The sequence below is a fragment of the Chiloscyllium plagiosum genome, unplaced genomic scaffold (assembly GCF_037043375.1).
Source record: "Chiloscyllium plagiosum isolate Xiang-an unplaced genomic scaffold, Cpla_swu_hap1 HiC_scaffold_37, whole genome shotgun sequence".
NCBI classification, from domain to species: Eukaryota; Metazoa; Chordata; class Chondrichthyes; order Orectolobiformes; family Hemiscylliidae; genus Chiloscyllium; species Chiloscyllium plagiosum.
This window is the reverse complement of record NW_028270175.1, coordinates 30,640,816-30,743,331: the sequence shown is the minus strand read 5'-3', so window position 1 is coordinate 30,743,331 and position 102,516 is coordinate 30,640,816. Positions and strand designations below refer to the sequence as shown.

General features: G+C 43.0%; 1 protein-coding gene across 3 annotated transcripts; it reads left to right on the top strand.

Annotated features, from left to right (window-relative positions):
* Positions 1-13,731: 13,731 nt before the first annotated feature.
* On the top strand, positions 13,732-98,769 carry LOC122540226 (zinc finger protein 362-like). 3 transcript variants are annotated; one of them, XM_043675626.2, is made up of 8 exons: positions 13,732-13,767; positions 66,061-66,128; positions 68,889-69,141; positions 77,215-77,509; positions 80,792-81,016; positions 81,560-81,638; positions 84,028-84,186; positions 88,602-98,769. In XM_043675626.2, exons 2-8 carry the CDS (start codon positions 66,066-66,068, stop codon positions 88,716-88,718), a joined length of 1,191 nt encoding a protein of 396 aa, XP_043531561.1. In that variant the 5' UTR covers positions 13,732-13,767; positions 66,061-66,065; the 3' UTR covers positions 88,719-98,769. The 3 variants fall into 3 exon arrangements, with proteins under 3 accessions (XP_043531561.1, XP_087836690.1, XP_043531559.1); XM_087980564.1 differs by lacking the exon at positions 13,732-13,767 and adding an exon at positions 23,130-23,473 and having other exon boundaries at positions 68,889-69,129; XM_043675624.2 differs by lacking the exon at positions 13,732-13,767 and adding an exon at positions 23,134-23,473.
* The last annotated feature ends 3,747 nt before the right edge of the window (positions 98,770-102,516 follow it).

The following is a 102,516-nucleotide window of genomic DNA, read 5'->3' as shown; positions in this document are numbered from 1 at the left end:
CCTAGGCCACCTTTACACACCATTGAGCAAACAGCACAGATGCCACTGTCTCACGTCTGGGAGCAAGAAGCATCACTGTCCTCTTAGCTCCATGACTTTCCCCAAGAAGACAAACATTCAAACGAAAAGGCTTCTGAATCCAAACTTCCAGTGTCAATGATACCCTTCCACCGCTTGTCTTATCTTAGAAGACTCCTCCACAAAGAATGATACATTTTGGATCATAAACACAAGTTCTGAATAGTGTGGACAAAATTACTTTACACAGAGGTATTGAACATGGAGATTGAGCTCCCTCAAGAACAGTGCAGCTGATCAGAATAGTGAGTGATCCTTTCCAGACATATGCTCTTGATTTTATCTTTTTAAAAAAAAATTGGCCATGTGGCAGATTCATCACTGGTTTTATAATTCAGAAGTTTAACTAACTAATCTTGTACAGAGAGGCTCCATTTAGAAAGTACTAGCTGTAAACCTGAGTGAGTGAAATCTCAATGTATGCAATGTAGTCATCAACATAATTATGCCACAATTTACTCCAGTGCCCATGTGTGTGAGAGAGAGGAAATCAGCCATTGTTGCTATTTCTGGTCAGTCTTCATTCAGTCCTGTGGGGAACTGCAAGTGTATGAGAAGCAGGTTAGATCAGAATCCAGCTTAACTGTGATCTCCCTAGCACTTGAATAAGCTGACAACACTTATTAAACTCACAATGACAAAAGACTACTTGTGGTTGCCACTGACCACAAGACTGTACCTGAGCAAAAAAAATTGCCTTCAGAAAAAGTGTGGAAAATCAGAGGAAGAAGGATAGGTACAATAAAATTACTGGCCTAAGAAGGAATTTTGATCATCTCAAAGTCCAAGTGATATGAAAGGAGCAAATGGGTGAGTGATTTAACTGCTTTCACATTTGCACTTGGATTAATGGTCACTCTGTTCTGTCAGATTTTTGATTACTTCATAAATTTTTGTGGATAGAGCAACAAATCACTTAGCAACCTGATTCTAAAAATGGAGTCTGTTCATCATCACATTATGAAGGAGAGGTGTTATAAGATCTGAACGCAAAGTCAAACCAGCAAAAAACTGGACATGATTTGATTTGATTTGATTTGTTTTATTGTAGTCACACGTACCTAAGTACACGTATCCCCTGCTATCCAAAAGTAGAGCGTTCCGATGAAACCTTTCATAAACCAAAATGGCGTGAAGTGAAGACACACTAATTTATACTGAAAAAATTTTGCCTTTTCTCATAAAAACGAAAATTCTCTTTGGATTTCTTTCGGTCAGTACAAACAGGTACTAATGTAGGTCTTTCATAAACGTGAAGTGGAGTAAAGCTAATTTTCAAAAAGCGGGGAATACCTGTACAGTGAAAAGTTTTGTTTTACAAACAGCACAGACAGATCATGGCAAACAAGGACATGCAGATCATTGGGTGCTTGGACAGAGTGAGATATACAAAGTTACAGCTACACAAAGCAAGATCAATATTAGCAAATCAACATTATTTGAAGTCAGAGAGGTCCATTCAGCCGTCTAATAACAGCAAGGAAGAAGCTGTTCTTGAACTAACTGGTGTGTGTGTGTTCCTGGTAGTGGGTGTCATATCTTCACACTCTTCCCTAGGAAGTGTAAGGGATTGCAGTCTGCTTAGTACAAAACAGGCTCTGATGTGAAATTGCTTCACACAGCTATAGCTGTATTTATATCAGTGGATTTTGTAGTTTGCACCATACAGTGAGACAGTTTTCTGGGTTCCTCCAAACTGTTCAATGAAGGACAGCAATCCAAATCCTTGAATATTGCACAGAATGTTGAGCTAGAATTTGGAGGTGGAGCGAAAGCTTCTAATTACCAGGAATGCCTGGAGCAGAGTTTAGATGCTGCATCTTCTGAGTCCGAAGTAGGAATCCTAATACAGGGTCAAAGACACCATTTATGAAATCTGGACAAAGCCACAATACTTAGAATGTCACTGTGGTCCATCACCATCTGTTTGCGATGCACAAGCATTTAGCAACTGCCTGGTGATTTGGAGCTTTAAACTCACATTTACAAAAGCTACTTATATACTTTGGAAAATTGCTCGAGTAGCAATAACAACTGCCTACATTACATTTGGTGGATCAATATATTTTTAATCTAGTGCAGTAAATCTGTCATCATAATCAATGCCTTCAATCATTTTGCTGCATAGAGAATATTTCTTCAGGGGTTATAGAATCTCCTGATCCAAATATCAAAGATTTCAATTATGCATTTGGGCTTTTTATTCTTTTGGCGTCTGTGTCTCTGACTACTGTTACAAGCGTCTTCTTAATCCTTACATTCAGAAGAGAGTCCACACAAGCTCCAGTATTTAAGTTAATGTGATAATAAATCTAAGAGAATGAACAAAATACTTGCTTCTGGTATTGGTTCTATACCCTACCTCTGCATAGACCTCCTGATGTCTGCAAGAAGTAGCAACACAAAATACAATAGGAGATCTTGTTATTTAGGCTTTAATTGCAATCTAAATTCCATTGAACATAAGTAAATAAGCAAATGAACAAGAGTAATTATATTCAAAATGGATTTCTGAGCTGTCTCAGTGTCAAATAATGAATAGTTCTGTGACTATTCTGAGCTACATTTTACAATATTAGTCTTTACATGATTTAATTTTGTTTTCTATTCCCAAAAATTATTGAAGTGAATGGTTAGCTAATTAGAGTCATAGAGATGGACAGCACGGAAACAGACCCTTCGGTCCAACTCGTCCATGCTGACCAGATATCCCAATCCAATCTAGTTCCACCTGCCAGAACCCGGCCCATATCCCTTCAAACCCTCCCTATTCATATACCCATCCAGATGCCACATAAATGTAGCAATTGTACCAGCCTCCACCACTTCCTCTGGCAGCTCATTCCATACACGGACCACCCTCTGCATGAAAAAATTGCCCCTTCGGTCTCTTTTATATCTTTCCCCTCTCACCCTAAACCTATACCCTCTAGTTCTGGACCCCCCCACCCCAGGGAAGAGACTATCCTATCCATGCCCCTCATGATTTTATAAACCCCTATAAGGTCACCCCTCAGCATCAAATGCTCCAGGGAAAACAGCCCCAGCCTATTCAACTTCTCCCTATAGCTCAAATTCTCTAACCCTGGCAACATCCTTGTAAATCTTTTCTGAACTCTTTCAAGTTTCACAACATCTTTCCGATAGGAAGGAGACCAGAATTGCAAGTAATACCCCAAAAGTGGCCTAACCAATGTCATGTACAGCCCCAACATGACCTCCCAACTCCTGTACTCAATACTCTGACCAATAAAGGAAAGCATACCAAATGCCTTCTTCACTGTCCCATCTATCTGTGACTCCCCTTTCAAGGAGCTATGAACCTGCACTCCAAGATCTCTTTGTTCAGCAACATTCCCCAGATCCTTACCATTAAATGTATAAGTTCTAAAAAGATCTGCTTTCCCAAAATGCAGCACCTCGCATTTATCTAAATTCAACTCCATCTGCCACTTCTCAGCCCAGTGGCCCATCTGATCAAGATCCCATTGTAATCTGAGGTAACCCTCTTTGCTGTCCACTACACCTCCAATTTTGATGTCATTTGCAAACTTATTAAGTATACCTCTTATGCTCATATCCCAATCATTTATATAAATGACAAAAAGTAGTGGACCCATCACCCATCCTTGTGGCGTTCCACTGGTCACAAGTCTCCAGTCTGAAAAACAACCCTCCACTACCACCATCCTCTGTCTTCTACATTTTAGCCATTTCTGTATTCAAATGGCCACTTCTCCCTGTGTTCCATGAGTTCTAACCTTGCTAATCAGTCTCCCATGGGAACCTTGTCAAATGCCTTACTGAAGTCTACATAGATCACATCCACCACTCTGCCCTTATCAATCCTCTTTATTTCCTCTTCAAAAATCTCAATCAAGTTTGTGAGATATGATTTCCCACGCATAAAGCCATGTTGACTATCCATAATCAGTCCTTGCCTTTCCAAATACATGTACATCCTGTCCCTCAGGGTTCCCTCCAACAACTTGCCCACCACCGATGTCAGGCTCACTGGTCTATAATTCTCTGGCTTGCCCTTACCACCCTTTTCTTGTGACAAATGCCACAGTTACTCTAACTGAAACAAACACAGAGAATACTGGACAAACTGAGTGGTATTGTGGTTCAGTGGTTAGCGCTTCTACCTCACAGTGCCAGAGATTTAGGTTCAATTCCACCCTTAGATGATTGGCGGTGTGAAGTTTGCATATTCTCCCCATGTCTGCATAGGTTTCCTCCCACAGCCTAAAGATGTACACTTTACTTGGTTTTACCATGCTAAATTGCCCCTTCAGGTCCAGGGATGTGTAGGCTAGATGGTTCATGGATTGGATATGCAGGGTAGAGGGCTATGGAGGGTGGGTCTGGGTGGGACACTCTTCCAAGTGTTGATGTGGACTCCATGTACCAAATGGGAGAAAGTGAGGACTGCAGATGCTGGAGATCAGAGCTGAAACATGTGTTGCTGGAAAAGCACAGCAGGTCAGGCAGCATCAAAGAAGCAGGTGAATCGACGTTTCGGGCATAAGCCCTTCTTCAGAAATGGTCTACTTCCACATTTAAGAAATCTTTGATACCAGGTATGGCAGCATCTATGGAAAAAGGAATAGAGTTATGTTTCATGTCCAGAACTCCAGACATTCTCCTGAACTTCAGTTCTGAAGAATAGTCACACTGGATTCAAAACATGAATTCCGCTTTCTCACTATTGTTGCTGTCAGATCTGCTGATTTTCTCCAGATTTCTCTAAATTTGTTTCTAGCAGTATTTGTCTTTATTAGACCCTTCAACTAAACTTGTTGAACAGCTCCAGGCTAATAAGTAACTTGAGTTCCCAAACTGCTATTGACGTTTTGTTCAATTTGCATAATACTAACTAAGCTTAATGAAACTACCAACCAGAACATAATCATAAATCTTCGTACAATATAGTTTAGCTTGCAGCTTTGTTTCTTTTTCAAGCAGTTTCCCTACATGAACAAAATTTTACATTGAATTAAATTGGCATTTCATTTCTAGTGGAGAGTTGGTTTTTATTTTTAATGCATCTCACTGAATTGTAGATACCAATAGTACTTACTCAGGGCAGTGTCTTCCCATTTTTTGGACTAATTCCAAAAACGAGTGAGGTGATTTCGGAGGAACCCTATTGGGCTCTGAAAGCCAGTGGGAATTTCCAGAATCAGGCACCTGGAGTCACCAGTGGGGTTTGGACCCTGACCAAGGAAGTCCCAGCCCCTAAAAGCTACAGGCTGATCAGAGGCCATGGCTACTGCTGTTACAACACCATGAGAAGGTCCCAATGTGAAGCAGAAGTGTTGATGGGGAGAGAGGTCTTGAAGGTGGCGGAAAGATCTCAAAAGTGGGGGAGGTGGGGATTCCGAGAAAAGCGGTTGGCTTGAGCAAAGTATGAAGGGGAGGAGCTTCTCAATGGCAACCCTGCACCCTACACCCAGACCACCGAGTGTGCATTGCATCAGATTACCTTACATACTGGCTTACCAGAGGTGTGGCCAACTCCATTTCATCCCACCAGTTGGCTGAAATAATTATATACCTGGCAGGAATTGGCCCTTAACTGACCATTTAACGTCTTCAGTTGGCAGCGAGACAGTAGGGTAAAGTTGGGATCTTCCTTTCTGGGGTGTACCCTTGTCACATATGGTGAAAAGCTATCAGATATCTTCATTCTCCTAGCTGACATGCAGGGTCAGTGAGCTTATGGTGCATGAGCTGTTGAGTGTTGTAGTTCTTTTCATGTTTTAACTGTGATCCCTGGCAGATATGTGTGTGAGGCAGTGTCTTTGTTGTGCATGTAATCTTATATTGGGCACTACAATGACACTAATTGCGCACCAGGCATCTGCTAATTTCAGTGTTCAAAAAGCATGTCTCTTTAAGGGTAAACCTGAACAGCTAAACCTGATAAAAAGTCTTTAGACTTTGTACTTAAGAGCATGAATTCTATTTACAGAGAGATGAGCACCATGGGACTGGGATGTAGTATTTTCACGTCCAATTCCATTTTGATATACCCCCCTCCCTCTTTCCATTCCCTTCCTTTTTGTTACTGTTGCAATTTATCTGCTTAATTTGCCAGATGGGTGATCTTTGGTGGCTTAATTTATAAAAGAGCTGAGTTACCCACCCTTCTTTACACTTTTGTAATTGTTGCTCTGCACCTTGTGAGCAGTTCTTGTAGCTTGTTGTTGTTTTAATTGGATGATTTGGCAGTGGACTTTTTTTTAAAGACAAAGAGTTGAGTTCTTCCCGAGTGGGTAGTCAGCTTCTGGAACAATCCTGAAGGGAAAGGTGGAAACTGATGTTTGTATAAACCTTTGATGTAACTGTAAAGCCCTTGTAAAATGTCTGAAAGTCTGATATTGGTCTGTGAAACATTGAAGAACCCATGTGACAGTCCTCTGAGGTGGCACTCCTGAAGCTTTGAGTAGGTAGTGGTACGTTGTCTGGTGGCATACAAACTTCTTTAGCATTGGAGCCAGTTTCTCTCGAGCTGCCCACTGGAGCTGACCTCAGCAACCATCCCTGTCCAGGCTGCTTATGTCAGCCTTGACAATATTTTATTGCCGTCCCTCGGCCACAAAACTTCCCTTCTCTCCTGGGACAGAAGCTCCTTTAGGATGACAACACTGCAGCAACATGGTGGGTGAGGGGGGATGATGAGCAGAGGTTGGATGATGCTCCTGACTTGCAGCAAGTGAAGTGCTGTCCACTGCCTCTTAGATGTAGTGCCTGATGCTAGAGCCTGGAACGTCCCAACAAGAGGGCAGACCTTCTTGCCAGCACCACATAACGTTTGGTATGAGACTTGCACATGATTTGGAATAAGCTAAGAACTTAATCACACAGGAAACAAGCCCGACCCTGCCGTCTCACAAAGAAATAACCTTTTCCTTTTCAGCCCGACTCTACACTCAGTCTCGAAAAATAAATATTCCACCCATCATCACTGATACCAACTGGAGCGCTTTCTGTAAAAACTGTGTAATACATGGAAGTGTAGTGATTGTAACGAGGTCAGCCATGTGGACCCCATAGAATATGAGTTCCCTGATTGGGTCTGTTAACCTGGTCCAATAATGGAGTCCTAGCTGACAGATATAAACAGGAGTGTTGGGGCTTCTGTTTATCTCGGAGCTGGCTCTGATCTAGCTAGGTCAGTGTCGTGTACTGTGCACATTAAATAAAGGATGACTTGGTGACGGGATACCAGTCTTCCAGGAGATATTTCAGAAAGCACACCTCACAATGGATCCCACTGTATACACTGCAACAGTGTGATTTCAACATCATATTTATCATGACATTTGCATTTGCAATCGAAGTTCTAGTTTGCCAGCTAATCCTCATACATTATCAAGTAAAATACTGTGGACAATAAGATTCTAAAATGCTTTCTCAAAGCTCCCTCAATGCCTGACACAACCTTCAACTTTCTTTGATCACAAGAGAGGAGTTTACTGAGTTCTCCCAGGTATTTCAAATCACTAAAGACTTGTATCGCTAAAGGGAAATACGACAAAGCAGAGGATGCTCTTGTACCTGAGGACCTCAGTTCCTATTGTCTTTATTAGACACACGTCCTGAATTTGCTCCTGAAAGTGAACCATCAAAGGGAATCACTTTAAATTTGATCTGCATAGGTGAACACTCATTGGTCACTGTCAATGTGCCCAAACATGCCAGCACCAATGGGAAATGACTTTACAAAGTAACATTTAACATTGAAATGCCACTCTACCCTGATTTCAATATACAATGTTTATTAAAAGGAGCTTCCAATGTACAAGTCAATATGTTCATATTTGCCACTGTTAAAAAACAAGTGATCTATGTATGCCAGCTGTCATATCTTTAAATTTTCCAGGGCACTATTCAACCAATTAAGTACTTTAAAAGTGAGATCACATTGTAATGGAACTAATCATGGCAGTAATTCATTAAAGAGCAAAAAACAACGGGAAAGGTTCCCAGAAAATATGATATTTTTACCAGGATAAATGCTGGTAAAGCATGGGAGCTGACCTCCACTACCATCTCTTCCCAGGTTGCTTTTGCCAGTCTTTATAAACCTTTATTGCCATCTGTAAGGCAAAGAAACTCCCTTCTCTCCTGGGACAACTTTCAGGAGTACCTTTCGGGTAGCAACAGAGCAACAACATCTGCAGAGTTGGGGACAGGGGGTAAATGATGAGCAGAGGTTGGATGATGCTCCTGGCTTGCAGCAAGTAAAGTGTTGTCCACTGCCTTTCAGATATAGTGCGCAATGCTGGAGCCTGGAATGTCCTCACAAGGGGGCAGACCTTCTTACCTGCACCACATAACATTTGGCCTAACCCTCATCCCAACCCTAACCTCTCAACCTTTTCCTAAAATGTGCTTCAGACATTTTCTCTCCGAGTGAGAGGAAAGACAGAATCCAGGTTTTAAGATTACATCCAAAAACCTGTGTCTCCTCCATATTGCACTCATGTTCACTAATATGATACAGTCAGGCCTCTGAAATGGGACTTGACCTTTTGATTTAGAGATGAGAATGTCACACTGAACCAAGGCTGAACTGGTGGGGTCCTACACTTGCATCAATTACTCCGTTTGTACAAGTGAGGAGATGTTAAGCTGTGCAGCATAGGGGAGGCAATGGCTATTAATCCAGAGATCCAGGGAATGTCTGGGGACCTAGGATGGAATCTCGCCATGGCAGATAGTGGAATTTGAATTCAATAAAAATCTGGAATTAAGAGTCTGATTATGACCATGAATCCATTTTCTCTTTCTTGGTTAGGAAAAACCCACCGGGTTCACTAATGCCCTATCGGAAAGGAAATTGCCATCCTTACCTGGTCACTCCAGACCCACAGCAACTTGGTTGACCCTCAGCTGCCCTCTGAGCAATTAGGGACCAGCAATAAATGCTGGCCTAGCCAGGGACGCCCTCACCCCATGAATGAATTTAAAAATATATTTACAGTTTTGGTTACCAAGGGACTCAAGACAATATTTACAGCAGGAAAACTATGTTAGGAGAAAGTGTACACGGTGAAATGCAGCAACTGAGTTCTGTGGAATGCTTTGAACAACTATACTTTGACAGGAGGTGGTTGAGAAGAAACATTGAAAAAGATATGTAAGATATTAAGCAGCATAAATCAATCTGGGAGTCGTACTAGTCAAGGCAAAGAATAATCAAGGTGTCCAGATGGATTGATGCTTGTTGAAAATTCAGGTTATGATTGGCATCCAAAACAAAATATTCACATAAAAGAGGGATCAACATTGGCAGTGCACTTCATATGTTAAGTGTATAAAGGTTTGGATTTGTTTAAGATTCTTCCAGAGTAGATGGACTATAATGGGCCAAATAGCCTCTGCCATCTGTATATCTTCTGAACTCTGATTTTTCATTTTTATATGCAAAGGTTTTTTTTAAAAAAAGGTTCCCTATGAATCCTAAGTCCACTGACAAGTATTGCATACTGAGCAGTGTATCTATCTATGCAGCTTTCGTGAAACCCGGGAAAGTAGCATGTCTAATATGAAGAGAGAAAAAGAATCATACAGGGAATAAAAAACTATAGTAGTCCCCATTCAACTGAGTTATTATTCTGAACAATATATTATGCAGGATTCGTAGGTTGGCTGGTTTGCAACTAATGGATTGACCTGAAATTGACAAGCATGGTCTTGGTGAAAGGAACAAATGCAGCTTTCAATTAAGCTGTTGTCACCAGGCTCTTAGACACAGATGTTGACATGCCGCAGTGTACTGAGGGGAAAGATGACAAACTCACTCTGCCTTTTAGTACCAAGAGGGCCAGCATCAATGCTTGGATCACTGCATGTTGACTGAACTGTACAGAGGAAAGCTTTGTACATTGCATCTGAAGAAATTCTTTGACAACAGAATCTCATATAAAGCTGCATTTCAACTGTGAAAAGAACTTTGATGTGGAATAACATTAAAGTAATGCTTAACCTAGGCAGTATTCTATTTTTTCATATTCTGGCAATCAAAAGCATTTTTCTTCTAAATTTACTTTGATCTGCATTTTGGTTTCTTCATTCATTTGCCCATTATTATTCATTTATCTCCTAAAAATTTTATCTCTTTGTTGAGAATTGCTCTAATATTCTCTCTCTACCATTTTGCCTCAGAGTTGCCAACACTGGTTGGACATAAAATCCCTGCAGCATGGAAGCAGGCCATTCAGCTCACATCAACTCTCCAAAGAGCATCCCACCCAGACCCATCCCATTCCTGTAACCCAGTATTTCCCATGACTAATCCACCTAGCCTGCACACTAGGAGCAAATTAGCAATGGCCAGTCCACCTAATCTGCATATCTTTGGAATGTGGGAGGAAAGCTGAAAAATGGATTGCTGGAAAAGCACAGCAGGTCAGGCAGCATCCAAGGAGCAGGAGAATCGACGTTTCTGGCATAAGCCCTTCTTCAGCATCTGCAGTCCTCACTTTCTCCTAATGTTGGAGGAAACCAGAGCACCCAGACGAAACCCATGCAGATACAGGGAGAATGTGCAAACTCCACACAGACAGTCAGGTTTGTTTGCTGTATAGAGTTAAACTTCAAATATTTTGTTTGTTTCTTCATATGTTACTGTACAGAATCAAACTGCTTTAGTCTTTATGTATGTAAGGATATTTTATGCATAAAGTATATTGTTGAAATTTTAAAAACTCATTTCTGTGCAACAGGGGTCAGCTAATTCAGTACAAAGGAGAGATCAAACCTTTAACTTGCTGATCTGTAGGATTCAGACGCACCTTTCCTATCCTAACAATTAGATTCATAGAGTTTTTAGAATTTTTAGAATACAATAGAATCCCTACAGTGTGAAGACAGGCCCTTCGGCCCAACAAGTCCACACTGACCCTCCAAAGAGTAACCCACCCAGACCCATTCCCCCTACCCTATTTTTACCTCTGACTGATACACCTTACTTGCACATCCCTGAACACTGTGGGCAATTTAACATGGCTGATTCACCTAACATGTACAGCATGGAAATAGACCCTTCAGTCCAACTTGTCCATGCCAATCAGATATCCTAAATTAATCTAGTCCCATTTGCCAGCAACTGGTCCATATCCCTCTAAACCCTTTCTTTTCACATACCCAATCAGGTGACAATTAAATGTTATAATTGTACTAGCTTCCACCACCATCTCTGGCAACTCACTCCATATATGCACCATCCTCTGCATGAAAACGTTGCCCCAGAGATTCCTTATAAATCTTACCCCCTCACCTTAAACCTAAGCCCTCTAGTTTTGGACTCCGCCAACCCAGGAAAAGACCTTATCTATTTACTCTATCTGTGCCCCTCATGATTTTATAAACCTCTATAAGGTCACCCCTCAGCCTCCCATGCTCCAGGCAAAACAGTCCCAGCGTATTCAAACCCTCCAACCCTGGGAACATCCTTGTAAATGTTTTCTGAACCCTTTCAAGTTTCACAACATCCTTCCTATAGCAGGGAGACCAGAACTGAATGCAGTTTTCCAAAAGTGGCCTAACCAATGTTCTGTACTACCACAACATGACCTCCCAACTCCTATACTCAATGCATTAACCATTAAAGGCAAGCATACCAAATGCCTTCTTCACTATCCTATCTACCTGTGACTCCACTTTCAAGGAACTAAGAACCTGCACTCCAAGGTCTCTTCGTTCAGTAAAATCTTACTATTAAGTGCATAAGTCCTGCCTTGATTTGCCTTTCCAAAATACAGCACCACACATTTACCTAAGTTAAATTCTATCTGCCACTCCTCAGCCTATTGGCCCATGTGATCAAGATCCCATTGTACTCTGAGGTCACCTTCTTCTTTGTCCATTAAACCTCCAATTTTGGTGTCATCCGCAAACTTACTAACCATGTTCAATTCCAAATCCTTTATATAAATGATGAAAAGCAGTGGACCCAGCACCAATCCTGTGGCACACTGTTGGTCACAGGCCACCAGTCTGAAAAGCAACCCTCCGCCACCTCCCTCTATCTACTATTTTTGAGCCAGTTCTCTATTCAAATGGCTAGTGATCCCTGCATTCCATGTCATCTAACCTTGTTAACCAACTTACCGTGAGGAACATTGTTGAATGCCTTAATGGGGCCATTTAAAGATACACAAGATTTAACGAGAATGACCATAATCAAAGTTTTATATTTTCTTGTTAGATTTATGTACATAATTATGTTCTGTCCTTTGTGAGAATGTAACATGTCTTGTCATGACCTATTTTTGTCATGTTACTGCCTTGGTTGCAACAGATGCTGGCCTAGCTAGTGATGACCAGATTCTGTGAAATAATGAAAAAAAGACATGTCTCTGTGATTAGCCAGTTCTAATCAGATTGGAGACTGAAATAAGACAAATAAATGTAGTTGCTGGAAGTCTGAAACGAAAACAGAAATTGCTGGAGAAACTCAATGGGTCTAGCAGCATTTGTAGAGAGAGGGAGCAGAGTTAACATTTTGACCCTTCAGAACTGAGAGGCTGAGTTTGCCTTAGCACCATTATACCAGTACGTTGCGGTCTATTCCCCTGTCTCCTGTCACCAGTATCAAGACATACTCTTTGCCAGTTCTGTTTTCGTAAGGCCACACAACTAGCTAATGTCTTGCTTGAGATGATAACAAATCCTCTTATCATTTTAAAAGCCTTAGTGAAATCTTAGTGAAATACAGCTATACAGAATAGAAAGGAGCCTGTGCAGCAGTGCCAAATGGTTAGTACCCAGTTTGAATTAATGTCTTCAGCAGAGGATAATAAGGGAAATATTAGCAAAATTACTTCAGGGTGTGTTATCTATAATAGAACCAGAGATATCCATTTCAGATAAAATAAAAATAACTGCTCCAACCTATAAAGGATGAAAAACTTATTTCAATGCAAAACATTGAACATACTAAAAGATCACCATTCATTAAATCTGTCTGAGCTTGCAGATTGATTAAGTTGCTCAGTTGGTATGCACATCACAAATTATGGTGTGGAGCTATATTAAACCATGGAATGGAATGGACACAAAGTCATTGCAGTGGCTTGGACCGATATGCAGAACCGGAGAATTTAACCGTCATCTTCATTAAAGTCATTCCACTTCCAACTCTGCCAAGCCAGTCACAGCTCCACATAGTTATGGCAATCAAGGGAGACACAATTTTAGAACATCTAATATTGAGGTCTGTCCCACCTCTGATAAATAGGAAGAGGTGGAGGCATGCATTTGCTTTTCTGTCATTTTGCTAAGAGATTAATCAATAGAAATATAGAGCATGGTTATCAGATGGCTGTTGTGGTGCAGTGGTAGTGTTCCTACCTCTGGGACAGGCCATTCAGATTTAGGTCCCATCTACTCCAGATTTAGGTCCCATTCAGATTTAGGTCCCATCTCTGAGTGGGTTGATTAGGAAAATATCTACACTGTGATCATTGTATGCCTAAAGTAAAACAAAATGGGATTTACAGACATTTTTGTGAATGTGTTCTAATCTGCTCTCTGTGCCTGAAGATCTGAAATCGAAATTTTGATCTGATGTAACTTTTTCCATTGCTGTCAGAAGCCTGGAAATCCTGACCCAACAGCACTGTAGGCACATTTCTCAAGACAGCAGCAGCTCTTTCTCAAGGACACCTAGGGGTGAGTAATAAATGCAAGCTTTATCTGAGACAGCCCCATCCCGTCAATGAATAATAACAAAAAATGGCATTGCGACCTCACATTGGTATCTTCTTCTGTGTCCCATGCCAGGCAGGAGTGATCAGGTTACTACTTCAATGTTTGCGTTTGCTGGTGAAAGTTCATTGAAAACTGTAAATTTTAACATCATAAGACACTAAATTAATAGAAAATGGACTGTTGCACCAGGTGTTTTGTGTTTTCACTAACCCAGAGTCAAATAGAAGGCAGAAGCTGATACAAGGGGGAACAGTTACCTTGACAGGTCTTTAAGATGCCATAATAAAATAGAAGATGCAGAAAACACTCAGTCTCTGTGAAGACAGAATTAAGTCCAGGTCAAGAACTTGGCATGTTGTTCAGCTCTTTGAAACAAAAGTAAACTCACTTTAAATTTCCTTAAATTGTTTTAATTGGCTACCTTTTGGGAAAATAGCTGGGGCGAGGAGAGGTCTTACAATCTGATAGTTATTAAAGAATTCCACGTTCATCCCCATGCTCATTGCTACGGGGGAACCAGTTCCACCACAGAACACACCAGATGGCCTCCATCTTTAGAGATCGCCATTTCCCTTCCCATGTGGTTGAAGATGCCCTCCAACGCATCTTATCCATATCCCGCACCTCCGTCCTCAAACCCCACCCCTCCAACCATAACAAGGACAGACCCCCCCTGGTGCTCACCTTCCACCCTACCAACCTTCACATTAACCGCAACATCCGCTGACATTTCCGCCACCTCCAAATGGACCCCACCACCAGAGATATATTTCCCTCCCCGTCCCTTTCTGCTTTCCGTAAAGACCGTTCCCTCTGTGACTACCTGGTCAGGTCCACGCCTCCCAACAACCCACCCTCCACTCCTGGCACCCTCCCCTATCACCGCAGGAATTGCAAAACCTGCGCCCATACCACCTCAACTCACCTCCATCCAAGGCCCCAAAGGAGCCTTCCACATCCATCAAAGTTTCACCTGCACATCCACTAATATCATTTATTGTATCCGTTCCTCCCGATGTGGTCTCCTCTACATTGGGAGACTGACGCCTTCTTGCAGAGTGCTTCAGGGAACATCTCCGGGACACCCGCACCAATCAACCCCACCGCCCTGTGGCCCAACACTCTGCTGAGGACATGCAAGTCCTGGGCCTCCTCCACCACCACTCCCTCACCACCCAACGCCTCGGAATACTTCAACCCCAGGGCATCAATGTAGATTTCACCAGTTTCCTCATTTCCCCTCCCCCCCCACCTCACCCCAGTTCCAACCTTCCAGCTCAGCACCGTCCCCATGACCCGTCCTACCTGCCAATCTCCCTTCCCACCTATCCACTCCACTCTCCCCTCTGACCTATCACCTCTACCCCACCCCCATTCACCTATTGTACTCTTTGCTACCTTCTCCCCAGCATTTCCCCCCCCCATCGCTTCTTGATCAATGGTTTTAATGCCTGATCTAAAACTGGCCAGACAGCAATTGTATTGTTTTCTGTTAAATATTAAGCTTTTTTGAAATATCTTAAACAAAATCACTGATGACATCCCAAGTGACCAATTGCTATAATATCCTTCTTTGTTCTTCTATTCACTGTATTTGCAGACTCTGACATAGTTGACCATAGCCCAATCCTTCTCCATAGTCACAGCCAGAGGATCTCCTGCAATGATTTCTCTTCCCGCCAGAAATGATTAGTTCTGCAGTCTTCCTGAGATCTTTCCTCCATTCCCTCTTATTTCTAATTTACGTGTTACTCTTTTATGTAATCAACTGAGAACACACTAGTTTCCAAAAGTACATTGTAATATCCAGCTCCACACAAGAACATAAAACCTTAAGCCATAGTTCAGAAATAGGCCATTCAGCCCATCAAATCTGCTCTGGCATTCAATGGGATTATGGCTGATTTGATAACCCTCAAATCCACTTTCCTGTCTTTTCTCTGTAACCCTTGATTCTCTAATAGATTAAAGATGTATATGTCTCAGCCTTGAACATAAAATTCCAACAGATTTACGATCGTCAGAGAGAAGAAAACCCTTCTCATCTATGTCTTAAATGTGTGATACCTCATTCTGAGATTATGCCCTTTGGTCCTAGACTCTCCCACAAGGGGAAACAACCTTGCCACATCTACCCTGTCCAATCCCCTAAGAATCTTGTATGTTTCAATATAATCATTACTCATTCTTCTAAACTGCAATGAGTACAGGCCAAACCTACTCAACCTCCTCCATACTGGTGACAACCCAGTGAGGTTTCTTTGGACTGCCTCCAATATAGTCTATCTTTCTTCAGGTAAACATTCAAAACTCAAAAATGGAGTAATCCAGCTGTGATCTCATCTGTGCCTTGTACAGTTTTACTAACTTTTATACTTCATTCTCTTTGAAATAAAGGTCAACATTCCATTTGCCTTCCCTAACACCTTGCTGAACTTGGTTGCTAGTTTTTTGTGGTACCTGGATGAGAACTCTGAAATCCCTTTGTTCTGTAGATTTCTGCAAGTCTTCTCCGTTTAAATAATATGCAATTCCTTGTTTCTTCCTGCATAAACTCACACTTTCCCATACTATGTTCCATCTGCCAAGTTTTCTTTTACAACTTGTTTAATTTGGTTAGGACCTCCTTTGTGTCATCCTCACCACTTGCCTTCCCAACTATTTTTGTGTCATCCACAAACTTAGTTATGGTACATTTGCTTTTCTCATTCAAGTCATTAATATATATTGTAAATAACTGCGGTCCCAGCAATGATTCCTGATGCACACCACTCGTTACAAGTTGCCAGTTGAAAATGCCCCTTTTACCCCAACTCTCTGTCTTCTATTCTTTAGCTAAATCTATGCTATCCATGCTAATATACCATCTCCAACATCATGAGCACTTAACTAAGTAGCCGAATGTATGGTACCTTATCAAACGCTTTCTGAAAATCAACCTCACTGTTGTATCCTCTAAGTCTCTTCACTGCTTGGATGTTGTCAGGCTCCTCAATTCATAGATGATCCATAATTTCTTCCATTTGGACATTGTCATGATTGAAGTCATTGAGTTGAATCTTTTTTTTGGTTGTGTCAGTGTTGTAGAGTCCCATGGGTGTTTCTTGTCATAATGCCAGGCAAATTCTCTCACGCATCTGACCAAACACATTTCATTAACTGCCCACGCCATCCCTCTGGCACGTCTCCTGCCTAAGGCTTGCCTCATCTTATCATGTGCCATTCCCAGAACAACTCTCCACTCACTGGACATCCGCTGAAAGGCTGGCAACCCTGGGACCTGTGCCCTCTTTAAAAGCCTGCTGTGCACCTGGACAAATGTTAGTGCTCTCAGGTGCCCCTCACCAGCAACAACCACAAAACCACCTTGCTCACAGCACATGGTTGGCATTGCTAACTGATCCTTTCACATGCAATGCCCTTTTCTCAGTCAGGTAATTGATTATACAATTCCCAACAGGCAATTTTATTTAGAACCAGTGAAAGTGGGTAGTGGCCGCAGTTCACCCCCACAGTGCAAACCAAATGCTGGCATGATGACCAATGACTATCCTATCAGGATGTTGCCGGTATGGAAGGCTTAATATAAAGAAAAGTTGGATAGGCTGGGACTTTTTTCACTGGAGTCTAGAAGGCTGAGTGGCGACCTTATAGAAATTCAGAAAATCATGAGGGGTAAAAATAGACTTAATGGGAGTTGTCTTTTCCCTCAGATGGGGGATTTCAAGACTAGGTGGTATATTTTTAAGGTGAGAGGAGAGAAATTTATAAAAGGTATAAGGAGCAAATTTTTGAGACAGAGCGTGGTTCTTGTGTGGAATGAGCTTCTTGGGGAAGTAGTGGATGCAGGTACGATTATAATGTTCAAAAAACATTTGGATAAGTACATGAATAGGAAAGAGGGATATGGGCCAGGAGCAAACAGGTTGGACTAGTTTAGTTTAGCTTTATGTTTGATGTGGACTGCTTAGACTGAAGGGTCAGTTTCTGTGCTGTATGACTGGATGATCTGGGCCCCTGCAGCCAGCTCCATCAATTGGAACTGGATGTCAGTCAAATACTAGAGTCGAGAGTATGGTGCCGAGAAAGCACAGCAGATCAGGCAGTATCCGAGGAGCAGGCAAATTGACCTTTTGGGCAAGTGCCCTTCATCAGGAATGAGGTTGCTCCAGCATCTGCAGTCCTCACTTTCTCCTAGTCAGTCAGATACTCTCTGGCTTGTAGCCACCAAAGTAGCTGAGCTGTGTTATCCACAAGAAGAACTTCATTCTCATCAAAGTCCTCCTCCTCCTCACAAGGTTGCTCACATTCCCCAAGTTCCTCAGTGTCTATCAGAGCACCTTGTTGCTCAGTCCAGTTGGGCAGAGCACAACACACCAGGATGATGAAGTGGCACCAGTCCATCTGGAGTATTCCCCAGATCACTCCAAGCAGTGGAACCACCATCTCCAGCAGCCCTACTATCTGCTCCACAATAGCCCTGGCATAAGGTTGGCAGCAAAGAGTCTGTGCTCAGAGTCAGTCAGGGGGGCGTGCACTGGTCCCATGAGCCATGCTCACAGTGGATAGACGTCATCCCCCCAGTAACCAGACTTGAAAGGTACCATGTACATGTGAGTGACCCAAGATGGAAGAGTTCTGGCAGCTGTCAGGAGAGCAGGCACATTCCCCCAGGGAAATGGTGGCGGTGATCACAGATTACCTGGTCATGAATCTAATGGAACCCTTTCCTGTTGATGAATTTCGTCAATGGTATCTCACACCTGGAGAGAAGCCTGCTACATTCCCTCATCCCATTGCCTGAGCCATGCCTCATAATCAGGAAGCAAAGTGAAAGGCTGCCATCTTGCACCACTGCCATCAGTCACTGTCCTAATACCTTTGTGGGTGTAGGACAGGGAGATTCCACACAGGTCACCCATCGCTCTCCTGGAAGGAGGCAGTCACTTTGGGGTTCGCAGCAGCAGCCCCCTTGCCAGCCAGTGGGAGAAGGTGGTCTCCCACTCCTGCAGCCCTCAGCTCCTACTGTGGCATCTTACACTGTATCCTGGGACATATGTTGCCTGGGTCATCACTGCACCTCGCTCCTCCCCACGAAATGGAGGCAGGGCTGAAAATCTCTGGTGCTGATGGGCAGAAGGACCTCATTAGTACTGTCCGAATCAATGATTCCTTCTGCATCCTGATGGGCCATGTGGCTGTGACCTCTCCCTGAGTTAGTGCTCCTCATCCTCTGGGGCAGCTCCTGGCCTCGGTGTTGGGCCTGCTCCTCCTGTTCTGCCTTTACCTTCTCAGGAAGGCAGTGACCGACATCCCACCAGTGACTTGGTACAAGGGTCTCACTGTCACTTTCTTCTTGCTGGTAATGGCCAGCGTTGGGAACATAAGGAGGAAAACAGGTCCTCAGCTCTCCATACAGTGCTGACGTGGGCTGAATGCACTCCTCTAAACACTGAGATATGCAGCACTCTGATAATGAAGGGCATGTTTCCATCATTCATTCAGATTAGTGAGTGATGCAATACATTATATCAAAATAAGGTGCCTATCAAAAATAAAAATCATACTACACTTGACAGGTTCACTCTGTCTTTCTCATCTCTGACTCTCAACAGATGCTGCCCACCCTGGTGAGATTCTCTGGCATGTTCCGCTTTTATTTCAAATCTCCAGCGTCTGTTGTGTTTGACTTTCATTGAAATAATTCAGCTTAATGTTCTGGAAGCATGGCTCCAAATCATTTCATAGCAGCAGGTGGAATTTAAATTCAGTTGTTTAAATCTGAAGCAGAAAGCTGGTATCAATAATGGTGACCATGAAAGTATAATTGATAGCGAGTTTTGAGAAGATTTATAGCTCAGGTTGAGGTTCTGAATGTAGGTTTGTTCACTAAGCTGGAAGGTTCATTTTCAGATGTTTCATCACCATACTACGTAACATCATCAGTGAGCCTCTGGATGAAGCACTGGTGGCATGGCCTTCTTTCTATTTATGTGTTTAGGTTTCCTTGGGCTGGTGACATCATTTCCCATGGTGACATCATTTCCGGCGGTGATCCCATTTCTGGTACTTTTTCCCAGGGAGTGGTAAATGGGATCCAAGCCAATGTGTTTGTTGATAGAGTTCTGGTTGGTATAATTGATTTTTCCAAAATCCCATCTGGTTCACTAATGTACTTTAAGGAAGGAAATCTGCCATATATTCTGGTGATCTTGCCTAAATGTGGCTCTAGTCACATAGCAATGTGATTGACTCAGTGTCCTCTAGAATGGCTGAACAAACTAGTCTGCATAATAATAAGGAACAGGCAACATACATTAGTCTCACCTATGACAGCTGCATCTCATGTAAAGATAGAAGCAAAACCTAAATATTTCTCTCCTACAATCCATGCCTTCATGGTTAAATCCCTCCATTGTCTCATCTGCATAGCTTTGTAACTTCTTCCAACTCTGCATTTCTTTGACTCTGCCCTTCTGTGTACCCCAACATCCTTTCCCTCAACATTCTTACCTATAGCTGCCCAGTGCATCATTATTGGAATAGCCCCTCCGCTTTTGGCTCCTTTAAAACTCTCTCCATTTTCCTCTGACAATGTTTATGGTCATCTATCTCCTTCTTTGGCACAGTGTCAAGTCCTATCTGAAGCAAGTAGACTCAGCATGGCTTTATGAAGGGAAATCATGCCTGAAATATTTATAAGAATTCTTTGAAGAGATAATAGACAGGATAGATAAAAGGGAATAGTTGATGTTATATATTTGGATTTTCAGAAGGTGTTCGATAAGATATCACACATTAGAATAATTAATGAGATAAGAGTATGTTAGCAAGGATAGAGGGTTGGCTAGCTAAAAGATGTTGTGACAAAGGGAGCATTTTCAGGATGGCCACAGTCACAAGTGGAATGCCACAGGGATCAGTGCTGGGATCACAATTATTGGTGAGATATATTAATGACATGGATGGTAGAAGTGAATATACTATGGCCAAGTTTGCGGATGTCACAAAAATGGTGGGAAGGCAAGTTGTGGTGATAACAGAGTCTGCAGAGGGATATATGCAGATTAAGTGAGTGGGCAAAAACTTTGCAGATGGAATACAATGTGGAAAAATGTGTGTTTGTGCACTTTATGTGATGAATAGAGGTACTGAATATTATTTTAATGGACAAGGACTGCAGAAAACTGTAATAGAGATGGATTAGGGAGTCCTTGTGCATAAATCTCAAAACCCTAGCATACAGGTTCTGTTCAAGGGAAGGAAAATGGACTGTTGGCTTATCGAAATAGAATTAGAATTAGCCTTTTTTGTCATGTACTCTCGAATGAGTGCAGTGAAAAATTTGTAGTGTCGCCTCTCGGTGCCATCTTATGTACAGGGTACCTAGGCACAGGATACATAAGTATTTGTTACAGTCTTGAGAGAATCATAAATAAAAGTTCAGCATAACAATAAAGGATAAATAAGTTTTCTTTTAAAATGTACTCGCACGTTAGTCTTTTAACCAGGTCTGGGCTGGCTTTCAGACCAATGGGCCAAGTGTATAGGAGATGCTGGGCATCAATACTGGAGGCCTTGCAGGTCTCCACTCCACTCGCCTCTGGGACCTGCTGGTGCCACGCCAGCTTGCCCTGGGCTTCACCTCCACTCACCTGAATGAACTCACAAACTCTTAAGATTTGCCTCTACCTGTGTTTTTGTTTTTTGCCGCTGTCTACCTATTATTGACTTATTTAACTCTGTGATCTGCCTGTGTTGCTCACAAGACAAAGCTCCCTTGGTTTAAGTAAGATATATTCCTGATGAAGGGCTTTTGCCCGAAACATCGATTTTACTGCTCCTCGGATGCTGCCTGAAGTGCTGTGCTTTTCCAGCACCACTCTAATCTAGATATTGGTATCAAAGGCAATCCGGACAAGTTTCATGAGGTTGATCCCAGATATGGAGGGATTTTCGTATGAGGAGAGGTTGAATAGGTTGGGCCTGTACTCATTGGAATTGAGAAGAATGGGAGGCAATCTTATTGATTTTATTTTATTTTTTTGTTTTGATTAATTGTTGTCACATGTACCGAGATACAGTGAAAAGTGTTTTGCTATGTGCTTTCCAGGCAGATCGTACAATACCAGTGTATAAGGGTAGCAGAATAGAGTGCAGAATACAGTGTTACAGCTACAGAGAAGATGCATAGAGAGAGAGAGATCAACATTAACATTTGAGATATCTGACAAGATTCTTAGGGAACTTGACAGGGTAGATGCAGAAGGTTGTTCCTCCCAATGGGAGAGTCTGGGAGCAGAGGGTACAAACGCAGACCAGGAGTTCACCCAGTTATGACAGAGAGGAGGAGGAATTTCTTCTCTGACAGAGTAGTGAATCTGTGGAATTCTTTACCATAGAGGGATGTTGAAACGGAGTCATTAAGTTTATTCAAGGCTGAAGCCGACTTTTAATTAGTAGGGGAATCAGGGATAATGGGGAAAAGGCAGGAGTTGACGAGTATCACATCAGCCAGGATCTCAGCGAATGGCAGACCAGACTTGGACTAAATGGCTTACTAATGCTCTTATGTCTTACTTTTATATGGGTATACAACTGTGAAAGGGTTTTTGGGATTTATTTTAATTATGGTAAAGATGCGACATAAATGCAATCTGTTGTTGAAACCTGAGCCAAAATGCTGTAAACGTGGTGCTGACTATAAAGCAGAATATGTGTTGAAGACTTGACATGAGGAGTTTTAATGCCCCAGGATTTACGGGTACAAAATATTGCAATCAATGGCAACGCTTAAATATAGATACTTTAATAAATCATGCCAAGGTGCTTCAGAGATGTGTTTTCAACAGCTGGTCACATAAAGATTGAGGGCAGATGGCCAAAGCTTTAGGATTGAAGGTGCATGCTTAAGTAGCAAAGAGAGGTGGGAAAGGAAGAGATCAAAGGTGGAAGTACCACAGCTTCAGGGGCCTCAGTATGTGAGGTGCAGCACTGCTGAAGTGACCACAATTAGAGGAGCTCACAGCTAGGGCTGGAGAAGGTTGCAGGGAGAGGGAATTGCAAAACAAGGACGAGAGTTTCAAAAGCAAAGATGCTCCTCAACAAAAGCACTGTGAAATAAAATGAGAGAAAAACACAGCAAGGTCAATTTATTTTTTAAAAGATGCAGGACTGTAGGAATGTGTCTCAAGCGGTGGCTCAAAACAGACGGAGCTCATCTCGCACAAAGCGGCTAATATTTAATTCCAGTGAACCGAATATCAGGAATGGGGCGTTCAATCCGCCACAGCCTAGACTGCTTTTACGCCCATTGCTGTAGACGAATTTCCAGGGAACTCATTCCCTGCAGCTTATAGACTCCGCCAGTCCCCATCGTGGAAGTGCAATTTCTAAAAAGAGAGATGGGTGGAAATGCCGTTTTTTAAAAAATTTCTGCAGCTGGGCATGGCATCCTAGGGCTGTGTGAGTCAGTAAAATAGGCTGCAAATAATAAGCTGGTTTCTCCAGCCCCAGACCCCCTCACTGCCTGCAGTAACCAGAAGTGAATAGCAGGCGACCCGGAAGATGAGATCTGCCTGAAACAAGCCCGAAGATCATCGCAACCCTTTTATTTTTTTTATAAACCAAGTTTTTTTTTTAAAAAAAAGACCCCTTTGCAAGCAAGGTCTGTATGCAATGCTCTGATTTCAAAACTGGGTTGGCTGCATTCAATGCAAAAGGCGCTTGTGGTGCAAGGATGGTGGGGAGGGGGGGGGATTGAAGGCGAGACGAACCTTTTTTTTCGCTCTGTGCAAAGTGGTTTCCTAATGCATTTTCAGATCTTTGGGTTTTGCATTCAAATGCAATGCAAGGCATGCGTGTTCTAGGAAGTGTTGAAGCGTCTGAATTTTTTTTAAATGTGTGTGTGTGCCGGGCAATTCAAACCCTTGGCAATTCTTAAATCGCACGTAAACAATGAATCATCAAGACATGCAAATGTGATTTCAGATCTGAGCTTCTTTTTCTCTCTCTCTCTCTGTCTCATTACTTTGGGACCTGCAAAATATGGCGACTCTATGTCCTTTTTTTAAAAAAAAACACCGGCTGCCATTTTTGTTTTTTTTTCTTCTTTTGTCGCTTTTTAAAAAGAATTTCTTTTGCAGAAAAAGTTTTATTTTTACCCCGCAGACGGCCTGAGAATGCAGGAGAGGCTGAGCACAGACACAGGAGGGTATTTGCACCACCCTCTGTAATATCAGAAAGCCCACATTTCTTTTTGTAATCGCATGCAAAGTTCCTGCAACAAATGCATCTCGTTTTAATTTCTTGAAGATTTTTTTCTTTCTCCCTCAGCACCCCCCCCACTTTCCCAAACAATTGCAAATCCTTTAATGGAGAGCGAAACAGATCTAATGCATTTTAGCGCCTTTTCAGAATTTTTAACCCAAAAAAAAAGAAATTTGATACTTTGGGATGAAACTGTTACTGTTGGGATTTGTAACAAGTTTCTATATAGTTTTAAGGTTGAAATGGAAGATATGTCCTAAAAGATTCAAGTTCATTTATCGTTTTAAGATTGAAATGGAAACCTTGTTCTGAAAGATTCAAGTTTTTTAAATGTTATTTTTCTCTAGGCCTCTGCCAAAAAGTTTTACATTGAGTGAACAAGATGTTTTAATTTCATTCAACATTGATGACTGCCTCAGTTTTCTCTTTTTTAAAACAAAAGTAAAAATGTGACCTTTTAAATCTGTTCATCTTAATGATTAATGTGGGATTAATTTCTGTAAAGTATTATTATCGGGATTAGTGTGGAAAATGCAACTGTTAGGAATATCTCTCGAGTTGGGAGGGGGAATGGTACTTGGCAGAATTTTTAAAATAAAAAATGTGATGATAAAGTTGCTGATTTTGGAACTGCCCTGACACAGGGATGTTATTTGATGTTGTAGTTGTTGATTGATTCACTAATGGATGGAAGAAATCGGTTCTGCCTGTGTTGGACGAGTGGCTCCAAGGTGTCCTCCCACAACCATCCCATTCATCTGCAGGAGAGTTTTGTAGAACCACTCTGGGAGTCTGACTGTAGGTGCCTTACAGGGCTGGCCACACAGTCTGTCTGACTGACTGAGGAGATGGTGAAGTTCTTCATTCCTGGTTTTGGGTGATTCTGGATCCATAATTCAAAATGACCATTCTCAATGGGGAGCAGGTTGTCAGTTTGGAGCCTACAGAGATGACCAATCTAGATGGTCAGCTAAGTGGTCAGTTTTGCATCCAGACAGGTGATCCAGGGTATGTTGGCAGGGCATGCAGTCAGTTTTGGTGTCTGGGTGGATCACCTCAGGCCAAGTTGTGTTGTGGCCTGTTGGTTAGTTTCTAAACTGACATGAGGTATCTAATCGGAACTCATTGAGGTATTGACCCTGATTTCACTTTTCTGGAGACTTCCTGCGGTGTGTGGTGGAGTTGGGCCAACAGCGCAGAATATTTCAGAGCAAGTGCAGTGGACTTTCAGCATTGCCAGTTTATTGACTCCTCTCTGTTAGAAATGTCTTGTAGTCATTCCGAGAAACAATATCAAAGTTAACTGTGGCCTTGGGATCAGGCCAAACCGATGAAAAGATTTTATTATTTTCTGTAGCAGTACATGGAATTGAAACTGTCTGATCTCCTGTGGTTTATCTGGTGTTTCATGCACCTCTGGAGGACCAGCTTTCACAACTTTAGTCTTTGATGGTGTTAACTCTATAAGTTAACACAATTGGTCATTCATTCAGTGTGAAGTTAATAGTTCATAAAAGATAGGAACTCATTAAGTCTACTGTGCCATTCAATGAGATCACAGCCAATTTGATAGTTCTCAACTCCCCTTTCCAGTATTTTCCCCAAAATCCTTGGTTCCCTTACTGATTTAAAAGCTGTCCATCTAAACCTTGAATATATTTTAATCCCCAGCTTCTGTTGCCCTCTTTGGTAAAGAAGTCTTCAGATTGTCCACCCTCTGAGAGAAGAAATTCCTCTTCATCTCCATGTAACCCCTTATTGTGAGATTATGCCCTCTGGTCCTAGACTCTCCCACAAAGGGAATCAATCTGCATCTACCCTACCAAGCCTCCTAAGATTCTTTTATGACTCAAGAAAGTCACCTCTCAATTCTTATAAATGTCAATGGGTGCAGGTCGAACCTACTCAATCTCTCTTTAAAAGACAATCCTTCCATACTCGAGATCAACCTTGTGAACCTTTTCTGGACTGTCTCCCATGCCAGTGTATCCTTCATTAAACAAAGGGAACAAAATTGTTGACATTAAATAGGGCGTAATCTAAATAGTGTTGTGTAGTTTTAGCAAAATCGCCCTATTATAATCTATTCCTTTCAAAATAAAAGTAAACAGACTCTTTGCCTTTCCTACTCCCTCCTGACTCGATGGTTTTTTGTGATTTATGCAACAGGACCTCAAAATCACTCAGCACTTCAACATTTTCTGTTTTTTATTCAGCTCCTCTATTGTCAAAGTGCACAATGTCACATTATATTCCATCTGCCAAACTAGTGCCTACTCACTTACACTGTTTATAGCCCTCTATATCCTCCTTGTCTTCCCACCTATTTTTGTGTTATCTGCAAACTTGGCTATAGTACATTCATTTCCATCATCCAAGTTATTAATATACATTGTAAATAATTATGGCCACAACACTGACCCTTGTGGCACTCCAATAGTCACAGGTTGCCATTTTGAAAAATCATCCCTTATCCCAACACTCTGTTTTCTGTTAGTTAGCCAATCCTCTGTCCATGCTAAAATATTCCCCCCAGCGCCATGGGGTCTTATTCAGTAGCATTAAGCGTGGTATTTTATTGAAGGCTTTTTATAAACCAAATGTACAAGTGAATCTGTTCATTTATGCTTCAGTCTAACATATAAAATGACTTTAAAAGAAAAGTAATGTCAAACGAAAAGTAGTCCTTGTAAATAAGCAGGCTATTGTAGGCTGGAGACATCTACACTCTGAGCCCAGCCCTCCTTTTATGATTTGATTTATTTATTGTCATGTAAATCTTGTCATAAAATACAGTGAGAAGTGTTGGAAAGTGTTGCCTCTCTTCTGCACCATCTTAAAAACACAGAAAAAAGAGCAACACTTCGAATATAAAGACAGGAAAATGAAGGAATGAAGAAGGTATTCACCTTTACAGTCCTTGTTCGATTTGATAAAAGGATGTCCAGTGTACAGTTTTATTTTGGTCAGACTTGTCCATTTGGCGACGGAGATATGTGCGAACATATCACTTTGGCTAAATCAAACTCACTTAATTTGTTTTCAAGTTTATCTATTAAACGTATTGTTGGTTTATTTTAAATGGAGTAGCCAGGTAGCAAAAACTGAGCACTGAAACACCATGCCTCAGTGATCAAACACCCAAACAAAAAGACTTATAAGGTTAACACTAGTGAGGTGCAAGTTCTTAAATGACTTATTTAACAGAGGCTAAGGCGCTATGGGCTGAAAGGCCTGTTTTTATGCTGTAACAATTCAGTGATACTGAATCAGCCGGAAGAGTCAAAGAGCAGAGTAGAACGGACAAAAAGTAAATTTAAAGCTGATGCCTGTCAGTTCTTCAGATGAAGAGTGATAAACACATAAAATAAGATTGGGCAGTAATAATGATATGAAAGACCTTGAATATTTGCAAAAAGTTTGTGATATCAGGTTAAAATTTTGGGAATGAGTACAAAAGGTTTATTGGAGTCGTGGAGACATAACAGCATGGAAACAAACTCTTCAGTCCAACTCGTCCACACCAACCAGAAGTCCTAAATTAATCTAGTGCCATTTGCCACTGTTTTGGCCCATTACCTCTAAACTCTTCCTACTCGTGTACCAATCCAGATGCTTTTTAAATGTTGTAATTGTACCAACCTTTACCACTTTCTCTGGCAGCTCATTCCATACACGCACCACCAGCCTCTGCCTGAAAAGGTTGTCCCTTTGGTCCATTTTATATCTTTCCCCTCTCACCTTAAACCTATGCCCTCTACTTTTGGAGTCCCCCACCCTGGGGAAAAGACCTTGTCTATTTACCCTATCCATGCCCCTTGTGATTCTATAAATCTCTATAAGGTCACCCCTCAGCCTCCGACACTCCAGGGAGAACAGCCCCAGCCTATTCAGCCTCTTCCTCACAGCTCAAACCCTCCACCCCGGCAACATCCTTGTAAATCTTTTTTGAACCTTTTCAAGTTTAACAACACCTTTCCTATTGCAGAGAGACCAGAACTGCACACAATATTCCAAAAGAGGTCGAACCAATGTAATGTACAGCCGCAATATGACCTCCCAATTCCTATGCTCAATGCTCTGACCAATGAAGGCAAGCATACCAAATGCCTGTGTCTACCTGAGACTTCACTTTCAATGAACTATAACCCTGCACCCCAACTTTGTTTGGCCACACTCCTCCAGGACCTTACCATTATGGGTATAACTCCTGCCCAGATTTGCCTTATCAAAATGCAGCACCTCATTTATCTAAATTAAACTCCCTCTGCCATTTCTCAGCCCATTGGCCCACCTGATCAAGATCCTGTTGTACTCTGAGATAATCTTCTTTGCTGTCCACTACACCTCCAACTTTGATGTCATCTGCAAATTTACCAACCATTTGTCCTATATTCATATCCAAATCATTTATATAAATGGTGAAAAGCAGTAGACCCAGCACTGATCCTTGCAGCACACCACTGGTCACAGGCCTCCAGTCTGAAAAGCAACCCTGTATCACCATCCTATCTCTGCTACCTTGAGCCAATTTTGTATCCAAATGGCTAGTTCTGTCTGTACTCCATGTGATCTAACCTTGCTAACCAGTTTACCATACAGGGCCTTGTCAAGCGCCTTGCTGAAGTCCATACCGATCACGTCCACCATTCTGCCTTCATCAGGGTCACTTCTTTGTCACTTCTTCAAAAATACTCAAGCAAGTTAGTGAGACATGATTTCCCATGCACAAAGCCATGTTGAGTCTCCCTAATCAGTTCTTGCCTTTCCAAATGTGCAAATCCTATCCATTATAATCCCCTCCAACAACTCACCCACTACTGACATCAGGCTGACTGGTCTAAAGCTCCCTGGCTTATCCTTATCACCTTTCTTTAAATAATGGCACCAAATTAACCAACCACCAGTCTTCTGGCACCTCACCCATGGCTATAGATACATGGATCTCAGCAAGGGGCCCAGCAATCATTTCCCTAGCTTCCCACAAAGTTCTAGGGTACACCTGATCATGTCCTGGGGATTTATCCACCTTTATGCGTTTTAAGATGTCAAATACCACCACTTCTGTGGTATGGAAATTTTTCAAGTTGTCGCTATTTATTTCCCCATGTTCTTTATCTTTCATATCCTTCTTCTCCAGAGTGAACATTGATACAAAATGCTCATTTAATATTGCCCCCAACTCCTGCAGTTCCACACATAAGCATCCTTGTTGATCTTTAAGGGGCTCTATTCTCTCCCTAATTACTCTTTTGTCCTTAATGTGTTTGTAGAATCCCTTTGGGTTTTCCTTAACCCTATTTGCCAATGCTATCTCATATTACCTTTTTGCCCTCCTGATTCCCCTCTTGCATATATTCCTACTGCTGGGGATTCACTCAATCCCTGCTGTCTATACTTTATATATGCCTCCATTTTCTTGACCAGGGCCTCAATTTCTCTAGTCATCTAGCATTTCCTACACCTACCAGCCTTGCCCTGTCTCTGGTCTCTCAGTATCTCATTTTTTAAATGCTTCCCACTTTCCACCCATCCCTTTACCTGCAAATGGCTGCCCCCTGTCAACTTATGAAAGTTCTTGCTTCATACTGTCAAAATTGGCCTTACTTCAATTTAGAACTTTAACTTTTAGATCAGGTCTATCCTTTTCCGTAACTATTTGAAAACTAATAGAATTTTATGATCACTAGCCCCAAAGTGCTCCCCCACTGATACCTCAGTCACTTGTCCTGCCTTTATTTCCCTTCTCTACTAGGTACATCTACAAACTGAATAAGAAAACACACACTTAGCAGGTTCCTCTCCATCCAAGTCCTTGCACTATGGCAGTCCCAGTCTATGTTTGGAAAGTTAACATTTCCTGCCATTACAACTTTATTATTCTTACAGATAACTGCGATCTCCTTACAAAAACAAGTTTGTTTCTCAATTTCCTGCTGACTAGTGAGGGGGGGGGGGGGGTGTCTAAAGTACAATCCCAATGATGTGATCGTCCCTTTCTTATTTCTCAGTTTGACCCAAATAATTTCCCTGGATGTACTCCTCGGAATATCCTCCCTAAGTAGACCCATAATATTATTCCTAATCAAAAATGCCACTCCCCATCCTCTCTTGGCCCCCTTTACATCCTTCCTATAGCATCTATGCCCTGTAACATTAAGGTGCTGGTTCTGTCCATCACTGAGCCATGTTTCTGTAATAGCTATGGATACCCCAGTCCTTTGTTTTCAACCATGCCTTGAGTTCATCTGCCTTACCTGTCAGGCCTCTTGTGTTGAAATAAATACAGTTTAATTTATCAGTCCTACCTCGTTCTCTGCCTTGCTCCTGCCTCAGGTTATAGTACAACAGGGTTATTTGGACGCACTGCTCCTTCATCAAATGGTTGTGGAGCAGGACCATAAGACACGGAATTTATCCCAAAAGATTACAGTGTTATGCAACTGAAATGATATATTGAACAAATCTAGATTGCTGTTAAGCCTTTCATCTTTTAGAATGGGTTGCAGGTTTCGGTTCATTAATATGTAAATCCTGGAACTTCTTTTAATTCACATTCTCGAGATAACTTATGGTTTTATAAAAACAGTGACATCTCAGCTCAGACAAATCTTTAAAGGTGTGAGGTTAGAGTCTGTCTGTATCCCAGTCTTGAGTCAGACCGGTGCTATTTCCAAACTTATAAAACATTACATGGATTGCCTGCCTGCAGATGTGTGCTTTTTGAGCAAAATAGAATATATCTGCAAATATAATTCTGCAAATGTAAAATCACTTATATGTGTGTGCGCGCATGAGAGAGAGAGAGAGAGAGTGTGTGTGTGCATGCATGCATGCGTGTGAGTGCGAGTGCAAGTGAGAGAGTGTATGTTTGTATGTGTAGATGCTTGGTAAAGTATGTGTATGTGAGTGTGATGGAGTATAAGTCTGTGGGAGGGTGTGTGCATGAGTATGAGTGTGGGGACTTGAGTGTGTGTGTTTGAGAGAGGATCTGCATGAGTGTGTGTGTGAGAGAGTGTATAGTGTAGTGGAGTCACCTGCCGTGTGACATGAACCCAAGATCCTGGTTGAGGCCATCCTCATGGGTACCGAACTTGGCTATCAGCCTCTGCTCAGCCACTCTGCAATGTTGCGTACCTCGAAGTCCACCTTGGAGGACAGTCACCTGAAGATCCGATGCCGAATGTCCCTGATTGCTGAAGTGTTCCCAATTGGGAGGGAACAACCCTGTCTGTTGATTGTTGCAGGGTGTCCATTCATCTGTTGTTGTAGCGTCTGCTGGGTTTTGCCAATGTTCCATGTCTTGGGGCATCCTTACCTGCAATGTATGAGATAGACAACTTTGCGGAGTCACATGAATACGTGTCCCGCATATGGTTGGTGGTGTCCCCATGTGTAATGGTGGCATCCGTGTCGAACTCTGACTCATCTTGCAGTGGTTGCCATGACAGGGTTGTACGGTGTTGTGGTCAATGTCATCCTGTGGGCTGGACAGTTGCGAACAATGATTTGTTTAAGGTTTGGTGGTTGTTTAAAGGTGAGAAGTGGAGATGTGAAAAAGGTCTTGGTGAAATGCTCATCCTCATTGACAATGTGTTGCAGGCTGCGAAGAACATGACATAGTTTCTCTCCTCCTGGGAAGTACTGAGCAATGGAGGGTACCCTATCGGTTGCATCCCATGTCTGACTCCTGTGGAGGTCATTATGGTTTCTCGCTGTGGCACTCTGGAACTGGCAATCGATGAGTTGAGCATTGTACCCTGTTCATGTGAGGTCATCCTTGAGCACCTTCAAGTGTCCGTCACATTCCTCCTCATATGAACAGATCTTGTGTATGCTTGGGCTTGTCCGTATGGGATGGTTGTTTTAATATGCTTAGGGTGGAAACTAGAGATGTGCAGCATCTGCACCCATATGGACAAGCCCTACGCACGTATAGGATCACCTACCATGTACGCAATAGGTACTCATGTGACTCGGCCAACGTTGTCTATCTCCTACATTGCAAGCAAGAATGCCCCCGAAGCATGGTACGTTGGTGAAACCCAGCAGATGCTACGACAGCAGATGAATGGATACACGCAACAATCAACAGATAGGGTTATTCCCTCCCAGTTGAGTAACACTTCAGTGGTCAGGGACATTCGGCCTTGGATCTTTGGATGACCATCCTCCAAGGTGGACTTTGGGATACACAACCATGCAGAGGTGGCTGAGCAGAGGCTGATAGCCAAGTTCGGTACGCATGAGGATGGTCTCAACTGGGACCTTGGGTTCATGTCGCACTACAGGTGACCCCACTACACTATACACTCTCTCACACATATGCACACACTCTTACATACTCACGCAGACTCTCTCTCATACACATGCTGTCTCTCACATACACTCCCATGCACACACCCTCTCACAGGCATATATTCCATCACACTCACACTTTACTGAGCATCCACACATGCAAACACATTCTCTCTCACATGCACTCGCACTCGCACTCCCACGCATGCACTCACTCTCACTCTCTCTCTCTCTCTCTCTCTCATGCATGCACACACATATAAGTCTATGGGATGAATTTACATTTGCAGAATTGTATTTGTAGGTACATTCTATTTTGCTCAAAAAGCACACAATCTGCAGACAGTCAATCCATTTAATATTTTAAAAATTCCACTTTGGAAATAGAATCAGTCTGATTCAAGATTGGGATGCAGACTCTAACTTAACACCTTCAATGCATTGTTTGAGCTGAGATGTCACCTTTTTTTAAATAAAACCTTAAGTTCTCTCGAGAGTGTGACTTTAAAGAAATTCTGGGATTTACATATTAATGAACCAAAAACCTGCAACCCATTCTAAAAGATGAAAGACTTAACAGCAATCTAGGTTTGTTCAATGTATCATTTCAGTTGCATGACACTGTAATCTTTTGGGATAAATTCCGTGTCTTATGGTCCTGCTCCACAACCACCTGATGAAGGAGCAGTGCTCAAGCATATTGATGTCTATCACAGGAAACCCTCATGATTGATCACTGCCCAAAGGAAGAGATTTTTAAAAATAAGTTAAACTTTAAAAGGCTGTCTGAATGGCACAAATGAAATTGCTTTACATCAATTTCACTCACTGTAATGAAGTTCAGACACAAAGTCAGCCACCTCCAAGAAAGGCAAAATTAAAAATCACACAACGCCAGGTTATAGTCCAACAGATTTAATTGGAAGCACATAAAAGCTAGTGCTTCCAAATAAACCTGTTGGACTATAATCTAATATTGTGTGATTTTTAAAAACTTTGTCCATCCCAGTCCAACACCGGCTCCTCCACATCATTGTTCCTTGACTATTTAACTGGACCAACCTCAGACTTGCCTCTTTTCTCACTATCTCTTTGGGTCCGACCCTGTCCCCCACCATTATTAGTTTAAAGCCTCCCGAGAAGCACTAGCAAATCTCCCGCCAGTATGTTAGGTCCCTTCCAATTCACATGCAACCAGTCCTTCTTATACAGGTCACGTCAACCCCAGAATAAATTCCAATAATCCAAAAATGTGAATCCTTCTTCCTTGTACCAACTCCTCAGCTGCGCATTTGTCTGCTTTAGCCTTCTATTCCTACCCTCACTAGCGCGTAGCACTAGGAGCATGGATTTAGCCCCCCATTCTGATGTCTCATTGCCGGCCACAGAAACGTCAGTGCCTCTATGTAGAGAGTCCCCTATTACAATCAATTGCTTGGAACCTGACATACCCTCTCGTTACATTAGAGTCAGTCTTGGTACCAGAAACCTGGCTGTCAATGCTACATTCCCCTGACAGTCTATCACCCCCTACATTTTCCAAAACCGCATACTTGTTTGAGATGGGGATAGCCACAGGAGACTACCTGCCTACTCCTCCTACCTTTCCTAACGGTAACCCATCTACCTGACTTTATCAGTGGTCTTTCTACCTTCCTGAAACTGCCATCCATCACACCCCTGAGCTGCTGTAAACTCCTCATTGCCTCTAACTGTCACTCCAACCTATCCATGCAATCTGATAGGATCCACAACCAAACACACTTCCTGCAGACTAAATCATCAGGAACATTGAAATTCTCGCTAATCTCCCACATCGGAGAGGAAGAACACATCACTTTACTAAAGTCCATCTCTTTACCGTAACAATCTGCAAATCCAAAAAATAGTTGTCTATTGCTCTAAAAACAATGTCCTTGGTTAACTTAGTGCCTATATTTTATATTAAAAAGAAGTTAATGATGGGACAAATCTCTGTAAAACATATATTTTTAAAAGAAACCTCCACCGTACTTTTATTTAATTTACTCATTCATGAGATGTGGGTGTCACTGGCTAGGCCAACATTTATTGCCCATCCATAATTGCCCAGAGGGCAGTTAATAGTCAACGACATTGTTGTGGGTCTGGAGTTACATGTAGGCCAGACCAGGCAAGGCTGGCAATTTCCTTCCCTCAAGAATATTAGTGAATCAGATGGTTTTTTCCAACAATTGATAAGAGATTCATGGTCATTATTAGACTCTTAATTTCAGATTTTCTTTTATTGAATTCAAATTCCACCGTCTGCTGTGGTAGGATTTGAACCTGGGTGTCCAGAACATTACTCAAGTCTCTGGATTAACAGTCCAGAGATAAAACCACTAGGCCATCACCTCTTGTAGAATTACCAAAAAAAACCAGATTAGGATTGATGTTTGAAAAGACTTGAAAAAATTATTTCTCGTACTAAATATGAGGTAAATACCACAAGATTTTCTCATTTCATATGAACGTATTTTCCTTTTGATTTTTTTTGTCCAATTTATTCTCTCGCATTGAAGCCAGCATGAAGTAGCATCATAGCATGATGCAGGCTGGGGGCAGATCAGCCAGTTTTGTTTTGAATGGCTTGAGGAGGCATGGTGGGGCCTACTCCTGTTTATGTCCTCCAAGAGAGAAATTCTCCTCTTCTTAGCCTTAAATGGGAGACCGCCTTCTTTTTAAATTGTGCCCCCTAGTGTTATCCACTTTGATCGATTAAACTCAGGTTAAACTACCACCAGGCGAAACATCCTTTCAATATCTACCCTGTCAACCCCCTTCTGAATCTTGCATGTTTCAATAAGATCACTCCTCGGTCTTCTAACTTCCAACTCCAAAGAGGACAGTCATGGCTTCTGCAGTCTGTTTACATCACTAAAATCTTTCACTGTGTTAAATTTTTAAAGTCTTCTCCAAGCCTTGGTATCCTTCTGAAAGAGTGATGCCCAAAATTGAAAGCAAAATTCCATATGAGGCTTCATCACTGTTCTGTGCCTCCTTGCTTTTGCATTCCAATTTCCTATTTGCTTTCTTTTATAGTCATCTCAACTTGGCCTGTCATTTTCAAAGATTTGTGTACAGCTTCCCTTAGGATTTCTTGACTTTTGAACCCTCTACAAAATTATGCCGTCTAGTTGGTGGCGTTTTCTGTTTTGTGCTATCTTTAAGAAAATGCACATGAACAACGTGGGTGCTTTGGCTGCTGAGTGATCTCTCCTTTGCTTTTCAACATTTTCCCTTGATTGTACGTGCCAAGGTCTGGATCTTGCCAACTAGGGAATTAACCTCCGGTTCAGTCTTTCTGTGACATGTTGCAGTGGAACTTGAACCTTTCTGTTGAATTGCTTTTGGCACTTTAGTTTCACAGCACTGTTCTAATTTCTCATTGGACAGTTTTCTTGTTTGGTCACGGGGGCAAGATTTAAGCTGGCTTTTCTGTCTCGATATAATTCAGATAAGATTAATTCTGTCTACTGTGAAGACCTCAGCCTGTCGCAAGTAGACATTTTATATTTATGTGGTCTGTATTCTGTTCAGTAATGCTGGTTTGTGGTTTTACAGGATGTTGGGAGAACATTTTGCACCACACCCAAAGGCTCATTCTTCATGTGTGAACCGAGGGTTAGAATTGGGTGTTCCTCCCTAGCTCAGTTGGCTGGACAACTAGTTTGCAAACATAAACAGCGCCAACATACATGTTCAATTCCCTGCATTGGCTTTTTAAAAATTCATTCATGGGATGAGGGTGTCGCTGGCTAGGCTGCATTTATTGTCCATCCCTCATTTTCCAGGGGACAGTTAAGAGTCAACCACATTGTTGTGGGTCTGGTGTCACAGGGCAGACCAGGTAAAGGTGGCAGATTTCTTCCCTTGGCAGATGGTCTCTCCTTTTAACCACTCTCCTCACCTGAGGTGTGGTGAAACTTAAGTTAAACCACCCCCTGTCACCTCTCTCGCTAATGAGAGAGTAGCTCTACAGGCTCCTCTGTGACTATAGCGACTTTACCCTTGTCTAGTAAGGAAATACTCATGAAGAACTTATGCTCGAAACGTCGACTCTCCTGCTTCTCGGATGCTGCCTGACCTGCTGTGCTTTTCCAGCACCACACCTTTTGACTCTGATCTCCAGCATCTGCAGTCCTCACTTTCTCCTAGTAAGGAAATCACAACCTAGGCGAGTGCTAGTCTCATATGATGTTTCCTCTCTTCCCACCATCTTAATTGTTTATTCTTTATGCGATTTTGATTAGTTATTGAAACTTCACAGACACTAATCAAGGCTAGGAATAATTTTAAACCCATCCTACAGCCTACCTTGAAACTGAGTGAGCCAACTAACATTATAGTTCCTATACTGCGGAATCTGCATTCCCTTGAAGGTTTCCATCTCTCCATAGTTTGACAAGTAACATGGCAAAGGGTCACAGTGAGTAGGGTACATCCCTCATTGAGTTTTCACTGGATGTTCGGAGATGAAAACTCACCAACGTAAGGAGTGAATCAACCATTGTTCAAAGACATGAAGGTTACCAGCAATCTGTTGATTTCTAATTAGCCCGATTAGCTGATAGGCCATGAGTATTTAAATGTCTATAGTGGCCTTTGTGGGCTGAGTCAGTATAGCAGTGAAACACAGGCTTAACTCAGATCCTGGACTCTTTTGAACTGTATCTCAGGAAATATGCCATTAATAAAAAGATTGTTGTGTGTATTGTCTCCTGTCAGAAGATGTCAGTAGTACAGATAAGAAGGACTGTCATACTATCAAACTCTATTTTGTAAGGACAATGAGTCATAAGGTGTACAGCACGGAAACAGACGCTTCGATCCAACTCACCCATGTCAACCAGATATCCTAACTAGCATTTGGCTCTTAAACCCTTCCCTTCCTATTCATATCCCCATCCAGATGCCTTTTCAGTGATGTAATTATACCAGCCTCCACCACTTCCTCTGGCAGCTCATTCATTCACACACCACCCTCTGTGTGAAAACGTTGCCCCTTAGATCCCATTAATCTCTTTCCCCTCCCACCCTAAACCTATGCCCTCTAGTTCTGGACTCCCCCAGCGCAGGGAAAAGACCTTGCCAATTTATCCTATTCATGCCCCCTCACATGTTTATTTTTATAGGACATTATTAAGCTGGAGACGGTTTAGAAAAAGATTTACCATGATGCTGTCAGGAATGGAGGATTTCAGGCTGGATAGGCTGGGACTTTTCCCGCTGGGCATAGGAGGGTTGAGGGTTGACCTTATAGAGATTTATAAAGTCATGACCGGTATTAATAAGAGTGAATGGCAGGTGTCTTTCCCCTCGGCTGGGAGATTTCAAGACGAGGAGATATATTTTTAAGGTGAGAGGAGAAAGGTTTAAAAAATACATGAGGAACAACTTTTTTACACAGAGAATGGTTCGTGTGTGGAATGTGCTTCCAGAGGAAGTGGTGGATATGGGTGTAGTTACAACATTTAAAAGACATTAAATAAGTAGATGAATAAGAAATGTTTGGAGAGATGTAGGTCAAGTACAGGCAGGTGGGACTAGTTTAGTTTGGGATTATGGTTGGCATGGACTAGTTGGACCAAAGGGTCTGCTTCTGTGCTGTATGACTCTATGACTTTTCTGGGGAAATGTCAAGTGATTATATCAAGCACTTGCCCCAGCAAAATAAACAGCTTGTGCTCTCAATTGCGGGGTTATTTTTACTCTTCAAGTTTAGATTCAAAAACTGCAACATTTTACTTTTCCAAGATAAATCTTTTCCACAGACTGATTACAAAAGCTTATGTATGTTCCTGCAAAGAGAAAAAAAATCAGTGAAGACAAATATCGCTCACTTATAGTCAGGAGCAGGGGAAATTATAATGGGGTACAAAGAAATGGCAGACTAATTTTGGTTCTGTGTTGACAAAGGACAACACAAATAGCATTCCAAAAATGTTGGGGAACACATAATCCAGAGAGGGAAGAACTGAAAGAAATCGCTATTTGTTAAAGAGTCATAGAAATGTACAGCATGGAAACAGACCCTTTGATCCAACTCATCCATGTTGACCAGATATCCTAACCTAATCTAGTCCCATTTGCTAGCATTTGGCTGTAAACCCTTCCTATTCATATACCCATCCAGATGCCTTTTAAATGTTGTAATAGTAGGGAAGTGGTGCTGGGGAAATTTATGGAATTAAAGACTGGTAAACCCCAACAAAATACATCCCAGCGTACTGCAGGAGGTAGCCCAGGAAATAGTAGATGTATTAGTTGTAACTTTTCAAAATTCCAGAGTCTCTGGGAACAGTTCCTACAGATTGGAAGTTGCTAAGACTCCAGTCTTTAAAAAAGAAAGTAGGGAGTAAACAGGGAATTACAGACCAGTTAGTCTGACACTGGTAGGGTGGAAAATCCTATAGTCCATTATAAAAGATTTTATTGCAGCGCATTTGGAAACTGTGACAGGACCAGACAGAATCCGCATGGGTTTCCAAAAGGGAAGTCATTTGTTAAAAAATCTGGAATTTTTGAGGATGTATCTAGTAAAGTTGATAAGGGGGGACTAGTGAATATGGTTTACTTGGGTCCACCTCAGAGATGAGCGGGTAAAATTAAAGCTCATTGGATTGGAGGTACTGTACTGATATGGATAGAGAACTAGTTGGCAAACAGTGACTGATGGGAATACCAAGGGATAAGTGCTTGGGACTCATCTATTCACCATATGTATGAATGATTTAGATAAGGGAACTAAATGTAACATCTCCAAGTTTACTGATGGCTCAAAATTTGGTGGATGAGGTGGTGAGAACTCTGAGAAGGATGCAGAGATGCCTCAGTGTGATTTGGACAAATTGAGTGAGTGGGCAAATGCATGGCAGACAAAGTATAACATGGATAAATGTGAGGTGATTGACTTCGGTAGCATAAAACAGGAAGGTGGATTATTGTCTGAATGGCATTAGCTTGGAAGAATGGGAGATGCATTAAACCTGGGTGACCTTGTGCACTAGTCATTGAAAATAAGCAATGCAGCAGGCAGTGAAGAAGGCAAATGGTATGTTGGCGTTCGTAGCAAGAGAATTTGAGAACAGGAGCAGGGATTCCTTGCTGCAGGAGAAAGTGAGGTCTGCAGATGCTGGAGATCAGAGATGGAAATGTGTTGCTGGAAAAGCGCAGCAGGTCAGGCAGCATCTAGGGAACAGGAGAATCGACGTTTCGGGCATTAGCCCTTCTTCAGGAAGGGCTAATTGCTTGCTGCAGTTGTACAGGGCTTTGGTGAGGCCACCCCAAAGTATTGGGTACAGTTTTAGTCTCCTTATCTGAGGAAAGATGTTCTGGCTATGGGGTGGAGGGCAACAAAGGTTACCAGACTGATTCTTGGGATGACAGGATTGAGTTATGAAGAGAAACTGGATTGGTTAGGATTATATTCAGTGGGGTTTAGAAGAATAGGGAGAGGTGCTGTTGGAGGAGCGGGTGGAATCTGATGGAGACCTATAGAATTCTAACGGGACTAGACAGGGTAAACGCAGGAAGAATCATCCCAATGACTGGGAGTCCAGACCGGGGGTCACAGTTTAAGCATAATTTCTTCACCCAGAGAGAGGTAAGCCTGTGGAATTCTCAGTCACAGAAAGCAGTTGAGGCCAAAATATTGATTGTTTTCAAGAAGGGGGAAGATATAGTTCTAAAGGGATCAAAGGGAAAAAGCAGGGAGAGGGGACTGATTTGAATGATCAGCCACAATCATATTGAATGGCACAGCAGGCTCGAAGGGACAAATGACCTATTCCTGCTCCAATTTTCTGTTTTATGTTTGAATGCATCCATCTTGGAGCCTTGTGTGTTGTGCAGAAGGTTAGGGATTTGGCCTGACGTTGTAATTGCTTCCCCAAAAATTGCATTTGTCTTTTGAAGCATTGCCCTGGGAGCAGAGATCTTACTGAACTTATCTTCTCGGCTTCCCAGGGCTAGAACCTCACAGTGTCAAGTACCTTTCAGTTTTACTGCACTGGTGTTTCTCAGTCCTAGTGTCAAGAGAAACCACCTGGATCAATGGAGCACATGCTACTTCAGACCTCAGTTTATCTGGCCTCAGTTAAGATATTGCAGTAGGATCTCTGGGACCCAGGATAAGATTGTTCAAACTCAATTAATGTTGGATCTTTATAGCCAGCTGGAGGAAGGTTTCAGGAGCCCTCCAGTTTGTAATAGGTTTGAACACTAGTCCCAGGGGTTGACTGGCTGTTGGTATTGCTTGCTGTGTTACTGTCCAGTCTCTACCCATGGTGTGTAAGGAGAGTGGCACTGAAAATGTTGCAGAGGTCTGGCAATGAAATAGATCTATCTGGACTGTAGTACAGAGTACCCTGCACAAATGACTTGTGTGTGGCTTTTACACCTGCCAGAAATATTTGTTCAGGTGTCTTGTCTGGTTCCTCGGGCTCCTTTGTGACAATCTCTAAATTTGCTTTAGTGATCTCTACCCAACCCTTCCACTGAAGTACTTTGTAGATCATTTTAATTCAGGAGGCCAACTGAGATACTGATATTCATTCTCAAACCATTCAGGGAGTCTCTGGCAGTGGGACTGAGCTGGTGTTTCAGACTGAGCTGAAAATTGTGCCAGATCGCAGATGGTACAAGTAGATTTTGCACCAATCCACCTACCGGGTATCTATTTTACAAGATAGTTTCATTCTGATTTTAAATCCATTGTGAAAATTGGCACTATTTCTATCCTCCACTGCCTGGTTACCTGCAGTGTTGCAAGGTGACAGGATATGGTTGCCTAAAGGTGAAGGTTGACAAGTGGGAGGCTGGAAGAATACTCTCTCGGATTCCAGCATCTGCATTATTTTTATCTTTAAAGATGAAGGTTGGAAAAAGATTCAGCCTGAAACGTGCCACTTGTGGAACATGACAGAAAACAAGTATATGTCGTCAAGGATTGATTATCTTCCAAGTGCCTTCAAGTCTGAGCCATATATCCATCAGAAAACGGAAGTAGGTATGTAGACACGGGTTATGTCCTGACCAAGAGGGAATCCAGGCGGGACTTTGGCTTTGTGGCTTTATACAAGATGTAAATTAATGGTAAAGTATTTTGACATATGAGTGCTCATCAGTGGGATATGTTCAGTGGTATGGACCTTCTCTTAGAGCTCCTGGATGGAATCTACAAGAAATATGATCTATTAAATGCCTATGAGGCAAGGTCAGAATTTGACAAGATTTGGAAATCAGTTGATAATTTAGTAGAAGGTTATATCTGAACTTCAACAGTTTATGTGACAGAATGGCAAAATTCGATTTGGGAATTCCTGGATCAGTACGAGTATTTACATTTCTATATTGTGCTACAGTATTTCAATTGTACAGGCAGTAGGTGCGAACTGGTGTTTGATTGTCAGCAGGACAGATTCTTGGATAAGGTGACTACTGCCTTAAAAAAAGTCTGTGACCATTTCCTTCAATGTTCATGGAACAGCTGGAACATTCTGTAGTGAAACAGAGGATCGAGGACTCTGGAATTGCTAGATTTTGAAAGGCCCAGAACGCTGAATGCTGGTGCCAGAAATGTTAAAGTCAAGCAGAATGAAGATTAGCGCAACTTCAGCAGATCTGTTGTTTGCAGCAGGAGATAAAATGTGTACAAACAGAATGGGTAACTGAATGAAAGTGCAAGGAATAATTAATAGCTGCTTCAGATATCATGATGTGATGAACTGTCCAAACAAAGAAACAGGGTTCTCAAATTATCACATGAGAAAGAGAGTGAGGATAATGATGAATACAAACCAATTAGACTGGTGATAAAGTGTTTTAATCCAATGATAAATGTGTTAGTTTTGGATTTCGTTATCTGTGCATGCTAGATAGTATTTGCGCTTCAATAGTATATGAAGCAGACTGGTTAAAATCTTATCTTAAATCATGGATTAGTGAGAATCAATGTAAGGTTGAGAATATGAATGTACTCCTTTGTTTTATTCACCAATGGGACGTGGGCATTACTGTCTGTGTGAGCATTTATTGCCCGTCCCTAGTTGCCCTTGAGAAGGTGGTGGTGAGCTGCCTTCTTGAACCGCTGCAGTCCAGCTGCTGTAGTTGACCCACAATGCCATTAGGGAGAGAATTTCAGGATTTTAACCCAGCGACAGTGAAAGAAGGGTGGTATGTTTCCAAGTCAGGATGGTGAGTGGCTTGGAGGGGGACTTGCAGGTGGTGGTGTTCCCATGTATATGCTGCCCGTATTCACATGAATGGGAGTGATCGTGGGTTTGGAGGGTGTTGTCTAAAGAGCCTGTGTGAATTTCTGCAGTGCATCTTGTAAATGGTACACACTGCTGCTAGGAAGTGTTCGTGGCAGAGGAACTGAATGTACTTGCTTTAGGTTTGTGGATAACACTTTGAAGTCACACAAAGCGCGGTGTCATTCCATGGAAAATAGCTGGATTAAGTCATTTTGTAAGTACGAAGGGAGTCTCTAGTGAAAAGCCTGTGCTAATGAATTAACGTTCTGTGAAACGTGATGAAGTAGTTATTTTTGGAAAGTTAATTGATCTGCAGTTTACTCAGTCAGAATATTTATTGTATTCCCTTTGCAAAAGCTGACAGTTGCATCATTAATGGCATCAGGTGATAAGAATCAGAAAGAGAAAAAAGCAAGTTATCATTAAGATAGACAGAAAATTTACTCATCCTAATTGTCAAGAATTAGCATTTTACCAAAATATACAAGCATAGTTAATTGTATAAGACTTATAGTAAAAATGAATGTGGATCTGGAAAAGGAATCAAAGAATGCTGTACGTCTTCCATTGGCGCATGACTTTATTGAGGTTCAGTAGTAGCCATCAACCCAAAGTATCTCTATCCAGCATTTTATTGAGCTAGTGACCAGATTTAGTCTTTTTTTTGTAACAACACATGGTAGGGATTCCAGTATTGAAAGACTAAATCATGGAGAAGTGGACCTTGGACACCAGAAACATTTCTGACTGGTACTGGAGGGGGTTTGTCAACGATGGGTTCAGAGGTTATTGGAACATGAACATCATGGTCAAAAATACTGCCACGAGAATTGTAGTGATTGATGAAATGCTGCACGTATTTTTTTTTTATTCGTTCATGGGATGAGGGCGTCGTTGGCTGGGCCAGCATTTATTGTCCATCTCTAATTCCCCAGAGGGGAATCACATTGCTGTGGGTCTGGTGACACATGTAGGCCAGACCGTGTAAGGATGGCAGATTTCCTTCCCTGAAGGATATTAGTGAACCAAGTGGGTTTTCCCAACAATTGGCATCATGGTCATCATTATAGTCTTAATTCTAGATTTTTTAAAACTGAATTCAAATTCCACTGACTACTGTGGTGGGATTCAAATCTGGGTCCTTGGAACATTATCTGGGTTTCTGTATTAACAGAAAAGCGATAATACCACTCAGCTGTCACCTTCCCACATGTCAGCTGATCCATTAAGTTGGCAAGTGCCCGATTGTTGGTTCACACAAAGAGTTCAGATGGTTAGATGAGATATTCCTTATCAATTAATCTATGGGTAAAATTGCAAGCCTCCTTCTGACTCTGCAGTAGTCCTCCTACTCCAGTAGTTAATATAGTTCTTTTTTTTTCAGTATGTTTGGCCATGCTAAATTGCCGATAGTGTTAGGTGCATTAGTCAGAGAGAAATGGGTCTGAGTGGGTATGGACTTGTTGGGCCGAAGGGCCTGTCTTGAAAGAGGTGGTATGGTGGCTCAGTGGTTAGCACTGCTGCCTCACAATGCCAGGGACCCAGGTTGAATTCCTGCCTTGGGTGACTGTGTGCAGTTTGCACATTCTCCCTGTGTCTGTGTGGGTCTCCTCTGGGTGCTCCGGTTTCCTCCCACAAGCCAAAGACGTGCAGGTTAGGTGAATTGGTCATGCTAAATTGCCCATAGTCAGGGGTGAACATGGGGAGTGGGTCTGGGTGGGTTACTCTCCGGACAGTCGGTATGGACTTGTTGGGCCGAAGGGCCTATTTCCATGCTGCAGAGAATCTAATCTAATCTTTAAGTGGTTCACATGGAGAGAGACACACTTTCACCATGCTAGGGAGAAATTGAGACCATCTATGATAACATTCAATCAAAGAGATTTAGCATTGAATAGAAGGGAGAGTCATTGGGAATGGACAGGTCTTTTAGTTTAATTGGGTGTAACGTTAAGACTATCAAATATGAGAATGAAACTGTTAAGGTCCATATTTTACCCTTAATCACATTTAGGTATAAAATCTCAGAATTTGAGCAACTGATAGAAGTTAGTGAGCCACCTTGCACCTCAAATGCTCATGTGTCTAGTGATGAAGGCATAAGGAACTGAATATGACCGATGAAGGATTGGATAGTGGCATGAGACACATAACCAAGCTGTCACCTCTACTTACCCAAGGTGGGTGCTTTCAGAAGGGATGCAGTAAATGGAAGGTTATGACAATTGGTGGTACATGCTGGAAAAGTAACTGACTGGTTTAAATGTTGGCCGATTGTTCAGAACAATAGCCGAAAAGCAACGTCCATGGTCTGGAGTGACAGAGTCTGAAGTAAGAAAGTGCAGTGCAATTACTGACATGTACGTCGTGAAAAAAGTCACGTACTGGAGAAAGTTGCTCCAATATTGCAAGACAGAGGCCTTTCAGTGTTAATGCCAAAGGAATTAAATGTGGAACAGGAGGGCCAAAACTTGGAACAAATTAAATGTTGAATTAATGGCCCTGGAATAATCCCAGAACTGGACTAGATGCAGAAGTACTCATGGTGGCTGCCAATAAGCTTGAAAAAAATATTGAGAGAGGCAAAACAAAAGGAGTTCAATAGTACAGGAGATTCTGGAGTGAATTCTTCGGTGCCAGATAAGGTTATTGCAGCTTTGTTGCATTTGTATGGGCAGTGCAGTTGGAACTTCTGAGGCTAGTTGTGAAGGGCATCTGGGTGATGCAGATGTCAGAGTGGACACCTCCACAGCTGGAAAAGTAATCTCTGTTTGTATACACGTTTGATGTCTCTTTCCTGGAAGTAGAGCTCAGTCAGCATTAACATGGTGTTTCCGCATTGGATATTTTCAGAGAGAAGTGTTTTTGAAACAGCTCAAAGAGGCAGTGAACGCAAAAGGAAACAAAGCAACACCACCTATGTTCCGAGTGAGGTTTTAAATGAATGTTTTATTTTGGTGAGATCTGAGTGTAAATAAACTGTAACCAAAACAGATCCACAGTGTTCTGTTGATAGCATAAAGGAAACCTTTTATGATCATGATAGATGATAATAATTTCATATGGAGGAGCACTGCAGAAGTTAAGAAATGTGTTAGTAATAATATTAGAGCAGAATTTAACATTGGGAGTCAATCTTGGGGTTTAAATATTAAGCAGAGTAAGCCTGCAACACCTTTAAATCAACAATTCTAGAGCAGCAGTGGTCCTGGTTAATTATATTAGGTCATCACAGAACAACAATCTTGAATTTAATGGAGAAGCGGATAATTGTAACGCTTGATAAAAATTGAAAGAACTCTGGATGCTGTAAGTCAGAAACAAAAACAGAAATTGCCAGAAAAGCTCAGCAGGTCTGGCTGCATCTGTGGAGAGAAAACGGAGTTCTGAGAAAGGGTCACTCGACCTGAAACATTAACTCTGATGTTTCTCCACAGATGCTGCCAGACCTGCTGAGCTTTTCCGGCAATTTCTGTTTTTGCAATGCTTGATAGATCAGTTCAGCTGATGTTGCAATCTGACTCGATCGCAGGCCAATTCTGAAATGGTTTACATTCCTACCTGAGGAAGGGCATCTGCAATGTTGTGGTTTGATGTGATAATGAAAATGGAGATATTTTAATCTGTGTTGGAAGTTTGGTTGCACATGCAAACTTTTAGTATTTTTAAGGAAAGGGAATAAAAGCTGTTAATGATAAATTCTTCATGTTTAATTATGTGCAGATGATAGGCATTAACTAGGCATTCCTACAAAGTGTTCCTATAAAGAGGAAGAGAGTGAAACCGCAATGGTTGGGTTCAGAGATGATTGTAGATGGTTTGCATCTCCAGTAAAGGCTTGTCAAAGTTGGACTTGGTTATGATACAGATATTCACTGCCTGAATATCTGTATCATAATATAGGATGTTAGGCAGGTCTGTGCCATCTGTGGCATTTCTATTATCTTCCCTGGCACTTGAAATATTTTTCTAACATGTGAGAACTCATTGATGATTCACTGAAGTGCATTATACTGACACATCACATCATTGTAATACACAATGTACTGAGCCTGTAGGATTTCCTGACCATCTCCTCCATTTCATCTTAGAGAACTCTTTTATCACATAGCCCAATAACCTCAGATAGTTTAGACTCGGGCAGAGAAAAAACTCGACCAGACCGAGTAAAGTTTGATTCTCGCGCTGTGTTCTCAAGACAGACCTTTTTATTTAAATTCACTTGTGGGATATGACCATAAGACATAAGAGCAGAAATTAGACCATTCAGCCCATCAAGTGTGCTGCATCATTCAATCATGGCTGATAAGTTTCTCAACCCCATTCTCCTGGTTTCTCCCCGTAACCCATGATCCCCTTGATACTCAAGAACCTATCTATGTCAGACTTAAATAAACTCAATGACCTGGCCTTCTGTGGCAATGAGTTCCATAGAATAGTATTGTTGGTTGGACCAGCATCTAATGTGTGTCCTCAGTTGCCCCTTGAGAAAGTTTCTTGAACTGCTGCAGTCCATTTGCTGTAGGTAGACCCACAATGCCCTTAAGGAAAGAATTCCAGGATTTTGACCCAGTGACATTGAAGGAAAGGTGATATATTTCCAAGGTGAGTGGCTGGGAGGGGAACTTGAAGGAAAAGGTGTGTTCCCATGTGTCTGCTGCCCTTGTCCTTCTAAGTGGAAGTGATAATGGGTTTGGAAGGCGCTGTCTGAGGAACTTACTGCAGTGCATTTTGTAGATAGTACACATTACTGCTACTGAGTGTTGGTGGTGGAGGGAGTTGCAGTTCTTGAAGAATATTTATTCTCGAAGACTACAATTGTCCTTAGCACTTTGGGGGAATTGTAGAAGGTATGCAGGTGGCATTCCTACATTTACGGTTCCTGCTGTTGATCACTGTGCAGTGACGTTTTTGCAAAGTGTTTGTGTGTCTGAGGTAAGATCAACCTTTACTGTAAAACAACCTGCATTCTAATCCATGACACGCACAACGTCAAATACCTTCCCTGATCTGACTGTCGTGAATGTGATGTATGGCTGCTGGGATAGTGTATAGCAGTAGGAGGTTGAACACTGAAGTCCCAAAATCTTTTCACTGACCTTGGTGTGGCTCTAGTTAGATTGAATTCCTAAAGGCTGGAGAGTAAAGCTATCTTTAAACAAGGAATACTACACTAATGAAGCAACAGAAATGCAGGCTAAATGTGTCATTCACATTTGGCCCTGACATTGCAAGGTTTTCCAAGTTTAATTCCTCTTTCCTCTGCTCTCTCGTGGACCTCATTTAGACAAAAAGTAGGGCAGGTCATAGAATCCCAACAGTGCAGGAAGAGGCCATTTGGCCCATTGAGTCTGCATCAACCTTCTCAAGAGCTTCCCACTCAGACCCACTCCCCACCCTAACACTGTAACCTGCCATTTACCACAGCTAATTCACCGGGCCTGCACATCCCTGGACACTATGGGGCAATTTAGCTTGGCTAATCCACCTAACCTGAAAATGTGTTGCTGGAAAAGCGCAGCAGGTCAGGCAACATCCAAGGAACAGGAGTATCGACGTTTCGGGCATAAGCCCTTCTTCAGGAATCCACCTAACCTGCACATCATTGGACTGTGGGAGGAAACCTGACCACCAATTCTCACCTCTCATGAATTCTAATTTCCATCATTCCATCATTCACATCTATGTTTTTAGCATTCAGGATCCAGTGCTCTGCAATTGCCTTCATACACCTGTATGCTTCTCTCTTTCACTCTTCTCCCTTCAAATCATGCAGACACGGGGAGAATGCTCAAACTCCACTCAGACAGTCACCTGAGAGTGGAATCAAACCTGTGTCCCTGGCGCTGTGAGGCAAGAGTGTTAACCACTGATCCACTGTGCTGCCCAAACCTGTTGTTGGGTCTCTGGTCATGTCCATTCTCAGTAAGGCATCTAAAGTTACATGAAGAGAATTTCTCCTGCTCCTCCCCACTGATTTTTCCTCTGTGGTTTTGTGCTCTTTTTGTTGGCTCCCAAAGGAATGGGAACTCAGTACGGTTGGGCGGGAGGCACTGAATATCTGAGCTGCACAGATGAGGGAAGACACTAAATTAACTGGAGAAAAGCTGGTCAAGGTTCCCATTTCTGAAAGTCACCAGCATCATCATCAGCCCCAGGCGAGGGAGATTTATGGCTCAGATAAAGACAATGTTTTATATGCCCTTATAATCCAACGCTCAGCCTCCCCCATTAAGGACATCATTTTGGGCAAGATGCCAGACAATATCGATGCAACTGTAGCCTAAAGTGAACTACACCTTGGTGCAAAAAGCAGGAACAGCGAAGAGAACTAAAGAGATTTGCAGGGAGTTGGTCATTGTCTGACATTCCATCACTCTGGGTACAATGCACCACTCACTGGATTATTGTACTCTGTGACAAGACTTTGTGTTAAACCCACATTCACCATTATGAGGGTGTTGAGGTTTACATTGACAACAGAAGACAAAACAACAATTTCCATCAATATACCAAATGAAAACTTTACAAGGCATTTTATGGCAGTGTAATCAGATAAAACATGACACTGAGCCACTCCAGGCAATATTAGAAAAGGTAACCACAGAGATAAGTTTTAAGGAAGATTTTAAGGGAGAAGAGAGAAAGAGAGAAGCATATAGATGTGTGAAGGCAATTACAGAGCTCTGGATCTCGAATGCTAAAAACATAGCTGTGAATGATGGAATGAAGGAAATTAGGATTCATGAGAGGTCAGAATTGGACCAATACAATGTTCTTGGATAGTTCCCGATGTGGAGGTTAATGGAATATACTGAAAGGTACTAAATGTGGATGTGATATGAAAAATCACATTAGAGCTGAAAGCACAGTGGTCTTCCCCTCAGATTTACATTCTCCATTTTGTTTTATTTAGTGCCTCCCCAAAGCAATATGGCTGAGATTGGGAACTCAGGAGAGTTCTGAGGAGGTTCACTTAAAACTTCAGTGGGTTATAAGTCAATGAGCAATAGAGATGATTTGCCTAAGGGCAGATCCTCTGCTCACTCTCCACACCTTGCAGTTTTATGCTTTCTTCTTCAGTTGCTTAGCTACCTAACATCTTCATCTTCTTCCTACCTCTTGATCTTGGTCCCACTAATCGTCCTTCATTCACATGCTTCAGCTAGTTCTCATGGCTTAAAATATGGCCAGCCAATACTTGCTGTCTTTTCTTGATGGTATACACCATCAGTCTTTCCTTCTCCACCATTCTCAATCTTTATTCATTGCTGTTGTGTTCTCTGCCAACTGTTCTCTCCCACCCAATCCTTCTCCAGCATCACATTTTGCAACTTGGTAGCCTTTGGTAGCCACTTGCCTCAAGGACCATGTTTCTGTCTAGTCCAGCAAGATGATTCAGATCAGAATCTTGATCATTATTTTCTTAAAATCTTGACACTTTTTCTATTCTGGGCGATTTTTGATGTTTGGAGAATGCATTTTGGCACTGAGTAACTGTTGCTGTTTATTATTGTCACAGAGGTCTGAGGCTTAATGCAAGCTCTATTGTCATGGACTAGACCAAAGCCCCTCAAAACATGTCAAGGAGATAGCCTAGACCCCAACTTTTTCATATTTGAAAGGCAAGTGCTAGATGTAATTTGATTGGGCGAACTATTAGGGTTGACATAAACCACACATTATAGTGCAATAACTTAACTCGATTGGAAAACTCATAGAATCTTGATTCTCTGATTCTAAGTTTCTGTACCTGTGGACAGCAAAGTGATCTTGTGCTGTAGTGGGTAACATCCAGACATGGAAGGTGCATTCATAATATTCCCAAAGTAATATTAACCTGTAAATCCTTCCAGCACTCTTGCGATAGATGTTAAGAATGGTAGACTTTCCTGGACCTTTTGGCAGCTGCAGCACAACAGCATATCCATGTTAGAAAACTCCATTCACATGCTCTTACCAGATACTAGGCCATAAACCAAGACATTGTAATGTGTGGAGGACAAATAGCCAGAGTTCAGAGCTAGGATAATCCAGGGTGTGGGTGCAATCAGGTGGGATCTAGCAACAACTGGACCCTGTCCCCATTCAGCTCCTGTACCCCTGGGCAAACTCTAATGGGAGGCACAGAGAGTAGAGTGAGCTAGAGTTAGTATAGAGTCAGTAACCCATGGAAAGGAAATCTAGAAAAGACTAGAATAGAGTCAGGGACCCTCAGAAAACAGAGACAAGGAAACCAACTACAGAGTCAGGGGACCAACAAGATGGCGAAGAACCAGATATTCTGGGCGGCACGGTGGCTCAGTGGTTAGCACTGCAAACTCACAGCACCAGGGTTCCAGGTTTGATTCCAGCCTCGGGTGACTGTGTGGAGATTGTACATTCTCCCCGTGTCTGCATGGATTTCCTCTGGGTGCTCCGGTTTCATCCCACAGTCCAAAGATGTGCAGGTCAGGTGAATTGGCCATTGTCCCGTAGTGTTAGGTGCATTAGTCAGAGGGGAATTGGTCTGGGTGGGTTACTCTTCGGAGGGGTGGTATGGACTTGTAGGGCTGAAGGGTCTGTTTCCCCATTGTAGGGAATCTAATCTAAACTTAATAGAATAATAGATTTATTTAACTACTAAACAGTAACTACTCCAATATAATAATGTCCCGCTAACACACCTTTGGCAAAGGCAAATTCAGTTTAAAAAAAACGATTGTTTCACATGCAATTCTAGCAGCAGGAAGAGAACCCTAGCTTTTAGGAGAGGGAAAGAGATGTAGCAGCTTTCACAACACCAACAGCTACTGTTAAAATTTGACCTAAAAATCCAGATTCTCAGGGAGCTTGGCGCCACCTATTCAGGCTGCTCCTATTGTCCACTTAAAAAAAAACCTAAGGGCCTCGTAAACTGTTTACTTTATTCATAGAATCCCTATCGTTTAGAAACAGGCCAGTCAGCCCAAAAATGCACACCGACCCTCTGAAGAACATTGCACTCACACTTACTACACCCCACCCATCCCTGCCAATCCCTGTAACCTTGCACTTCCCCTGGCTAATCCACCTAGCCTGCACATTACTGGACACTATGGGCAATTTAGTATGGCCAATCCACCCAACCTGCACATCTCTGGACTGTGGGAGGAACTCGGAGCACCTGGAGGAAACGCATGCCAACATGGGGAGAATGTGCAAAGCCCAGACAGTGACCCAAGGGTGGATTTGAACCTAGGGCCTTGGCACTGTGAGGCAGCAGTGCTAACCACTGAGCCACCATGTCACACTCTGCCTCAACCTTTCTTCATTTTTTAAAAAAAGGACAAAATATACCTCTTAAAGCCATAGTATCGTCACAGTATGTTGTCATGGGTTTACGGGATAACAAGTACTTAGAACCTTTTATGCAAACTATGGACACGAAAAGTTATGTAAATGGGAGTTTCTCTACATGGAGCACTTGAGTAGCAGTATAGTCAGACTGGGCCCTTTGACAACAGGGAAACCTCTCTCAAAAACTGTTCATTATAACCTTCAGTTTCACTTCCCTTCCTGCTGAGCCATTACTTATAAACTCTGTTTTGCTTGTTCTGCAGCCAAAAAATCTGCTCGAGGTTTAAATCAACAAAAAACGTCATTGTGACACAGGCAGCCAGAGTCCTTTTAATTACCTCGCTAACCTTTAATCCCTGTGCTGTCCCAGTGCGTCATATCACATGGTGTGAGCTGATGTCATTTGGGTACAAATATGAGCAGTATAAATGACAATTCTCATTGACCCTACAGGTTAATAGTAACCGTGTTTCTCTGTTCCCCCATAAGTCACTCTGCTGAGAAGGGCCAATGATCCTAATGTTTGTCCCGTCCAGGTTCATTAACTAACCTGTAAAGGTCTTAAGCACTGTCTAGTGGCTGTGCATGGAGCAAGATTGTTAGGGGAATTGGAAATGAAGAAGAACAACAGACAGTAAGCGCTTGCCTTTATGTAATGTCAGACTTTCATAGGATCAGCACATCTCAGTGTGATTTATCATCAGTTAAGCTCTGTGTGTTTTTAAAACGCAGTGACAACTGTGATACAAGAAACACAAAGTCACGGCAAAGTCAGGCAGATAGTAAAGTCCCTGACTGGACTGTCTGTTTTATTCAGTTGTTTGATTTATAAATATTGGCCCGACATCAGGGAGAGCTCCCTGTTCGCTGCCAACGATCTGCCTGTGAGTCAGAAGGTTGCGGGGTGAAGTCTCTTCCCAAGTACAAAATTCTGACTTGACCCTCCAGTGCTGTACTGAGAGCGCGCTGCACTGTCAGAGGCATTGTGAAACAGATGAAACAGAGATACATAGAAGATAGGAGCGAGCAGGCCATTCAACCCCTCAAGCCTGCTTGTCCATTCACCTATTATGGCTGATTATCAATTCTAATCCTAATCCTGCCCTCCCCCACCACCCTTAATTCCTTTAGCCGTGAGAGCTATATCTAACTTCTTCTTTAAAATAGATAATGTTTTGGCCTTGATTACTTTCTGTGGCAGTGAATTCCACAGACTCATGGTCGAGAAATTTCTCCTCATCTTAGTCCTAAAAGGTTTACTCCTTAGCCGTAAACTATGACCACTGGTTCTGAACTCCCCCACCATTGGGAACATTCTTCCTGTATCTAACCTATCTGGTGCTGCTAGAATTTTATAGCTTTCTATGAGATTGTTCCCCAGTACCCCGCCACCATTCTTCTGAACTCCATCTGACTCAATCTCTCCCTGTACTGTACAACAGTCCTGCCATACAGGAATCAGTTCAGTAAACCTTCACTGCACTCCCTCTATAGCAAGAACATCCTTCCTCAGATAAGGAGACCAAAACTGCACACAATATTCCATGTGTGGCCTCACCAATGCCCTGTATAATTGTAGTAAGACATGCTTGTTCCTGTACTTGACTTCTCTTGCTATGAAGGCCAACATTCAATAAGCCTTCTTTCCTACATGCTTATTCTCAGCAACTGGTGTCAAGGACACCTAACTCTCAATAAGCAATAAGCAGTGGTTGGTAGATGAGCAAGGCCACTGAGATGTCCTGTCCACTATTAACTCCTCACATCTTTACCTGACCATCGCTGTCTGTCGGAGCTTCCTATATACAAATTGGTTGTCACATTTCCCAGGTTACAACAGTACTTTAAAATGTTCAAGCTTTACTGGGCCAGAGCATCCTGGAAGATCTTGAGATTTTGAACAGTGCGATTCATAAATGCAAAACTTTTTTTTTCTCTCGTCAAAATAGGCCTTCATCCCCCTCCCCTAGCTGAGACAGCTGACGGTCTCTGTTTAGCATCTCATTGGAAAAAATGGTAACTATGACAGAACAGTGAAGATTTAAATGGTTTATAAATAGAAAGTAGATATCTGGTTGTGAGTTGCAGACTAAGATTGAATTGAGGAGCTCACAACTAATTAATTAGCTCTATTTAATGTGAATTGCCATGTCTCACTGGGCTGGTGTGCTGGAAATCAAATCCCATATTCCCAGAGTTGACATAAATATGACAATTTGATCAAAGTACCAAAATGCCTTATTTTTACTTAATTCAGGTTAAAAAATGCACCACAGACTGTTTTTCTATTAACAAGAAAATAGTCACATTGCTTTAAAGCAATGGCAAAAATGAAAGATGAATTGCTAACTTATAATGCTGGAACTTGAAAACTCTACCCTTTTTATAACCCCTATACATGTACAAAGAGACAAGACAAGATACAAGTATTATGGGTGAGGAAGGAATTGATATGTCAGAGCAGCACAGATCTGGCACTAGTCTGAATTATAGATGTAGATGAGATGTTTTCTTCCAAACCTTTGATTCTTTTGCTAATGACGAAAGGTGTGTATAGACCAATTTTCAGTGTTTCATTCATTCACTGGTGAAGGGTTTGCTCTATTGGTTCCTCTGAAGCTGATTTCCCTCCTTTTCCTTTCAACAAGGGAATTTTCTGTTGCTTCTGCACATGTGAGGAGAGAGAGATGTAGGTATTTCCTCTTTACAGGCTAGAAGCTTCTCCTGCGATGTCCTGCAGCCACTTGCTCAGGAACCAATCAAGAAATTGTTACTATGCTGAGATCTCCTGAACGCACACAGCTGGTCCCAATTTGAAAAATACAATCAAATGATTATGTCTGAGCAGAATTGCCCAGAACGCATGTGTGTGCAAGTATGCACACACATGTGCACAATACTGGGGTGTCTAGCATACCCCCACTGCTTTAAAAAGGCAAAATTGTAAATACAATTCACAATGCAATCCAGTAACTTGTTTTTAAAACTGCAAACATCTCCTTCCAGTTTCCTTGGTTTAAAGCAATACAGTTTATTCTGCTGTAATAGGACAGTTATGTTCCTGTGCAACCTTGCACCATAGAAAGTCATGCTGTGGAAGATCACTACACCCGTTCAGTAGAAGGTTCGTGTTATCTAAACAACATCCAAAATTCATCAATCGCGATATAGCTAATTCACATTGACGAAAAGCGCGTTTTATCAGAACGACCTGTATACCTTTCCCATTTTCAGGTCCACAGTCCAATATTAAAAGTGTTTTTATTTACAGAACTTGGATAGTGTCAGCAGCCTAGTCAGCGGCTGAACCAGATCCTGGTTTTTGCACACCAGCAGCAGAAAGCCATGAATAGTGATCAGGAGGGAAACCACAGCCTAGTTTCTCTTCTCTATTGTCCTGGGAATTGTTAGACTGATCAGGGAGTTTAACTGCAGCACTCAGGGGCGCAAGCAGCTCCAGCTGGTGTTAAATATCTACATTATAGGTGCAGAGGAGACTTATCAAAGGCTGTTGAACTTTTAACTTTATTTATTTGTTTTCCTAGTTTATATTAAGAACGACTGTAATGTTAAGTATTACCTTATTTCTTTATTTTTCTCTTTGTTCTATGAAGGTAATGCTTTATTTTTTTAACCTTGTTTCTTTTACTATTTTGTACTGAAGGTTTTTGCACCTCAGTACCTTTGTACCTGAGATGGCACTGTGTTTGGCAACATTATACACTTTTCACTGTAAATCTAAAAATCAAATCCTGCGGAGAGGAGTGGTTGCCAATTTGTCTCATGTGGTCTTTCCACAACCCGACATCATTGCCCTTTCCATATGGCTTTCTGTGGCTTTGAATCTCCTGATCAATTGTTTGCTAGGTTTGGAGAATTTGGGTAGAAAGTGAGGTCTGCAGATGCTGGAGATCAAAGTTGAAACTTTATTGCTGGAACAGCACAGCAGGTCAGGCAGCATCCAGGGAACAGGAGATTCGACGTTTCGGGCACAGGCCCTTCTCATTCCTGAAGAAGGGCCTGTGCCCGAAACGTCGAATCTCCTGTTCCCTGGATGCTGCCTGACCTGCTGTGCTGTTCCAGCAATAAAGTTTCAACTTGGAGAATTTGGGTGATGACTAGAACGAGACAGATTCTGGGCAGGAACACATCAGAGCTAACTTTTAATCGTCCTTTTTCATTCAGAGCATGTCACTGCTTCGGAGGACAGTGGACCCTTCCCTGAATTGCTGTCATCTGTGTGGTGTACATGCTCTCTCTGCACTGCTATGGAGGGAGCTTGTAACCTGAATCAATGTCAAGATTGCAGCCAGATGGTCCATCCGTTTTGCCTCGGTCTTTTCTTAATACAACTGAGTGGATACTAGGCCACACAAAACTATACTGACATGGGACTGAATCCTATAAAGGCCAAACCAAGTAAAGCTATGAGAGGAGAATCAGTTTGTAGATGAGGAGAAATATTGGGAAAAAATTGTTGTGGGATTTACAGCTCTATGAGTCTGTCTCCATCAATGTACTTATTCTCTTGTCCTTCTCTATAGCACATCACTGAAGCAGTTGAGTTCTTTTGACAATTATATTAATCTATAGGATAAGAGGTTTACTGGTGATCTATTTGAGGATGAAGGATTAGTGGTTGGTTAGATGATTGCGTCTTGCAAAGGCGTAATGATTATTCCAAGGGAATTTTTTAACTTGAGGGGAACTGGTGCTGATGGAATGGTTCTGTTCACAGTTGGCACTTGTGTAGATCCCGTATGTTGAGACAGGAAAAGTTCAGTCAGGGCTTCCTCTGATTGACGTCTCATGGAAGATTCTGGATGTGAGCGTGTGTGGACATGGGGTGAAGGTAGGATTGAGCTTGTTGGTGATGCCGCCCAAGGTCCAGCTGAATCATGGGAATGTGAACAGGGTGTTAAAAGAGAATCAGGAAGTCAAAACCTGGGGGCAAGGAGGAAAGTTGAGAAAAGTTGGTGTGGGATAGACAGCTCTTCAATCACCAAAAAAGGTAAATTTGTTTCTCTTTAGTACTGTTAATTAGAGCAAGATATTTTCACCAGGCTTTTCAATAGTTCAAAAATAACACATTTATTACAGGCAAACTGAATCTTCAATGACATGGCAAACTGGTTATCCCCGAAACCACTATGTGAATTAAACCATATCACATAATCCCAAACACACACATTCATATAAGCAGAACAAATACACATAGCTCTGCAGAGCCAATTATGGTTGGGGGAGAAATAAGATAAGTAGGCAAAATTCAGACAACAAAAGTGAGTTGATTTCTCAAAATTCCTTTGAATTCCAATAGATGAGACCTGATACCTGATAGTCACAGAATAATGGCAAATGATCAAAAGATTTCAAATTCAGCTGAGAAACAGTTAGAAGTCCTGTTATTGGAAACCTTATCTTTTTTTTATCAAAAGCACTTTGCTGAGTAAGGTATAGAAAGTGCTGCTTTCAGATCAAAGTGCTTTCTCTTCCTGATTGAGAGAAAGGCAGTACTGATTGTCCTTGCAAATTTCTCCAACCCACAGCTTCCAGGTGTGAACAGAAAAAAACAGCCATCGACTTCAGAGGCTGTTGCTATGTCTAGCATAGAACCATGAGGGTTTTCCAGGTCTGTTTGCTCAATAATTATTCGTATCTATCTAAAACCTTTGTAGTACACTGCTGTCCAAAGTCACTTGTTTTTGCAAACAGCAATAAGATCATAATCTCCTTTGTTTGGATCTGGAAATGTAACAGCAATCACATGATAAATGTTTTGCAACCCAGTAATGTCTAAACACATCCATGTTTAATTCTGATAATCCATAAATATAGGCTTTCCCAACAACATCAAGAAATGGCGGGAAGTAGTGGATTCTGCAAAAGCTGTAGACCATGTCGACATTATGGCAATAATACTGAAGATTTGTGGTACAGAAAGTTCTGGAGTACTAGACAAGTTGTTACGGTGTAATTGACAGTGCTATCAACAGCACTAGCTTAACCATAACCTGCTCATTGATGCTCAGTTTGGGTTCCACCAAGGCACTCAGTTCCTGACCACATTACAGCCTTGCACCAAACACAAACATAAAAACTAAACTCCGGAGCTAAGATGAGAGTGACTAGCTTGAAATCAATGCAGTGTTGGACAGAGTGGGGCATCAAGGAACTCTACCAAGATTGGGTCAGAGGGGAAAATGCTGTACTGCTGGGGTTAATATGCAGTGCAAAAGAAGATGGTTGTGGTTGTTGGATGTCAATTGTTTGATTCCCAGGACATCATTGCAAGAGTTACCCGGGATATTGGTCCCTCAATCATAAGGCCAAAAATGGGGAAGTGAACAATGTTCAGCGCCTCTTCAGATATTGAAGAAGTTTATGTTAATGTGCAGGACTAGGAGCATAGGTATATAGAAATATAGGAACAGGAGTAGGCCTTTCAGCCTGTTGAGCATGCTCCACCATTCAGTTAGATCATGATTGATCATCAGCCTCAAGGCCATTTTCCCATGCTCTCCCTGTTTCCCTTGATATCAGTCGTATCCAGAAATCTGTTGATTTCCATCTTGAACATAGTTGATGATTGAGCTTCCACAGCCCATTTTGGGGTAGAGCATTTTAAAGATTCACCACCTTCTGAGTGAAGAAATTTCTCCTCATCCAAGGTCTACCTGAGAATGTAGCTCTTGGTCTGGAGTCGTCAGCAAGGGGAAGCATCCTACCTTTTTAATAATTATTCACTCCCAGGGATGTGGACATCACCAGCTGGGCCAGCATTTATTGTTCATCCCTAATCACTGTTAAGTGTCAACCACATTGCTCTGGGTCTGGAGCCACATGTAGGCCAAACTAGGTAGGAATGGCAGATTTCCTTCCCTAACAGGCATTAGTGAACCAGATGGGTTTTTCCTGAAAATTGCTTCATGGTCATCAATAGACTTGGAATTCAAAAAATATCTGGAATTAGAATTCCATCATCTGTCATGCTGCACACAAGGATTCTGATAAGCAGCAAGTAACACATGTACCACAGAAATTGCAGTTAATGACCATTTTCAACCAGTGAAAATCTAATCATTACTCTTTCACATTCAATGGCATTAGCAGTGCTGAAACCCATTATCAACCAAGTGGAGGCTTTCATTGATCAGACACTGGACTGGGCCAGTCATAGAAATACTGTGGCTGCAAGGGTAAGTCAAAAGTTAAGAATTCTGTGGCAAGTAACTCCCCTCCTGACTCTCCACACTGCCTTTCTATCATCTACAAGGCATAGGTGAGGCATGTGATGGAATATTTCACAGTTGTCTGGATGGGTGCAGTTCCAACAACACTCGAGAAGCTTGACACCATCCAGAACCAAACAGTCTGCTTGACTGGCACCCCACCCACCAACTTTAATATTAAATTCCCTTCAGCACTGATGTACAGTGACAGTAGTGTACGCTATCCACAACATGCACTGTTACCAAGTTACCCAGGCTTGAGCACCTTCCAAAGCCATGACTTTCAACGTGTAGAAGGATAAGAGCAGCAGATGCATGGAAGACCATCACCTACAAGTTCCATTCCCAAGCCACAGACTGTCTTGACTTGGAACCTGTTGCTGTTTCTTCACTGTGGGTGCCCTGGCACAAGGACTACAGCTGTTCAAGAAGGCAGCTCATCAACATCTTCTCAAGGGCAATAAATTGGTTTGAATCCCACCATGGCAGATGGTGAAATTTGAATAAAAATCCAGAATTAAAATGAGTCTCCTATCAACCACATAAACATTGTTAGTTATATAAGAACTAGGAGCAGGAGTAGGTCATCTGGCCTGTCGAGCCTGCTCTGCCTTTCAATAAGATCATGGCTGATCTTTTCATGAACTCCTGCTCACCATAACCCTTAATTCCTTTACTGTTAAATTGTCAATTGTGAGCTGGTGATGCCCACACCCCGTGCATAAATATTTAAACGGAAGCACAAATCTGTTGCTGTCTGGACGTTAGATTTCCCATTGTTAGGGTCAAGCTATTTTGGAAAACAGGGAATCTGTTTCACAATGGGTTCTCCTGACCAAGAGTTAGAAATTGACATGCTGCCAGTGATTGACATTTATAGTTTAAAATCCGTTATCTAAATTGGTTTATGTTGCATTTCCCCCAAATGAACTTTGAAACATTGGCCTTAAAAGGTCAGGTGAGATGAACAACTGAATACCTCCATTAGTCTTCACTCAAAACGTTGAGTAACACAAAGGGGAATCTAATAGTACAGAACATGATTCTGGTCGCTTGACTTCAGTTTGTCTATTGAGGCTGCCACTTGTCCCCAACGTTGTGCCCAGAAGGGTGGCAACAATTAGATTTAGCATTGCTACTGAACTTTCAGTCAATGGGCTATCAGGTCGCATGGGGAGGCAGTGATGTAGTTGTAATGTCATTGGCCTTGTAATCCAAAACCCCCGGTCAATGTTCCAGGGGCATACCACTATGAAGGATGGTGGAATTTGAATTTGTTAAAATTTGTGGAATAAAAATAATGATCATTAACCTCTGCCAATTGTTGTCAAACACCATCTGGATCATTGATGCTCTTTGAGAAAGGAAATCTGTTGCCCTTACCCGATCTGGCCTATATGTGACTCCAGACCCAAAGCAATGTGGTTGACTCTGAACTGCCCTCTGGTCAATTAGGGATGGGTAATAAATGCTGGCTTAGCCAGCGACACTCATATCCCATGAACAAATATACTAAAAGAAATTGGCCTATTTCTGTGCTGTGATAATTCTACAATTCCCATTATACTGCTGCATGTTTGTCAGAGCAAGCACTGTTTAACAAACCTTTCTGTTCTCAACAGTGACACAGGCTGGTGGATTAGGTCACTGCAGGACACTGGCACCAATCCTGCTATTGTTCCTGGTATTGGTGTACAGTCTAAAGTCTGTTTTCAATTTTGTGCGGAGATATGTAAATGTTGCTCTTTGTAACTGGAAATGGTATGTAAGTGGCAAACAGGAGCTGTGCACAAGGTGTGTTCTATTGTATAAAACTGGGATATTGCTTTCCCCAATGTGTAAAGTAGATTGTGATTTGTACCACTGAGTCCTGAAGATCAGGAAGCTCAGAGGGTTTCTCGTGCTTTATGCTGTAGTCACTGATTTCAGTCAAATCTTCTGTTAGGAGACCATTGCCATGTTTAGTTGGCTGCACTTTGTCCTGAGTTGGACTGGCATCTCAATCTTGACTGTTCATAGAATCCCTACAGTGTGGGAGCAGGCCATTCAGCCCACACCAGCCCTCCAAAGAGCATCCTACCCAGACCAACCCTATAACCCTGACATTTCCATAGCTAATCCACCTACCCTGCGCAACCCTGGACACTATGGGCAATTTAACACGGCCAATCCACCTAATCTGCACACCTTTGAACTGAGAGAGGAAATTGGAGCGCCCAGAGGAAACCTGCACAGACATGGGGAGAATGTGCAAACTCCACCCAGTGGCCTGAGGGTGGAGTCGAACCTGATGCTGTGAAGCAGTAGTGCTGACCACTGAGCCACTATGCTGCCTTGTGTTGTCCAGTAATTACTGATTTAAGGTGGGGACCTGCACCGAGGGGATAAGAGGATTACATTGAGTCAAATAGCCTCCTGATCCTGACTGTGTGGAAAAGACTGTCAGAACATCGCAGAACAGTTACGGTTTAAAATGGGGCCCTTTGGCCCATTGTAGCCACACCGGCTTTCTGAGCATTTTGACTTAGTGCCAATCTCCAGCTTTTTCTTCTTTAGCCCTGCACACTGTTGCCATTTAAATAATTGTCTGGTGGCCTTTTAAGTGTCGAGGGCCATTGGTGACTGAAATACCCACATGACTTTGAAGGAGCGGCAAGAGTATTTGTGAGCTGTGGGAGTGGGAGACGGTTTTTATAGGATTTCAGACCCAATCACACCATTACCTGTAGCACTCTGAAGACTAGATTGTGAAAAAAGCTGTCTTTGGTTACGTATTGCCTGATTGAGAAACCTTAAGTCTGGTTGACCTCACAATCATAGGTACATTTAGGAATAGGAGGAGGCCATTCAGCCCCTCTAAGCTGCTCTGTTGTTCAATTAAGCCGGTGCTGACCTGTACCTCAATGCCATTTTGCTGCACATGCTCCATATCCATTTGATGCAACGAATGGCTGAGATCCAAGATGGAGTATTTGATAGGAAGCAGATTCAGTTGTGACTTTCTTAAAAGAATTGGATTGTTATCTGAAAGGGAATGTCAATAGTGTGATCATTAAATGTTTAATAGCTTCTGTTTGCATTTTTGATTACCTTGCTGGATACCTATCCCCTTCTTGGCTATTTTAACAGGCAACAAGCCAAAACCAAAGCTGTCAGTCTTGAAACGTAAAGTTTATGGTTCACTGCACAGACACTGCCAGACCTGGAGGGTATTTCTAGCATTTTCTGCTTTTATATTCAAGGCGGAGATGAGGAGGAATTTTTTTTCTTTCTCAGAAGGCTATTAGTATCTGGAATTCCTATTCCTTTCTGAGCAGTTGAAGCTGCCTCACTGAATATATTCAAAGTTAAAAACCACATAACACTAGGTTATAGTCCAAAAGGTTTAATTGGAAGCGCTAGCTTTCAGAGCACTGCTCCTTCATCAGGTGGTTGTGGAGTACATGATTGTAAGACACAGAATTTATAGCAAAAGTTTACAGTGTGATGTAATTGAAATTATACATTGAAAAATATCTTGATTGTTTGTTAAGTCTCTCATCTGTTAGAATGACCATGATAGTTTCACTTCTTTCATATGTAAATGGCAAAACTTTCTTTAAAAGTTACATTCTCAGGTTAACTGTAACGATTGGTGTCAGCCAGATTTGTTGAAGGTGTTAGCCTCCTGGGTTCTGTTGTCTGTGCCATAATGTTTAGACTGATTCTAATCTAAAAAAATGAGTTAACAGTCTTCCATGGATTCATGCAGTTTTTGAGCAAAGTACAATGTAACTCTGCAAGTACAAATTAACCCCACAAACATATATGTGTATATGTGCATGTGGGTTTGTGTGTGTGCGAATGTGTGCGTGTCTGGAGTGGGGGTTTGTGAGTGTCTGTGAGACAGAGTGTTTTTGTGTGTAGTTCAGGACATTCGACTTCGGACCTTTGGATGACCATCCTCCAAGGCGGAATTCAGGACGGGTAGCAGCGAAAAGTGGCCGAGCAGAGGCTGATAGCTAAGTTCGGTGCCCATAGGGAGGACCTCAACCGGGACCTTGGGTTCATGTCACACTACAGGTGACCACTATTGCACTATACACACACACACACACTCCTTACACACACACATGCATACACACACACACATGCATACACATAGACACTCCTATACACAGACATGCACACAGACACTCACACACACTCCTACAGACACACACACTCCCAAACTCACTCATATCCTCTCACAGACTTAAACCCCTTTGCACTCACACACACACACACACACATATATATATATACAAGCTCTCTCACAGACACTCACAACCCCCCACCCCAAACAGACAGACAGACACCACACACACATATATACAGGCACTCCTATACACTGACATGCACACAGACACTCACACTCCCATATGCACCCTCTCATGGACTTAGACCCTTTACACTCACACACATATACACTCTTTCTCACAGACACTCACAATCTCCCACGTCAGACACACACACACTCCTACACTCCTACACACAAACGCTCACACTCTCACACGTGCACCCTCTCACTAACTTAGACCCCTTTACACTCTCTCTCGCACGCACATACATTCTCTCTCACAGACACTCACAACCCCCTACCTCCAGACACATGCACATACACACACACTCCTACAGAAGAAACACACACTCCACACTCACAAGTGCACCCTCCCTCAGACTTGGACCCCTTTACACTCACACACACACACATACACTCTCTCTCACAGACACTCACAACCCCCCACTCCTGACACACACACACACAAACCCACATGCACATATACACATATATGTTTGTGGGGTGAATTCGGACTTTCAGAGTTACATTGTACTTTGCTCAAAAACTGCATGAATTAGAATCAATCTAAACATTATGGCACAGACAACAGCACACGGGGCTAACACCTTCAACAAATCTGGCTGACACCAACTGTTACAGTTAACCTGAGAATGTAACTTTTAAAGAAAGTTTTGCCATTTACATATGAAAGAAGTGAAGCTATCATGGTCATTCTAACAGATGAGAGACTTAACAAACAATCAAGGTATTTTTCAATGTATAATTTCAGTTACATCACACTGTAAACTTTTGCTATAAATTCTGTGTGTTAGGATTGAGCCCTGATGAAGGAGCAGTGCTCCGAAAGCTAGTGCTTCCAATTAAACCTGTTGGGCTATAACCTGGTGTTGTGTGATTTTTAAATTTGTGCAGCCCAGTCCCACACCGGCACCTCCAAATCATGAATATGTTCAAGGCTGAGTTAGACAAATGTTTAAATGCCAGGGGAGCCAGAGGTTATAGAATGGAATGTGGAGTGAAGGCCACAGCCAGATCAGCCAAGATTGTATTTGATGACAGAGTAAACTGTGGAGGAGGCGAATTGCTTCTGACTGCCACGGGCGGCAATGGGAAAAATGAGGAGTGGCAAGAGGCGAATTGCTCGTACAGAGAGCCGGCACAGGCAGGATGGGCCAAATAGTCTGCTTCTGTGCCGTTGACTATTCCACGATTCCATTCCATGATGATATTGCTCATTAAAAATCCATCAGTTGTAGCCTTTAAAGACCCAATTGTCCCAGCATCCAAAGCCTTCTGATTGAAAATGTTCCAGGTGCTGCTACCCTTTGTGTGACTCTGTGCTTCCCCCTGGTGGTGCTCAATGATTTTGCTACAGTTTTAAGATTCTGCCTCTTGCTTTTGAATTCCTGATGAGAGGAAATAATTTCTCCAGATCTACCACATCAAACATGTCGAATACGTCAACCTTCATATTCCCAAGGGAGCACAGGCTAGTAGCAGTGTACTCGACTTGCTTAGTTTGTCAGCAGTTTCAAAGTCATGTTTGAATTGGGAAATCCTGGTAAAAGGCAATACAATACAAGACAGCAGCTTACATTGATGTAAAGGTAAACTTTTGATATCATAGAATCCCTACAGTGTGGAAACAGGCCCTTCGGCCCAACAAGTCCACACTGACATAACAACATATGTATGTCAGATTCTTTAAAAAGGTGAAACAACTGGTCACCAAAGAGGGAATGAAGGCTCTGTCAATGAGGCAAGTCTTTTTTTGAAGACTTATTTAAGGCAGAACAACAGATGGCAAAGTCCAGTGGCTCTAAGGGAATTTCAAATATCTGGACCACTTTCATCCAGAGCATTCTAATAGAGAGATGAGCTGCATGAGGTAATGATGTAATTAGCTGATGCTGTTGCTTAATTGGACAAAAGCAGTCATTGAGTCCTGAAAGTCAATTGGTAAAGGATAGAACCGGACCCAATCTGTACACACTTCTAAAGAATTGTTTGTATATTGCGAACGTGCACCTTTTTAAACCAACAACCACAACTTCAGTCTATATATAGGAGCTCAAATGAATCCCCCAGTTAATACCCAGTGTAATTAAGGTATAGTTATGATTTGGGACTTTTGACATCCTGGGACAAAATGAGGTCACAGATGGGATGGTCTTAGAATTGATTTTATTGTGGTGAAAATGCAGTTTGTGGAGTGTAGGATGAACAGGAAAGCATGGGAAGAGCTAAGGAGGAAAAAAAAAAGAGATTACCAAAGAATTATTGCTAAAATACAGATAAGAAAGGATTTCAGCATTGAGGGTGAGGATTAGTTGTCTGATAGGAGAGAGTGAGATGGGATTCTTGTATGACAGCAAGCTCTTTCTAGTCCTGTTCCAGTGACTGATGTTTGAGGATCCATCCCAGACCAAGGAGCAGCATTGCAGTCTTGCACAGGGTGGCTTCTCAAATGAGTGTTAGAGGGAAAGGATTGCTTGCTGTAAAACTCCTGTAACTGGAGGTCTTTGTTTCTCTTCCACAGTTGCCATGGCTGAGCCACGATTCAACAACCCGTATTTCTGGCCTCCACCCCCCACGATGTCAAGCCAGGTACAAGTGAATAGATATTGTGTTAAAAGAGTGTAACAGCGTCAGATATTAGTGTGCAGCGTGACACTTTGTGCCCACCGTAGTCTTGTAGCCGGGAGAGAAACGTGAGAGTGCACCCCAACATATCCTGACTAAATGCTGCTGGTATTTTGCGTCCGTGTTTTGTGTCTCTGCATTGTTTTCATTTCAGAAATAAAGAAGGAGGAGGGGCTGGAAGAGAGGTGGTACTGTGAACCTCGGCAGGGTTACATAAGAAGTAGGAGTAGGCCATCTGACCCATCGAGCCTGCTCCGCCATTCAATAAGATCATGGCTGATCTTTTCGTGGATTTCAGTTCCACTTACCCATAACCCTTAATTCCGTAACTGTTCAAAAATCCATCTTTCTTTGCCTTAAAATGAGGGAGCCTCAACTGTTTCACAGGGAATTCCACAAATTCACAATACTTTGGGGAAGACGTTCCTCCTCAACTCAATCCTGACACTGGTTAGACAATGGCTATCCACTTGTAGGAACTGAGTGTAAATCTAGCCCAGGCTGATGGGATCAATGTTTCCTCTGTGTGGCCTATAATGCTTCTCCGTCAAGTGGGCAGTCTCGCGCCCATTGGCCTACCTCAGCAGACACCGGTACCAAAGTACCAGTCACTCTCAGAGTAACCTCTGGCCATTTGGTGCAGGCAGTGATGAAGGCCCAAGTGTTTTGAGAGTGGGACCAAAGCTGCTTTGTTTGGAGCAAAGGGAGCACTTATGCTGTATCCACCGGGTCTCGAACGCTCTCACTGGCCTCCTGCAATGGAAAAACAACTCATTCCCCAGCGCTACTATCTCCTTTTGATGAGCACCGAATTCATGCCAATAGAACAATCCACTTTGCTCCCTGTTCTTTTGGGTTATAATTTGCTGTTGTTTCTTTACCAATGGCCTCTTCTGTAGGTGCACTCAGAGGTCCATTCCTTGAAAGTTGCTGTAGGGAAGGCCACAGTATGGATCGTCTGACCAATACGCAGTACCCAGCAGGTGCCAGCACGATTCTGCCAAAGTGTGGTTGGTCACTGAAAGAGTGAGGAGCAAGGGGCCTTTCTGGTCACACTTGTCTTTTCCCCACCCTTCCTTACTGTTGGTCAGCTTCCATCCCTTGGTGGAGGGGGGCAGTGGGGGGGGGAGCTGCTAAAAATGTAAGGAATAGAGATGCACCCCCCACCCCCTCATCCAGAGGAACAGCAATACCCAGAATTAGCTTGTTTAATGTCATCGAAACAGCTTCTTGCTCCACCCACTGCAGGCTATGGAATATTTATACAAGCCCAGTTTGGAAAGAGTTTGGTTTCTAAGCCACTAACTCAACAGCATAAGGGTAACTGCTGTTAATTTGGAGCAAGGAAAGAAACCAGTATGTTGCATTTGTATAGTGCCTTTCACAACCTCAGGCTGTTCCCGACACTCTTCTCCCTGTATCAAACAGAATGAACAAAGCAGCTCTCCCACTGTGGGCTTGTTTGGTAAAGGCACCAGTCGTGTGGTGCTGAGTCCCAGGTTTATCTTGGTTCAGCTTACTGATGTTTCCGGTTCAGGTCCTACAATAAGTTGCAGTGACCGTGGCCTGAGATAGGGGAACTCTGGAGGGTGGAGGTCACCTTGCAAAGTGACCTGCTGTCCGGTAACCTCTGCTGCAAAGTGCACGTGGGTTTAAGATTGGAGTTAGGGTGGGAATTGGGTGTGATAACCAAACAAATCCCCCCCAGCCCAATCTCGGGGAGATACATGGTCTCTTAATCAAGGATCAAATCGATGGTGCCTGCCTCAGGACCTGTATCCCAAGACAACCCAGAACCTTCTAGATAGACGGGCAGAAGTTTGAACTTTGACCATGGTAAAGCTTCTGGACCAGTAATCCACAGTAATGGACTAAACCTTCAGAGGCTATAGGGAAGGCCACAGTATGGATCGTCTGACCAATACGCAGTACCCAGCAAGTACCAGCACGATTCTGCCAAAGCGTTGTCGGTCACTGAAAGAGTGAGGAGCAAGGGGCCTTTCTGGTCACACTTGTCTTTTCCTCAACTCGGAGGCGCAAATGTAAATCACACCGTGGAATTTAAATTCAATGGATAAATAAATTTGGAGTCAAAATACGAGCCTCATTAATAAGAATCATGAATACACTAGATTGTCCTTCACCCTATCCCATCCTGGCCTACAGGGGTGACATGGTGGCTCAGTGGTTAGCACTGCTGCCTCACAGCTCCAGGGACCCAGGTTCGATTCCAGCTTTGGGTGACTGTCTGTGTGGAGTTTGCACATTCTCCCCGTGTCTGCGTGGGTTTCCTCCTGGTGCTCTGGTTTTCTCCCACAGTCCAAAGATGTGCAGGTCAGGTGAATTGGCCATGCTAAATTGCCCATAGTGTTTGGTGCATTAGTCAGAGGGAAATGGGTCTGGGTGGGTTACTCTTCGGAGGGTTGGTGTGGATTTGTTGGGCCAGATGGCCTGTTTCCACACTGTAGGGAATCTAATCTAATGTGACAGCAATGTGGTTAATTTGCCTGAGAGGACAATTAAAGATGGGCAAGAGCAATAACTGTCCCATTCTATAACAGATATAGAGAAAATAGGCCATTATAAGTCCAGTATCAATCCCAAGGCCAGCCTGCTGGGATATTCTGTACTGTTTGTGCACAGGTTTATGGTCCCAGTGAGCAAGTTTAGTTAATGACATGACGCTGTCTTATTTCTTTGGTGTCTGTTTGTCCTCCTCCCCAGCTCGATAATCTGATGCTGATAAACAAGATCAAGGAGCAGCTAATGGCGGAGAAGATCCGCCCACCGCACATGCCCCCCTCGTCCGTGCAATCCCAGCAGCCCTTGCTGCTGCCGTCGACCTCGCAGAGTGGCCAATCACCCCTGTCGATCCTGAAGCCACAGCAGCTGTCGGACGTCCACACGCAGGCCCCTCAGCCGGATGTGGCCCTCCACGCCAGACCTGCTACCAGTTCTGTAACAGGTATCTTGAACTGTAAGGACATATTTTTTCTCGCACGCTAACTGACACGTGTTGAATGTTGAATTGTATCTGACCTGTTTCCTCAGGAGGTGAAAGGTGCCTTGAGCCTGTGCAAGTTTCGGTCATGTCACTTGTAGGTGGTTGTCCAATGGGTGGTCAGCCATTTTCTTACAGGAAGAGGAACGGCTGAAACCATAGCAGCAGTACTCCAGAGCCATTTCCACTCTGTAACTCAGTCTTTTGACCACACTGTCCTTGCTACACTGGGAGGCACAAAGGAAAAGGACATATCCGGTTCAGGTTAGCATTTCTCAGCCTCGTGAGTGGAAAAAGAGGCACCAACGTAAGTCAAGTGTGAAGCCTGGCTGGTAGGAGGCTGCAGTGGGCCTTCAGGCCTCAGGCCTCATTACAATTACCACCGAGATGAGGAACGCAAAGAGAAATAGATGAAATTGCTGAGCAACGCAGTCAACCTTTGTGGAAGCAGAAGAGGTAGAGAGAGAGAGAGAGAGAGAACCAAATGAGTTAATGTTTCATGCTCTCTATGTGAAATGTTGTGTTTGCCCTCCCTTTCTTAAGACACAATGTCGTGTTTGATGTTGTTTTGTAACCTCGAGATATATCTTATAAACTTTGTTTTCCACAAGGTGCTGCACTTGCAAACGATCGTTCTTTATGTGTGAGCATTGACTGTGAAGGTCAAAAACCCTATTACCTGATCTTAATATTATGTCTAGATTGCATAACAGTTATTGAGAAGAGATCAGGAATGTCAACCAGGGCAAATTTTACTTCACACCAGCTGAGGGGTGTAAAGAAAGGAAGCTCTTTACAACCAGTGAAGTATTTTTTAAAATGTTGCTACACCAACAATGATTATCTTAAATGGCCTGATAATCAGCTTTAGTCAGCCTTGGGTGAGCAATCGGTATTGACCAAGAAAAACTCACTTGCTGTCCTCTGAAATAAAGCTGTAGAATGCTTTACGTTTATCTGAGAGGGTAAATGGGGCATTGATTGAAATATCTCAATGGGGAGATGTTGGCACAGCTGTAATGTTCCTGGGCAACCAATCCAGAGGCCTAAGCTAATCCTTTGGGGAGACAGTTCAAGCTGTTGAAACTTAAATTCAGTGAATAAAGTCTGGATTAAAAGTTAGTCTCAGTAGTGGTGACTATGGAACAAAATCACAGAAGTGTTAGGGTGCAGAAGGAGGCCATTCTGCCTATTGTACCTCCGCCGTCCTATAGCATGGTCAGTGATTATTGTAAAATCCCATCAAGTACACAAGGGTCTGCCATCCTTACCTTGTCTAGCCGACATGTGACTCCAGACCCTCTGCAATGTGGTTTACTCTGTCCTGTCCTCTCCATTGGCCCAGCAAGCTATTCCGTTCAAGAACAACTCAGGATGGCAATGACAGCTGGGTTTGCCATTATGCCCAGACTCCATGAAAATGAATTCAATGATTTAGATCTGCACGGTGGCTCAGTGGTTAGCACTGCTGCCTCACAGCTTTGGGGTCCCAGGTTCGATTCCACTCTTGGGTGACTGTGTGCAGTTTTGATGTGGAGGTGCCGGTGTTGTACTGGGGTGGATAAAGTTAAAAATTACACAACAACAGGTTATAGTCCAACAAGTTTATTTAGAACTACGAGCTAGCTACCTGACAAAGGAGCAGTGCCCTGGAAGTTTGTACTTCCAAATAAACCTGTTGAACTATAGCCTGGTATTGTGTGATTTTTAACTGTGTGGAGTTTGCACATTCTCCCAGTATTCACATGAGATTCCTCTCGGTGCTGCAGTTACCATCCACAGACCGAAGATGTGCAGTTTAGGTGGATTGACCGTGTTAATGGCTCCATTGTGTCTGGGAATGTGCAGATCAGATGGATTGGTCATGGGAAATGCATGGTTACAGATATGGGAGTGGGTCTGGGATGGAGTGCTCTTTGGAGGTTCGATGGGCCGAATGGCCAGTTTCTGCACTGTAGGGCTTCTAAGATTCTATTTAGAAGGTGGAACCCCCTCAGTACTGGACTGTTGTCAGCCTGTGCTGAAGAGTAAAACGTGGCTGAGAGGTGAGAGTACGACACACTGACACCGAGACTACTTGCAGCCCCATTATATTACAATTGATTGCAGAGGAGAGATTAAACCGGGGTTTTACCGAGTGACTGAGCTCTCCCTTTGGCAACAAATCCTTCCAAGAAGCCACCACTCACATTCTGTAAACTAGATCTCCCACATGTTTGGCAGGAGACTGGGTGATGAAGGCTATATCTTGCTCTCCCACATGAGAACGATGGCCTGGCTAGATTCTAGGAGGTGGATCTGAGTTCACATTCAGTCATTAGAACCTTGGTTGAAACACCTGGAATATTGTGAACAGCATTGTCCTCATTTTGTATGGAAGGATATAATGGAGACAGTCTAGCAATTGATTATGGGATTGGGTACTGGGATGAGAAGTTTGCCTTGTAATGAGATGGCTGAGTGTACGAGGCCTGTATTCTCTGGAGGTTTGAAGAATGAGAGATGGTGTCATTGAAACATCAAGATTCCGAAGGGGCTTGACGGGTCAGAGTGAGTTTCTGCTGGTCAGGGATTCTCGAATGTAAGGAGTATTTGGGAACGTAGAATCTAATTCAACGATCAACCAGGATCGTGTTGAACGGTGGGAGTGCTCAATGAGTTGTATAGCCTTCTGCTGCTGAAGGCCTTGTAGTTTTAATAGAGGACTTTCCTCATTGCTATGAATGCTGGGATAGCGCTACCTCCCTTGCCATGACTTGCTTCCCTGATATCTCATACAGAGTGAGAGCACAGCAACCTCACCATTTGAGGGCTGCAAGGAGAGAAAGTAAATGCCTGTACTTTTGACTGAAAATGTCAGTCCTGCGATCTGTACGATGTTGGGCTGCAGACCAGAGGATGCAATTCCGGTAATCACTGAATGTGTAGATGAGTCAGTTATCACTATCAAACAATGCAGAAGTCAAAAAGCTGTCACTTGGCTGGGGGGGTGCTGCTGGTTGATGAGGGCTGGAAGAAGTCAAATCAAGTATAGTTTTGTTCTCTATCTGCAGTAGATTGTCCCTGTATACCAGGTGGCTCAGTTAGTCAAAGGATAAGACAGAAATGTTACTAACACTCGGCATGTCATGACTGGTAAAGAGAACAGAACAGTTCATGTTTCAAACTTGGGGAACCCTCATCAGAAATGTTCAGCATTGAGCCACCTTTGACATTGCTGAGGTTGATATCAACCAGGGAACAGAGCTCCCAAATAATCAGTTTCTGAATTGGACACATTTCACACTTCTTTCTTTATTTTTACCAGAGACTATTTTTCGTGCACTAGGTGTACAGGTCAAATGATAACATGTCACACCCCTGGGGTGCGCTGAATTTGGTCAGCTCTGTTGGGCAACTAGGAAAGAAATATGCCCTGTCATCTAAGACTCAATAGAGTGTTCCTGAGCCCTACTGGAAATCGCCTGTGTATGTAGACACCAGCTATTCCTGCCCCTTAACTGAATATGCTGCAGCTATTCAACAGACTCATACTGTGAATATCATACTGTGAATATGACCATAACAACATGAGGTTTAGAGCTGTTTTTCAGTTCGACACATTCCTCATCCCATGTGATCTTCTTATACCTGAAAAAAAACACAACAGGGTTGTTTTTCAGACTGGAGGCTTGTGACCAGTGGTATTCCACAGGGACTAATGCTGGGTTCACTTTTGTTTGTTATTTATATATATGATTTTGATGAGAATATAGAATGAATGGTTAGTAAATTTGCAGAAGACATCAAGATTGGTGGTATGGTGGACACTAAGATTACAACGAGATCTTCTTCATTTGGGTCAGTGGGCTGAAAAGTGGCAGATGGCGTTTAATTTGGACAAAGGTAAGGTATTGCATTTTGGTAAAACAAGACTTCTACAATTAAAAGTAGGGCCTTGGGTAGTGTTGTAGAACAAAGAGACCTCGGGGTTCATGTACGTAATTCTTTGAAGTTTGTGTCGCATATAGACAGGGTTGTTAAAAAAGCGTTTAGCGTGCTTACCTTCATTGGTCAGACTTTTGAGTATAGGAATTGGATGTTAATTGAGGTTGCACAGGATGTTGGTGAGGCCTCTTCTGTAGTACTGTGTCCTGCTCTGGCCGCCCTGTTATAGGAAGGATATTATTAAGCTGGAGAGAGTTCAGAAGAGATTTACCGACGTGTTGCCACAAATGGAGTATTTGAGTTATCAGGAGAGGTTGGATAGGCTGGGACTTTTTTCACTGGAGTGTAGGAGGTTGAGGGGTGACCTGATAGAGGTTTAGAAAATCTTTTCTCTAGGATGGGGGATGTCAAGACAAGAGGGAGTATTTTTTAGGTGAGAGGAGAAAGCTTTAAAAAAAGTCATGACGAGCAATTTTTTTTTTACACAGAATGGTTCGTGTGTGAAATGAACTTCCAGAGGAAGTGGTGGATGACAACAATGACAACTTTTAAAAAACATTTGGATAAGTACATGAATAGGAAGGGAGGGATATGGGCCAAGCGCAGGCAGGTGGGACTAATTTAGTTTGGGTGTGTGGCTGGCATGGACAAGTTGGACTGAAGGGTCTGTTTTCTTGCTGTATGACTCTGTGACTCTATTACCAGGCTATGGGAGGGTGCAATGTGGTGGGAGAGATTCCTGGGTAGCCATGTGATGGGAGAAAGCTGGAGCCTCTACTATCAGTAGCTCCAAACTCCAGCATGCATGGAAGAGCACATGCTGTCAGGTCACCTAATCCTCCCTTGGTGTAGGGTAAGGCATCGTTCACACTTGGCTGAGACTCGAGAATTTCTGCAGGGAAGTCCCGGTCATTGTTGTAGTACCTGATGTTTGCCACAGAGTGGTGCTCTACTACAAACCCTACCTCAGCGAGCTGTTATGGAAATCACAGAAATTTCGTGGTCCAGAACGAGGCCATTCGGCCCACCAGCTCTCCAGTGACTTAGTGCCACTTGTCTGCCTTTTCCCCATACCCTTTCTTATTGCTTCTGTTCAAATGTTCATCCTCTTGAATGCCTCAGTTGACTCTGCCTCCACCACACTTGCAGGCCTGAAACACTCATTGTGTGAAACAAATTTTTCCCTCACATTGCATTTGATACTTTTGGAAGTTTCTTTACCGCATTTGAATAAAGCAGAACAGTTGGTAAAAATAATGTTCAATTGATGAGATCATTTAATACGTAAACTAATGGAGTTCCTGTATCTCTCCCAATTTCTTTCCTTTATTCATTATGAAGATATAAGCCTCTTTTAACAGCTAAGCTCAGTAACGTTCCTAGCTGTTGTTATCATTATTCAGCATGGAGATAAATACATTGATAACAATAATGAAGGACTTCAAGTTAGTTATAAATGGTTCTTGATGTTCTTTAAACTAAACCAAATTATTTTCCGACGATAATTTTTATCAATAACACTGGGCTAGATTTTTAAAGTAAGAAAAACACTCTGGATTAGTGCTGTTAGGAATAAAATGACCTTTTTGACATGTTTACCTCCAATCTGGTCCTGATTGCTGCAGCCTTTCATCTTGTGATTGTCATTTTTCTCTTCCCTTCCCTTCTCCAGCTCTCTTTTGCTCTCTAGCCTCATCTCACATGCTTTACCCCCCCGACGTTTTCTTGTTTCTTTGTAAAATATTCTCTCTACTGACTCTTCTGCTGCCCTTCTGTTTTTGTTTCCACCGTTCCATTTTGTCTCCCAGTTCAGTTCTCTCCAAATCACTTTATCTCCATTCCCCCATCTTCCCACTCTCTGCCTTTACTCCCTCTTCATCTCTATCACTTCTCTTTCTCCTGTTGTTTTTTTCTTTTTGCTAGTCACCCCGTTCTCCTTGTTTCCAAGCCTCCCTCTCTCCTCCACCACAGTCTCCCCAATCCATCTATCATCTCCTCTCTCTTCCTTTTCCCTCTCTCTTCCTGTTTCCCAGTCTCTCCCAACACCCCCATTTCCCTCTCTTCCCCTCTTCCTTGTCCATTCATACTCTCTTGCTCCCTCTCACCCCTCATTTCCTTTTTGATCCCCTTTATAATTTAGTTTCTCTGTCTCTCTCTTTTCGTGCAAAGTTCTTATTGGTTCTTCCTCATATCTCTTCTTCCTTTATTTCCACCATTTTCTCCCTCGCTCCTCTTTCTCTCAATGTGCCCTTCCTTTCCTGCCGTGTCCTCTGCCACTGTCTCTTTCTCTGCCATCCCATGTTATGTAATCTCATTAAGGTCAGATTAACTAAATGCCCAGACCTACAGCAGCCATTCCCATTGAGTTTCTCCCTCACTGATGCTTGTTCCATACCTGATTCTAGGAACCCAGACAGCATTCACATTTTAAGAAGGGTGACCTGCATTTACAAAGCACCTTGTCACATAGGAAAAATGTCCTCAAAGCACTACATACCCATGTCATGAGACAAAAAAAATGACATTGAGCCAAAGAAGGAAATGGGGATTAAGAAAGTCTTAAAGGAGGAGAGCGGTCAAGAGACAAAAAGGTTAAGGGGAGGGAATTACAGAGCCTAACTGCCATTAGAACCATAAATGGGGCAAGTTGGGTATGACACTTGAATTTGAGGAGCTCAGAAAAGATGGTTCCTTTACCACGCTGGCAGCTGAGTAGACTTGCTTTAAGTTGACTTAAAATCCTGTCATGATTATGGGAGCCAGTCTTGGCAGTGTGAATGCTGAGATCTGGCTCATAGTTACTCACATCCTGATATCAGAGCAAGTGGAAGTGATTAGACGAACAGATGGGGTGAAAATGGGCCTGATCACAGTGTTGGAATGAGAGAGCTGTTCATGATCCACATCCTCACCTTGTGTTCCGTTATCAGAGCGTGACAACTACAAGTGCACTTCCCCAGTTCAGCTGCCAAAGGGAGTTTTAAAAATGTAAATATAATGTGCAGAGTCTCTGTGATATTCTGACAGTTCATAACCTAACCAAAATGTTGTCATTGTGGATTATTGCACTGGGAACTGTGCACCACCACCCCACCATTACTCTGATATCTGTTACATGTTCTCATCTTTGATTCATGATCTGCAAGACAGTAGACAGTAAGGAAGAAAAGGAGACAAGGGCAATCAAGGATTCTTTACCTGGCACTCATTGCTGTTTATCCTGTTGAAGGTGGTATGCTTCATTGTGTACTTTCCCAAGCGGACAACATACAGGAATATATATTTTAGAAATATGTTCCATTGAAATTAATGAACAGAAAATAACAACTAGAGCATGACCAGGTTCCCAATACACACTCTGTTGACCTATATTTAGTAGTATTTCAAGGAGGCGATGACCCAGTGGTGTTATCTTAATCCAAAGACCCAGGTAACTGTTCCAGAAACATGGGTTTGAATCGTCCTTGGCTGATGGTGGTGTTTAAGTTCAATAAAAATCTAAAATTGAGAGTCTAACAATGACTATGAAACTGTTGTCAATTGCGAGAAAAGCCCATCTTGTTCACTAATGTCTTTTTGCGAAGGAAACTGTACTGGTCTGGACTAATGTGACTCCAGCAATTTGGTTGACTCTCATCTACTATCTGGGCAATTAAGGATGGGCAGTAAATGCTGGCTGAGCCAGCAATATCCTCATCTGGTGAATGAATCTAAAAATAAATGGACTGGATGTGCCTATTTCAGATCACTTCTCCACTTGGGAATACCTGAGCAAATCAAGTGTAGCTCCGTCTTGGAATCCAGACAGTAGCACCTGGGAAATCTGTGAGTGTGTGTGTGTATTTTTCTATATAGGAGTGCACGTTTGTGTGTGTTTGCAGGTGAGTGTATATTTGTCTTGCGGGTATGTTTATACGTATGACTGTGCCTGTCTGAGTGCAAATGTGTGTGGGTGTGTGTATCTTATTGGCAAAATACAAGCTTCACAGATAGTGTCTTTTTAACCAAAGCTGGTTCAGGCCGTGAGTGTTCACATTTTGGCAGATGAAATTCTACAGTTAGTGATGCTCGGAGTCTGATTTTCCGCAATGTCATTGTGTTTGTTTCCACCGTCCACAACAGGGCTCAGCTTATCTTCCCCTACTGCCACTTGTGACTCCATCAGTGCGACAACCCCGAGCTTAGCCAGCCAGGGCCGTTCCGAGGTCTCTTCGCCCACCCTGATCTCCGGGCTGATCACTCACCACGGCATGGACCCTGCACACTCCAGCAAGAACGGCCTGGCCAACTCCCTGAAGATCGAACGAGGCCGGAAGAAGATAAAGGGTGAAAACTGCATCGGGCCACCTGTGCTCGTGGTGCCGTACCCCATTCTGGCTTCAGGCAACGAATCCTCCAAGGATGGGAAGACATACAGGTTGGTCAATAGGTGATCGAGTTTGAATTAAAGATTGCAGTCCTTCCAAAGCCCATAGGCACAGGAGATTTCGCAGTGAGGCTGGGGTGTGGGCCTGCATCAGGAATCATTGCCTCTGATATTATTTCAAGAGAAGCAGGTGGGCCTAAACTCAGAACTCCACAAACTCCATCTATAAGTACAAAACGCGCCATCTCAACCAGTTATGAATTCACAGCAGGTCCTATTCAGAGGTTTTCAGTTTACAAATCATAATGAACGTGGCCCATTCTGCCTCAAGTGGCCATAAGCAGTCACCTTTTTCTATATACATTTGCTGACAAGATGTAGGCATTACTGGCAAGGTCAACATTTATTCCCTGTCCCTAATAGTCCTTGCAAAGGTGGTGTTGAGCTGCCTTGTCAAACCACTGCACTTTCTGGGGTGTAGGTAACTGCAGTGCTATTAGGGTGGGGGTTCCAGGATTTTGACTCGTATTCCAGACGGTTGATTGGCTCACAAAGCTACTCTGTCCCATTGGAGAATGGGGTTGTTGCAGCACATGAGACTGACTGGTCCTACAAAATCAGTTTTGCTTCCAATGTGACATAACCGCTGATGATTCATCTAGCACAGGGGAGTCCATTCCCATTATAAGTATGCAGACTTTATGAAAGACGTCCGGGTTAGTTCCTGCTCTTTCTGCTGAGCTGTGCAAATTTCATTCCGCATATGCTTCCAATTCTCTTCTGAAAGTAACTCTTCAATCTGCTTCCATGACTCTTTCCTTTGTGACAAATCTTCTCACAAACTTTGAACTCTTTCCTGTAGTGCATTCCTAATCAGAATAACTTAGACGAAGAGATGGTTTCCATTGCATGCAGTCATTTGGAGCATTGGTTTTGGAAAAGCAAACTTTTTTTTTGGTGAACTGATAGAAGTCTTCCCATTAAGCAGTTTCAGAATTGTTCTGATATTTCCATTTATGAGGGAAGGCAAAAACCAGCGTTTATACATAAGATTACATCCAATAAGCAAAGGAAGAATTATTTTCAAGGGATTACTGAGAATGTAGGACTTAACACCAAATGGAGTGGTGGAGGCGTTGATACACTGGAGGTTAGATAAGTATATGGAAGAAAGATATGGTGCAATGAGGTGTTTAAGAACCTGAGGGAAAGAATGCTTTTCTTATGACAATTATTGAAAACTTGAGTCTCTAATAACTGAGCCTTCCAGAAGTGCATAGTGTTTCCTTTGCTAACAGTATGAAATCCCTCATGCATTACAGAGATGTATTGGAATACCACAGCGACGCAAAATAAATATAGGTGTTGTCTCTCCATCATCCAGAGTACAGCTCATCTTCACAGAACAAAATTATTTCTAGCAGAGGAAACAGTGTGGTACTCCATAGCACAATCCACATTGTTTCAGACTGGACTTCACCATTTTCCACAGGGATTTTCCATTCAGGAACACAGCTCCCAATTATGGGATGAAGCCCCGACCTCTCCCCGAGTGAAGCCCCGACCTCTCCCCGAGTGAAGCCCCGACCTCTCCCCGAGTGAATCCCCGACCTCTCCCCGAGTGAAGCCCCCACCTCTCCCCGAGTGAATCCTCCACCTCTCCCCGAGTGAATCCTCCACCTCTCCCCGAGTGAATCCCCCACCTCTCCCCGAGTGAATCCCCCACCTCTCCCCGAGTGAATCCCCCACCTCTCCCCGAGTGAATCCCCCACCTCTCCCCGAGTGAAGCCCCGACCTCTCCCCGAGTGAAGCCCCGACCTCTCCCCGAGTGAATCCCCGACCTCTCCCCGAGTGAAGCCCCGACCTCTCCCCGAGTGAAGCCCCGACCTCTCCCCGAGTGAAGCCCCGACCTCTCCCCGAGTGAATCCCCCACCTCTCCCCGAGTGAAGCCCCGACCTCTCCCCGAGTGAAGCCCCGACCTCTCCCCGAGTGAAGCCCCGACCTCTCCCCGAGTGAATCCCCCACCTCTCCCCGAGTGAATCCCCCACCTCTCCCCGAGTGAAGCCCCGACCTCTCCCCGAGTGAAGCCCCGACCTCTCCCCGAGTGAAGCCCCGACCTCTCCCCGAGTGAAGCCCCGACCTCTCCCCGAGTGAAGCCCCGACCTCTCCCCGAGTGAATCCTCCACCTCTCCCCGAGTGAAGCCCCGACCTCTCCCCGAGTGAAGCCCCGACCTCTCCCCGAGTGAAGCCCCGACCTCTCCCCGAGTGAAGCCCCGACCTCTCCCCGAGTGAATCCCCCGACCTCTCCCCGAGTGAATCCCCGACCTCTCCCCGAGTGAAGCCCCGACCTCTCCCCGAGTGAATCCCCCACCTCTCCCCGAGTGAATCCCCCACCTCTCCCCGAGTGAAGCCCCGACCTCTCCCCGAGTGAAGCCCCGACCTCTCCCCGAATGAAGCCCCGACCTCTCCCCGAGTGAAGCCCCGACCTCTCCCCATGAAGCCCCCACCTCTCCCCGAGCGAATCCCCCACCTCTCCCCGAGCGAATCCCCCACCTCTCCCCGAGCGAAGCCCCGACCTCTCCCCGAGTGAAGCCCAGAGCTCTCCCAGAGTGAAGCCCAGACCCCTCCCAGTTACAAAGTGCAACTTACATTCGAGACCAGCTCACTATTAGAGAACATTGCTTCCCATTCCAATGTCGATCAGCTTCTCTAAAACAAAAAGCTCCAATCCAGAACAGAGTTACTAGGGGCCTTAATACTCCAGAATTGAGCTCCGGTGTTCCAGAGCTTTGCACAGTCTCCATTTTTGGCACTCTGTAATATTTGCCAGTTGACAAAGGATTGACCTACATCCTACAGCTGCATGACCTGCTATGAGAGAAGCCATGTAAGGTCCTTGGGGCCTGCTTGCTCTACTTAAGTGGCATTTTTTAAAATCTACAAACTGTATTAACTGTGTTCAGGCAATGAGTGCTTGCAAAGGATGTCAGACTCAGTTCAGTGCTGCCTTAGTGTAACGTGCACAAGATGCCTACTTTTTAGAAGGGTTAATTGGAAAGCCAAAACTGGAATGTTGACTGATTTTTTTTTTTCTCTGTGGCGTCCGTGCCCATAGGCAAAAATGATTGCCTGAAGTAACAAACAGATCAGAGCCATAGACTAGCACAGCAATTGGAGAGAGGCATGGAGGGCGGATGGCATCTTTGGAATCTGTCGCCAAACTGGAGTCAGCATCCTCGAGAGAGTAATCACAGCCTGAGAGGCTGGTTGGGATATTTTGATTTCTATTGGCTATTTTCCTGATGAAATCCTCTTTCTGTTTCTCCTGCCTAGGTGTAAAATCTGCCCTTTGACCTTCTTCTCCAAATCCGAAATGCAGATTCATTCCAAGTCGCACACAGAAGCGAAACCTCACAAGTGTCCGCACTGCTCCAAATCATTTGCCAATGCTTCTTACCTGGCTCAGCATCTACGTATCCACTTAGGAGTGAAACCCTATCACTGCTCCTACTGTGAGAAATCCTTCCGGCAGCTCTCTCACTTACAGCAGCACACAAGGTGGGGAGAATTCTGTACTCTGTTGGGCTGTTTTGTTTTGGTGAATGTGTCAGCATGGTTATGTTTAAGTTCCTACTACCTCTCCTCCCCAGACTTTTATGCTGTTTATCACGCGATCCTGCCCCATTCCAATACTCGCAGTGCTAATTACCCCTCACTTGGTAATGGGAGTGATAATCTAACTCCAGATTTCATAGCTGAAAGCAGCAATGGTGTGAACCATTGGACTGGAAAAGCAGCTTGGTTAATTAGAATGAGGTACCTTGGGCCCAATTAACAGCAAACTATTGATCTGTTAGTTTTTTGGTGCCTGCAGAGAGTTCTCCACTTGGTAACTCCTGAGAATGGGAAAGTTGAAATCAGAAGTGTGGGAAATTGCAGTTTTAATTTTGCGTTTGCATGCTTGAACACTACTGAGAGCGGCCCTCCATCACGTCGTCAGGTGAGATTGGGCTCCTTGACAGATCCTATCAACTGCGCTATGGAGTACAGATAGATATTCCTAAAAAACAAAACAAATGAATTGTGCTTTCTCTGATGCAGGATTCACACCGGGGACAGACCATACAAATGTGCACACCCAGGTTGTGAGAAGGCTTTTACCCAGTTATCAAACCTGCAGGTCAGTGAACAACTATGCATTGGGTTTAGATACAGCCAACAGGTTGCTAACTCGCTTGAAGCTTCATCGAGGTACAAGGCAGGATGTCAGAAGTCTCTCCTGCTGCAGCTGTTAAACAAACCAGGTTTCGGGTGAGCTTACTGAATGCAGTTCGAGGACGAATGGGAATAATAACATTCTGTCTTCACTGTAGACAAGATGAGAAAAACAGTGCACAGTAGTAGATGGTGCGATGGGTCAACGAAGGAAGGAGGGACAGATTGTCTAAAAATTAGGAAGAATAAGAAAGGAAGTTTCAGGAGGACAAATATTGAAGTGTAAATAGAACAGAAAGTAAGCGGAGAGGTTATGTTGCAAAATAAAAGTCTTGGGGTGAGAGGAGAGACTATCGTTCTTCAGACAAGCTTTATAAAGCTAATACCTGATAATAATTGAACTCCTCCTCCAGAATCAGGCTTTCAAAACCCAAATAGGCCTAAACTCAAACCCAAATCTTCCTTTACCTATCGTCCTCTTCAAACCTTAACAGGGATCCATCTCGAAGAGTCTTCTCTTCAATTCCATGATACACTCCACAAGAACCATTGGTGAAATAGAAATCCTGAAACTAAAGCTGAGGCCAGGTATTTACCTGAGAAAGTGAGGCAATTATGAGCAGTACACCACTGTAGCCAGTTATAGAAACACAGAAACTAGGTGCAGGAGTAGGCCATTCGGCCCTTTGAGCTTGCACCACCACTCAATATGATCATGGCTGATCATGCAGTCTCAATATCCCACTCCCGCTTCCCTCCATAACCCTTTATCCCTTTAGCTGCAAGGGCCGCATCCAGCACCCTCTTGAATATATCTAACAATCTGGCCCCAAATATTTTCTGTGGAGACAAGTTATACCATGGCTTTAGTATACTTAAGAAACACTAGCAGGGGTTGGTCAGACTGCCCTTTGAGTTGGCCTCGTCTTGCAATGAGATCATGGCTGATCGTCTGTTCCATCACGCTATGCCTGTAATCTCTTCTTATATTTTAATGCATAGAAGTCTTTTGATTTCAATCTTGAACACACTTTATGAGTGAAGATTCAACACCCTCTGAGTGAAGAGATTCCTACTCATTTTAAATATAATGCCACTTATCCTGTGACTAGGGTCACCTAGTGATCTAATGAAGGAAGAGTAACACAGAAGATAAAGGGCCACAAAAAAGGGGGTGAAGTCGTAGGTTAGATTTGTACCAAAGAAAGACCTAGCAGCGGTGAGGTGAAATGATCCTATGAGAAGCCTAAGATCCAAGGTTCATTTGATCTGTTCATACAAAATGTTAAACAGGTCAACAGAGTAACAGGATGATGCATTTTCTGATTAAGTAACAAGCTCAGTAATTCTGTAGCCTAGATAAAGGACACAATTTATCTCTGAAGGACGAAAAAGCCTCAAGCTAGTCTGCACCTTGAAAGAGGTATTTTTTTTATCACTGACAGACTGCCCACTCGGGGAAGAGTCTATTCTTTCTGACGTAAGGAAATTTGATAAACACCTCATTGGGAATGGAGATTGTGGGGTTAGGTTAAGACAGATGCAGTCAACATGACTCCAATACTGGTACGGGATTGGGTGGGCAGCGAAAGGAGATTTGAATATGACAGGTCACAGGTGACTAGGGTTCAGCAGCTGGAGTGTGTTTTATGAACCTTGAGGAATCTAGCATTGAGCAAAAATGCTGAATATGCATGGCAGCTTAGTAAGCATCTGAAAGGGAGAAAACTCACTATTATTTCAGGAACGGATCAACCTCCAGAACTTTCCCTGAGAAGGTGTACCAGATTGAGCATGGATTGTGATCAGATGCTCCAAGGAATGATGGCGGATGGAGACTTGGCCTTTTCTCCAATGTCAGATTGGCTCCATTGACCGCACTTTCACTGCTGTGTCAATTGGGTCTAAGGCCCACTCTGAAACTTGGGTGTATAATCATAGGAGGATATTTTAACACACTGCTGTGTTGCATGAGAAGTTTTCCCAAGTCTGAACCTCCTGAGCACATCGGGGAGTCTGGCAGGTGGTGGCGCAGATCCTGAAGGAATTTTCCAGATTTTCCAACATTCCTGAGGAAACTTTTGCTATTGGACTCAGGCTGCCCATTCAGATGGGGGCAATTCCAAGGAACAGGATGTTTTCCCATGTCTTCTCTCGTTTAATACGACCTGAACACACTCATTCGTTTCTTTTGTCTCTTGTGAGACTTTGCTTCTTACAAATTGGATGCTATGTCGGCCACTAAGCATGAGGAACTATGCTTCAAACATTAATTCAGTGGCAGTGAAGAGCATTTAGATGTCCTGTGGTTGTGAGATGTGAATTCTGCCTTATATATTTAATTTTTATTTCAGTCTCATCAACGACAACACAACAAAGACAAGCCGTACAAATGTCCGAATTGCTACAGGGCATACTCAGACTCTGCCTCACTTCAGATCCATCTGTCCACACATACGGTCAAACACACTAAAGCCTATTGCTGCAGCATGTGTGGACGAGCCTACACCTCAGTACGTATCAGCAACTCTCTTCCTACTGAAACCCTCACCCCATGATAAAGAGGAGTTGTCTTTTCAGAATGTATAAGATTCCCTTTGTATTTTACACTGTGGGCACTCCCACCATTGCTGAAACATCAACCGAGACTTTGTGTGGGGCATTGACTGGTATTGTCTATGGTACATTGATTAGTGCACGGATATGGGATATTGATTAGTTCTGGATTGGGAATATTTAGAGCAGGGATATGGCATGTTGATTACTGCTGCGATGTGGGATGTTGATTAGTGCTGGAATAGAGATTATTGATTAATGCTGGGATACAGGATATTGATTAGTGCAGGGTTACAGGATATTGATTAGTACTGGGATACAGGATTTGATTAGTGCTGGGATACAGGATTTGATTAGTGCTGGGATTTGGGATGTTGATTAGTGCTGGGATACGGGATGTTGACTAGTGCTGGGTTACGGGATGTTGATTAGTGCTGGGTTACGGGATGTTGACTAGTGCTGGGATACAGGATGATGATTAGTGCTGGGTTATGGGATGTTGATAAATGCTGGGATACGGGATGTTGATTAATGCTGGAATACGGGATGTTGACTAGTGCTGGGATATGGGATGTTGATTAGTGCTGGGTTACGGGATGTTGATTAGTGCTGGGTTACGGGATGTTGACTAGTGCTGGGTTACGGGATGTTGACTAGTGCTGGAATATGGGATGTTGATTAGTGCTGGGTTATGGGATGTTGATTAGTGCTGGGATAGGAGATGTTGATTAGTGCTGGGATATGAGATGTTCATTAGTGCTGGGTTATGAGATGTTGATTAGTGCCGGGATATGGGATGTTGATGAGTGCTGGGATACGGGATGTTGATGAGTGCTGGGATACGGGATGTTGATGAGTGCTGGGATACGGGATGTTGATTAGTGCTGGGATATGGGATGTTGATTAGTGCTGGGTTATGGGATGTTGATTAGTGCTGGGATACAGGCTGTTGATGACTGCGAGTATATGGGATGTTGATTAATGCTGGGCTACGGGATGTTGATTAGTGCTGGGATACGCGATGTTGATTAGTGCTGGGATGCGGGATGTTGATTTGTGCTGGGTTACGGGATGTTGATTTGTGCTGGGTTACGGGATGTTGATTTGTGCTGGGTTATGGGATGTTGATTTGTGCTGGAATGCGGGATGTTGATTTGTGCTGGGTTACGGGATGTTGATGAGTGCTGGGATACGGGATGTTGATTAGTGCTGGGATATGGGATGTTGATTAGTGCTGGGTTATGGGATGTTGATTAGTGCTGGGATACAGGCTGTTGATGACTGCGAGTATATGGGATGTTGATTAATGCTGGGCTACGGGATGTTGATTAGTGCTGGGATACGCGATGTTGATTAGTGCTGGGATGCGGGATGTTGATTTGTGCTGGGTTACGGGATGTTGATTTGTGCTGGGTTACGGGATGTTGATTTGTGCTGGGTTATGGGATGTTGATTTGTGCTGGAATGCGGGATGTTGATTTGTGCTGGGTTACGGGATGTTGATTTGTGCTGGGTTACGGGATGTTGATTTGTGCTGGGTTTGGGATGTTGATTAGTGCTGGGTTTGGGATGTTGATTAGTGCTGGGATGCGGGATGTTGATTAGTGCTGGGATATGGGATGTTGATTAGTGCTGGGATATGGGATGTTGATTAGTGCTGGGATATCGGATGTTGATTAGTGCTGGGTTATGGAATGCTTATTAGTGCTGGGATATCGGATGTTGATTAGTGCGGGGATATGGGATGTTGATTAGTGCAGGGATACGGGATGTTGATTAGTGCTGGGTTACGGGATGTTGATTAATGCTGGGTTACGGGATGTTGATTAATGCTGGGTTACGGGATGTTGATTAGTGCTGGGTTATGGGATGTTGAGTAGTGCTGGAATACGGGATGTTGACTAGTGCTGGGTTATGGGATGTTGATTAGTGCTGGGTTATCGGATGTTGATTAGGGCTGGGATATGGGATGTTGATTAATGCTGGGTTACGGGATGTTAATTAGTGCTGGGATATGGGATGTTGATTAATGCTGGGATATGGGATGTTGATTAGTGCTGGGTTATCGGATGTTGATTAGTGCTGGGATATGGGATGTTGATTAGTGCTGGGATATGGGATGTTGACTAGTGCTGGGATATGAGATGTTGATTAGTGCTGGAATACGGGATGTTGATTAGTGCTCGAATATGAGATGTTGATGAGTGCTGGGTTACGGGATGTTGATTAGTGCTGGGATATTGGATGTTGATTAGTGCTGTGATATGTGATGTTGATTAGTGCTGGGATATGGGATGTTGACGAGTGCTGGGATATGGGATGTTGATTAGTGCTGGGATACAGGATTTGATTAGTACTGGGATATGGGATGTTGACTAGTGCTGGGTTATGGGATATTGATTAGTGCTGGGATACAGGCTGTTGATTACTGCTGGGTTACGGGATGTTGATTAGTGCTGGGATATGAGATGTTGATTAGTGCTGGTTATGGGATGTTGATTAGTGCTGGGTTATGGGATGTTGATTTGTGCTGGGTTTGGGATGTTGATTAGTGCTGGGTTTGGGATGTTGATTAGTGCTGGGATGCGGGATGTTGATTAGTGCTGGGATGCGGGATGTTGATTAGTGCTGGGATACGGGATGTTGATTAGTGCTGGGATATCGGATGTTGATTAGTGCTGGGTTATGGGATGCTTATTAGTGCTGGGATATCGGATGTTCATTAGTGCGGGGATACGGGATGTTGATTAGTGCGGGGATACGGGATGTTGATTAGCGCTGGGTTACGGGATGTTGATTAGTGCTGGGTTACGGGATGTTGAGTAGTGCTGGAATATGGGATGTTGACCAGTGCTGGGTTATGGGATGTTGATTAGTGCTGGGTTATCGGATGTTGATTAGTGCTGGGATATGAGATGTTGATTAGTGCTGGTTATGGGATGTTGATTAGTGCTGGGATATGGGATGTTGATTAGTGCTGGGATATGGGATGTTGATTAGTGCTGGGTTATCGGATGTTGATTAGTGCTGGGATATGAGATGTTGACGAGTGCTGGGATATGGGATGTTGATTAGTGCTGGGATACAGGATTTGATTAGTACTGGGATATCGGATGTTGACTAGTGCTGGGTTACGGGATGTTGATTAGTGCTGGGATATGGGATGTTGATTAGTGCTGGATTACGGGATGTTGATTTTGCTGGGATAAGGAATGTTGACTAGTGCTGGGATATGGGATGTTGATTAGTACTTCGTGACAAGATGGATATTAGTGCTGGAATACAGGATGGTTATTAGTGCCTGGGATACAGGATATTCATTAGTTCTGGGATACGGCATATTCATTAGTGCTGGGATACAAGATGGTCATTAGTGCTGGGATACGGGATTTGATTCGTGCTGGGATACGGTGTGTTGATTTTGGTTGGATACAGGATGTTGATTCGTGCTGGGTTATGGGATGTTAATTAGTGCTGGTTTACAAGATGGATATTAGTGCTGGGATACAGGATATTCATTAGTGCTGGGATGCGGGATGTTGATTAGTGCTGGGGTATGGAATATTGATTAGTGCTGGGTTGTGGGATTTTCCTTTTTACTGGGATACAGGATATTTATTACAGCCTGAATAGCAGAATGATTAGCATTGAGATACAGGATATTGAATAGTGTCGTGGTCTGTGATATTGATTATTCCCGTGGTATGAGATGTTGATTATGTTTGGGATATGAAATATTGATTATTCCTGTAGTATGTGATAATGATTAGTGCTGTGATATGGGATAGTCATTATAGTGCTGGGATATGAAATATTCTTTAGTGGTGGTTACTTAATATTCATTAACGCTGGAGTGAGAGGTATTGATTAGAGCTTTGGTGTGTGATATTAAGAATTGAAATACTTTTATTGGATGTGACATCAATGATAAATTCAGCATTCATTGCCCATCCCTAATTGTCCTTTAGAATTGACCTTCTTGAAGCATGCAGCCCATGTGGGATAGGTATACCTAGCAGATTATCGACCCAGTGACAATGAAGGAATGGCGATACAATTCCAAGTCAGCATGGTGGACAAGTTGTAAAGGAACTTGTGGAATGCCGTTCCCATGCCCACTTGCCCTTGTCCTACTTGGTAATAGATATCATGGGTTGTCATGATGGTGATGTCAAAGGAATCTTGGTGAATTGATGCAGAACATCTTGTAGATGACACACGCTGCTGCTCAGGAGATGTGTGCGAGCTGGTACGTGGGGAGCACTTGCATGAGTATCATTGTATTTCTAGAAAGCTGGTGGTAATTGTGTTTACGGAGTCCACTGTGTAAAGAACCTAGTGCTGAAATTGGTGACCTTTGTGCCTTTTACAGGAGACATACCTCATCAAGCATATGGCAAAGCATACAGCAGTAGAGCACGCAATGGACACCCACTCCCCTCAGAGAACGGAATCCCCTAGTTGTCCTGTTCGGATTTCCCTCCTTTAATCAGCCCCAGTGTCAGAACTCCAGGAAGTGGACGCTCCGGGGCTAAGGTCAGGTGCTTTCTGCGGATGGATGAGGAGCTTTCCTTTTTCATTTACCTCCTCCCGCTATTTATTCAGTCTCTGAGAAGAGGCCCAATTACAGCAGAAACATTCTCATCATTGTAGAGACTCCTAAAGACTCTTGAGCCTGAGTGTCATCCATCGCCGAGGAGGTGAGTGCCTGTATCCCTTGGATGAACACCTTCCGTTGCTGGGCAACGGCACTGGAAGCAATGATGTGAGCTACAGACTGGTAACTTCCTCAATAAGGGCATGGATCGTACTGTCTAAGACTTTATAAGCTGTGTCTGAGAGCACCACTTTTATTAATGTTTAATATGTCTTACTATTACACAGGAAGACGAAGGAGGAATCAATTAGATATAGAATTATAAAGCAGTATCTCATTTTGTTGTTCTGTGATAGTGCGACAAATCTAGTTTTCAACTATCGGTTATTAGCGAATATGAATTATTATACTAAATGTATGGTCAATTTTCATGTGTTTAGTTGACGTCTTTGCCGTACCTTATTCAGGCTGTATACAGGCCCCAGACACAAGTCATTTTTAATGTGCGTCCTAACCAGTTCAATACAGAATACCCACGTCCACCCTCACAGAACATGTCTATGATATTTTTGACTGCTTTGATGACAACTAAACAGCCTCTGCGCACTTAAGACAAGTTGTCATGAATAGCAGGAATCAAGTTTGAGTGTGCCTTTTGTTGCAGCATTAAAGAGCCCTAGGGCAAATGTAATTTGCAAAGAGGATGAAGCAAGACCAGTTTAGTCAAATGTCAATGGCTCAAAGTTTCAGGAACGGAAATCCCAGGAAAATGAGGATGAGGTGCACTGAATTATAACTGGTTCAGTTTTCAGGCAGATGGTCCAAAAGTGCTGTCAGGGCTTTTGGGTGGTGATCAAGTTGGACCTTCCAGGAGTGCCCACCTTTTTGTCACTTTTTGCCTGCAGAACGTTACACGTCCTGTTGTGTAGCAAGGCTTTTTCTGCTGTAGTTGAGTCCATTCATCAAGCACGTCTAACATGCATTGAATCTTAAAGGGGTCATTACAAAAACATTTGGCGAATCTCTTCGTTTACCGATGCGTAAGATAGAATTATTCTGAAATAGTTCTCCGTGATGTCTTTGTGACAAAGGTGCTAACACATTCCTAGGAATGAAGAGATTTGTCCCATATTCTGAAATGAAGTCAATCTCCTTTGATAAGACATGAATTGGGATGACAATTGAAATCGAGTCAGGGGCTCAGATAGTTTTTGTACACAATGGATACAGAATAGTTATCCAAAGATAAAGTATAGGCTAGAATTTAGTCAAAAGGCCAATGCTGTTTTCATAAGAACCCAATGGAAACAAAGGAGTTGGTTAAAGTTTGGAATCTATTCAATTGTTCCAAATAATTTGAGCTCGCCTAGATTATAGATGAATATACTGATGATTTATACATAGACTATCGGAAACTTTGCAGTGAGTTAAAGAAGGGACTCTAATCAAAGTCATAGTGTAGATCAGAAAAGGGAAGCATAGGTTGTTTGGAACAGTCATTTGGACCCTGAGATTAAATAGAGTTCTTCCACCTTTGGGGGCTCCTGAGTTGAAAAAGCAGTGCAAACAAATGGAATGAGCATGCTCTGTTTCTCGGAGTGATCGGGGTCACCTGCTTGAAATAGTCCTGTGCTGTCTCAACGTAATTTGCCCCTAAACTGGCATGCTCACATAAGAGAGGCTGTAACTATTATTTATGCCTGATGAATGAAAGTGCCCCAGTGGTGCATTGAGGACATTTCTCTAGGGTTGGGAGAGCTCCACATTGTTGAAGCAGAATAGATTGAGCTCTTGTTGTGTTTTTACTGGGTCAGGGAGTGCCAGATGAAGATGGAAATAGACAATAGATTAAAAAAAACTGAAATCAAATACTGGTCATTGTAGACCCCAGTGGAGAGAGACTCAGCAATGTGTAGGTGGCCGGATACATAGTAGATGTTCTATAATGAATGTGTCTGTTCAGCTCAGGACACTCTGAGGCTCTGCTGAACAACACTCAAACATTCAGTGCCAATTCTGCTGCTCCTGGGATTTCATGTCCCATTTTTTTTTAAGTTGAGGTTCATTTGTCATGTACCTTTTTCATACTGTTATTTCCAAGAGATTTATACAATAGAGTCAATGATAGTAATCTCTTCTTTAATTTTTTAAATATTATATATATTATATATATATATATATATATATAAATATGTATAATTCAGTTATGCCAGAGGGAGTGTCCCTCTCAGCCTGCAGATCTAGATTAGACACAGCCTGCACTGTCACTAATCTGATGTTCTTGTAGAACAGTATATGTATGTTAAAACGCTTGGGGGATGGGGGGAGGGGGATGGATGGCAGTAGGGGGAATTTCGAAAAGAAATTGTTTCAAGATCGCAGAGGATTATAGGCCCTGATTTAGGTGGATCAGAACAGTGGGACCCTGACTGAAGTCCAGAGTAGACGGTAAAGGTTTGCCTTCCATTAATTGGATGTAAGGGCCTGGGTGAGAGCAACCTCTCACACTCACATTGCAATTCCATCAGCACACCACACCAAGCCGAGCAGTGTCGATCAGCGAGAAATAGGAAAGTACCCTTGTGACTTCTCACCTGGGGATGAGGCTGGTACCTTTTCAGGAATTAATTCCTCTCGCCGTGATGTCTTAGCAACATAGCTGAGTAGGAAGATTTCCCTTGGTTGTTATCCTTAGCAACTTCAGAAAGTAAGCACTTAGGATTGTTCCCACTCTCCACCACATTTACAATGTCAGTAACAGTGTATACAATGACCAGAGACTTTGCTGTCTCTCCAGGGTCATTAGTAGGTGGCAACTTGAAAAGTGTCCTTTGCCCACTGTACATTGTAAATGTGACAGCGATTCATCTTCTAGTTGCATTTGTGATAACTGCTCACTCAGAGTGACCAAGGACACTGCAGGCCATTGCAGAGACCTTTGCTGTCTCTGCTGTGCCTGGCCTCAGAGCACTTGACGCTGATAATGATTTGGTGGAAGATTTAGGAAAACAAAACAATTCTGCGTAAAAACAAAAGTTGACAAGAAAACCATTTTGAATGATTTTCACTTTTCAGGGAAATGCAATAGTTGGCCCATGGGAGTGGGGGGTGGGGGTGAGCCTTTGCACCACCTACGATCTGAGAAACAAAGTGACCGTTCCTTTTTGGTTTTGAGAAGTACTGAGGGAATTGGGGTTTAGGAGTTAAATGTTACCATTGGTGGCTGAGTGCTGTCATTCAATCTGTGTTAGAAATATTAAAAGACCCCTATGGTTCCTGTTTTGTAAACATGCTATCTCATAAACTGATACTCATCGTTGTGTTTGAGATTCACTGTTGATTCCAGAGCTGTAGACTGAATGGATATTGGGCCAATACATTTTAAATAGTTCCTAAGGGAAAAGAGCTCTTTCTAGACATTCGGGTTTCTTTGGACAGAGTCCAGTGGAGTTAGAATACTGGCTGGCCCCTGGACCGTAGCAGGTTTCTGGCCTCTCTTGGGTTGCAGTCTGTAGGACAGCCTATACAGGGGGATTGTGCAGGCAGATGGACCAATAGGAATGCCTAAAGAGAGAGCAGGCAGCAGAAAGCTTCTCCATCCCACACGCTCCCCTCCTCTCCTCTCATGTTTCACCCTCCTCTGTTGAAGTTACTGGCTCCAGTACCTCACCTAACAGGTCAGTGTTTCCACGTAAGGCCCAACAGACTGTCTGTCTGCTGCTCTGACCTGGAGGAATCTGAGCTTGGACAAGCCCTGTGCCCCAGCAGAGGTCTTTGGACCGTGATTTGAAGCAAGAACTCTGGATAGTTTTCTTCACCTTCTGCCAAACCTGTAGTAAACCTGTCATACTAAGCTGCCTGCACCAAATGGAAAAAACCAAGGGCTATAAGAGGAGACGGAAAATCAATCAGTGTGCACACTGAATTACTCCACCTTTTATAATGCCAGTCCAGTTACAGGGAACTGATTTAGGATTGTTTTCAAATATTTAAAGTCAGATCCCCGTGGGGAATAGAGAGATTGCAGCCATGAGATTAATAGATCAAAGTTATAGATCCAAAGCAGATAGAAATCTCAAATGATACAGTAGTGAAGAGACTCCCTGCTCCATCAAGTCTGCACTGATAAATAACTATTCTAAATCAATATAATCCCACTTTCCAGCACTTGAGCCATATTATGACATTTCAAGTGCTCATCCAAGTACTTTTTAAAAATTGTGAGGTGTCCCACCTCAACTACTCTTCCAGATTGGTGGAGATGTGAAACTGATCAGCCAAGATCTAATTGCATGACAGAAGACATTTTGAGGGTCTGAATGGTCTACTCTTTTTATTTTAAATAGTTCCTAAGGGAAAAGAGCTCTTTCTGGACATTCGGGTCTCTTTGGACAGAGTCCAGTGGAGTTAGAATACTGGCTGGCCCCTGGACCGTAGCAGGTTTCTGGCCTCTCTTGGGTTGCAGTCTGTAGGACAGCCTATACAGGGGGATTGTGCAGGCAGATGGACCAATAGGAATGCCTAAAGAGAGAGCAGGCAGCAGTCTCACTGTGAAGGCCAATACAGACAGACGGACATACATATGCAGCAACACAAACACGCATCCACATCCATGTGCACATACATATCTGCACATGGACAGCTACATAACCGAACACACACAGGCACCTACATCTAGACACAAATGTACATTCTCCCACACTCTCACACACCGACACACACCTAGACACAAAGACCTTCACACATGCGCATACACACACATGACACACCATAAGCCACTTACACACAGAGACCCCTGTGCACACACGCGCGCGCACACACACAAAATCGCTAATCAGTCCAATCAAAGCCATGAATGGAGTAATTGGAACACTCTCGGCTCAACTGCCATGACCATGTTTTGGTGAGGCTGAGGCTGAGGCTGCCAATTCTTGAGATGTCGCCAACTGCTGCTTTGTCAGGAACTGCCGTACCCTCAGGAGGCAAGGGTAGATTGGGATATCTGGGCACGGTGAGGTCAGGAGGAAATACTAAACCAGAGGGCAAAATTTCGAAATCCTTGGCACCACCTCCAACAAGATCACTTGGAAGTCAGAACATGACCTGGCATGCAACCTTCTAAATTTGCCTCTCACCCTCATCCCAGAGAAAGCAGTGGCAGAGTGGTCATGTCACTGGACTAGTAATCCAGAACCCTGTTTTCTAGACTGAAAACAAAAAGTGCTGGGGATACAGTGGGTTAGGTAAGATGGACATTTTAGCTAACGTTTCGAGTCTAGATGGCCCTTCATCAGAGCTGAAATGATAGACTCAAAACGTTAGCTTTCTTTCTCTCCATGGATGCTGCCTGACCCGCTGTGATCTCCAGCACTTATTGTTTTACTACAGATTTCAGCATCTGCAGTAATTTGCTTCTCAACATGGGTTCGAATACCATCATGATAGAGGGTGACATTTGAGTTCAATTGAATATATAGCTGGCCTAATGGTGACCATGTAACCATTGTTGATTGTTGTTAAAAAAAGCTATCTGGTACGACTACTATCCTTATTAGGGAAGGAATGTTGTCCCAATCTGGTCTGGCCTACATGTGACTCTAGGCCTACAGCAATGTGGTTGAGTCTTGGTTGCCATCTGAACAGTTACAGTGGGAAGTGAAGTACTGGCCTGGTTTCTGACATCACATCCTGTGAACAAATTATTAAAAAAATGTTCTACTTTTTTTTTCTTATTCATTCTTTCCTGGGATGTGGGTGTCGCTGAAAAGTTCAGCATTTGTCATCCATCTCCAGTTGTCTTTGTCTTGCTAGGGCCACTTCAGAGGGGAATTGAGAGCAAAACACATTGCTCTGGGTCAGCAGTCACATGTAGACCACTCCAAGTAAGAATGGTAGGTTTCCTTAAAGGACATTAGTGAACCAGATGGGTTTTCCCAACAATTAAATTTTGCCCTGGAGGGATTTGAACTCAAGACCTCTGGATTAATCATGATCAACCTGTTACTGATGTACTGTGGACGTTGGAGATCTGAAGGATAAACAGAAAGTGCTGGAGAAACACAGCAGGTCAGGTGACAGCTGGATTTCTTCTCCGGTGACATTACCACATTCCCACTAACCCACCATCTCCACCATGTTGCAGGAGCTGCCACTGTCTCCAGCTTCCTACAGCCAAGCACCTCCATTACTTCATCGACGGATGAGATTGGCCTGTAGCAGGGCTTTGATGGCAGCATTGACTTGAGAGGTTTGTGTTTCTCAAGTAAACCCAGAGAGTAGAGAGTTCATGCGATCGATCCAAAGACAGTAGTCATTGCCATTTCCAGTAAAACCATTTGGTTTGCTTCTCTCATACTTGGCTTTCCAGAGCAAATAATCTGAAACCTGAGCGGTTGTTGACAGTCTAGGAGTCCAACAAAGGTGGAAAGAGACATGGAGGTGGATAAACAGGTTGAAATCTATCTCTTAACTTCACATTGTATTGTATCATGAGAAATCCAAACGTTTTTCGCTCTTGCTCAGAATCCATAAATTTGCATCTTGCAGTAGGATAGTGATCAGAAAACTTGAGGGATTTATATACACTGGCATTAGCAACACCAAGAGCAGAGTGGTTTGACCTGACCTCTGGGTGTGTGTTGGTTTTGGTGCCGGGGTGGAGGCACAACACAACTGTTGGTTTCCACATCCCTAGGCCAGGAAAAAAGAGAACCCCAACTGCCAACCCCTCACAGAATTCCTGCTGCTCACATGACTTCAAGATCCAAGGTTGATCTATGTTGCCCACTGCAGTTAAATAGCTTGCTAACAATGCTGTCTGAATGAAGAATGGTCATAGAGATAAGATACCAGAACTCTGTTCAGCGTTATTCATGGTCCTCATGGCAGGACGTGCAGGTGAAGAAGCCAGTGTTTTTAATTGGATAATATGTGGATAATAAGCAAGGAGATGGCTGAAATTTCTGTGATGTGAGCTTTGACCCAGGCAGAGCTTGTGCCTGAAAACTGCATACTGGATCATCATTGGTTTATCTTGGAATGCTGTCACGTGTGAATCTCACGCACAGTTAAATGACTGCAGCTTAAAGTATGTGTGGAGATGTGGAAATGTCGCTTGATCACGTGGGGAGCTACAACCAGAATTCTCGATTATATCTCTCCTTCATCTCAAAGTTATTTCTATCTCCCTTCCACCATGACAAATAATTCACAAAATTCCAAACCTCTGTTAACTGTGTTATTGAAACATTCCTGGCACAGGCCTACAGTGGAGCTCCCTCCTCTCTGAGTGGGCCTAGGCTTCAGATGTCTGGATAAAATTGGAGACTCAATGATCACCTTTAACTTGGACCCTAAGATTCAAAGATTTAGTTGCGACACTGGCTAGTGGTGGACTGAAAGTGAACTTCACTCTGGTTCGTTTGTTGCTCTCGGTCATGAGTAAAGAGCGGATGAATTTCAAAAACCAGTAGCTGCAACAGCCGCAGTTAGTTCCTCGCTCTCAGACCTATAGCCTTAGCAGTCCTGTGTCCAGTGTTTACATTAATCCAATATTGGGATTAAAGTGGAATTAATTAATACTAGTACTTATGTTACTCTTTTGGATGTCTTTCACAAATTTTGGCAATATGATTGGATACAGACCATCTTGTGGTGACAGCAGCATTTATTGCTGATTTATTTTCAATGTTGACATCTTGCTATTTACTGCCCTGTGGGTGTCAGCTGTCTGTTTCAGATAGGGCTGGGTTAAACATTCTATGCTGTACTTCACCAGAACCACATAGCTACATTATTTGCAGCCAATGCCCTCCCTCGCTGGCCTGAAGCACACGGACCATGTGAAGTGACATTGGCTGCTTGCCCATGTCTCATCCAATCGCAGTCCTTAGGATGAGCTGCGCACTGACCAGCAGAACCATGTCTGATGTCATTTCACACTTGTCGATTTGAGTCCTGAAATTGAAAAGTCAAGTCAGCAAGGTGTATCCCCCACTGCACCAACAGTCAACATAAACTGAGCAAATTGCCCCACCTTCTGATGCTCTATGTGCTAACTTGTTGGTATGTTCTTGGCTAGGTATATGATCTAACGGTGGAAATTTGCTGAGGTACAGCAGCAGCATTTATTGACCTATCCTTTTCAGTTTCACCCTCTGACCTTCAGAAGGTACTCTGTCAGGCTGTGTACAATGGGCAGTCTGTGCACTCTGCCTATGACGGATTGGTATCGGTGACTATTCGACTATAGGAACATTGCAGCCAAGAACTATCCGGTCCTCAGCTGAGACATGCACAAACCATCCAGTAGGTGTCACAGTGCATTGGGTTAATTCACTCAAGTGTTAGTTTATTTTATCAGAGCAGGCTTCTGAAAACACGGCGCAAATGTCCCTTCCATCCCTTCCCCATGTGATAATCCTCATTTGCACAGCTTTAATGAACAAAATGCCGTGGGTACAAGCCTGTGTCCTATCCCCTGTGTGCTGGGATGCACCGTGAACTCGCTGCTTTGGCTTTGTTAGTGAGAAAAGTTGACAATAAATTGTACAGGATTAGGGCACCTCAGTTAGGGCTGCACAGGGCAAGCAATCATGCCAGCTCCTTTAAGTCAGGATATTGTAGTGGTTCCATAGTTAGCCTCAGTAACAACTGGGGGATTTTGCTTCTCCTCTTCCAGCCACCCCTCCTGGATTGTGTGTGTGTGTGTGTGTGTGTGTGAAGTTGATGATGCATAATCGTGATACCTCTCATGACCAAATTACCCAGGAGGAGTGAGCACTCAGGGGAGCAGCACAAAATGAGTTTGGTTCCCGTACTCCGGGCATGCTGGAGTTTTTTATAAACTGGAGTGGCACGACACATTCTCTCAACAATTTACAGGGACCAATATTAACGTCTTACGCCAGTTGCACCATCATTCACAAAACCAGGTGCCGTGCTGATTGAGAACTGAGCATAATTTATAATTCCAAAAGTAAAGATCAGTTCGCGTTTGGATCGCAACGGATTTCTTAATGTTTTTATCCCCCACCACCCACCGGGGAGAGACCAGTTTCAGGCTGTGGCCTAAAATATATATCAGTGAAGTATTCCAGGGCCTGCTGTGAGTTGAACATTACGACCCAGATGCCAAAAGTGGGTGTGGGATCATGAATGCAGCCTGGGGCCAGTAAGGGTGTTACATGTGAAGTCACTGGACACACCAGTCTGATAGCTATTACTATTACCGAAGTGTTATTTTGTTACGCTGTAATTTCACTCTCTGAAATGCCATTAGTTTTACGACATTGTCAGTGAACCTGGGAGCCACAATACCATCAGGCATTCTGAACGTGCAATCAGCCCATTGCCAGGAGTCACCATCCACATTATTTAGATTCCGACATGAGCCAACACCCCTGTGGGAAAATGATGACAATGTGTGGAGAAGCACAATCCTTGTGACAGGCTCTTCTGTAATTCCACACTGCCAATTCAGTCTTCCTGTTTGCAAACACTGAGCTGTAAAGGTCATAGTAGGCAACAGAAATCAGCTTAGTTTTTACATGGTGCTGTCCTGAAGTTTGAACATTTTGGCAACAGAGTCAGAATTGTCTTTTTGTGGTAGTTTTAGAACTGTTCAATTATTGCAGGAGATACAGTTAAGATAACCTCACGCCTTCTACTGTCAATCCAGTCCAGTGTATTGTAATGAGTAGATTTTTGCTTTGCCTTTTCTGATCTGCAACCTGTCCCACTCGGAACATGCATTTGGGACTCACATGTCCAACCTGCAATGGGTATAGTACCCCCGAGAAGGTTATGTGCTACCCAGACTTGATTTTCCAAGAGTAGATGTACAAAATGAATAATCTGTGGGCCAGGACTGGACAAATTGGCAAATTGGGGTTGAGAGTGTGGTGCTGGAAAAGCACAGCAGGTCAGGCAGCATCCGAGGAGCAGGAGAATCGACATTTTGGGCATAAACCCTTCATCAGGGCTTCGCTTTTACCTGAAACATCGACTCTCCTGCTCCTCGGATGCTGCCTGACCTGTGCTTTTCCAGCACCACTCTCTCAACTCTGATCTCCAGCATCTGCAGTCCTCACTTTCTCCAAATTGGAGAAATGACCTATTGTTTGCCAGAGTACTGATGGCATGACATTTACTGGCTGATGGTGGTGACCCTTGAAAATTTCCTGGAGACGCAGATGAGGAGAGAGGGCATCTTCTGTTTTGGAGGGCACAACATGTACAGGATGGGGTCATGTTCCAACATTTCCCATCGTCAAAAACGAACTCAGTTGCACCTCAAATTATAGGCTCTAACAAGGTTCCATTTTAATAGCCAGGTTTCCAGAATTTAGAAATTCTGAATGTATGTCTGAATGCATAACATACTGGGACTTGCACTTGTTTGCGCATCATGTTATTCCACGCAGTAGTTATCACCTGCTCGGCACGGTGGCTCATTGGGGCAGCACGGTGGCTCAGTGGTTAGCACTGCTGCCTCACAGTGCCAGGAACGTGGGTTCAATTCCAGCCTTGGTGACTGTCTGTGTAGAGTTTGCACATTCTCTCCGTGTCTGCGTGGGTTTCCTCCCACAGTCCAAAGGTGTGCAGGTCAGGTGGATTGGCCATGCTAAATTGTCCATAGTGTTAGGTGCATTAGTCAGAGGATTTGGGTCTGGGTGGGTTACTCTTCGGAGGGTCAGTGTAGACTTGTTGGGCCGAAGGGCCTGTTTCCGCACTGTAGGGAATCTAATCTAATCAATGCAGCACCCTCGTGCATTCGGCACACAGCATGCATGCCATGTTGATGACCAGCATTTCTATCCTTTGACATCTGCATCACATTTAATTTTTTTTTAAAAATCAGAGTTTCTGCTCTTACAGGGATGCCCCTCTTGTCTTCTACTGTTCCTTGTATTTGTGCAATTATCTGGCAAGAAGTATTGTTCTAGGCACCAACTGCAACAATGCTGAGATGCTGCAACAATCTTTCCCATGAGACAGTACCTTACGGGCACTAATTACCGAGCAAACAAAAACTAGTTGAATATTTCCTGCATATTTTCCACAGAAACCATATCTTTCAGGCTTAATAATCTGGCCCAAAAAAAACCAACTATCTGATAAAACTGTAACCAAAGTACTATGACAATGAAACTATGGATGGTTGGTCTTTAACCAAAGATCTGATTGTAGATGTGAGCAATTCTGAATTCACTCTTCTTGATGAAGCAAAAAGCAAAATCTTAACAAACTGATGAAATAAAACTATCAGGTACAGCTGTCATTTTTTTTTAAGAGAGAAAAAAAACTGCAGATGCTGGAATCCAAAGTAGGCAAACTGGCAGCTAGAAGAACACAACAAGCCGGGCAGCGTCAGGAGGTGGAGAAGTCAACGTTTCAAGTCTTCCTGGAGAAGGGCTAAGATCCAAAAGGTTGACGTCTCCACCTCCTGATGCTGCCTGGCTTGCTGTGTTCTTCCATGACCTTTTTGAGACTGGTGCCAATGGCAAGGATCAATGACAGGGGTGTGTAAGTTAATGTCATTAGCTCTACAGCATTCCTAAGTCATGGAATACTGTGCTGTGCATACAGTGGCCAGTTAAACTTTATTTTAATGTCAGCCAACAGCCGATTGGTCTATTAATTCTCAGTTAACATTAAAATGATTCAACATGAAGTTTAAATGGTTGCTGGGGCAGGGCTAATACAAACTATTCCAATGAGTAGAAAGTGAGGACTGCAGATGCTGGAGATCAGAGCTGAAAATGTGTTGCTGGAAATGCGCAGCAGGACAGGCATCATCCAAGGAGCAGGAGAATCGACGTTTCGGGCATGAGACCTTCTTCAGGAATCTTTCATGAAGAAGGGCTCATGCCCGAAACGTCAATTCTCCTGCTCCTTGGATGCTGCCTGACCTGCTGCGCTTTTCCAGCAACACATTTTCAGCTATTTCAATGAGTGACCTGCAAAACGATCTTGTTTTTCTTCATGTAAAGATACTGGGGTGGACAAAGTTTAAAAATCACACATCACTAGGTTACAGTCCAACAGGTTTAATTGGAAACAGTAGTTTTTATGTGCTTCCAAATAAACCTGTTGGACTATTACCTGGTGATGTGTGATTTTTAACTTCTTGAAGATGGCTGACCATGTTTGAACAGTGAATGAAATTGATGTAAAGCAATTTCATTTGTGTCATTCAGACAGCCTTTTAACGTTTAACTTATTTTTAAAAACATCTCTTCCTTTGGACAGTGATTAATCATGACGGTTTCCTGTAACAGACAACAAAATGCTTAGGAATCGGGCTGTCAAAAGTCCTGAGAAAAGCAGCCTGGCCCCCACCTGGTGTTCCACACGGCTATGAATTAAGTGGCCCCGCCCTTGAAAATGTATTGAAATTCTTACTGATGAATCTCACTGGCTTATAAAACAAAATCAGACCGTTTTAAATTTTTGTAATTTCTGAAAAGACACCCTCAAACAAGAAAACTGAGCATCCAATTCCAAGAGCAATTCCTGCTATCTTTTGCTGTCCTGTTTTAGTGAGTTTCAAAAGGCATCATCCATAAGCCAGTAAATTGAGTGATCTTTCAGTTTAAAAGGTGAATGTTCCAACTGCATGGTGGAGCATTGTGCAGTGAAATGGCGGTGTCCCTACCTCTTGAGTTCGAGTTCCACCACAGAGTATGATGGCGTAAGGAGGTGTAACATCATTTGCCCACACGTGATGTTTAAAAATTTCCAACTGCTTGCACCTTTGCATGTCAGTAGTGCAGATTGTGGGATCACTGATTGTGCACTCAGAATTTTCCTATCCCTGCCCTGATGGAGAGGCTGTTGTGGCCAGTGGCGTGTGATTCCCCAGTGTGTTCTTTTAGTAGGACAGGTTCCTCACTTGAGGAACATGAAAACAGAAAACCCACCTTTTAAATATGTTTGTATTGAATCACATTCATTAGCTATGGAGATCGAATCGAATTGTAGTGTTACTCCTTACCCCTGTGTACATATGACTAAATGTTTAAACAAATTTTCTATGTTGATGACTACATCTGCCACATACTAATTTCATTTGAAACTTTTGAGATAAAATGTCTGTTATTTTTATACACATTTAAAAGCCTTAAAATATATAAAATTCCTTTTTCTCTCTCCAATTTATTTTTAAATATGTATTGTACTCATTAATTTCTATGGGTTTTGAACTATCTTTTTTTTAAAAGTGAGTGCTGTATTTAATGCTCCTCCCCTCTTTGTTAGCATGAGGTTAATGTGGATGAAATAATACAAAATTTAAACAAAGATGTTTCGTCTGGTGCAACGTTGAGTACGAATCAATCGTAACCCAGTATATTGTAGTTTTAAAAAACGAGAAGAACTCTTTTAAAAGTTTTTTTTGCATCTGTCTTGGAGTGTGGTATCTAAACATTGCCTGGAACGGTTGTGTACTTCATGGGCCAACACAATTTAAAGGAAAAGTTTGCTTTGTATTATAATAATTAAAAAAATTTGTATCTTTCTGTTATTGAATAAAATATAAACATATGCAGAAACGTGTGCTAGTTTGTGAGTAACAGCAAGTTGCATTTATATGATGCCTTTATGGTAATGACCAGATGACCAGCATCTTAGACGAGGAGGTAAGTTCAAGGAGGGTCTTAAAGGGATAGAGGTGTGAAAGGAATTCCAG

Excerpts from the sequence above, each read along its gene's own strand:
- LOC122540226 (XM_043675626.2), top strand. The coding sequence starts at position 66,066 with ATGGCTGAGCCACGATTCAACAACCCGTATTTCTGGCCTCCACCCCCC. Across the intron at positions 66,129-68,888 it reads CCCCCACGATGTCAAGCCAG|CTCGATAATCTGATGCTGAT; the intron begins GTACAAGTGAAT and ends CCTCCTCCCCAG. Across the intron at positions 81,639-84,027 it reads CCCAGTTATCAAACCTGCAG|TCTCATCAACGACAACACAA; the intron begins GTCAGTGAACAA and ends TTTTTATTTCAG.